The 144,179-nt window shown below is 35.6% G+C and overlaps 1 long non-coding RNA gene across 1 annotated transcript in view; it reads left to right on the top strand.

The window, feature by feature from the left end:
- Positions 1-139,097: 139,097 nt before the first annotated feature.
- LOC150103373 (uncharacterized) overlaps positions 139,098-144,179 on the top strand; it is a 12,055-nt gene continuing 6,973 nt past the window's right edge. Inside the window, exon 1 of the long non-coding RNA XR_016548873.1 lies at positions 139,098-139,210. This is a non-coding gene — a long non-coding RNA (uncharacterized LOC150103373). The remainder of the gene's footprint in view (positions 139,211-144,179) is intronic.

Raw genomic sequence — 144,179 nt, forward strand, 5'->3', positions numbered from 1 at the left:
GAAAAAAATCGTCCCAAACTCTCTTAGGATTATCGGTTGGAATGCCAACGGTATAAAAAACAAACTATTAGAAATCCAGGAATTTAATAATAGATACAACCCAGATATACTGCTAATTAATGAAACTCACCTGAGGCCTGCTGACACCCTGAAAATCAGAGGGTATCAGATTTACAGAAACGACAGGCTTGGGTATAGAGGTGGAGGTACAGCCACTCTTATCAAAAGCTATATCAATCATCACTCAATAACCAACCCTACTACCACCAACCTCGAAATCACAGGAATCAATGTTCTCACAAACTCAATTGGGAACCTCAAAATTTTTTCTGCTTACAACCCTCCATTAAAGACATTATTGACCTCAGATCTGGATGCCATCCTTGGAGTAAAAGGACCGATCATCATCGCTGGAGACCTCAATGCAAAGCATCCTGCTTGGAACAGTAAATCCACTAACAAAAATGGTCGTATCCTTTCTAGCTACACAGGATTAAACCATGCTGTTGTGGCTGGACCTACCGAACCAACTCATCTCAGTACATCTGGCACTGCTGACATCTTGGATATAGCCATCCTGCAAGACATTAAACTACAGTACAGCCTTACATCACTAAACGAGCTGTCGTCGGATCACAACCCAATTCTACTGCAATTGGGAGAACAAGAATGCCTGTCTCCTCCTCATTCAGGCATATCGTGGGAGAGATTGTCTAAAGCACTTCGGGATCAAATAGGACCCGTCCCACACATATGCACACCAGAAGATGTGGATTCTGCAGTGACTAGCCTCACCCAACAGATTAAGTCCGCTATAATGGTTGCAACCTTCCAGAAACCTGTTCCCAAGCCTGATCGTTTGCCTGAGGACATTATGGACCTGATCAGAGAGAAGAACAGAGCTAGGAAGAGATTTCGTAACACTCGCGCTCCTCAGGATAAGACAGTGCTTAATAGATTGAATGGAGCAGTAAGAGATGCACTTAAAACGCATAGAAACGAAGTTTGGGATAAAAAGTTAGCCTCTATCTCACCTATTGATCACTCTATCTGGGGCCTACTGAGAAACATCAAAAACAAAAACAGATCCCTCCCCCCTATAATCTCAAACCAGGGCCTAATCCACACAGATGCAGATAAGGCAGAAGCCATACTTAAAAATCTTGAGGATCAGTGCAAACCATCTTATAACAACATTGATTTCAATCATCTGTATAAAATCCACAGACAGGTTAGACATGCACTAAACCTCCCGGATACCAGTGCTGATCATATTGCACCCGCATCACCTGTTGAATTATATGATATTATTAAAAAACTTAAGAACAATAAAGCTCCTGGACCAGACAGCATCTCAAACAGGGTGATCAAGCTGCTACCTCGAAAAGCTATAGTGCATCTGACCAGTATAATAAATGCAATCTTAAGACTTCACTATTTTCCTTCCACCTGGAAACTGGCTGATGTGATTCCTATACATAAGCCAGGCAAAGACCCACACTTACCGCAGAATTATCGTCCAATCAGTCTCATCTCCAACCTGGGTAAGATTGCAGAGAAGGTCATCCTCTCACGACTCCAAACCTCAATAAATGACCTAAACATCCTCCCTAAAGAACAGTTTGGTTTTCGGCAACACCATAGTACTACCCAGCAAATCCATAGAATTGTGGAATATATCATCACCAGCTACAACTGGCGCCAGTACACAGGAGCTGTTTTCCTAGACCTATCTAAAGCATTTGATAAAATCTGGCATTTTGGACTCCTGCACAAACTTATCTCAGCCGGCATCTCACTAAAAATGGTTCATCTAATCCGTTCATATCTTCAGAATAGAACAATGCAAGTTAAAATTAACGGTTCTATATCGTCCCAGCGCCATATCTTTGCTGGAGTGCCACAGGGATCTCTACTGGCTCCATTGCTGTTTTCTGTATACATGTCAGACATCCCTCACAATCCGATGACTTCCATTTTAGCGCTGTATGCGGACGATACGGCAATACTAACCAGATCCCTCAGACCCCACTTCGTTACTAGAAAGCTTCAAGAAAACATTCTAAAGCTGGAGGGTTGGTTCTCTAGGTGGAGATTGGAAGTCAACCCCCTGAAAAGCTCAGCGGTTCTTTTCTCAAAAAGGCCAATGTCTCCTGCAGGAGATGTGTTACTATTCAATACTAAAATTCCCTGGCAGACAGAAACAAATTACCTGGGTGTAATTCTCGACAAAAAGCTATCTTTCAACCAACATATCAAGTCTGCATGTGCAAAAGCATCTAAAGCCATAGCTCAGATTTACCCGCTAATTAATAGAAATAGCAAGCTCAGCAACAGAATCAAATTGCAACTTTACCAGATGACGATTCGTCCCATAATCACCTATGCCTCTCCAGCCTGGAGCCACACCTCTAACGCTAACATTATCAAGATTCAGCGTGTGCAGAACAAGTGCTTGAGAATGATTCTGAACGCCCCGTGGTATGTTAGAAACAGCCAGCTCCATAGAGACACAAATATTCCATATATTCTCTCTTATCTACAATCCTTAGCTTCCAAGTTTTTTCTAAAGACGTCCACACACCCCAATGATTTGATTCAACAAGCTGCAGCATATGAGCCAACGGACATATTCAAATATAGAAGACCAAAAACTATATTAGCCTCCTATAACGATGCATAATCTCCATGCCCATTCAGGGCGAGCAAACTGCTCGTAAATTTTACCCTCACTGTAACCACGACAGATAGCGGGGAATATGAAAAGCATCTTGCTTCACCCTTAAAGACATAAATGTCAATTGTCAATTGTCAATTTTATAGTCCTTATAAGAATCGTCCCCATAAGGATAATGACTTTTATGTGTATTCGTGTTTCTTCTTTCTTTCTGTCTGGTGGCCTGGTTAAGAATAGTCCGAACGTCAATGTGCGTGTCAGGTTTCCTCTGGAATTTCATTTTCGGTGAGGGAGACTTCGATTTCGGGAGGCTTGCCTGTAAGTGAATATTGATTCTACGGCACGGCCCTGTGGGGGTTGTTTCCCCGGAATATGAGTGGCTTTGTCGGTGGATGCTTTTTCCTGAAATATGAGCGGTTCTGCTCGGTGGTGGTGGGAAGGGGGGGATGAGTGGAGCCAACGCTGAGTTGAACGATCTTACGGCCATTATTGAGTGGTCTAGGGATCGTTCTAATTCTAATTTTTATACAGGACTTTACTTACGTATCATCCCCAATGTAGATAATGCATGTCGTACGGTGCGACTAAAATGGGTATCATCGGAGGGTAATAGATGGCAATGCCGTAGCCAATGAAGTTCTAACTGAGGCTCAGCTATTACTGTTACCCTCCTGCCATGATCAGAGCTTTATATATAGCTCAATAACACCCTATCCTTCACCGTCCTCTTCAGATAGCGGGAAATATGAAAAGCATTCTTGATTTGTATTTCCTTCACCCTGCTAACTATAGAGGGTGTATCTGCAACTCCAAAATAGAAGTACTGAGAAAAAAATCCAATCTACTTCGTTATCTTAAACTATACTTCCTGAAACTCAAGCTCACTAGTCCGAAGATGGCGACAAATGCTCAACCATCATTAACCGATCCCCCCAAAAAGATGAAACTTCAACATCAAACAAGGACATATGCCGACGTGACCCTCTCCAAAAAGACAGTCCAGGACCAGAATCTCTGTCTAATCCACATTCAAATATAACAGCCATCGTCACCTCTTCTCTTGCAAATATGCTGCAGGATTTCAGCAACTTAAATCCAGTACTAAGTACTACGGAAAGATTTTTACAGCAAACCCAGTCCATTTCATCTGCATTCTGTGATGTATAGAAAAAACTCACCCCGGATTCTCTAAATATTATTGCTTCGAACGCAAACGGTCTCAAGAACAAAATACTAGAAATTCAATAATAGACATAACCCAGATATATTATTAATTAGCGAAACGCACCTGAGGCCTGCTGACAACCCCAAAATCAGAGTATACCAGCTTTACAGAAATAACAGATTGGATATAGAGGTGGAGGTGGTGGTACAGCCATCTTTATCAGAAATTACATTAACCACCACCCTGTAGCCAATCACTAACCTTGAAATCACAGGTATTAATGTCATCACAAACTCAGCAGGGAAAGTAAAATCTACGCAGCCTAAAACTCGCAATATAAAGCATTGCTGACCTTAGATCTGAACGCCATCCTCGGAATTAAAGGCCGGTCATTATCGCTGGTGACTTAAATGCAAAAGCATTCTGACTGGAGTAGTAAATCTATCAACAAGAATGGCCGCATCCTGTTTAATTACTCAGGTTCCAACTGCGCAGCTGTGGCTGGCCCCCCAGTACCAACTCATTACAGTCCGATTGGCTCCTCCGAAGTTCAGGATATAGTTTCCCTCCAGAATGTTAAATTACAGTACAATTTGGAATGAATTACAGTACGTGCTAAATGAATTAACCTCTGACCACAACTCTGTTCTGCTCCAAATGAGTAATCAGAAGGGACTTCCCCCTCCGCCTCACACCATCATACCATGGGAAAAATTATCCAAAATGCTCCCAGACTGCACTGGCCCTGTTCCTCATATCAACTCCAAGGAAGCAGTCAAATATGCAGTCAAGAAACTTACTCAACAAATCAAAGTAACCTTTTCATCTATTACCTCTAATACAACTGCCTATAAGCCTAATCGACTACCAGAAGATATGAACTTAATCAGGGAAAAAAATAAGGCAAGAAAACGATATCATAACACAAGGGCATACAAAGACAAAAAGGTTCTCAACAATTAAATAGTGCAGTTAGAGATGCAGTTAAAGCCCACAGAAACAAATTATGGGAAGACAAATTAGCCTCCATATCTCCCAGTGATCAAGCCATCTGGAAACTGCTGAGAAATATCAAACACAAAAAAAAGCTTTTCCACCTCTCAAATCTGACCTAGTCATTGTTCAATCAGATGCTGATAAAGCTGAAACTATAGAAAAAATTTAGAAAAGCAATGCAGTCCTTCATATGGTAACCTAAACTTCAATCATATTTATAAAATTCACCACCACATCAGAAACGTGCTAAAATGGTCTGGTACCTCTACCATCCAACTCACACCTACTTCTCCAGCTGACATTTATGACATTATACAGAATTTAAAAGAGTAAAAAAGCTCCAGAGCCTGATAGCATTACTAATAAAGTTATTAAACTGCTGCCTCGAAAGGCCATCGTTCATCTTACCATAATAATAAATGACATGTTCAGATTCAAATACTTTCCTTCCACATGGAAATTGGCTGATGTGGTCCCTATTTATAAGTCTTGGCAAGGATCCACAGCTGTCTGAAAGTTATCGTCTCATCAGTTTGATTTCTAATTTGAGCAAAATTGCAGAAAAAGTTATCCTATCCAGAATTCAAGTCTCTGTAAACAAGTCTAATACCCTTCCAAAAGAACAGTTTGGCTTTCGTCAGTTTCACAGCACTACTCAACAAATCCATAGACTGACTGAGTTTATTACCACCATCTACAATTGGCATCAATACACCGGAGCAGTTTTTCTTGACTTGAAAGGCATACGACAAGCTATGGCACATTGGACTACTATAGAATGATTTCAGCCGGAATTCCTCTGGATCTGGTCCACCTTTTAAAGTCATTTCTTTGTGGCAGACGAATGCAATTCAAATTAAATGGCGCATTATCTACCCAGCGATGGCTCTTGGCAGGAGTACCTCAAGGGTCTCTCCTGGCACCGATACTTTTCTCGATTTACATGGCAGACAATCCAATGTCATCCATGATAGCCCTCTACGGTGACGACACAGCAATACTAGCCAGATCTCTTAAACCGCATCTTGTCACCAAGAAACTGCAAGAAAACCTGCTGAAATTAGAGCACTTGTAATCTCCAATTGGATACTGCAAGTAAATCCTCAAAAGAACATCGCCATGCTTTTCACTAAAAATTCAATATCTCCCAAAGAAGACATCTTCTTATTTAATATCAAAATTCCCTGGAAAGCAGTAGTCAAATATCTCGGTGTGCTGCTGGGCAGAAAACTAACCTTCAGTCCACATACAAAATCCTCATGTGCAAAGGCATCAAAAGTCATCGCCCAGGTCTATCCTCTTATCAATAGGAATCAATAGTAAACTAGATACCAAAATCGAATTACTTCTCTATCAGTTGATGATTCGTCTCATTATAACTTATGCGTCCCCTCCTGGAGCCACACTTCAAACATAAACATCCTTAAACTACACAGTGCAAAACAAATGCTTACTCATGATTCTAAATGCATCATGTTATATCAGAGATGTTCAACTTCATCGGGACACAAATATCCCATATATCTACTCTTACCTGTAAAGTTCTTCTCAAAATCGTACTCACGCCCAAATGAATTAGTTCAACAAGCTGCTAACTACGATTAATCGAATTTCTTCAAATATAGGAGTCCTAGTTCCTAGCAATGATTTATAACTGGCACTCACTCGGTAAGAGCATTTAGCTCATAAACTTTACCCTACACAGTACCCTTATCAGATAGCAGGGATTATAAAAGCATTGCTTCACTCTAATAGACCATAATGCTCTGCGTTGATTTGTATTTATCATGTGCCATGTCAGTAGTGAAGTCTTTATATATTGTCATATGTGAATCACATTGTGTGAAAGATATTTACTCTTTTTAAAGAGATTTCAAATAAATTGTAATAATTATCTCTTCATAAATGACGTTCGATGAGTGTGGTAGCCGTCCATTACGAGCTGCACTTACAATTCCTTCGATGTGCTTCCATCTCAGTATGGTATCACTGATTGTTGACCAGAGATGGTCCGATTTGCCAAACAGATAGGCCTGCAACACTGTTATCCTATCACAACGATTCTTTCAAATTCTGTGAGTTCCCGTGACTGGTTACATGGCACGGTTCACGTTTCCCATGAGGGGATGTTCCTGTCTTTTTCCCAGGCAGTGTATGTATATATTGCATAACGACGAGAAAAGGCTAAGGGTAATTGTTAGTTCGAGAAGCAAGATTTGGTCGACACTGAACATTAACTGAGCAGCTGAACCGAGTAGCAAACTAAAGCAGAAGGATGTAAAAACTACGGTAAATTAGAAGTGTTAGGGCAGTTAGTGATGTCATGTACATGAATTCTTCCAGCAGTTCTTCCTATCTCCAGAAATGGAAGTCAACCATAATAAAATATGGTCCCAGAAACTCTACCTACCATTGACGGTGCTCCATCAGTGCAAATACTGATGAGCTTACTAGAATCTAGTAGTTGATTTTCTAGACTTGACTTTACTTTGTCAAATATGTCTGACCCTCTGGTTTTTCCATGAAGTGACCCAAGACCGATAAGTTCTTCAAAGATGTTAAAATTACCATCAATTGATCTTATAAAAATGTTTAATTGGGCTACATCACATATGTCAGCGAATTCCTCCAGGGCTAAATAAAAGAAAGAACAAGCAAGAACATGGCCTTTCAATTGCTCATTAACATCATGGGAAAGTTCTTCGATGCGTCTTGTAATTGTTTGCTCGGACAGAGCAATTTGGTTTACTTTTCTTTCAACATTCTTATCAAGAAGACATTTTGCAAAATTTTCGAAACAGGGCTTAACAACTTCCTCACCATCAGAGAAAGGCCTGGGTTTTTTAGCCAACACAAAGGCAATTTCATAAGACGCCTCCAGCATTGCCACACTTTCACAACTTCGTTTCACAAATATATTTTGTCTCTTTTTTATCTTCCTTTTTCTTAACCACATATGATTTCCGCAACTCAGACCTAGTTTTTCAACTTCAGTTTTTCTTCTGATTCAGCTTGATGTTTTCTATAGTGACTGTTAAGATCATGTCTTCTATTATGTGAGAGAGTGCTTTCACGAACAATGCACACGGTTTTCCTGAGGGACCCACAATAAATAAGAACTCATTTTCCCAGCGTTCATTAAACTGGCGCTTGCTATCACCTTCTGCCTTTCTTCTGCTCATTTTCTTTTGCAAAGTAATTAGTAACTGACTGTAAAAAATACTTCAAAAAGAAAAGCTTATTATTAAATAATTTATTTAACTTATTTTATCGTTTTGAACATTACGAACATTCAAAAACAGTTCTACAAGTTTAAGATAAGATTCCTGTTTTCATGAAAGCGTAATACAGTTCTATAAGTTTAAAAATCACATATATATTTCCTTCATAGAGAGTTTTCGTCTCTCTCTCTCGTAGTATATTATGTCCAATGAAATACGAGGTCGCTTCCTGCCATAAAACAGTCGATCAGTTGGCAATTATCACACACAACCCAAACATCCTCATTACGAAAGCTTTGCTGATGATCAGTTAAATTTTAGGAATAAAACCTACTATAAGTAAATAAAAAGGAAAGATATTGTATAAAAAAAACATAAAGACACACACATACAAATACACCGAATAATTGCAGGTTTCAGTAATCAGCAAATTAGGGGAGCGGGCGAGAACTTGACATACGCGTTCAAAATGAAAAAATTTATTTTTAAATTTACAGAACTATATTAAGCCTTCATGAAAACAGAAATTTTATTTTAAACTTAAAGAAGTGTTAATAAAAACATATACGTTCGAAAACACACAATTGTTTGTTCACTCACATCGAATCAGAGGTTCATCGAACGTTATGACACGAGAGTCAGCAGTAAATTGATTGAGTAACTGGTGACGCATGTCAGCATTTGCCAGTGCCTGTTGCTTCAAGATCAAACAAGTATAATAAGTGCGCACTCTAGAATTCTGTGGTAGGTTAATTGTGTGTTTATATATATATATATATATAAATCGTTTTTCTCTGGGTTTCAGTGCGCCACTTCTAATCATGCAATGCGCCACTTTTGGCGCATGCTCCATAGGTTGGCCACCCCTGGGCTACAGCATTGCCATCCGTTAGCCTGGAATTTCTCAGTGTTTCTTTACCCCGAGATTCTGATTTGTAGAACACGCAAAACATTGCTGGTTTAATGGATGAAGCACTAATGCGTTTCATATTCTCCTTTGTCTGTGAGGAAGGTTCTTTGAGTGGAGTGTTACTGAGCTCTAGACCCACCCTGTGGGGGGCATTGAGATTAGCTGCGTTCAGCTGAGCATAAGATTGATTTGGGTCTTTTATATTTGTAGTATTCCGCTTCATCGTAGTCCGCAGCTTGTTTGATCAGCAGGTTTGGATGATTACTTGCCTTCATGAAGAACTTTTCTGTTAGATCATGGAGAACGGAGGAGATATAAGGAATGTTGACTTCTCTCTGAATCTGGGAGTTTCTTATGAACCATGGGCATCCAGAATCATCCTCAGGCATTTGTTCTTTATCATCTGTAGTTTTTTGAATATTGGTATTGAAGGTATGGCTCCAAGAAGGAGATATGTAGGTAATGACTGGGCCTATTACCATCTTATATATAAGTAGTTTGTTACGTACATCCAGCTTCCTTCTGCTGTTGATCATGGGGTAGAGTTGCGCGATTGCTTTAGATGTCTTCGAGCAAATATATTTAACTTCAGTCCGCAATGGATTCTTGATTCCTAATAGGTGTATATCCTTCTTGCTCTGGACCGTCTTTTTGGTAAACATTATAGCTGAACTTTTTTGAGGGTTTACTCGTATCCTCCAGTCCATCAACCACTTTTCCAGTATATGAATACTGCTTTGGATTCTACTGATTGCCAATCGGGGGTGGGGGGCTGAGTGTCTTGCTAGTAGAGCGGTGTCATCTGTATATAATGCAGTGATGGTTGTACTAGGGTTTTGGGGAATGTCAACTATGTAAATTGACAATAAAATGGGGGAAAGGGAGAAAGAGAGAGAGAGAGAGAGAGAGAGCCGTGAGGCACTAGCCAGGATTTTGCTTCTAGTTGATGGTATTTCATTTATTTTGACTTGCATAAATCTGTCTTTGAGGTGTGCATCTATTATTTTTATTAGCTTAATTGGTACGTTGAATTCTATGAGTTTATAAAGCAGGCTCTGATGCAGGACCTTGTCATAAACGTCTGCAACATCTATGAAGACTACAGCTGTGTGGAGTTTCCAATTGTAGCTTTTGTGATTTCCTCAACCAGTCAATGCATCTGTTGTACAATATTATGGTCTTTACGAAGTGCAAATTGCTCAATTGGAATGAATCCCAACTTGTCCGTTTCAGATTGGAGCCTTGTGAGTATAACTTTTTCAGCCGCCTTACTAAGACAGGCTAGAAGGCTAATAGGTCTATAGCTTTCAAGTTGGGGGTTCCTTCCAATCTCTTTGATAGGGATGATGTCGAACACTCTTCCAGGTTGTTGAAAAGTTCTGAAATCTGAGAGTAGCGTTGATTATGTTGACTAAATGAATTATTGCTTTTCTGGGTAGTAATTTGATTATTCTGTTGGTGATGCCTTCTGGCCCTGGAGCCTTTTCGTTGTTCAGGTGGGTTATAATACTTGTTATTTCTGCTAGAGACGTAGGTGTGATAGATTCTGAATTATGCTTTTGTTGTCCTAAGGCTTGCTTGACATGGCGGTGAATTTGTAGATACGGTTGATGTTTAAATTTTCATAGTTGTCTATTAGAGCTTCAGCTTTTTCTTTGTCTGTGTGGGTTATTCCCTTCTTGGTTTGTATTGGAGGCATAGGTTGCCTTTTAGTGCGAAGAGATCTCAAGAATTTACAGATGGACTTGTTCTCTGGGTTTAAATTAGCCAATTTGGTTTCCCAATCATGGTTTCGGTGCTTTTGAAGAGCTTTACGAACTTGCCGATTTAATTTGTTCATTATTCTTTTATCTTGTGGAGCTCTTGTGTTAAAGTATCGTTTTCTAGCTTTGTTTTTTGCTCTTATTAGGTCCATCTGGGATCCGACTGATCGGGTGAAAGGCTGTAGTTTGGGTAATTGAATTTAGTGATTTTTTACTTTTTTATTTGACAGGTTAGGTTATTTAGAACAAAGTCTATCTCCTCTTTATTGTGAATGAAAGGGGCTCTGCCGATGTGCACTAGAAGAATTCTAGGGAGTGTGTCCCAAGGTATAAAGAGGTGCGGAGGAGTGAGTTGCTCGAGCGTACCGAGTTTAAGCAGGATGGGGTTGTGGTCCGAAGACAGTTCATTTAGTGTTTTCAGCTGATACTGGTATTCTGAGGATGACTATGTCAAGTACATCTGAGCTTCCAACTGGGCTGTGATGGGTGGGCGCTGTAGGTCCGGTTATAACTATTGAGTTTTATGTTGAATAATTGTTTAGTGTACGGGCTTTATTGTTGATTGTGGAGCTGAACCAAGCTGTGGCGTTGAAGTCTCCAGCCATAATGATGGAATCAGTAGAGCCGAGAATGGAATCGAAATCAGATGCCAACACTGGGATGCTAGGTGGGTTGTATGCGGCGTAGATTTTGATGCTTCCGGTATTGTTAGTATGAATTTTAATACCTGTTATCTCAAGATTCTTGGTTTGTGGCTTTTTCAGGACATTATGGCTTAAATTATTTTTGATATATACAACAGTGCCTCCGACACCGGCGGTAAGTCTGTCTGTTTTATACATCACGAAACCCGGTAATTTAGGGCTATTGGCTGGCCTGAGATGTGTTTCATTTATTAAGACTATATGATGGTTGTATCTGTGAGTGAACTCTTGCAGTTCCAGGATTTTGTTACTAAGACCATTTGCGTTCCACGCAGTGATGATGAGCGAGTTAGGCTTATATTTCCTTTTTTTCATGATTGAGGCCTGTCAGAATTCAATGGGGTCCTTGCAGGAATCTTTACGTGGAAGATGGCGAAGGATTTGTCATGCTGAATTCCTGTAACATGGTAGCTAGTGAGACAGTTAGTACTGACGATAGATTAAAGATTATTTGTTCATAGGATGGAATACCCTTATCTCGTGCGGCCTCGGCATAAGTTTTAGTCACTGCTGCATTTTGTTTTCCTTTCTGAGTTGTCGAATTGGAGATTATTTGAACCTGGGGGCGACCTACGCGGCTGCCCTGAGTGTCGCTGCGGTGTAGTGGAAGGGCAGCTTTTGCTCACCCGTTGTTCTTTGGGTGTGAGGTCCTCCGCACTTGGCTGGCGTGGATTTTGTGCATGTGATAGTTTGGTGTCCCTCGCAGCATTTTTAGACACCTGAAGTTGGCCTTAAATAGTTTTTGGGCAAGACCAAACCTATGGCATTGCCCAGTTGACGACGTTTTCCTTAGTGGCTCAGTAGAAATTCTGAGACCACAGGTAGCAGTTAGTTCGTATATCTTTTTCTGCATCTTGCCAATCTCTACCAGCACCAATGGTATAGGGCGTGTATTTATCTGACCTGAGCATGCTGCTCACTTTGACTGGGGTCCGACCCTGACTCATAAGATCAGCAGTGATTTCTTCAGGGGTAACACCTTCGGTGACGCCACGAAGTACCACTTCAGATTCCTTTCACTGGGTAAACAAATGTATGGTAAGGAAGAGTTTTGTTGTCCATCAGCTTTGCATTTTCCTATAGTCAGTTACTGACGCTGGCTGGATTTTAATTCCTTCCTCTAAGTTTTTAGCCTAAGAATATGAGATGCTATGTTCCCTAAAGGCTGATGAGACAATGGTCCATTTATAATTGTCCCTTAATATAACTGGCGAAACCTTTTCGGTGTTCCTCGGGACATCCAGTGTTGGTGAGTCTTCATCCACTGGTCATCAGTAGTTCTGCGTCTTTTGTTTGAATGCTCGCCCTGTGAGTTGTTTTGCCGGGGTTATTTCGATGGCAGAACAGTAATGAATTCTCCTTGTGTTACCTCCTCCTCCTCTCCATCCTGATCATTAGTTTGAGTGTACTGCTTTATAAAACCCGGAGAGTCGGATTCAAGCTTGTCCCTTACGAACTTCAGTACCTCTAGCGACTGCTCCTTATTAAAGATCCGGATCTGCTCCTTGATGTTTTCCATATCGAGGTGGCGTCTCCTGCTGGCTGGAGCTGTTTGAGAGCAGTAAAGATTGTGGGAGTCTTTACAGTGAAGTAAGCCTCTTGGCCCACAAATATAATCCCGCAGGGGTAGGAGCCTGCCAGCAAAAAATCCTGTAGACTACGGTGGTCTACTGGCAATGTTTAAATGTGTAATGCCCTACTAAAAGGGGAAAGGAGTGTCAAGAACTCACTTAGCCACAGAGTGAAAATCTCCCTCCCTAAAATACAATCAGGCACAATCTAAGATAGCACGTGCGATCTCCAAAACAATTCAACTTATAGACACAACAGATATTTGGATTATAAGACCACAGGTTTAATACATATATGTACCAATTTGTCTACTAGTTTGTACATATATGTATTAAACTTATGGTCTTATAATCCAAATATCTGTTGTGTCAATTATAGTTAATAAAGACCAAATATAACTTTTCAGCATGAACAATTCAACTTAATTTCCATCCCTCCCCTCTGAGATTCTGATTTCTATGAGGGGGGGGGGAGATGGACCAAGTCCTCACTCTTTATCCCTTCATCTGATTGAAGAAATCTGTGTGCATGGAGTGTTATTGAGCTAAAAGCTCTACTCATGGCTGGGTGACGGCAATAGCAGAGCCTCAGTTACAACTTCATTGGCTACAGCATTGTCGCCGAGATTCTGATTGTCCTTGAAAGGACTGGCAAGAATGCTTTTCATATTCCCTGTTATCTGTAGAGGACAATGTAAGGATAGGGGGTTATTCAGCTATATAAAGCTCTGATCATGGCAGGAGGGGGTAACAGCAATAACTGAGCCTCAGTTAGAACCTCATTGGCTACAGCATTGTCATCCATTACACTCCCTGGGTACCCATTTTATTCGCCTCGTATGACATGTATGGGCTGCATTGGAGCTATTCTTATCCCGAAATCAAGTTATTAATTACGTTATTATTTATATAATTATTATCTTATACGTTAAAGAGGTATTTATTGAATATTACCTTTTTTCACATAAATATATCAAAAGTGAATTATTTTTATTTTTATAATGTTATATAAATAAATAGATATTAAATTTATTTATTTATTTAAATGAATGGTAAATTATTTAACATGTAAAAAGTGATTAATGCAATAGAAATATCGTCCGCATGCAACTATCGAACTTGCTCAGATCACATGACATTTAATCAACGAAATGAAGTGTTGTAATGAGATACGTAAAAAATAAAAAATAAAAATAAATAAATAAATCGTGTATATATATATATATATATATATATATATATATATATATATATATATGCTTTTGTACATTTTTGTTTACCAGTTGGGTTTCATTGTTTGTTGAATATGGCTTCATTCTTCTTTCCTTGTGATTCTGATGTTCAAAGAACTTTCTTGCTTGTGTCCTGCGTAAAGATCGAGAAAAAGGTTTCATCTCTATGAAGCTTCTTATGAATTTCCAGTGCGTATATATTCATATTATATTCATATTAAGTTTACTAAACAGTCGTTAGTTTTTTTTTAATGTTTTTTCTTCATTTCACAAATCTTGCAGTGCTCAAACATTCCGTGTTCAAGTTTTCTCGTTACAAATGTTTTAAACGTTTTCTCTCTCTCTCTCTCTCTCTCTTGTCATTTTCTACTCAACCTCGATAACTTCAAAGCAACCAGAAAAGCTGTCTTATTTGCCGCAATGCCCAGATCGGCAAGACTCTCTATCAGATTTCTCTTTACTTCGATTGAATAACACCAATCTCTATAGTCTTTTCACGCGAACACATCGTATTCATAGCCTCCTTAGAATCCAATAAACTAATTTTTCCCTGATAAAACGTTTTCACATCATAATCCTCCCTCTTAATCCTAGAACATTATTCTCCCATTTGACTAAAAATTTATCAAATAAAAATATTTAAATATTTTTAAAAATACAACTGTCGGTTAGTAAGTGTAAATTTCAACTAACGTAAGCCCGTAATTTCTTTATTTCTTCTTATAATGTAATACAATAAGTTAACCATCTAAAATGGTGTCTAAAATTAAATCATAAAATAAGTCAATACAATTCATAACCAAAGTTAAATGTAATATAATAAATTTAATATAATACAATTACTAGACTAACCACTAAAACGAAAATGAAAAACTCATGTTTGTCATCCTGGAAAACGCAAAGGGCCAGAATGCACAGTTTACAGCCATCGCAGATAATTCTATAATCAAGGGAGTGAAAGATGGTAGAGTAATTAAACCACGTTATCCAGGGTCAAAGATTAGGGATATAATTGAGGCTGAGAAGTTTCAGAGGGACGGAGTGAGTGAGATTGTTGCAGTTGTGGGGGACGAATGATCTAAGTAGCGAAAGATTTTCTGTGGGAAGATTTGAATGAATTAATGACAGCAATGAATGCAAAGAGAGAGAGAGAGAAAGAGAGAGTGGAAAAATCATGAGTGTGCTACCAAGATTCGATAGAGATGATCGTTCGTCTGAATTAAAATACGAGCGATTATAGTAAATGGAATGATGTCAAGATTGTGTAAAAGCTTCGGTAAAGAAATGAAACCGAATATTCATTTTATGAATATCTTGGGATGAGTTTGATAAAAGGAAGGAATTTTTTAAGAGTGATGGTTTCCATTTAAACGGATTGGACGCATGCCATTTAGAACTTTTATTGATAAAGGATAGATTAAATGATATCAGAAACAGGGAAATGGGATTTACTAGGGAGCCAGGTGATAAATTGTATATCAACGGGGAAAATTCACACGCAGGGAGGAAGCGAGCATTGCAATTTATGTGTACTAATGCCAGAAGTCTTCGGAATATGTGTGAAGAATTTTTTGGCATTACTTAGTACAACATTGCCAAAAATTATAAGAATTAGTGAGACTTGGTTAACTAAGAATGATATAATTATAGGGATAGAATGTAATGGATACAGTATTTTCATGGAGGACAGAGGGTACAGAATGGGGGAGAGGGTTTTGCTAATGATAGACGAAGAGTTGGAGCCAAAAAGAGTAAAAGTGCCTCAAAATGAGTGGTACGCAGATGGCAGTTCACTTAAAGCGGTTTTGCGTGAGATAGAGATTAACAGGACGAAATATGTAACCAATTGCTGCTCTAATCGACAGGCTATAAGGGAGAATGTAGATGGTATGCACTGGCAAATTCACATGATGCGTGAAGGTCGAGTAATTAATAGATGGGGATTTTAACTATGGAGATATACATTGGGAGAAGCTACGGCCTAAAGGAAAGAAGGAGATGGAGTTTATAGAGTTGTTAAGATTATCAAAGAGTGTATAAGGACCGCAGTATTAGAATGTATTCCCAGAGTCAGGAGGAGAAATCAAACAGGAGTAAGATGGATGGATAGTATTATTCATCAGAAGTTGTAGATAAAGTAAAGGTTGTGGAGGAAGTATAAAAAAGGTGATCAGCGTACCCATGAGCAGTACAAGGTATAGGTAAGGAGGGTGTAAACCCGAAAGAGATGAATTCATTTTGTGTTTAGGGATAAGGAGGAAGTTCCCACAAGGAAAAAGGGAACTTTAAAATTATCTTCATATTTCAAGCAAATAGGAAACGAACTGATACTGGGCAGAATATATGTAAGAAGAAATATGTTTCGATTAAGAAAAGTTTGCGCAAATCAAATTGTTTTCTTGTTTAAGAAGGAAAACAGGTCTTAGCGAAATGATTATATTTATGGGGTTACTGAGAGCAGAAGAAACTGTACTTTATAAATTTTGAAGTTAGCAGTTTTAGTATTCTTATGAAATCACGTGATCTTGAAGAGACGACAAGGACTTTTGCATGATGTTTATGTTCTTTAACTTGGTTGTTAATTATTTACGTTAGTGAATTTGTCTAAGACAAAGACTAGAAGAACAGAAGCAATGTAAAAATCGAAAGCACCTTTAAAATTCAGTACCGACGTACTCAATTACGTGTGTGAAAACTTATATTCTACAAATATTTTATTTTATTTTATTTTTTATTTTTGTTGTTCTTTAAATGAAACTAGTTATATGTTGACTATTTGTGCTGCCATCTAGTGTCATATAAGAGACATAAACGTTTTCACAATATTAATATCAGTTTCGTAATCTTCCATCATTTACTCTCTAACGAAACGATCAATGTTTAATAAGCAAGTTTCATTCGCTAAAAATTAGAACAATGCGTACATCGTACAGGGATTTATATAACTGACAGTTTATTATTAAAGGCGAACCCAAAAGTCTTTAAACCTTTTACTAAAGTAATGAGCCAAAAGGCTTCATTTCGGCGATGAACAATTATATAAATCAAGTGGATATTAAATCTAACATTATTTCAAAGCTGAGTACAGAAACTATAAAGCATCGTTGCCCTAGCCAGATCTTATGGGAGATATGATCGCTTTGCCCTTTTTGTCCTTTTCTTGAGTAACCTCTAAAAATTAACACAACTGTTTGGACTTTATCTACTCTTCCATGTCTTGATGTTTCTTTGGTCTTATCCACTCCGATATTTTCTTCACACTGGAGAGTAAGCTGATTGGACTCGGAAGGAACTGCTCCTTTCCGTGGTTTCGAGTTAGGATCATGTAGGCTATTTTCCAGCCAGACGTGAAGTAACGGATCCTCAACACAAATGACGACACCGTCTGCATAAGTGCTTGGTGTGTAACATTCACTTTGATAATCTTGTTGGATATCCAATCCTGGTCCTATCCTTTCTTTTATAGTTTTCTAATGACAGTTGTCTGCAATTGTATAGTTGGATTAGACTTTTTTTTCTTTTTTCACCTTGTATTGGTGGTAGGTATCTTCCATTCGCACGAAGAGCTTCGAACATTTTCAGAGGGACATTTATTCAGTGCACAGGGGACTGCAGTTTCATTTCCCATCTCTAGCTTCGACAGTTTTTGATGCAAATCGGACAAGAATTGAATCCTTGCTGAAGACTTGGCAGTCTGGAGTGGGGGGGGGGTCATTCTTTGGCATCGGGGCTTGACTTTGTTTTCCTTCTTATCGATGACGTGACTGATTTCATCCGATAGCCTGTCAGAAGTTATTCTTGTCTTAGCAGAGATGGTAATCTATCGTGCTATTCTGATATTCTTTTTCCAAGTTGGCTGGTTTTCTTGTTTTTCGATATTTATTGGTATTCCACCTACGAACTGAAGAAAAGAGGAAGGTAGATTTACCCAGTTGATGATGGGTAGGCATTCTGGGACAGTGACGTGTTCAGACAGAAATAAGTAAGACTAGGAGCTGCCATTTTGCCCGGAGCTGCCATCTATCCCCTTTAATGTCTCATAAATGTTTTAAGCTTCAAATTCATTCGCTTTTAATATTTTAATTTAATTTATTTTATGATCAAGAGACTAATATTTAATTTGATTATTTTACTGGAATTTCCTTCGCTTGTGTCTAATAATTCAACAGTTATTCAATTTGGAAGATCTTAGAGGAATATTTTAGACTTGTTTTCTATTCATTTGGCTTCCACCTGATCACCAAATGAAAGAAAAAAGTCACTATTGTAAACGCCGAACGCAGAACGTTACTGGTTTGATGGGTGAAGCATAAATGCTTTTCATATTCCCCTTTTTGTCTGAGAGGGAAATTCTTTGAGTGGAGAGTTATTGAGCTTTAAGCTCGCCCTTGAAGGGCAGTGAGATTAGCTGTGTTCAGCTGAGTATAGAATTCACTTGGGTCTTTTGTATTTGTAGAATTCTGCTTCATTTTAGTCTGAAGCTTGCTTGATCAGCGGGTTTGAATGATTGCTTGTCTTGGTGAAGAACCTCACCAAGACTGTGTGTTTTCTTTTTTTTATGCGTAATCGTTATAGTTAACTATTTAGAAGACCTCGATCCCAAACTCTGGAACAGAGCTTTTAATCGCGTCAAGATTTTGATTGCCGTTAAGAACGACGGCATAAGTTTCTCCGAACCTTTCATAGCACGTGCTTGGTGGAGGGTGATGTGAGCGGAGGTCATCTGGGGATGTTGAATGAATGGCAGAATCCATACTGATGATCGGGGGTTAATTGGTGGTACTCTAAATACTGACAAATTGGCTGTTGATGAATTTTTCCGTTATTTTTGAGAAGAGTGACAAGATGGCGATTGGTCGGAGGTTTGACTGTAGAGTTCAACCTCCGACTTTCTCTCTCGCTTTCTGAATAAGCTGGAATTGTGTTTCTTTCCACGCATTAAGTTAAACATCAGCTACGTATAACATTGTAGAAACGATACAGGAGAGGAATAAGTTCTGAAGCCAAAGTTTGACAACAATTTGCGCGATGCAATCAGGACAAGAAGCGGTTTTAGTATGCAGGTTATTTAGCAACGGTACTCAGATTTCTGTGCTGTAATTAGGCAGTTTTCCGTGGTCATAACATCGTGTTTATAACCTCTGATGAAATTAAAGTAATTCTATTGTTTAGTAATTATCGCACCTTCTTTGCAGTGATATCTAAAAATAAAATGCAAATAATGTAATTCACAGAAATATTATGCCTTGAAAATATGTCGCAATCATGTTAAAACAGAATATTTAATTGATGAACTAATCTATCCATAGTTTTGTTTACTAGTCACAGAACAAAGTCGCCAGTCACAAACACAACTTTTTATTGCCTGTTTTCGCTTCCTAACCAAGAAAACTTAACAAAAAGAACAAATAAAGGAAGTTAGTACATTTTTGATGCTCACTTGATACGTATAGAATACTCATGATAGTAAAAATGTAAACTTCCGTGTTATACACGTACAAAATAAATAAATAAAAACTCTAAGGATTTTCTAATGTTTGTGTGCACAAAATTCTGATGACGCGCGAGCAGTTTATGTTCATGTCTTTCATCATCGGCCTATGGAGTAAAAAGAGTGCTGAGGGTCAGCAGATAGCTAAAGGGTTGAAATAAAGGTAGAGCAAGATAGTAGTAGGTAACAGAGGCCTCAGTTGATCTGATTAACTATATAACCCAAAGGTTGAGGCTAAAAAGGTCTGCAGACATCATCTCCACACATCCGTTCTCACAGCTTTCGTACGCCAAACATCCTTTAAGATGTTTGACAAACGAAAGAGCAAAAAACAAAAACAAAAAAAAAAAAGACAAATAAATTCCGTTCTAAATCATAAAGAGAACTGGTAGAAATTTTCGGAAGAAAGAAACAAGTAGACTGCAAAATTGGGACTAAAAAAATGGGGGAAGAATCTGGCCTGAGTGATGCAGCCCACAAGGGACTGAACCGCCTCGACGTAAGCCTTCGCAGCTCGGGTTCGCAGGTCTACCTCCTCCTATAAGGATTAGCCATGAACCTGTTTAGACAAAAGTTACAAACTATGTTTTTTTCAAAAGAATCAACGAGTTGTTAGTGTGCTTTTCAGTAAGTAGGACAAGGTTTAAGTCTCCCTATTTCCGTTTGTGATGGGCTGTCAACACCTCTTCTGGCAAACTTCTTCCCCGATCCATATCTAACATCTAACATGTATCTAATTTATCTGATCTAACATGTACGTAAAGAGTATCATAAAACGCCACTGCCACGTCTCTATGTCAATATCTCCCATTACCTGCTCGTGAGTGATTTCACTTATGTTGTCTATGAAAACTGTAGGCTATCTGAATAACTAAATTGTAATAACTAACTGAATTAACTGAATAACTAAAGAGGATAATGTAGGGATATGTGTTATTGAGCTATTAAAGCTGTGATCATGGCAGGAGGGTAACAGCAATAGCCGAGCCTCAGTTTGAACTTCATTGGGTACAGCATTGCCATCCATTACCCTCCAAGGGTATTGGATTGAGTGAATCCTTTCAACTCAATTCCAACTTCTTGTAGCCAGTAAAATATTTCTATATAATTCTGTAAGATTTTAAATGGTGTTGCTTAAATTATTTCAATTTATTGAGCAAAGTTAAATTATTTAAATAAAATCTGGTTTCAGTTACTTTTATAAAATACTTCCGATAATATCTCAGAAAAACTGAAAAAATTATATTAATTTTTATATTTCTGATAACGTATGGGAATCTAATTTCTATTGCTACGCATTCGTTAGCGAAACGATACTTGTTTATGTTGGTTTGGTAGCATTAGCATTGTTTCAGTAAAGAAATCGCTGATTGTCAACTCCAATTAAATGTTGCACTTAACTGGCTACCATGCTATTATTATACCGAACTAAAATTTCAAAGGTCTTAAGATGTTAATTAATTGGGGATGTCCTATGTTTTGGGAAGACCTGTCCGGTTTTTAAGTGGTATGATTACTGTTTTTTATTGTTTAATTTATTGGCCTATTCGTCTTTCAACCTGATTTATATTTAATCTTCAAATTATTACTTTATTGTTATTAAATGAATTTCTTCATCTATTTATTTATTTATTTATGTTAAACACGGCATTCTAAGAGAGCGCATTGACCTACCTAAGAATATCTCCAAGTGGATTTAGATATTCACACTCTTTTTGTTCAGGGACTGTTACTTAAACGCTTACGTTCCAAATATGCAGGTTAATTTCTTATTTAGTCAACTCATTTTTAGTTTAATTTTTTTTAAAAACAATCTGTGTATAAATAGCTAAGGTACGAAAAGAAAGAAAATCTCTCACATTCTGAAGATTCGTGTTGTCTTAGTCCACAGCTTAAACAATTGGAATTCGGTCTCTACGAAGATAAGATAACTTATCCAGAAAGATAGATATTTAAGACATGCTTGCTTATTCCTTAGAAGCACAAGAACCTGTGTTAATACTATTACACTTCGAAATGCTTCCCTTTTCCACGTTCCGTAAGTTGAAGTTCGAGGACATCACCAGTTGTTTTCAAAAACGGTTTTTTTAACTGTGAAAAATCGCAGTGTTAAGTCGATTCCGTAAAATCTGGGCGGCTCACGATGGTGAGACGCTATTTCTGTATTAGCGAATAAATATATCTAGAAGCTTTCGAAGAAAAGCAATAAACTCCTTTCCATTAAAACCAAGATTATGGAAAAGATATATAGACGATGTTTTCTTGATTTGGAGTCGTGGTCCAGATTCACTCCAAGGGTTCTTTGAATCATCTTAACAACTAACATCCTAGGATAAAATTTACAGCAGAACTAAAATTTAACGGTTGGTTTCCGTTTGTTGATGCAAAACTTACTTGTTCGTTTGAAAAACTAAAAATCTCCATCTACAGAAGGCCTACGCATTCCAGGAGATATCTTCTCGCACAGTCCCATCATTATCCACCTCAAACGTTCGGGATCATTTCTATTTTAGGATCTGGTGCGCGTAGTCTTATTAGCGATGAAGACGAGATCGCCAATGAATTAAAGCTGACTCGATAAATTTTTCAGACGAATGATTATCCTAAGCAGATAATTTCAAAACCCTTGTTTAATCCTCCTACACACCTTGCAGAGGAGAGTAATGATGTGAAAGGTTATAACACGATTCCGTATATCAGTTCTATTTCTAACAAATTCGCAAAAATTCTCAAGAAATATAAAATTAGTATCTTATTCATCCCCTTAAGACAACTTCAATACTGGCTTCATCCAGTTAAACTTAAACATAACAATATGAAGTATCCAAGTGTGTACCCTCTTTCGTGTGGATGTAATTCTCCATATCATGGACAAATAGAAAAATCAATCAACTTCGTATCGAAGATCATCTCACAGATATCACCACTGCCCTATCCAGTCATGTGCTTATTCTTCTGATCCCAATCGCCATGAGCCCGCTATACACTGAGTTAACTGGGATAGATCGGAAAGTATTTAAAAACGCTATAATGAAGTTGAAAGAAAAATGTTCGAATGACCACAGCAGTTGCACTACATCCTGTTCACCTTAATGTCAACCTCAGCCACAACCTTTCTGATTATCAGTTTACTGCTATTCAGTTATGGCGATCTCGAAAAATCCAAGTCCTTGTGCACGACCACAACAACGCAACTTGATCACGAATTCATTCTTATTTGGGCGAACCGTTAAAAATGTAGAACTTTAGCGGTGTGCCAAATAATGTTGTTTGTGTGTATCTCTTTTTTTCCTTCTATGTAATATGTACCCGATGAAGTCTTCTAGAAAGACGAAACTAGTTGTGCCTTTCAAAAATAAATTAGTTATTTTCTAATTTAACATTCGGCTATATAGGCATGAAAGTGTTTTTCTTTAAAACATGTATCTTATATATCTCATGTATCTTATCCAGTGGCTTTAACAGGCTTTTAAGCGTCCACAACCTTCCATGGATTTCGTAACCGAAATACGAGGATAAAATGGTCAACACTATGCCTGTAAGTATTCATGAGTGTAATCCATGTGCGTTCACGGGGACGGTTTGTCTGCTTGCGGGATGAAAACTCCCAGAAAAACAGTCAGAAAAAAAAATCCGCTGCCCACACTCAAGACCGGCTAACCTGGCTTTGGCTGAGGAAGATCCTTCAGCTCCTCACGTCACCGACGGAAATCGAACCTAGTATCCTTCCCAGGCATATGGTTGTGAAGCGCAAAAGTACTAGACTAACCACTAGGCTATATAAGGTGAAACATGCTGTGTAACGAGTCAGCTATTTGTAGCCGGTATAAATTTCAGGAGTATGATGCTCCCAACCCAGTGCAACTGAGTCCCGTTGAAATGACATCAATCAGTGAAGTGACTGAGTATGAAAGAAGTGTTGGGATAGGATCTCATGTTGCAAGCTTATCGCTTCATCGAATTGTTGAAAAATTGGGCCATCTGTGTCAACAATCGGTGGTACCATACTGATGGTAACACTGATTCTTGAAGATGCAAGACAACACCAAAGTGCAACCCGCAGTAGACGATCCATCACACTCACCAAACGTGACCTTACGGTGCTACGAAACATACACACGTTGAACTCAAAGTTTCAGTATCCATCGGAACACGAGTCTGCACAAAAAACATTCAGAACAGAGGCTCATAACATGAGTCTCCATGGTAGGACCGCAATATGCAAGCTTCACATTACCCGAATAAACATACATGGCCATTTTCAGTGGTGAAAAGAGCGTGTAGCGGGATGTGGAAGCTTGGAAAAGCTGCGTTTTGGATCCATTAATCACGTAACACCCTCTACCGAGCAGATCAAAGGTTATGGGTGTTGAGGATACCCGGTGAACGTTTCTTTCCAAAGTGCGTAACCCCAACAATGAAATACGGAGTGGCGGTGAGGTGGTATGGTCCTGTGTCTTCTGATTTGACCTCCGACCTTTCTTTTGGTGGGGGGGGTCCATGAACATTGAAATTCTAGAGGTATCTGAACTTTCAGGACAATTCAATACTTCCTACATTGTAATGTTTCGACGGAACTGACCATTGTCACTTTCATCAAGATAATGGGTGTGTGGGTGTGTAAAGATTCCGAATAACAAAAAATCAACCTCAATCAGCGATATCAGTTAGCTGCACTGTAAGATAATAGTCTATTTCATTATTATAAATAATGGTTTATTTTCAAATATTTAGTCGTGATTCACCTTGACTTGAAAATAGAACACAAATTCACAGTTTAAAGGCCAGCGCTTCATAGTAGTTGAACAATTAATTTTAGAACCTTCAAGTGCGTAATCTGCTATTTCAATAACAATAATCATATAAGATTGCAAATAATGCACCTGGTTTATTAGCTATTTTACCCAACATCTCGGAATTATTTATTAGTTTATTCTGCTCCTGAAGATGTTGACATTTGGAATTTCTGGTTTTATCACATTAATTGTTATATTTCTGAATTTCATATGGTGATTCAAAGGTTTTATTATCAAATGTGTGAAAGAAGTCGTAACCCTCTGGCAGGATTTTTGCCCTACATACTGCATATTTATAAAAGTATTCAAACGAAATTTCCTCTGAAATCCCAGGATCAGAATGACGGAAACACAGTTGGAACTATGAGACCCAACTGTGTTTTCAAAAAAAAAAAAAAAGAAGTTTTTAATTTCATTTAATTTCTTTCAGATAACTGCAAGTGATACTTGTGAGAAAGCAGAATACATAAGGTACCATAGAAAAATATCATAGTATATATATTAAAAAACAAACACAGAAATAAATTATCAATTATTAATTACTTATTTTCTGTCTATATCGAGAAAAATGTTTTGAACGAAAAGGAACACAAATATATTTAATTTGTCTTGTTATTTCTTTCATTTATTTTATGGTATTTTCGCTCGTAATGAACAACTATATCAGCTTCTTTCATCATTTTAAACAACTCAATTCGTTTAGTGAATTACTCAAGTATGGGGCCAAAATATATTAATTTTGAATATCTAATTTAACTTGGAGCAGAACATTATAGACCCAGCCATATTTTATAGCTAAATATAAAAATAAACGTACACTGTTTCTAAAAATATACGAGAGCTTATATAATTTCTATTCGGAATTGCCTGGTTTGCCCTATTTGAAAGGTCACAAGTTGAAGAATCCATATGTTGGACTTTTATTAGTGCAATTTAAGCACTAATAAAAGTCCAACACACTTTAATTTAAATTAACAACACTAATTTAAGCACTAAGGCAAACATAAGGGCTCTTAGGCAGGTTTTTAACGTTTCTTTCTATATTTGGCTATAAAATATGGCTATATCCATAATATCCTTCTGTATAATAAATTAATATTATGATATTTTGTTTTTTTTTTTCTTTTAAAACCTTGAATTTCTAGAGTCACAAAGTATCAAATCTTTCCCAAAGAACGTCTACCATTATATGAAAATTACGAAGCGGTTCCATTCTTTCACTGTTTCAAGTTGTCATCTTTATGTATCCGTATGCGCAGACCTCACTACTGACCATGGCATATGATGAAAGACTTAAAGATTCCTGTGTATTACTTGTTTCGAATTTATTTACGTTTGTTGTAATTATTTCTATTTATATTTAGATAAGTATCTTATTTATATAAAATCATCTGAAATCTGAATACTTTCGAAGAAATTATATATTTTTTTTATAAATGGTTTGAAAATTTTATAAATGTTTTAAATAAATTAAATACACCAATAAGAAATTTACATTTTCTGCTTACATAAATATTTAAAAGAATATACATAAATATATATTCTTTTAAATATTTATGTAAGCAGAAAATGTAAATTTCTTATTGGTGTATTTAATTTATTTAAAACATTTATAAAATTTTCAAACCCTTTATAAAAAAAATATATAATTTCTTCGAAAGTATTCAGATTTCAGATGATTTTATAAGAATATACATAAATATATTCAATCCAATACCCTTGGAGGGTAACGGATGGCAATGCTGTTGCCAATGAAGTTCTAACTGAGGCTCGGCTATTGCTGTTACCCTCCTGCCATGATCAGAGCTTTAATAGCTCAATAACACCTTATCCCTACACTGTCCTCTACAGATAACGGGGAAGATGAAAAGCATTCTTGCTTCGCCCCTTTAAGCCAGTCCTTATAAGGACTATAAGGACATAAATATACATAGGCTGGGATTGAAGAATCCAATACCCTTGGAGGGTAATGGATGGCAATGCTGTAGCTAATGAAGTTCTAACTGAGGCTCGGCTATTGCTATTACCCTCCTGCCATGATCAGAGCTTTAATAGCTTAATAACACCTTATCCCTACACTGTCCTCTACAGATAACGGGGAAGATGAAAAGCATTATTGCTTCGCCCCTTTAAGCCAGTCCTTATCCTTATAAGGACATAAATAAGGACATAAATATACATAAATATTTAAATTCTAAAAGAAATATTCTTATACTCATAAGAATATTCTTCTTAAGGATACAGACTTTATTTTATTCGAATTTCTTCTTTCTTACGTCAATGTGTGTCACAAAAGGCGATTAAAATTGACGCTCAGTTTTGCTCTTTCGGGTTTGTTCAGGAATCTCGTTCCCGGTGAGAGAGAATTAGCCAGTGGATGCTTTTTTCTGGAATATGAGCCGTTCTGTTCGGTGGGGGGAGGGCCTTCAGTGAGTGGAGCCAACACTGAGTTGGACGATCTTTCGGCTATTATTGAGTGGTCTAATGATCGTTCTAATTCTGATTTTTATACAGGGCTTTACTTACGTATCAGCCCCAATGTAGCTAATGCATGTCGTACGGTGCGACTAAAATGGGTATCATGGGAGGGTAATATATGGCAATGCCGTAGCCAGTGAAGTTCTAACTGAGGCTCAGCTATTTCTGTTACCCTCCTGCCATGATCAGAGCTTTATATATAGCTCAATAACACCCTATCCGTCACTGTCCTTTTCAGATAACCGGGAATATGAAAAGTATTCTTGATTTGTATTTCCTTCACCCTGCTAACTATAGAAGGTGTATTTGCCACTGCAAAATATTTCTTTCAAATTTCGTGAGTTCCCGTGACTGGTTACATTGCACGGTTCACGTTTCCCATGAGGGGATGTCCTTGACTTTTTTGCAGGTAGTGTATGTATATATTGCATAACGACGAGAAAAGGCTAGGGGTAATTGTTAGTTTGAGAAGCAAGATTTGGTCGACACTGAACTTTAACTGAGCAGCTGAACCGAGTAACAAACTAAAGCAGAAGGATGTAAAAACTACGTTACATCAGAAGTGTTAGGGATGTCATGTACATGACTTCTTCCAGGAGTTCTTCCTATCTCCAGAAATGGAAGTCAACCGTAATAAAATATGGACTGTTCTAAGTACTGCAGTCTTTTTTTTTTTCTTCTGCAAAACATATGGCTTGAAATCTTTGGTCTTTGATTCCTATAAATGGATTAAGTAGTTTCTTCGAAATTGCACCAGGCGTACCAATTATCATTGGTGCTTCTGGTGTACTGTGATGTCATCAATACAATCTTATCGATGTTCAATAATTGCAATGTCACGTCTATTGTGGTAAATGCCGATTCTGTTTGTCTTCGAATATCCTAGACAATTTTTGCATTCTCGTTTTTCCATACTTATGTCACCAAGTCCCTTTTATTTATTTCTTCATATGGCGTTATCGCCGGAAACATACTGGGGTCAGGATGTTTTGAATTTAAAATCCCCCCCCCGTTCCTCGCCCATCCCTTAGGACAGGTTGAGCCCTCCGAGTGTTGCGGGATGAAAAAACCCGCGTTTCGGTGGGAAAATAGGAGGCTCGAAGTGGATAACTATACGTAATTATAAACTTATGAATAAAGGGAGAGAACAAACTCTCTCTCTCACACACACACACACACACACACCAAATTTATATCAAAGGCACGTGGTTACATATAAGATATTGTGGTTATGCTATGTGCAGACAGATGACAAAAATTCTTAACCGAATTTTTGTCATCTGTCTGCATCGAAAAACTTTACGGCTACACCTCTTAAACTGTTGTTAGATAATTAAGAAAGCCAGGACCATGTCGACGTTTCAAAAATTGTATAGATGAAATCTAAACTCGATATTAATTAACAACTTTGATTTACGTTTGTAGAAAAGATGGATACCAGGTTGATTGGCAGATCGCAGAAAAGCTGTGGTATATTACAGGTTTGTTACCTGGTCTGCTAAACAGTCATGGACAAATTGAACACTAAGATCTATTATGCTTGGAACGATTGTTGCACAATAGATATATGTTGCAGACAGGAATGTTTCCGCTGTTAAAATACATGGCTTTCGTTATAGAAATATAGCCTCTGAAATTAAAAGTTTCTTCTTCTTCTTCTTAAGAATTCTGCAATTTAGCAGGTTTTTCTCTTAGTAGCTTTTAGTTTTTCTTATAGTTTTTCTCAATCTCTTCTGTTCTGAACCTTTTCTTTTAAAGTTGTGTATCTGTCTCCATTCAGCATATCATCTAGCATTGTTTTCCTTACTCTTCCTCTGGGTCTTTTTCCGTCTATTTTTCCTTCCATGGCAGCTCTGATGATTCCATTTCCTCTCAGAATATGTCCAATCCAGTTTCGCATTCTTCTTTTTATCCTTTTTAACAGGCTTCTTTCTTCTTCTACTCTTTTTAAACCTCTTCATTAGTTATTTTATCTGTCCATTTGATTTTTTCTATCCTTCTCCAAATTCACATCTTAAAGCTTTCCAAAATCTTAATTTCTTCTTTCTTCATTGTCCAAGTTTCAGGTGCATAAAGGGCAACACTCTACACATAACATTTTATTAGTATTTTCGTTAGGTTTCTGTCCATTTTAGGTTTGAATAACTTCCATTTTCCTATTAAAGGCATCGCTATTCTTGCTTTTATGTCACTTTTACATCTTCCATCACGGCTAATAACACTTCTTTCCTTGCTATTTTCATTACCTTTGTTTTTCTTATGTTAATTTTCATTCCATAATTGATACAGGATTCAATTATCTGTGTCAATTATGGAATGAAATCTTTAACCTCCAATCTTTATTCTTTCTCTTGAATTCTCCAGTGCTTCTTTTAACATTGCTTCGGAATGCATGTTGAACAAAATTGGTGACAGAGAACAGTCTTGTCTTACTCCTCGTCCAATGATACCTAGTTTTGTTGTACAATATATGTCTCTCACCATGGCAATTTGTCTCATATATAGTGAAATAATTATCCAAACTATACCAATCTTTTCCATTACTGCTACCATCTTATCCCACTTTACAAAGTAAAAAATATTTTCAAAATCTATATAAGTTATTAACTTCTTTATTCACTTCTAGACTTGTTTCTCTTATTATTCTTAACAGTCCAATCGCATATCTTGTTCTCCTGCCCTTCCTGAAACCAAACTGATCTTCTCCAAGAAATTCTTCCACCTCAGATGTTATCCTCAGTCGTGTTAGGATTCTCATAAGTATTTTTGACGTATGAGAAATGAGGTATATCGTTCTAAAATCCTTGCAGTTCACTGCACTACTTTTCTTTGGTATAGGTATAAATATTAAGGTCATAAACTCTTTAAGTAATTCCCCTTTGTTATAAATTAAATTTATTATTTTGGTTATTTCTTCTGTTCCTTTCTTCTGAAGTTGTTTCAAGAATTCTTAAGGTATTTCACCTATTCCTTTTGCCTTTCCTTATTTTAGTTATTTAATGGCCATTTCTACTTCTGTCTTCAAAATCTATGGGCCTAGATCATTTTCATTTACCTTCTTTCTATCTTCTAATGACAACTCATTTGGTCTATTTCCCGTGCTATATAGATCTTCAATGTATTCTTTCCATCTCATTAGGATTTCATCTTCATCAGTTATGATTTCTCCATTCTTATTTTCTATGTCTCTAGCTCGAATTCCATTTCTCTTGTGATTCATGCTTCTTGCTTTTTCGTACAAAAGATCATACCTTCTTACTCTCTCATAATTTTCCATTTCTTCACATTGTTTTTTAAGCCAATCTTCTCTACTTCTTTCTGATTCCCTTCTCAATTTGTCGTTCAGGGTTCTAGTTTGTATTTTCCCTTCTGGGGTATCTTTATTTTTCTATTTTATTCCTCTTCAATCTTCTTTATTTTCTCTTTAACTTGTTCCAATTTCTTTTCTGGATCTTCAGTTTTGACAAACTCGTTTCCACTAATTCCAGTTATGATTTCTCCATTCTTATTTTCTATGTCTCTAGCTCGAATTCCATTTCTCTTGTGATTCATGCTTCTTGCTTTTTCGTACATTTCTTTGGAAATTGATTCCAATCAATTTCCAAATTCCTTGGCAGTTTTTAAATTTCTCTAAGTTCCATTTTTGTTCTTTTCATAGCTTCTTTTATCTTCTTTAGTTTCATATTTATTTCTCTGAACAGTAGGTTGTGGTCAGAGTAAATATCTGCTCCTTGATGCGTGCATGCATTTTTTACACTATTCTTGTGTCTTTGCTTTACTACAATGTAATCAATTTGATACCTTTCAGTATCTGCTATTTTTTCCCAAGTGTATACTCTTCTTTTATATTTTTTAAACCAAGTATTCGTAATTATTAGCTTATTTACTTTTGCCTAGTCCGTATCTTCCTACTACACTCCCATCCTCTTCTTCTCCCACAACTCCATTCCATTCACCCATTATAATCATAGAGTCTGTTCTTTTTTCTTCCTAAATTAGTTCTTATAAGTTCTTATTCTTAGTACATTTCCTCTATTTCCTCATCTGAATGGTCACTTGTTGACATAAATACCAGCGTTATTGTTATGTCCACCGGTTCAGTCTTCAATTTTACCACCATAATCCTGCCATTCATATATTTTATGCTAATGATACTCTTTGTTGTTCTTTTATTAGAAGCAAGTGTAACTCATTTTTCCCTTTTTTTCTCCACCTGAGTAAATTACTCTAACTTCTTCACTATAAAAATCACCTATTCCTTCCCGTCTGACTTCACAGAGCCGTATGATATCAATTCTTCCTTTGTCCCTTTCTTGTTTGAGATTTTGTAATTTTCCGCATCTGTTCATTGTTCTTACATTCCATGATGCAATTTGGATTCTCTGACGATCTTTCATTTTCAGTTTGTTTAGAGTTTGTTTTAAGTCACTTTTAGAGAGAGGTTTGATAGGTAAGAACATCAGCCCTTGAAACGTTCTTATTTTCCGATACTGTATCCATTGCAATGTGCACCTTGGTTTGCCGGGCTGGTAGCTGCCCCCCCCCTCCCCCTTATAAGTGCTATCCATTGCTACTAACATTTTCTGGGGATATTAGTGGAATAGTATCCCGTTGCCTTCTCCATCGCAGTGCTCCAGCAAGTACTAGTAGAGCTACTGCCCTCTAGCAGCTAGAGTAAAACTTGGGAAAAGGGGAGACACCCTCGGGCTTCGAGTACTCTAATAGCCTCGGGATTGAAGCAAGAGTCAGCAAAGTGAGCCCATATATCTAAGAGCACATCCCAGCTTATTAGTGGCCTGAAGTGGTTTGAAAATGTTCCATGTTGGGTCTCTTAGAGCAGAATTTCAGGACCAGGTAAAAAAATATAAAAATAAAAATTAAAAATTAAAGATTAAAAATCAATAGAAATAGAAAAAAAATCTTAACCACCCCACGCTACTAATGTACTATAGATTTATAAATCTGTGTTTAAAATATTGTTTCTAACTCCTCCAAAGGTCGAATATAATCAGCAGTAAGGATAAGCAAGTGAGAAATAAGGTAGGAGTTCTTTGAGAAACATTGAAGTTGATTGGATATCGTCACTCTATTAGTGAAGTGAATGATTTGGAGATCAAATATTCAAGATATGGTTCATGGAGATCTCAAAGCTTCGAAGTTGGAATCACTGGATATACTGCATAGATTGTCGAAAAAGAGGAATAGAAGGTGTTGTCTGAAATCAGTGAAGGAAGATCGTTTATGAATACGATAAAGAAGAGCGTAGGACTACGTATACTGCCCTGGAATAGCTTGGCACTGGCAGAAAAACTTAGATAACTCATTATGGGCTTCCATGTAGTTAATGTCTTTAATTTGTAAATAGAAAACTATCAAAGTAACAGATTTTAAGCTGTAATATATATATAAATCATTTCTATTTAATAGGCCTGTATTTAGTAAAAATGCTTGTGTAGTTCAGTGGAAGTGGTGTATGCTGTTCACGGCCCAAACCGACCGAAGAAATAGCGTCGTAAGTTCTATTCTAGTCGCCGACTTCAGGAACTTTTATTGTGCTTTTTGTGACCGGTTCGTTAGTTAGCCGATCACTGGCAAGGACAAACGGGATTTTTCTTCTGGAAACTCGAGATTTTCGTCCCATCAACTTAAACCCACACTATTTTCAGACAGTGTTAGGATTAAGGACTACGAGTTGGCGTCACCTGTTAGCCGCCTCTCTTCACCGGATGCCATGTATAATTAGTGATAATCTTAGGCCAGCTATCTCTGATTGGCTACAGCTGTAGACTGAACTCGTCCGCTCATTCTCCAAAATAGTTCTATAGGGCTAAAACGGCCTCGCCTACTCCGTATAAGCGAATAAAAGGCGTTTGCTGATTTTTTCAGCTCTATTTAGCGAAATATTAATACATGCAAATATAAATGCATGGTTCAATATTTCTTCATATGTTCTTTAAATCCACTAAGATTTCCATTTAAAATTGAATGCAAATTGAAAAAAATAAAATATTACATTTTAGAAAAAGAATGAAGTATGCAATTAAGTTAATTTAATAGTTTTTTTTTTAATTTAATCGAAACGTATGTTTAGTTCACATCGATTTCATTAAATAAATAGAGTAAAAATTATTAACATAAAACATATATTGAGATTAGTCTACACCATCTACATCTAATTATTCATTATATATGAATTGATATCAAGTCTGCCTTGTTATCTAGTGTTAGTAAATATCTAGTGAGAGGAAACTTTTGTGTACCTTTCAGTTTGAATGTTGTTCTTTATATGGGTTGTCGCTGTGGTTAAATTCAGCCGGGGTCCGGCCCCGGAACTTTTTTTATGCACGGGGCCAGGACCAGGAACCTTTTTTTCTGTTTTGTGACTTTTCTCCCTTTACTGTAATTTGCTTACATTATTGTGTTATTATTCAACAATTGTTTAGTTTTGCATGTGTATATAAAGTCAATATCAACAGTCGCCTGATTACGAACGCGTGACGAAAGGAACGGGAAGGTTTGGAGCTTCCTGTAATGCGTTATCTTGCACCGTAGAGTAGCGGAATTTTGACAGACCCGTAGCGATATTTTTTCTTTTCTGGTTGGCAACATTGTCAGCAACAGTCGGTAACCAACAATAGGACAGCACGCAGATTAGCAGTTGTTTATCAGAGTTCGTGACTGTGAGAAGAACGAAGAAAATCGTGTAATATTTTTGTGTTTATGTAGGCTTACTATTTCAACTATGGATTAGTACATTGGTAGCTTCTTTAAACGGAAAAAATCTCGGATGACAGTGATAATACAAAACGAGTTGGTAATGACAGTTTTGTGTGTACTTTCTGAAGAGAAAGAAGTCTGTAACGAATCCACAGAAACACACTTGATTCCCATCAGTTGCAATGCGATAATATTAATACGTTGAATGAAAGGAAAGATTTGGCGACTTGCTGGACACTTGACCAGTGGATAGCATTCAAAGGTAAATAAATTCATTATTTTGTAAGGAAAGAAGTTTGGGGTTCAGAGGTACAAATCCTAGGCGCAAGTTCTTCACATCAGGGTATTCACTTAGCATCAGAGTGGATAAATGGATTAATACGTATTAAAGGGGAAGGATCTAAACAATGCCAACAAAAACAACTTAGAAAGAAAATTTACGAATACCAATATCAATAAGACAATAATTGTTCAATGTTTCTACAGTCCCAATAAGTTAAATTAAAAATTTACCAAGGAATTTGAGTTATTTATTTCATCATTATTGTATTTCCATTTTTTTTTCTGCATTTACGTAACAAGCTGAATAGGTCTACTGTTTATTCATCGCTCATATACCATAATGTTATCTTAAATTGAATTATCTTTTAATATGTTAGAAGTATTATATTAATTTGTAATTTTGTATTTGTATTTAATGTTTCTGGTGGTGTGGAAGAGTTGGCCTGATGACTTTAACTCCCCCAAAATTAATAAATAAATAAAATAAAAAAAAATGTTGCGACAATCTAGCAATAGCCTCACATTTATGATCCTTACTTTAAGGGCCGCGGAGCTTATTCGTTTAGAATTTAACCACTAGGGTGTCGTCAAGGTATAAGATCCAAAGCCGATATTCTTGTTACTATATGAGGATATGTTTTAATACTATAACAATAACCGTAAACTATAGCACAAACATAAGTGCAAAATAATTATTTTAGCATTATCCTTAAACTACAGTCCAAACTGAAAAACTTGAATTCGGCTATTGTTACGTTTTTACAAACGCCCATTTTTTTATCCTTATAAGGATAAGGACTGGCTTAAAGGGGGCGAAGCAAGAATGCTTTTCATCTTCCCCGTTAGGACAGTGTAGGGATAAGGTGTTATTGAGCTATTAAAGCTCTGATCATGGTAGGAGGGTAACAGCAATAGCCGAGCCTCAGTTAGAACTTCATTGGCTACAGCATTGCCATCCATTACCCTCCAAGGGTATTGGATTGAATGAATCAGTCACCGCATCTCACGGTCGATTGATCTATCCATCAATCATCCTCTCATTCTTCATGGTGTCTTTTCCTTAAAGTCCTTAAAAGGATTGGCTTAAAGGGGCGAAGCAAAAATGCTTTTCATCTCCCCCGTTATCTGTAGAGGATAGTGTAGGGATAAGGTGTTATTGAGCAATTAAAGCTCTGATCATGGCAGGAGGGTAACAGCAATAATAAACAAACCTCAGTTAGAACTTCATTGGCTGCAAGCATTGCCATCCATTACCCTCCAAGAGTATTGGATTGAGTGAATCAATCACCGCATCTCTTGGTATTGCTTCTCCTGACCAAGTTCTTAGAAAAGATATGGTAATGAAGGCCATTAAAGCATTAAGTAAAGGTATTGACCTTAAAAATAAAGCATTAAGTAAAGGTATAGACCTTAAAAATATAAAAAACATGTGTTTGCTGAACATGGTGTCTTTGAATCAGTCACCGCATCTCACCCATTTGCAAAGAACAATTAAGAAGTATCCTTTGTAATTTTATAAATGGTGTTTTTATATTTTATGCAAGATTTCAATCTTAAATAAGAATATCTTCAAATCTTCTAAAAATTAGTGTTAACATTATTTTTGACTTCGTATTACATTAAAATTATATAAATATTCTTTAATAATAAATATGATGAAGTGTGTTTTTAATTTCAAAGCAGTTTGAATATTTCTTACAATAATAAACATAACCAGATTTTCACTTTCAGGTCAAGGTTCTTGATGCCGTTGGTTTATAAAAAGATTATCTGTCTTTAATGACTTGCATGACTAGAAATGTAACTTTTCATATTTCTCGTGATGTTTATATTATAAATTTTTCTTCTAAAGAAGAGGAAACAAACATTTTAGACTATCTTATTAGAGATACTATTCTTAAAAACCTCATACATTTTTATATATTAAAGCAACATGATTTTATTTGATGTAATAAAAATTTCTCAGCGTACTGAAAACGCAAACATAAATTGTTACTTGACTAGACTGTGATTTTTAATTGTGTTCATCGCCTCGTTTCAATAGCGGAACTATTGAAACGAGAACAAATCACACACACACACATCTTCTTTAAGCACCGGCGTATATGGTTTTGAAAAAAAGGAAATAACCTCTGCTTCACTCTAAAAAGAGAAATTATTAACGTCTCCTATGAAAATGAGAAAGAAAATAAAGAATTTTGTTTTCTAGTTATAAGTTAAAACCATACACAGCTCTCAAAATTTAAATTCTGATTTTATTCACATTAATAAAAAAGTTTTTATTCCATATTGTCGATGTTGCTTCTTACTGATCAATATCTACTTCAGTTGGAATACGTGATTGCGTTATTAATAGCGCATGCTAATGGTATTGTTGATGACTGTTGAGGCAATCTTTACTCAGAGTATAGAAATTGATTTGATCGTTACAGTTCTACAGTAAGTTACTGAATAAGTGTACTAAATGTGTCAGTATTTAGATGAAGTGCGATAGATGGACACCTATATGGTTACGTCTTTGTAATAACGGCTTAAAAAGCATATAGTACAAAATTGGAATATGAAAATAAAATTAAGAAATATTTATATTTTTACTTTTCTGGCATCCATGAGAAAGTCGATTTCAAATAAAGTGAAATCCTACTGCGAAAAGTAAGTGTAGACTCCTATTCTGTGGTAAATGTTTTTACTGTTTTAACATTATAAAGCGTTCTATCTGCTTTTATATGAAACTTCAAAAGAAAACAGCATAATATTATCTTTCATTATAATTAAGCACAGTTTTTAATTAGGTACATATTTTTAAATACTCAAAACAGTAAATTGAAAATTTAGGAAGTAAATAAATCCTATTAGAAGCTATAAAATTAAGCAAATTAAAAATGTATAATAATTTTACGAAATTGCTTCTATAAATATAGAGTACATTGAGACAACTTTTTATATATATAGTCAACTTTATATATAGAGTAAACTTTTTTATATATAAATTATAAATAAATTCACTTAAAAATTTAATTTTGATATTGAAAACAAGTAATTAATTAAACTGAGGTGTAGTTTGGACTTCTATAATTGTCCCCAAAAGATGGAAATGCGAGTCAAAAGTAACCGAATGAACAAGACTCCGCCCTACAGAAAATGTTGGAAATAAATGTACATACCTATTGTCTCAATTTTCAAAATATATTATATATTTGCCAAGAAATTATATAGTTCTTTTCATCATATTTTTTACAACTTATAAACATTCATTAAAATCTCCTGAACGTGAAGGAATTTCCGACAAACCTAGATGAAACGTCTGGCAACAAGGCCCTCTGCGTCACGCTGTCATGGAAACTTCGCTAGATATTTTCTCCTTATAGAAATACCTGGTTTCGAATTCTGTCTAGGATGCAACAGAATTCGAAAGAATAGCTTATCCCATCCCTAGTGGGTAGTGTCTATTCTCTAAATCCGCAAGTTAGTTTATGTATCTTGCAGTTTTTCATCCCACAAAATCAGTAAATGGTCTGTCTGGAGAACGCACTCTGGAGAAAACGGTTCCATAATTAAAAAATGATGTTCCATAATTAAAAGCACTTCAATTAGAGCAAATTTTGAAGGCATACGAATGTGGCCAAATGATATTGGCTATTGATAAATGTAAAGTTATGCACTTTAGCATAATGAGATATCGGTGGAATTATGCTTGGAGTAACTGACGAGGCTACGGATCTTGGAGCTATGGTGAACAGAGTGTTGAAGTTCAAGGGTCACGTAGTAATAATTACATCTCAGAGGATAATTGAGATGTTGAAACCAATCTTGACATGTAAGGATATGGAAGTTATTTTGCTTCTTTACAAGGCCTTGATACGACTGCACCTGGACTACGCACATTTGGTATTCTGGGCACGGAGTTGATAAAGAATCTGCGGAAGGGGCTGCCAAGAAGAGTTACAAAGATGATATTTTGATTATGGAAAGCAGTTTGTTGACTGTAGATGCTGGTCAAAGGCCTGTAAACTACAGAAAGGATGTTATAGGATATTTAAATTATATGGAAGTTAGGAAGAGGACAAATGGGCATCCACGTTTTTAGGAAATTAAGTTTGTGTGCCATTAAGAAAAGAGTAAAACCTAAAATTTTCACTTACAGGACATTGAGAGAGAGTAGAACAGTTTGTCTGTCGAAGTGATGAGTGCAGTGGAACCAGTGTAAAGGGCTCTGAGAAAAACGTAGACAACTGGCGCCGATGATGTATGGCCTGCCTCGATAAACTCTTAACTCGCTATAGGTCTCTATTAATAATACAGACAAACCTCGCTTAACGATTAATTAATCCATCAATTAATGCGCGCTAAGCGAATGCAATAAACAATAGAAATGATATTAATTCATCCATCAATAAGCGTAAATTTGGGGGAAAATTCATTCATTCATTAATTTTATCCTCTAATACAGTATAAGCTATATTAGAGGATAAAATCATCAAAGTTATGAAAAATCAATTGCTTACATTTTTATTTAATATCTGAACATTTGATTGAGCTACGTTTTTTACAAAAAATAAATAATAAAGAAGTTAGAATCGTGCTCGACTTTTTCATCTTGTCATGCAATTTGTGATAGGTGGCGAACGCTTTTTCAATATTTCGGCGGACTTCGAAGCTTCGTTCTATATCAGGATCAGCAACAAACAAAATTTCCTTAATATGTTCAATGTGATTGAGAATTGGCTCAAGTTCTTTTGCAGTTAGCTTCTTAATCGTAATATCGTCTTCTTGTTTGCACTCCTTATCTTCTTCTTCATATGCACGCTGTTCTTCTAGTTGAAGGAGATCATTCTCGCTTAAATGTTCTGAATGGGAATCAAGCAAGTTTCTCACATCTTCATTATCCAGTTCATTAAATCCAAGTTCTTTTCCAATTGCGATGATTTCTTCAAAATGTAAAATCTTGGATTTTCCGTACGATAAACTAACATAGGCTTGAGTTTAAAGTCGCCTTCTGCATTGTCTCCTAATAAAAGCGTAAGACGATCTTTAGATACTTTGTATCCCGGTTGAGATGCTTCAGTTTTAGCTAGGAAAGTTTTTTTTTGTTGGCATACGCTTCAAAAAGAGACAAATTTCGTCGACGTTAAATATTTGCCGATCGTCATAATCACCCTCCTGAATTATCGTTTGCAATTTTTCAGGAAACTTGGCCGAGAATCTTTATGAGGACTAGCAGATTCACCAGTTATTCTTACATTATGTAGTTCAGCTCGATTTTTAAAACGGTCAAACCATCCTAAATTCGCAGTAAAGCTTTCACATTCCTCTTGAAGTTTGGTTTCTTTCAATGAGGTAAAAATATTAAGAGCTTTTGCCTGAATATTCCTTGCACTAAGAAGTATTATTTTTTGGTTAAAATCCTCAATCCAGAGCGATAGAAGACGCTCCATGAGTTCAGCGACAGATCGAGGACCTGCTGCTCAGGACTTCAATCGCCGCTCCAATTCGTGCCACAGGAGCTGCATGGATTGACGTCAAGACTCGGCGCAGGCCAGGTTAGTCGTTTCACACCCATCTCTTCATACCATTCCATAACAGCTGCAGATTTGAATCATGGGGCAATGTCGTCTTGATAGTAACAGCGGTTCGTTCCATAAAAACTCCACAGTGTAGGCAGCACCTGATTATCCAGAATATCAAGGTACTGAGCTGCCTTCATAGAACCACGGACAATGACCAGTGGGCCCACTCCAAACCAGCTGAATGCACCTCACGCCATTACTCCTCCACTACCAAATTTTACTGTGGGTACAACACGCTGTGGTAACAAGCGTTCATCACGCTGCCTCCACACTCGCCATCAGACTGGAAACAGGTAAACCTTGATTCATCGCTCCAGAGTACCGTTTCGCACTGGTCAATTGTCCGGTTCACATGCTCTTTACACTAGACGACGGGCCGTGTTCGTTGTTGTTGCTGTTCCGTGGAAATCCAGCAAATTGAGTTCTTTTCGTAGAGTACTAGCGCTCCGATATTCATCACGGATCGTTTGTGCCAGTTGTAACCGGTTTTTGCGTGCCACCAGTTTTAACACCGTCCTGTCCCTGTGAGTCATTTTTTGCGGTCATCATTTGTGTTTCCCTGCACTAGTGATGCCAGAACGTCTCCATTTATTGATCACATCGCCAACCGTTGATTTTGGATGCTCCAGTTGAGAGGCAATGCACGTATGGACTTGCTACCAATGTGACAGCCCACGATGACACCTCTCTCGAAGTCACTGAGTTCACGTCGTGTTGCTATGTTACTTGTATTCAACTGTTACGATGCAAAAACTGCTTCCCGCTATCTCTCTACACTGGTTTTAATGTTATTAACAAACCTGGAATGTTCCACAACGTGAAATAAAAGGGGAGTCCGGACAATTATTGGTAGATATTATACCAGGAGTGTATACAGGGAAGTAATCTTCTGATTCCAATCTAATTACTGTAAAGAAAGAATGAGACAAGGATGTCTTCTCATCCCAGCTCTTCGTGTTAATTATTTATAGAAACATATCTAATCAAATAACTCAAGAAAATAAACTTTCTAACGAACAAGCATGCTCAAACTTACTGATTTTCCAATAAAATGCTTTCTGTATTCAACAGATATATCTGAGCTTAGTTTCACGTATTCTGAGTTTTTTCAGCAGGTTCTGTCTCTCAATTAATGAAGATTAAACAGACTACGAACATAAATTTTAAAGAAAGTGTTCTGAATTTTAATCAGGGGCGGCTCGTGCATAGGTACTACGGAACTGCAGCACCCTCAATTTTCCGTGATATATAAATATATTTCTTAATTTATTTATATTTGCTTCTAATATTTAATTTTATCATCAACAATCCTATACAATTTTCTTATTTTGTATAAAAATAATAAAACTCCATCTTGTAGCACTTAGGAGGGCGAAGGACGCTAACAGGACTGTTTTTACCACAGTGTCATATTGCTACGCGCGCAAGCATATGCACGTCATAGTGAGATGCGAGCTATTAGCGTAATGCAGCACTGTCCGTCGCGCAGTTCCACTGTTGTTTATATGCAATTTGCGCCAGTAGTAGTGTTCGTAGTACCTATCGTGTTTATTCCGTCTCTTTAAATATTTGGACATTACAATTACAAGATTTAATTGTAATGTCCAAAAATTGAAAATCCATTCCTTTAATTACAATTAAAGGAATGGTGTTTATTTTTAAGTAATTTTGAATTATACCAACGTGTATAATTTTATCCATAATAATTTTTTTTCATGTTTATTTTTTTTTATAATTTTTGCCATAATTTTGATATTTTATTCAGACACTGTACATATACACTGTAAGTACAGTGTGTATGTATATTTCGAAAGTTGCAGCACCCCCACGATTTCAAGTCATGAGCCGCCACTGCTTAGTAGAGGAAAAATACTGGAGGTTTTTAAATTTATTACCTGAAGTGAAGGAGCTTCTAATGTCGAGGAATGAATCTTGCTTACAGTTAGAAGACAAAGCATAGTTACTTGATCTTGGATTTCTTACTGATTTAACGGGAAAATTTAATGAATTAAATTTGAGATTACAAGGAATTTTGTATTAATAAACTCATTTAAGGTAAATATGTATTGAATGTACTTTAAGCTTACAACCTTCCCTCAGGCAAAATTATTAAGCTAAAGTGCCCGTTATCATATCATAAGCCAGTCATTCGGGGTGCCCTTTTTACTGAAAAGGTTACCGACCTACTCACTTGGCGAACAAAATCTGCTAGTTCAGTTCAAATTTCAATCGGAACAAACGTCTATGATCTTTTATGTACAAAAATTATTTGCAAAATAAATTGGTATATCGATTATTTATAAATTTTAGAAAAATTATCCATTCGTGAAATGTTTACATTTAAATTTTTATGCTCATTCGATGTTAATTGAATAATAAATACTAGTATTTATTATTCAATTAATAGATTCAATTAATTAATAGATTTATATTAAAGAAGGCCAACACGCGGGTTCCAGTGCAGAGTTTGTCTCTTTTAAGTAGGTGCAAACTAAGTCGACTCCGACGCGGAAGGTCATATGCTCAGAAAATCTCCGATAAATTTCGAAACTTTTAATATTTTTTTCTATATATATATATATATATATATATATATATATATATATATATATATATATATATATATATATATAACTTATAAATTTATATATATACAAGGTGTTCGGGATAAATTTGACATATTTATAATTAATTATATTTTTCCGTAAGTTACATGTATTAACACACACTTCTCTTCATTTAAAAGTTTGGACCCTTCTTCATTCATATACAAGATGTCAGAAAGGATGGATAGCTGGAACCCACCTGAATCATGGAAGAGAATAACTTGTATCATGATGATTCGTGCCCGCCATCAAAATAAGGATATTACGACTGCTGCCCAATGCTCCCTGAATACAGTAAAAACAATCAGGCATGAACTAGAGACTTGCAATGGTGACTACGAGGATGTAACAAGAAGAAAGATCCCTAGCAGACGATCTGATTGCGTTCGTACAGCAGAATTCCTCGCAAATCTGCAGGAACAGGTGTTGAAGAACCCTGGCATTGGAATTCGGGCTTTGTTCGTGGAGTTGCTAACTGTAGTCAAGCCCTGGATAACAAGGGTAGCCAATGGTAGGCCGTATGTATGGCAGCAGGATTCGGCCCCTTGCCACACCTCTGGGAAAAGTCAAAAATGGTTGTCTGAAAATTTCTACGACTTCACCAGTCCAAATGTTTGGCCTCCAAACTCCCCAGACCTTAACCCCATGGATTATTTCGTATGGGGCGCAGTTGAAAAAGACACCAATCGCACTTCCAGTAATACAAAAGCCCAGTTAATGGATAAAATTAAAACAGTTTTTGCGGCCCTTCCCAGGGAGACTGTAGCATCAGCTTGTTCGAGGTTCCGAAGCAGAATTGAAGCTGTGATCGATGCAAATGGTGGTTATTTTGAGTAAATCTTGTTGATAGTATTGTAATTAACTCTGCCTGTAATGTTTTTTTGTCAATTCATTAAATTTAATAGATACAAAGAAGATTTTCTTTTTCCTTACGAAACTGTCAAATTTATCCCGAACACCCTGTATATATATATAGATATATAAATTTATAAATTTATAACAGACACCAATTTGTCTAAACTATCATTATATTTCATAATGCCAGATGAAAGTCCAAATTGCATCACTTTAAATGAAGTTCAGATGCCTTAAGAATTGTATTCCTCAACCGCATAATTGAAGTGTTTTATGATATGATACATGCTATTCAATGACAACAATAGTGTGAATGGCATTACACATGTGCCCCGCCCACACACAAATCAATGATCAAAGACACTTTTGTTCATGTGTTTGGGACGGTGAATGGAAAACTTAGGTATTGTTTCAACGAAAAGGTTTAAAGACGACCATAACGACCCACGTTGCTTCTTGTACTGTAGTTAGCAGTACGAGTTTCTCTATGCGTGCTCGTCTTGTGCTGTTGCAATTTTATGGTATTATCACTTGCACTAGAATCCAAGACAATGTGTGACTTCACAAAGCAATGAATATAAACACCTTGCCAAATCTGTTGGAAATGATGCCTTGTTGACGACGATAGAAAAGGAGAAATTCTGGGCTTGTCCAGGATTTTAATCCTGGACTGGTCGCACCCTAATGGAGAATCATACCCCCACACCAGGGGTAGGCAAACTTTTTAGATCACTGGCCCCTTAATGGAATCCTTGATCCTTCATCGACCCCTATCATGTTAAATATATTAATAAACGTTATCAATAATAAATTTCTCAATTTAGAAATAATCATTCCTTCACTCTTTTTATTGTTTCATTGGTAAATAATGGTATAAATCCAAATATTAAATAATCTTGCGAATACGTTAAAGATACGAAGCTATTTTATAAATAAACCTGGTTTTACTCCAGGTTTAGAATACTCCATATTAAGAATAGTGATCAGAGCTTATTCCACCTTTACCACGAGTTGCCTACGTACGGGATCACCCCAACTTGCAGACGCAAACTTGACTGATTTGTCTGTTTGCTTACTTGGTAAATGGAGTAAAACCAGGTTTATTTATAAAATAGCTTGGTATCTTTAACGTATATTATATCCAAGGTAAAAAACTTTCTACATTCTTGCGAATACTTTCAGCACTTCTTACTATCAGAGACCGCCATTATGGGCACTATCACTTTTAAAAAATCACACAGTAAGTTCAAAGTTATCAGATCACTAAACACCACTCTGATAGCTATGGGAATAAATGCGCATTAGCCCTAATTGTTTGTTCTGGATGTCTTCTTCGCGGAGAGCGTGCGCTTCTCCCTCTTTGGCTCAGCCGATCAACCAGTTGGCGATGCATGTTTACTAGGTGTTACTGAAAATCGTTTCAGGTGTTTATTGACCCCTAAACATTTATCGACCCCTTGGAGAGCCACATAGACCCCCAGGGGTCGATATCGACTACTTATTCAATATGAAAATATTGAATTCTGCAATTGTGCTTAATCTGCTGCTTGTTAGAGATGAACACAACATGAAAAACAACCATGAACAGAAAGGTATGCCAGAGTTCATAGTTTATTAAACTCTCTATTTGGACAGACTTTATGAGGCATTATTTAATATTAGTTACATCTATCAAATAATGACTGTTTATTATTTATTGCAATAATTACTATAACTCTTTTTTTTTTATTTAAATCTAATGTATCCAAATTTTCCCATAATATGCACTTCATATACGCCAAAGATATTAAATTACGCTTTCTTATTTTGCAAGATTTTTTATTTTTTTATTTTATTTTATTATTATTATTTTTTTTTTTTGGCTTAGTAGTATCCATGGTGACTCATGTGGTCATTGTTGTTTTCTCCTTGACGTGAATTGTGTATGATTTAAAAGCTTTCCATAGTGAAGACATCGTATGATTCTAAACATGCGAAGTTCAAATCTTTCAGAATTAGACAAATAATTCAAGTATTTATATGAATAATTCGCTTTATATATAATAATTCATTTAATATAAATCACCGCTCCATAGGATAACGGGAAAGCTTATTTACCCTTTCTCTGCTATTAAAAAGGCGCTAATTGCTTCTTATTTCCAATAATTTTTAATTCAATACTGTATTCGCTTCGCTTTCTTAGCACGTTTTCCTAGTTTATTAGAAATATTTTACTCTCACTAATATGTTATTGCCGTCCTCACTCGTACTTGTTTTCAAATGTTTCATAATTCTTCATAAAATGTTATTAACTACTAGAAAAGATGCTATGTACATAATTGTAATTCACCAGGCAATTTATCTGTAGAAGAGAGAATGATCTCTCCTTAATACATTTAGAGTGTAGTAAGTACATTAGTAGTAGACCAGGCACTCTGAACAAGATCAAGATAAGATAAGGAATCGTGACGTGATTGGTTGTTCATTTGATGATGTCATTGCGGGCATGACGTCATGATATTGGAATGTTTGGAATTTCCCTGGGGGCATATGTCATATATGAGAGAACTATTCACATGGTGTAACATCAAAAACACTTTTTGAGGATAAAACACTTAACAAAATAAGGACAAATAATATAGAATACCCTTCGAGCCACAGAGATAAGATTTGTCCTATGATGTCTAAAAGTCAGATAATCTCACATCAACATCATATCCAACAGTATGTAGAAACATGTTCGTGAATCATCTGCGTGAAAATTTCATTTTGGAATGAATGGTCAGGGTTAAGGGTCAGATAAACAGTACTATAAAGAAACACAAATGAGTCAAGTGTCTTTGCAGTTACGGCAATTCGTTCATCCAGTGCAGCTATCATATTGTGTTGTGGTGTTTTGTATCCAGGAAAGTAAAGTAAAATAATGTGTGAGCCACAAAAATTATTGAAATTTTCTTTATTCAGGAAAATAGCATGAGACAAAACTCTTCACATAGCTCTAAAAGGATGGAAACCGATTATTATTTTAAAAGACACGTACATTGTGAAGTATTTATCCAGGACCACTTGAGAAAAGTTATCCAGGAAGTGGTCTGATATCCTTGCAAAGAAGAGTTGACTAGGAAATGGACCTCAGTGATTGTTATATTCTGAAATGCCAAGATGGGGAACTAATACTTGATGATACAGGAGCTGATGGAAGTAACGTTTTTTCTATTAGTTGTGAAGAAGCTGAGAGATTTTCACCAAAAATGTATGACATTGATAATCATTTACTATTTTTGGAAACTGAATTTCCAGCTATTCTTATCATGGGGAAAATTATTGCTAATCATTTAAATTCATCAATGTTAAAATTAGGCTTTCATACATTTTATCCATTTTATCCATAACATTTTAAGAAAACTGTTTGTATATATTTGGTGACAAAAGAATACTCAGAATGTTTAGGGAGGCATGGTTTCATTTCCCTACTGACACAATATCAAATGTATGGAAGTGTGGTTACCATGGTATCTGATTTAAAAACTCTTTTGCATGACCAGCTATTTTGATGTAATGTAACCAAGAAACGGTGAGTAACAAAAATTTTATTCATTGAATTCTTTGGAAAATGTTAAGAGTCTAAACTAAATATTTGAAATATTTTAGGTAATTACATGTTTTGAATTTTACTCAGTGAATATACTTGTAAATAGCATTTCAGCAAAATAAAATATCCAATTGTAAACTTAAATGAACAAAGATATGTGCTTTCGTTGGTGTGTTTTTCCACTGTGAATTTTTTACTCAGTTATTCTGATTAGAGCTTGATATTTAAATCCACAGCTTTATACCTTAATGCAATTCTGTTTAATTATTTAAAAAAAATGACTAGTGTGAAATTAATGCCAGGAACGGGGAGGAAAAAGTGTTGAAAACTGATATCCATGTGTTGGTTATTTTAGAAATTGTCGAATGCTACCTATTGACATTGTTTAAGTTATCTGAAAACAATTCGTTCACATAATCGAAAATCCGAACTGTTAGAATTTGGTTGTTTTACAGAGATATAGCAGATAATTAACCTGGAAACATGACTTAAACTCTTAAAGTTACATAGAGAAAAAATGTTTGTACTCTCCAGATAACATATATACAAATTTTATCTTTCTCTACACAAAGTAAGATAAAAACACACCAGTAGTATATCCAACAGCATGCAAAAACATGTCGTTGAGTCATCTGTGCAAAAGGTTCATTTTTGAAGAAACAGTCAGGGTAGGGCATGTAGTAAGTGTAAACAGCACTATAAGAAAATACCATAGAGTCGAGTGACTTTGGACTTAAGGTAATCGTTCATCCATGCAACAGCTGTTTTGTGCAGTGGTGTTTTGTGTTTGGTAATGTAAAAATAATAAGTGAGCCACAAAATTCTTTGAAAGTTTCTTTGTGAAAATTTCTAATTGTTTAGAATTTTGTAACAGAAAGTTAACATAAAATATAAGATCAGAGCTAATAATCAGTGAAATAATAATAATAATAATAATAATAATAATAATAATAATAATAACTATTTATTTGTGGTGCCATGTGAAGTAATCTAAGTAGAAGAAGAATAAAGGAAAACGAATATGAAAAATCGACAGTGGGTGAAAAATACGAATTTTCAGTTATCATTGAGATAATTGATTTCCAATTTCTTCGGAATAAGACTTCAAATTTATTTCCTAAAGAAATTTCTATTTCTGATGGAATTATTGTAAGATATGCATTGACAAAATCACCTTGTAGTTGGAAAGAATTACCTGAAAGAGTTAAAAAACAGAATTCTTGGTTAATAAAATATAGCCATCAGCCGAAATGGGAAATTGGTTCACTATCTCTGGACAAACTAAGAAATTGGATGATAGAATCAACATGCAACTATCAAATATTACTCGCCAAAGGAAGAGAAAAATCAAAAACATTAACAAGATTAATAGGGAGGCCTGTTCTTGATTTAAATGAAATTGGATGCCCAAAACAGGAACACATAACGTGTACTTTTAAATGCTTTTGGAAACATAACAAAAGATTCTGTGCATTTAATAATTCTCAGAAGTATATATATTGGTTTCAAAAAAATAAATATGCAACCCTTAATTTTACTACAGTAATAAATTCCCAAAGATCGCCAGATGAAAATTAACTTTCAGATGAGAGTCACATTGTCAAAAACCACATGATGGCAATTCCACAAGCATTGGGAAGAACCTTTGAACAACAGTGCAAATTTAACAATAAGAAGATTAAGGAACAAAAAATATATATTGTATTTTTCACTTTATTTATTTTCTGTAGGTTAGATTCAGTAAATACAATTTGTAAATAATATTTCATTCAAATAAAATTTGTAAATTTAAATGAACATATTGGGTGTCGTTGATGTGTTATACAGATTTAAGTAAGACCATAAAATTTTTTTCCTTGTGAAATTTCATGCCACAAACTAACCAGAGACTTTTTTTTAATCACTGAATTACAAGTCCTGCTCTTGGAAGCAAAAGGAATAATTGGGTATTAAATTAAAAGCCAGAATTTTAGTGGAGAAGATTTCACCTGAAAAGTCACAATACTGTTAGAATTTGGTTATTTTATAGAGGCATTAGATATTTTAAACCAACAAGTTACTAAAACTCTTAAAACGATTGCTCTAGAAAAAAGGTATCATAATGTGCAGATAAAATTGAGTGAATCAACATGCATATATCAAATAATACTCGTAATTGAAAGAGAAAGTTAAAAAATTAGAACATTAACAAAACTTGACCTGTTCTTCATTTAAATGATACCAAATGATGAAAACAATATTTGCATGAATTTCAAAAATTTGAAAAAAGCTGATGAATTTCTTGTTTGCTGTGATCATAAATATTTATTGAGGGTAAAAATTTTTTTCTTTCTTTCTTTCCTTCTTTCTTTCTTTCTTTCTTTCTTTCTGAGCTAACTTTCATTTGAAATAAGAATAAATAATTATTTATTTCTATTGTAAGGAATATCTAATATAATAATTGTGTTTTAAAAAATATATATATATACAGTATATATATATAAATATCCCTACTGTGAAATAAACGTTGGGCTGAGAGGACAACAGTCAATTGGGCTTAACGGAAATGAATAATTGAACTGTGTAAAAACCATAGTTCAACTTGTTTTGAAATGCTACATGGAGAAAAATCACATGAATTATACATAAGCACCAGTGGGAAATCATACACTATGAACATCAGTGCAAATGTGAAATCAGAAGAATAAGAAAAAATTACTGTCTTTTTCACTTTATTTAATTTCTGTATGTTAGATTCAGTAAATACATTTGTTAATAATATTACAGTCAAATAAAAGGTAACATAGAACTTAACAAAGTATATATATTACAGAGCTAATATTCATTTGAATTAAATTCCAGTTTCCTAGCTACGCAAAATGTAAACAAACAAACAAGCCATGTACTTGAAAACAATAAGTGTATAAAATCCTTAATCAGAAATGAATCATTTTAGGATATGTGTCATAAGAATTTTACACTAGAAAAACAGTTGTACTTCCCCGAACTGATAATACCACGCAAACTATTGAAGGGAGAATATGAGTCATGAAAAACATGACAATCAGGATTGTCATGTGGGAAGTATTATCCAACCCTCAAGTAAGGCCAGGAGAATTTCAAACCTCCCAGTCAGAAAAGTTCACAAGTAGACACAGTCTGAAAGAGGATCAAATTAGCAGATATGACTCAGTCATCTTCATGAAAAGACATTTTTTGAAGAATACTGCTATTTGAAGTAACCGCTCGCTGCCGGATATTACTCACGAAAAACACATGACGTTCACAACAGCGGGAAATAAACATAGCCTGATCCCACCGGCTGAAATCTAAAGGAAGAAATACTCAACTATTTTAGGTTACAGTATTTTACAGAAATTTCGTTCTTTGTGATTTTTGTGTTTGTGTTGTGGTGTGGATATAAAATTCAACTATTTTGGGATATTCGCATTTGGAAGAGCCATTCTGGAAAGCTGTAATTTAAATTATAATTAGAATTTCTAGAATACCTACAAAAGGTTTTGTAATCCATTTAACTGTCCGTTTATTTTAATTTATTTTTTAAATGCCGTAGGGAGATCAGCATATAATTAAATTATTCAGAAAAGCTTGAAACACTGCCGCCACTAGATTCTACTCTAAGAATTCTCACCCTTTAATAGGAAAGAAATACCCCAAAATGTATTGGAAAATTAGTACACCCATCTATAGAAAAAAAGTGCATGTTTAAGTGACATCAGCATATAATTAAATTATTCAGAAAGCTCGAAACACTGCCGCCACTAGATTCTACTCTAAGAATTCCCACCCTTTAACAGGAAAGAAATACCCCAAAATGTATTGGAAAATTAGTACTGCCATCTATAGACAACCAAACACAAAACATGAAAACAATGACAGATGTATGTCACCCTGGGAAAATTCCAAGATATCTTATCTCAAAAACATCGTCCACAATTCCATAGGCAGACCAAAGTACCATGTGATATCACAGAGAGACATATGTTCGCCAGAAATTTCCAAACACATAACGTCATGATTCTTATAAATAAAATGCCCACAATGCTTTAAGCGAACCAAACACACCACATGATGTCCCTGACGGACGAGGACCCCAACGAAATTCCAAACATTCCAAACTCTATAATAACACACATCCACGTCACGATTCCTTATCTTATCTTGATCTTGATATTGTCAGAAGTGTTCCACCAATCACGACACGATTCCTTATCCACTAATATATCTTCCTTTCCATTCAAAACAACGTCACTTATTTACAACTAACAAATGATGCCACTTACCTTCATCTGATAACAACAAATATTCACATCATGATTCCTTATTTTATCTTGATCTTGATCTTATCAGAAGTGTCCCACCAATCACAACACAATTCCTTATCCACTTATATATCTCCCTTTTTCATTCAAAACAACAACGTCACTTATTTACAAGTAACAAATGATGTCACTCATTTACAACTAACAAATGACGTTACTTATCGTCATCTGATAACAATACACACTCATGTCACGATTCCTTATCTTATCTTGATCTTGATCTTGTCAGAAGTGCACCACCAATCACAACATCAATCCTTATCTCTACCATCACCCATAATTCCACACGAGAACCAAAACACAAGAACTCACGTCACTGACACTTATGCTCCCAGGGAAATTTCAAACCCTCCAATCTCATGACGTCACGCCCACAATGACGTCATGAAATGAACAACCAATCACATCACGATTTCTTATCTTATCTTGATCTTGATCTTGTTCAGAGTGCCTGGTATACTACTTACATTCTAAATGTATTAAATACACTCGAAACATTGTCTCATCCTCACTTTTAAATACACTTTGAATTCAAAATATTTGCATTAAATATTTTGCAAGCATTAATTATCAAGAAAATATATTAATTATAATAATTAATAATTTAAATTTTATTTGATAATATCTATAATCTATATGTATTTCTCAACTTTTTACAGAATTATAAATTTATGTCGATGGTTAGAAAGTTTTCAGAATATATTCATTTATATTTATTTATTATTTCTATTCGATGACTCCTTTACATTTTTTTCTCATTTCCATATGTTCAATCCATGACAATACTCATTTGTTAATCGAATTATGCCTAAAAGTTTCATTTGAATCGGTCTAATGATACAATAATAAGGTCATAAAGAATATAAAATTATGCAGTTTGTATGGTTAGTTTGGTGGAAGTCAATGAGTGACGCCGGAGCACTGATTTAGAAAACTTTAACTTTGCTCAACATGAAGTTTGCAAACAGCTGGTTATTCTCTACTTATTAACAAAATAATATTATTTAGATAAAATGCATTAATTGGCGTTTTTTAATTTTAGTAATATAATATAATATATTATAATATATTATAATATAATTTCGTAGTTTTAATAAGATAATATAATATAACTAAGATGAAAAGCCAAACGGCTGTTTTTTTCTGGCGAGGTTGATATAAGTTAAGGGGATAAAAATCCCTTATCCCTTATGAGAAAATATCAAGAACAGTGAGGGAGCTTGCTCCACCTTTGCAACGAGTTGCCGTGGTGTGGCACTACCAAGTGGTCACTTACGCTTGGATACGCTGACAGTTGGTCGGCATGAAACGTCACAGATCGTAGTTTTCGATCTTAATTTCGCTTACTGGCTGAAAAACAATAAGGGATAAGGGATTTTTATCCCCTTAACTTATAATATAATATAATTTCGTAGTTTTAATAATATAATATAATATAATTTCGTAGTTTTAATAATATAATATAATATAATATAATATAATATAATATAATATAATATAATACGTTCTTATGTAATATATATAATATAATATAATATAATATAATACGTTCTTATGCAATTAGCACAATAAAAAACATGGGTTGGTGGTCAACAGCCTTTTATCAAACACATAACCAATTCTGATATAGGAAGAATCATAATTGAAATGTCGAACTGTTCTAATATAAAATTTTTATGGTAAAAACAAAAAGGCTGATTAACATAATTCAATTTTGCTTTAAAATATTTCTTGTTATCTCAATTATTTTAAACTCTTGAAGGAAAAATATTGTGTTCTCAAATGCTTTATAAAATTTTGGAATCACAATAGCACAAATTATGTTTCATTAACTTTTAAAACTTTGATAATCTTATTTGTACCGGGCACAATGCAGTTCGAGATTTATTTAATTTTATAAATTAGTTAAGGATAAATTACCTTAATGAGGACTTTAGTAGAATTTGATATATATATATATATATATACTTGCGTTGATAACACCAGTTAATGCTATCCAAAGGGTTTAATAATATCTTATAGAATAGCTCAAGGAAGAATACCGTATATTCTTCCTTGAGCTATTCTATTTCCATATTAGTGTATGGGAAAAGGTGTACAGTGTATGGAAATAATTTAAATTATTATTATGCAATATTTTAAGCATAATTTAATGAACAGCATATTGTATTATTTTATTTCATTAAATTATTAATAAAATTAAATGCCCTGACATACGTTCATGTGTAGTATTGATATTATCATTAACTCGAGGTATTAACACCATTCATACAGTTTCCTTTCAACAAAATAATGGAATTAGCAAGTTTATTTTATATCCTTAAAAGGACTGGCTTTAAGGGACGAAACAAGAATGCTTTTCATCTTTCCCGTTATCTGTAGAGGACAGTGTAAGGATAAGGTGTTATTGAGCTATTAAAGCTCTGATCATGGCAGGAGGGTAACAGCAATAGCCGAGCCTCAGTTAGAACTTCATTGGCCACAGCATTGCCATCCTTCACCCTCCCTGGGTACCCATTTATTCGCCTCGTACGACATACATCAGCTACATTTTGGAGATATTCTTATCTTCTTAGGATCAGTACAACGTTTAGGCTCCTTAAGAATATTGACAGAAGAAAGTTGAAATACATTGAAAGGATGGAAGGACTTCTCAAAACAGTATAGTATATATATATATATGTGTGTGTGTGTGTGTGTGTGTGTGTGTGTGTGTGTGTGTGTGTGTGTGTGTGTGTGTGTGTGTGTGTGTGTGTGTGTGTGTGTGACGGTTCTTTCCCTCGATTGAAATACATATTGTAAAATAGGGTTGAATGACTATGATTTAATCCGAGAGTTAGGTAAAAAAAGGGGGCTTAATAGTAAACGGGATTTAATAATAAAACACGATTAGTTTCGGCTTATAACAGCCTTCATCAGGTGACATTATAAAAGAAAAAAAACACTAAACACTGAAGGTTAAAAAAACTGTGAACAACATAAAGAGTCTCTATACATAATTAGCATGAAAACGTTGTAGTTGTGTTTAAAGCTATTCTTTCGTTTGTTGCATTGTTGGGAGAGTGCGAGCTCTCAGCATCACGTGAACGCCAGTACATGCTTACAGCTGAATGACTATCTGGGAGGTTGTAGCTCAAGTTATTATTAGATGTTCAGGGTTATCTAGGGAAATCTAGGATGATTTCCCTAGATTCTGCGATTTTTCTCTCCAATTCATCATGGCAACGAATTGGAGAGAAAAGTTGGTAGATGTGGATAGTCTATCCCAGCGGACTGTATGACTTGGGTTTTCATCATTAGGATCAGCCGAGAAAGGATATGGCTTGATAAGGCACTGGCTCGCTGTCTCGTGTAAACATTGTCCCTCATCTGTTCCTCCATACGTAATTCAATAGATTTGTCCGTCTGGCCAAAATAAGGAATATCACAATCACACCATATTTAACACAACAGGATATTTGAGTCGATAATGACAAGGTTTTGGGTGGCTTATTAAGAAACGGATCTTTGGAAGAAGAACGAACAAGGTCCTGATATTGTATTTTTAGAACGTTTGCAAATTTATGTGAAACTGAACTTATGTAAGGAATAGATGTATTGCCTTTGAATGTATTTATTTCTTCTCTGTGACGATTAGGAGGATTAAGAAGGAATTTTTCAATAATTCTTTCAGAATATCCATTAAGTATGAAAGTAGTTTTGAGATAGTTGATTTCTTTTTGAAGTTCATTTACTATCAAACCCCCCTTTTGTTGCCTAACTCTTGGCTTAAGTCATTCAGCTCTATTTTACAATATGTATGTATTTCAACTGAGTCAATGAACCGTCATACATCTATAGTCTTAGTCCTATCCTGATGTGGATAGGACTAAGCATCAACAGGTTAGTCTTACTAAAACGTTGCAAATTCCACGCTTTCTTTCCCAAATTTATATCCTTTAAAGAGAATATAACAAGAGAACGTGCGAGGAGAGTCTATCATAAAGCTAAATTAGACCTACTGGCTGAAAGAATCTCCGATACAAAACGTACTCTCTCTCTTTTGTATTCACCAAAAAAATAGCTTTAGCTCAAATACTAGAAGAATCTTTAGATAATGAGAGTTGGGATATCTTTAATTTGAACTGTGAATCTCAAGCAGCCCAAATACAATATGATAAAGATACTTCATTCCTCCCTTCACAAGATGCAAAACTTCTGCATGTTGAATCCATCTTTATTACCAATAATGCAAAATCACCCGCAGATAAAATTTCTTCCACAGAACGCAAAGCAATTAAGAGTTTAAAAAATAACAGACATATAATCATTCTTCCTGCAGACAAAGGCAATGCAACAGTTATCCTCAACTCGGAAGATTACCAAAATAAGATGCTTGAATTACTATAAAGTAATACCTACTCAATACTTGAGAGAGAGATCCAACTCGAAAACTTCAAACTCGTATCAACAAAGTATTAGAAATTACCACTGAACTGTCTCGAAACGTTCGCCTGTCTCTACGCTCTCTCCATCCATTAATTCTTCGCATATATGGTGTTCCTAAAATCCATAAAGAGAACACCCCACTACGCCCTATTGTAGAAGGTATCAATTCTCTGACGCACAACCTTTCAAAATATCTTGCCAAATACCTCGAAAGGTTTTCAGGCACGTCGCCATCCTTTATCAAGTACACTACAGAATTTGTTTCATACATCAAGGATATAACAGTTAATGAAGATGAAATCATGGCTAGCTTGGACATAACTGCTCTGTTCGCTAATGTCCCAACAGAAGAAGTCCTTACATTACTTAAAGACAAGTTATCCAAAAAAATGTTAGCCTTGCTTACACATTGCATCAAGTCCGGTTACAACAGATTCCAAGATACTATATACAAGCAAAATCATGGTCTGGCGATGGGTAATCCTTTATCCCCTGTTCTTGCAAATATTTACTTAGAGGATTTTGAAGCCAAGGCTATCTCTTCATTTGCTTTGTAACACCTAAAGTTTGGAAACGTTATCTGGATGACAATTTCCTCATTTGGAGCCATGGACATGATTCCCTAATGGATTTCCTGGAACATCTCAATAGTCGACATCCAAGTATAAAGTTCACAGCAGAGCTTGAAACTGATAGTTCCCTGCCTTATGTAGGCAGGGAACTATTAGTTGTCAAACTGACAACTCTTCTGGTAAACTTAAAATTTCGATGTATAGAAAGCCTACACATACCAACAGATATCTTCATAGTCAGTACCATCACTTCCCTCCCCAAAAACGTAGAATAATTTCTACCTTGGGACATACAGCTCGCTCTCTTCTTGATGACCCAGATGAACTTCAAAATGAAATTAACTATTTCAAAACTACTTTCATACTTAATGGATATTCTGAAAGAATTATTGACAAATTCCTTCTTAATATCCTCCTAGTCATCACACAGAAGAAATAAACACATTTAAAGGCAATATATCTATTCCTTACATAAGTTCAGTTTCAAATTAAAGTTTTACAATAAGCATTTCAACCGAGTCAATGAAATTAGCCAAGATTCTAAGAAAATACAATATCAGAACTTTGTTCACTTCACTTCCAAAAATCCACTCCTTAATAAGCAACCCAATACCTTGTCATCATCATCATCTTAAATATCCTGGTGTGTACAAAATATGGTGTGATTGTGATATCCCTTATTTTGGCCAGACAGACAAATCTATTGAATTGTATGGAGGAACACATGAGGAACATTGCTTACAAGAGACAGCGAGCCAGTGCAGTGCCTTACCAAGCCATATCCTTTTCTCGGCTGATCCTAATGATGAAAACCCAAGTAGTACAGTCTGCTGGGACAGATCTACCAACATCTTTCGTTGCCATGATGAATTGGAGAGAAAAATTGTAGAATCTAGGGAAATCATCCTCAGTAGTAGGCCGGGCACTTCTGACAAGTTCAAGATCAAGATAAGATAATGAATCGTGACGTGATTGGTTGTTGATATGAGACGTCATTGTGTGTATATGACGTCATGGTTTGGAATGTTAGGAATTTTTCTGGGGACCATCTGTGTGTGTGTGACGTCACGTTGTTTGTTTTATTCGCATATGGAATTATGGGTGACGATTAGAGATAAGGATTCGTGTCGTGATTGGTGGGGCACTTTGAACGAGATCAAGATCAAGATAGATAAGGAATCGTGATGTGCCTGTGTGTTGTTTTCAGATGAAGATAAGTGATGTAATTTGTTAGTTGTAAATAAGTGACATAATTGTTATTTGTAAATAAATGACGTTATTGTTTTGAATGGAAAAGGAAGATATTAGTGGAAAAGAATTCGTGTCATGATTGGTGGGATACTATGAACAAAATAGGGTATGGGTGAATGGGGGGAAATGACGTCAGTGTGCTGGTTGTGTATTGTTATGATTTGTAGATAAGTAAGTATGGCATTATGGATGATGGATAGTGATAAGAAAAATTTTGGAATGTTTGGAATTTCGCTGGGGCCCCCCATCTGTCAGGGACATCACGTGGTGTGTTTGGTTCGCTTAATGCATTGTAGGGTTTTATTTATAAGAATCGTGACGTTATGTGTTTGGTAATTTCTGGGGAACATATGTCTCTCTGTGATATCACATGGCGCTTTGGTTTGCCTATGGAAGGGTGGGCGATGTTTTTGAGATAAGATATCTTGGAATTTTCCCAGCGTGACACACATCCGTCATTGTCATCATGTTTTGTGTTTGGTTATCTATAGATGGTGGTACTAATTTTCCAATACATTTTCAGGTGTTTCGTTCCTGTTAAAGGGTGGGAATTCTTAGACTAGAGTCGTGATGGCGGCAGTGATTAGGCTTTCCTGAATAATTTAATTATATGCTGGTGTCCCTCAAACATACACTTTTTTTCTCATATACATTACTCATCCGAATATTTTGATTTGTCTACATTTAAGATCTTAAAATTCATTAATTTTCTAATTAACGTTATCTTGTTTACAAAATGTTTGCCTATTGGTATTTTTTACTTTACAGTCAAGAGAAAATCTAAACAGCATTTAAAAAATAATTAAAATAAACGGACAGTTAATGGATTGCAAAACCTTTTGTATGTATCCTTCTACGTTTGGAAGAACACTGTAGAGACATCTCCTATAACAGGACTAGAGCTAGCACTCTCTCTAGCCACGTTCTCTTTTCAGCTAACTCACACGAAGGCCGCCAACACATTGTGAACTAGACTCAAACTTCTAACATCCATGTGCTATGATGAACTCGAGAGAAAAATTGCTGAATCTAGAGAAATTTCTATAGATTCTTCCCATATCAACGACAGCATGAGTTTCAATCTCTCTGATGCACACTTTGCCTCTGTCCAGTATTGGCTCACTCGCGACAGCGCGTAGTCTACGTTTATTTGGAACTCATGCTCGCATTTTGTTTTCAAACACGCTACTGTCTTTTTGTACTTGTTCTGTTAATGCAATTTTAAGTCTCTGTAATTCTTTATATATTTCTTTGATTGTGATACCAGAAGATGTTGATCAATTCAACGAAACTAGTAAACTAGTAGTATCTTTTCAAATACACCATGTCATCTTTTTATCTCTCGGTATCAGTCATTACAACTTTTTAGTAATATTTATTATTATTATTATTATTATTTCGACACCTCCAGGGAATCCAAAGACTCATATATATATATATATATATATATATGTAGGAAGTATTTTCACCTTGGGTATAAATATGTTAAAGATACCAAGTAATTTTAAACCTGGTTTTACTCCATTTCCCAAGTAAGCAAACAGACTACTAAAAGTCAAGTTTGCGCCTGCAATTGATGCAAGTCTAACTGATCCCACAGGTAGTGCAGAACCAGGGCAACTCGTGGCAAAGGTATCTTTAACATATTTATACCCAAGGTAAAAATACTTCCTACATTTATATCTCCTCCAGAGATTTTTATTTAATAAGGTTAAAACACCTTATGGTAACTTGTTTTGGCGAAACACTTACAAGCTCTGTATGACTAAATCTTGGTATTTCTAGCCTAGCTCCCACTGACGAGACCTCAATGAAGGTCGAAACCGGTCTGGGTAGTGGCCCCTTGCCTTTAATACAAAACATCATACATCCCATTCTTGGAGATGTGTTTTGGCATTAAGGGTAAATATTAAGATTAGTGATCGGAGCTTGTTCCACCTTTGCCACGAGTTGCCCTGGTTCTGCACTACCTGTGGGATCAGTTAGACTTGCATCAATTGCAGGCGCAAACTTGACTTTTAGTCTGTTTGCTTACTTGGGAAATGGAGTAAAACCAGGTTTAAAATTACTTGGTATCTTTAACATATATATATATATATATATATATATATATATATATATATATATATATATGTTATATATGTTATATATATATATATATATATATATATATATATATATATCCTAATATATATATATATATATATATATATATATATATATATATATATATATATATATATATATATATATATATATATATATATATATATATATATTAGGATAACCAAGCAATTTTATATGCTTGGTTATTTTAGCACCTAATCCCAAGTATGCAAACAATTAAGTTTGCGCCTGAAACAAAGTTCAAGTCTAAAGATGGTACAACACCAGGGCAACTCATTGTAAAGGTGGGTAAAGCTTTGATCACTATTCTTAGTATTTTCCCATAATGTAAAGCACATCTCACTAGAAGATGTATACTGCTAATATTTATATATAAATATATAAATAAATAAATATATATATATATATATATATATATATATATATATATATATATATATATATATATATATATATATATATATATATATATATATATATATTCGGTTGTAATGGTACATTTTAAAGAAAAATATTTAATGACTTAAACCGAAATAAAATATGAAGTTTTAATGAAAATGACAAAACTAGTTTCAGCCTTTTACAGCCTTCTTTAGGTATCCACGAAAGGTAGAACACAATAATAAAAATTGAAGTTACAAAAAACTGAGAATTACAGGCAAAAAATACAATACATAATTGACACAAAAATATTGTATTTTTCAAGTCGTTCTATCTAAGGCGCTATTGTTTGTTGCATGCGAGCTTGCAAGTTCTCGTGAACGCCAGTATCGAACAACTGCAGCATGGCTATCAGAGATGTTGTAACTCAAATTGTTGTTCAAATGTTCAGGATTAAGGAGGATTTCTTTGGACTCTACGATTTTCCTTTCAAACTCATCACTGCAGCAAAAAATGTTTTCGGATTTATCCCAGCAAACTGAGTGACTCTGTAGATCATCATGAGGATTGTTTGAGAAAAGAACATGACTGGACAGGGCAGATGCATGTGATCTTTAATAGTAGATGTCTCTCTTATGCTCCTCTATACGAAGTTCAACAGATTTGTTAGTCTGTCCAAAATAAGGAATATTAGAGGTCGCGCCACAACTTGTAAACACCTGGATATTTCACGTTGTGATGAATAGGCTTCGGATGGCTTACAAGAGAACGGACTTTAGGGAGTGTAGTGAAAAACGTCCTGATGTTGTATTTTTTAAGGAGTTTAGACAATTTATTAGAGACTGGACTAATGTAAGGTATTGAGATGCTACCTTTAAAATCAGTAGTTTCCATAGTACGCTCTAGAAAGATCCAGAATAAATTTCTTAATCGTTGTTTCAGAATATCCATTTTGTTTAAAGATAAGAGAAAGGCGATTAATTTATTTTTTCAGCTCATCTGGTTCATTTGAAAGAGAGCGTACTCTGTGTCCTAAGGTAGAAATAGTTCCGAGCTTTTGTGGTGGAAAGTGATGAGATTGACAGTGCAGATATCTGTTGGTATGAGTGGGTTTTCTGCATATAGAGATTTTAAATCTATCAGAGCATCGTGTACGAAATACATCCAGGAATGGAAGGCAGTTATTTCGTTCTAGCTCGGCAGTGAAGTTTATATTAGAATGCTGGTCATGATGAAGAAAATCCATGCGATATGTGTGTCCGTGACTCCATATGATGAAATTGTCGTCAACATGACGTCTCCAAAGTTTCGGCTTAAGTGAGAGGGACGATATGGCTTTCGTTTCAAAATCTTCCAGGAAAATGTTTGCTAGAACCGGGGATAAAGGGTTGTCCATTGCTACGCCTTGGTTTTGTTTGTAAATTGAGTTCCTATATCTTAAGTAGCCAGATTGAATACAATGCTTTAATAAAGCAAATATCTTTTTAGACAATTTTTCCTTTAGTAATGTGAATACCTCCTCCATAGGGACGTTAGTAAATATTGAGATAATGTCAAAACTTGCTATGATATCATTTTCGCTGATTGAAATATTTTTAATATGAGAAACGAAGTCTGTGGTGTTTTTGATGAACGATGAAGATTTATTGTAGAAACACTTGAGTCATTCTGCAAGATGTTTTGAAAGCTTATAAGTAGGACCATCAATTCCTTCCACAATTGGGCGAAGAGGAGTGTTTTCCTTGTGGATCTTCGGAACTTCATAAAGGCGTGGTATAAGAGGGTGTAGAGAGCGTAAGGAAAGGCGAATATTGTGAGGAAGTTCAAATGTAGTCTTTAACAGATTGTTTGTGCGGTTTTGAAGTTCCCTTGTTGGATCATCCTGAAGAATTGAATATGTAATGTTGTCTTCAAGCAATTGAAGCATTTTATTGTGGTAATCTTCAGAATTGAGGACTATTGTGGCATTGCCTTTATCTGCAGGTAAAATAATGATGTCTTTGTTCTTTTTAAGATTCTTTAAGGCTTGTCTTTCGGCAGGAGAAAGATTATCTCTTGGAGGTTTAGCATTATTGATAATGAAGATGGATTCAATACGAAGAGTTTTTGCCAAATGATTAGGAATAAGTGAACTGGCTTTTTCTATTTTAGTAAGTAGAGATTCCTTTGGAATAAATTTAGGTGAGGGAATGTAATTTAGACCTTTGCTTAGAATATCATTTTCTGCAACTGTTAAAACATGTGACGAATTGTTTACTACCACTTTGTAAGGATTAATATAGGCTTTAGTAGCAACAGATGTGTTTTGTACTCTCTTAAGAATCTCTTATGTTGACGACATTTTCATCATATGGAGTCACGGTCACACATCTCTCATGGATTTTCTTCATCATGTTAACAACCAGCATTCTAATATAAACTTCACTGCAGAGCTGGAACGAAATAACTGCCTTCCATTCCTGGATGTATTTCGTACACGATGCTCTGATAGATTTAAAATCTCTATATGCAGAAAACCCACTCATAACAACAGATATCTGCACTGTCAATCTCATCACTTTCCACCACAAAAGCTCAGAACTATTTCTACTTTAGGACACAGAGCACGCTCTCTTTCAAGTGAACCAGATGAGCTCAAAAAAGAAATTAACCACCTTTCTCTTATCTTTAAACAAAATGGATATTCTGAAACAATGATTAAGAAATTTCTTCTGAAACTTTCTAGAGCGTACTATGGAAACTAGTGATTTTAAAGGTAGCATCTCAATACCTTACATTAGTCCAGTCTCCAATAAATTGGCTAAACTCCTTAAAAAATACAACATCAGGACGTTTTTCACTACACTCCCTAAAGTCCGTTCTCTTATAAGCCATTCGACGCCTATTCATCACAAAGTGAAATATCCAGGTGTTTACAAGTTGTGGTGCGACCTGTAATATTCCTTATTTTGGACAGACTAACAAATCTGTTGAACTTCGTATAGAAGAGCATAAGAGAGACATCTACTATAAACGATCACATGCATCTGCCCTGTCCAGTCATGTTCTTTTCTCAAACAATCCTCATGATGATCTACAGAGTCACTCAGTTTGCTTGGATAAATCCGGAAACAGTTTTCGCTGCAGTGATGAGTTTGAAAGGAAAATCGTAGAGTCCAAGGAAATCCTCCTTAATCCTGAACATTTGAACAACAATTTGAGTTACAACATCCCTGATAGCCATGCTGCAGTTGTTCTATACTGGCGTTCACGAGAACTTGCTAGCTCGCATGCAACAAACATTAGCGCGTTAGATAGAAAAATGCATTACATAATTGACACAAAAACGTTGAAAAATACAATGTTTTTGTGTCAATTATGTATTGCATTTTTTGCCTGTAATTCTCAGTTTTTTGTATCTTCAATTTTTATTACTGTGTTCTGCCTTTAGTGGATACCTGAAGAAGGCTGTAAAAGGCTGAAACTAGTTGTATCATTTTCATTAAAACTTCATATATTATCTTGGTTTAAGTCATCAGATATTTATTTTTTAAAATAAATATAATATTCATCAAAGCTTGATTTGCTTCCTCAGTCTTAAGAAAAGGCTGGTTATATTCCACTAATTCGAGCCCTACCCAAGGGCCTATGAGTTGTGGAAATACTTTCTGAAAATGAAAGCTGTGCAGAACAAAGCGGCCTTTAGCAGCTCCTCAATTTTTAATCCATCTAACTCGAGTGCTTCTAGATGTTTTTTCAATGTTTTAGGGATGGCGCCTAACGCACCTATTATTATGGGAACAACTTTCGTTTTCTTTTGCCAGATTCGTTCAACTTCGATTTGCAAATCGAGATATTTTGTAATTTTTTCATTTTCTTTGTTGTCAATCCGAACTGTCTCCTAGTATTGATATTTCGATAAACGTAACACCCTTGTTTTCCCTTTTTTCAGCCACTGTGATATCGGGTGTATTACATTTCAAGCTTTTGTCAGTCTGGATTTTGAAATCCCAGAGTATTTTAGCTTTTTCATTCTCGACCACGTTCTGGTGAACTTTATGCTTCCAATAGTCTTTAGATACTTCAAACCCATACTTTTTACATAAATGCCAGTGGATTATCTTAGCTACGTTATCATGCCTTTTACTGTACTCGATTTGTGCGATTTTGCTGCATTCACTTATAATGTGGTCTACCGTTTCTTCTTTTTCTTTGCACAATCTACATGTAGTGTTTTCTTGAATTTTTTTGTATTTTTGCCTTCATAACGTTGGTTTTAATGGCCTGTTCTTGCCCTGCAAAAATTACCGATTCTGTTTCTTTCTTTAGTGCTCCATTTCTCAACCATTGCCAGGTCAAGTTGCTGTCAGCGCTGTCCTCTATGCTGTGAAGGTATTTTCCATGCAATGCCTTATTTTTCCATCTTTCAGTTCTCACTTTTAATTGGTTGGTTTTGTATTCCAATTTTGTCTCTATGGTTTAAATGTATATATATATATATATATAGGGGGTGTACAGGATATGATAGTACTACATGAAAAATTTACATCATTACTAACTTCCTATCTACAAGTTTCCTCGAAATCAATCTATTACCTGTGAAGAATCCAACAGTATCAGATCTTATATTTCTAACTTTTAAGGCACTTTGTACCGTATCAATCCACCTATATCTTGGTCTTCCTCTGGGTCTCGTTCCTGCCAACCTGGTAGAGAACACTTCGTTTGCTAATCTTTCCTCGCCCATTCTATTTAAGTGACCATACCACCTGAGACCATACCATCCGCTAACACATTCCTGGGTACTGACAATGTCAAGTTCTTTCCTAATAACCACCTTTTTAATATGACACTGCAATCTGTTCAGGCCCGTAATCTTTCTCCGGACTCTCATATCCATAAGTTAAAATTGGTTTGTACACTGTCCTGTAAATAGCTAATTTAGTGTTTTGACGAATTTCTCTCTTATTCCATATAAATGTATTCAGTCCACTTCCTACCATAGCAGTTTGTTGTTTCTGTTGTCTATTTCCTTATTTAACTTACCATCTTCATCAAAAATGGTGCCAAATTAGCTGAAATATTTTACTTGTTGTATAAGTTCTCCATTCACAGTGCAGTTGATATTTTCAATGTATGTTTCTGCATAGTTTCATTGTCTTTGTCTTTTTATTGCTGACCTTCATACCATATCTATCACATATATATATATATATATATACCATCTACTATATATATAGGGTGGTTCAAAATTCCATACACAAACTTTGAGGGGAGGTAGAGAATATATATATATATATATATATATATATATATATATATATATATATATATATATATATATATATATATATATATATATATATATACCATCTACTATATATATAGGGTGGTTCAAAATTCCACACACAAACTATGAGGGGAGGTAGAGAACATCAAAATCAACATCATATTCACATAGGAAAGCATGACCGGAAACGCCCCCGGAAGGTACTAACAGGGACACAAAGATACAGAAATAACACAAGGTAGTTATAACACAAGTAAGTAGTGTAAAAAACTTTATTAGACGTAACTGAACAGTTCAATAGTAGTTGGATACATAATATGGTAAACGAGGTGCATGTCTTCCATCTCAGCTTTCGTAAAGCGACGCATGTTCTTCGTACAACATCGAAAGCTTGAATGAGGAAGCCCCAATTACTCACCTGGAGCGTGGGAACAGCGCCACCTATCTCTTTCGGGTGGCTTTTCCGGTCATGCTTTCCTATGTGAATATGGTTGATTTTGTTGTTCTCTACCTTCCCTCAAAGTTTGTACGTTGAATTTTGAAATGCCCTATATGTATACCAATGTACCACACTTTGGGAAACGCTGTTATAACGCAATTCAAAAGGATTTCATAAGGGCCACATGAAACATTAGTATTTGCTTTGTGGAGATGAGAGACTGGTAACTACATATATTCGGGATCCGTAATTATTTTAAATTAGGGGACAGACTTAAAGATGGACGGATAGAAAGTTAGATTAAGGTGTGGGGAAGTTTATGCTTGGACCATTGCTTTTTACCTTACATGAATTGATGATATAACATCTTGTTTAATAGTGCTTGGTATAGGTCTTGATATTTCTCTTGTATCTTCCTGTTAATTCTTTTGCTGTGATGTAATATAGATCTTGGAATTTCTTTAATGCCTTGAACCTGGCCCGGATTTAAAGTTATGTCCATAAGCTATAACTGTTAAGAGAGTTCCCTGAAATTTTAGGTTTCATAGTTTTTCAGAGGCTTTTCTAGGTTGTGTAGCTTCAAACTTCTATTCCTACATATACTTCCATCTCAGAACCGTGACGGCAAATGACATGATTATTTTTTCTTTTACTTTTCCACATAGTGAAAAGGTCCTCTCGGATCTCCTTTACTTTTAAGGCTAGCTGTTTTCATAATCTGATTTCGCCTTCCTCACCACAGATACCACTCTGCTAGCCTGCTTGTTTATGCTGCTCCTGGGCCTAGTCATCACCTTTCTTTCGTCATTTCATTCGCAGTAAAAGCCTCCGTAGCTCACTCCATATAGACGAATCCCCTTGTGGTTGGAAAAACGTTGGTCTATGAGGCGAAGAGCTTTTATCAGAGCTTCTCATCTGAAGCTGAGTTAGTTGTCACATAGAGGTGGCAGGGTTTTCCTCCTAGCAACTAATAAAACCAGCCGCCAGTAGAATCCATTAAATTTACACGCAAAAATACATCACGTACAACCAACTGCAGCATATTAGTTTCACAAGTTGGTTCCAAATGCCTGCATGTGTTCTTTGTATATGATGAATTATAATTTAATTGGCAGCCTAGTTTCTTTTTCTTTCATAATTTTGTGTCCTCTTTATGACGAATCAAAGTTTAACTGGTAACACTACGAGAGTCGTACACATTAAGCAGAGTTTTCTTTTAAACTTCAGATAGTGCTGAAACCGCAAAAGAAATCTCCTAGATCTACCATCAAAATTCTGTAGACTGGATGGTCCACTATCCTGTAAGCATGAAAACCTACTAGCAAAAGTAAAAAATATTATTAGCGCACGAGAGAAACTAGATATGTCCTAAAAAGAGGAAGCCTTATATCTAAGTAAAGCCGTCTCTAAAAATTCGGACGATCCCTATACCATACCACTCCATAATGTCTGAAAGACACTATGGAGTGGTATGTCCAGCTCAGCGTTGGCTCAACTCAGTAACGGGCTTCACCACCCAGCAGAACCACTCATATTCCAGGGAAAAGCATTCACCGACAAAACCCCTCACCATGCCATGCCGGAGACTCAAGATGCTTTCTCAGGGCAAATCCCCGTCAGTGGGAGCAAAATTTCGGAAGAAACCTAAGAGAGCGAAACTCATAACAGCAATGGCCAAAAAGATTCATCTGATGCTTTCCATTTTCAGATGGAGAGCAAACGAACTTGAACTTGAACTTGAACTTAATTGGTTGATGGACTGAGTACTTGACTCTTTATCCCTTCATCTGGATTTTAGATTGTCGGTGATGAGATTATTGTGGGTAATTTACCCGCTCATTGTGAGCATTGAGGCTGTATCAGCTTTCTCTTGCGATGGAGGATTTCGGTTTTTTTATGTTTGAACCGACCTGAGGGCTTGTAGTCCGCTGCCTGTCGAACTAACTGATTTGGGTGATTATCCGTGATTGTGAAGAATTTCTCTGCAATGCTTGTCATGTAGGTCTTAATATCTGGAAAATTGGCTTCTTGATGTAACTGGATGTTTCTGATGAACCATGGGGCATTAAATGCCATTCTTAGGCATTTATTCTCTATTATCTGAAGTCTGTTAATGTTGCTTTTAGTCGTGTGACCCCAGGTTGGAGAGGCATAAGTTAGTTGCGGTCTGATTACCGATTTGAAAAGTAAGATTTTGTTGCTTATGCTTAGGAAGCTGTTCCTGTTCAAAAGTGGATATAGCTGTGCTATAGTCTGACTTGCCTTAGTAGCAACACTATCCATATGTGACTTGAAGTTTAGACGTCTATCAAGATGAATTCCCAGATATTTGGTAGAATTGCGCCAAGGGATGATTTTACCAAACATTTGTATGCTTGTATTCGGTTCTGCTTTACGTATGGTGAAAAGTACTGCAGAGCTTTTGTTTGGATTAATTGCGATACGCCACTTGGTGTACCAATCCTCCAATTCATTGACTGCTCTCTGCAGCTTGATTGTGGCCAGGTGTGGACAGAGGGATCTGGCTATAATGATTGTATCGTCGGCATACAGAGCGGTGATAGCTGGAGACAGTTTGGAGAGATCTGCCATGTATATGGAGAAGAGTAGGGGAGATAGTAGAGAGCCTTGAGGTACTCCGGCCGTGATTCTCCTCTCTGTGGATCTGATACCGTTGAGTTTTATTTTAAATTTTCTGTTGTGTAGATATGATTTGATAAGTAGCACTAGTGGCAGTGGAATACCAACTTCGTGTAGTTTAAAAATTAGTCCATGATGCCATACTCTATCAAATGCCCGAGTGATGTCCAGAAAAACTGCGCCAGTGTGTTGGTGCCATTCATACCCTTGGGGAGATATGTTCGATAACTCTGTAAATTTGTAGCGTTGTGGAGTGATATTTCCTAAAGCCGAATTGTTCATCTTGAATTATATGGTTGATATCTGTTGCCTCTTGAAGCCGTGTGAGAATAGCACGTTCGGCTATCTTACCTATGCATGAAAGAAGGCTGATTGGTCTGTAATTTTCAGGAAACTGTGTATTTTTCCCAGGTTTGGGAATTAGGAAAACGTCGGCAATTTTCCATCGTTGTGGGAAATAATTTAGCCGGAAGATGGCATTAATGATGGCCACCAGATGCATAACCCCTTTGCGAGGAAGTAACTTGAGTATCTTATTTGTTATTCCATCTGGACCTGGAGCCTTTTTGTTATTTAGTTTTCTTAAAATCTCATATACTTCTGTTGGTGACACGGATTTGTTATTGGATTGGAATGAGGCATTTTGAGTTATTTTACGCACTTGGGTGTGAATTTTACTTATGAAATTTATATCTGTACTGATATAATTGGGGCTGCATTGTTTTTCTAAACTGTCAGCAAATGCTTCAGCTTTTTCCTCGTCGTTGTAGACAACATTAGATTCATCTTGGATTGGAGGAAATGTAAAACGCTTTGAACGGAGTGATTTCATCATTTTCCATATTGATTGATCCTCTGTGTTTAATTGGAGAATTTTGTTATTCCAGAGTTGGTTACGGTGGTCCTTTAGGGCATATCGAACCTGGTTTGTTGCTCTACTGACTGCTTGTTTATCCGCTAGGTCCATTGTTCTCTGATATTGTCTTCTTAATCTGTTTTTCTCTTGGATAAGACGTTTTATATCCTGTGGAAGTTTATTTGATGGTGTACATTTGGTTATATTTGTTACCTGCGTTATAGCTGTCAGCAGTTGTTTTTCAAGAGTCTTCACTGCTTTTTCCACATCTTCAGCAGATGTTATATGCGGTATTGGACCAAGGTTTTCCTGGAAGGCTGAGGGAAGTTGTTTCCAATTTATAAATGTGGTGGTGTTTTCTGTTATATCTTGTATGGTGCCTAGTTGTAATATGATGGAGTTATGATCAGAACTTAAGTCGTTGATTGCTTGTATCTGATAGCTGTGCGCTATGTTTTTTTAATATAGCTATATCTAGTACATCAGGACGACCGGTAGCTCCATAATGTGTGGGTTCAGTGGGTCCTATTACTGTTATATTTCTTGAAGTGGTGTAAGAGTTGAGTATTCTTCCATTAATATTTGAGTTTCTGCTGTTCCAGACTGAGTGTTTGGCATTAAGATCTCCGCTATAATCACTGCTCTGCCTGTATTTAGTATCACCTCTAAGTCAGATTCAAGGAGTTTTTTATTTGGGGGGTTGTAGGCTGCATATATCGTAATGCTGCTTGTGTTTTCCATATGTATTTCTATTCCTGTAGTTTCCATGTGTTCTGTTTGGGGTTCTGCTATTGAGTTATGTTTTATGTTACTTTTCACAAAGATGGCAGTGCCTCCACCTCTAGCAAAACATCTGTCTGTACGGTAAGTGCTATAACTATTGATTCTGATTTTGTCACTTGGACGAAGATGTGTTTCATTTATGAGGATGATGTCTGCTTGAGTTTCTGCTGCAAACTCCTGCAGCTCCTGTAATTTGATAGATAAACCATTTGCATTCCATGAAACAATTTGTAATGATTTCGGTTTTCTTTTAGATTTATCCATTAAGAATTTCCATAAAGAGTGATTGTGTATGCCTTAAGATGATATCTTTGGCTTCTTGAGGTGGGTTGGTTTGTTGGAGTTCAGCAAGCATTTCACCTAAGTGGCTTGTTATGTTCAGCAGGATAGGTTTGTTGGTTTGCTGTGACTGCTTTGGTTTTGGGTCTTTTTGGAAGGTTGATCTTGTAACTTCAGCATACGATCTTCCATCCGTTGTGGAGACTATGGTTTGATGGGAAGACGCTTGTTCTTGAAGAGGTTTACTGGTTTTGAGTTGTAATTTTTGGTTTTGAGGAAATGCTATACAGCCCCTATAGTTTGCAGGGTGTGGTCCTCCGCAGTTTGCACACTTTGCTGGAAGTGTACGAGGTTTATGGCATTCATTTGATGCATGTTTTCCATCACATTTAACGCAACGAAATTCAGCATTGCAGCATCGTTCGGCATGCCCAATCTTCTGGGATCTATGGCACTGGGTTGTAGTTGATTTATGTTTCAGTGCCTCAACTTTTATGACTAGATCACGGATGGTTTGGAGATTGTATATATGATTTTGGTCTTTGCTTATTTCCACTAGAATTAGGGGATAGGGTGTTTTATCAGCTCTCCGCATTCGGCTGACTTTAATTGAGCTAAATCCCTTAAGTTGGAGGTCTGCAGTGAGGTCTTCTATTTGTAATGTTTCAGTTACTCCCCTTAACAACACTTTTAAATTTTTTTCACTGTTGAGTGCAAACGTGTGATATGGCAAATTGTTGTTGTCTAGAAGTTTTGTCATTTTTCTGTAATCTGATGATGTTTTAGGTTGTATGCGAATCCCTTCTTCTGTGTTTGTGGCTTTAATGAAGGTTATATCTGAAGATTTCAGTGTGGATGCAACGGACGTCCAGTGCTCCTTGGCCCTTAGGACGACTGGAGGTACCCTTTCTTTAATTACATTATCTGGTTCTATCTCCACTGTTTTGGGTGTATCTGCAGTAGAGGAGATTTTCCTTTTCTTTTTGACTGTTTGAAATTCTGTGTTGGTTTCCAAAAACTGCGGAGTATTATCCTGAGATGCAGCATTCTCTGTATTCGTGGAGTGACTTGATTCTGGTTCAGTCAACATACTTCCTTCATTAGAATCATCCATCCTATCTTCTGTGACTGCTGTAGGGGGGAATGTATCTAACAGCTTTACTTTCCCTGGCCAGTTGTCGCTCAAAAGTTTTCCTAATCTTAGGAATTCTTTGTAAAGTAGTAAAAGGTAGTAAAAGGTAGTCGCAAAGGTAGTAAATGTTTCACAGAATGAAGAACACTTACCTCTATATATAAATATCCCGTAGATCAAATCGACCTACCAGCATCAGTAGCAAATATTTTACAAAATAAATTTTTCTTCAGAAAATCATAACGACTATTTAAATCACTGATCACATATATAAACATAAACACTTGGCAACCGCCATTACCTTCTCAGAATTCACTCACTAACCCGTTATTTCAGAGAAAACGAAACATCTCTTACTAGCATATTCATTACTTACCATTTATTTAATATATTAGTGTATGAATAAAATATCAAAATTTAAAGAAATGCCTTTAAATTTAGCCAATAATTTTATTAAGTAATATATAATATATGTTATTATTTTATTTTATTAACAGATTTTGCAATTATAATGCAAGTTAAAATATCAGAAAGAATTATTACTGTTATACTAAATACCTTGCCTTTTTTTCTAGGAAGCTATTTTAAAGTTATTTAGAATAAAAATATCATCATCAGAATTATAATGTTGTTTTATTTTTAAGACCAGGAAGAAGATTTAAAAAAAAAAAAAAAAACATTGGTTTTAGGGTTTTAGGTGACCTAAGATTGATTTTAACTGTTAGTGTGTCCTCTCAACGCTTTTCTGAGTTATTATCACATGTTATACATACTGCTATCTTTATTAAAATCACTTGTGATGGTACATTTTAGACATTTGTAATATTCAGTCATTTTTGAAACATTTGCATAGCGTTCAACTGCGTTTAGTTATTTAATGAAAATTGCATTCGCTCTTTACAAACTTTATAACCATTTTTAGAATTTTAAATTATTTCCGTGTTTATTCATCGACACATTCATGCCAGTCTGTATCGAGCGAATTGTTGTGTGCTTCACGTGGAACTGTATTGACTGTTAACGATATTGACAGAAGAAAGACGAATCTTCAGAGAGTTGAAGCCTCTTGTAAAACATACAACAGAACCACCTGGTAAGGAATGATTTGGCACATCATCGAGCATCTGAGTGACCATGAAGCATCTGTTGAAGTCCAATGAATAGATGGATGGATATGGTATGATATTATATATATATATATATATATATATATATATATATATATATATATATATATATATATATATATATATATATATATAAGAGTTAAAACCATGTAACTTACACATTATTCTACATAATCCCCACGAAGTGTTATACACTTGTTACAACGCTGCTGCCATTTGGAAATCTCTGAGAAAAAAAACTTTCGTTTGTCGCACAAACCAGTCCTCAGCTGCAGCCTTCATCTGTGGTACATTTTGTTCCTTTCAAATGTTTCTTTAAATTTGGGAATAGGAAATAGTCAGATGGGGCCAGGTCTGGCGAATAGGATGGATGAGTGAGACTTTAAAAGCCAAAGTTATGTATTACCTGTTGGCTTTCATGAAGTGTTATACCCATGAGAGCAGATGCGTTGCCCTGCAAAAGCAACACGCCTCTGCTCAGTTAACCGTGACGTTTTTCCTTCATCAGCTCCTTCAAGTCCTTCAGAGCTGGCTGTCGAATAAACTGCTGCTGTAACACATTCACCTTTATTTAGGTACTATATTTAGGTATTTAGGTATTTAGGTACTTCGGTACCCAACCGAAGACAAAGATATTTGTCTTCGGTGATAATGTTATCTTTATCATTTCCGATTCCTTTTACAGGACTTTTTTTCCAGATTTATAAATTTCTTGAATAGTCTTCAGAATATTAGACTGCCTTCCTTAATTACTTTTATTTATAATAAAGAAAAAAATCCATGAGATAAATCTTAACCTTCTTATACGAAACTACTCTTCACGATAAATTACCCACCTGCATGCTGCATGCGAGTAAAAAGTACTCAGCAAAAATTTTAACGTTTTTTTGTTTTGTTTTCGATGTATTCTCTAATTAATAATACGGAATTTAATTCTAACATTTACTTTTTAATTTTAAACTACTAATTATAATTAAATTAATCAGTGTCATTCAAAATTTACAATATTTTGACAATTTTGAATTTGTGGCATTTATATTTATATACAGTATCTATATCCACGGTACCATTAGATATGACCGAAATTGATTATTATATAATATGTAATATAATATGTAATAAATATATTTTGTAGCTTCATAAAATATTCGTACGAATAACAAACCGAAATTAAACGTGACAATTGCGCATGCGTTAGAATAGATATTTGTGTAGTCCTTATAAGGACTGGCTTAAAGGGGCGAAGCAAGAATGCTTTTCATCTTCCTCGTTATCTGTAGAGGACAGTGTAAGAATAAAGTGTTTGAGCTATAGAAAGCTCTGATCATAGCAAGAGGGTAACAGCAATAGCCGAGCCTCAGTTAGAACTTCACTGGCTACAGCATTGACCAACCGTTATCCTCCCAGGCAACCCATTTTAGTCGCCTCGTAACACATGCATGAGCTACATTAGGGCTATTCTTATCCCGGCCACCACACGGGAACACTAGATATTTGTGCAAGTTTAAAGAACGAAATGTCAAAAGCGTTATATAAAAAGTATAAATGGTGTATAAATATAATTGTACAATATTCAAAGATATTTAAATATATCAAGTACTTCTCTATTCTTTAATAACAAAGTTAACCACATAAGGAAAGTCAAGTGTTTCAGAACAAATCGCCAGGATCAGAGTTCTTAAATGTATAAATCATGTATACAGAAGTTAATCATTGCATTTGCAATATTCATATTAATGATAATCCAGCTAAAACTAGTATAAGGGCAATCAGCAAGAGACAGCAACACAGGCACAAATTTGAGACTACAATGGAATTCAATAAAACACAATAAAAGTATTATAATGTTATTGTAATTGATAAGTATATTATATAATATATATATATATATTATATAGTTTATATATTATATAGTATATATTAAAATAATTTATATTATATAATAAGTTATATAATATATAATACGTTCAATCCAAATTAACTTTTAACTCTAAATTATGTGTCCTCTACATTCTCGTGTAATCGTGCCCATAACGATAAGAATACGTTTAAAATCTGGCATTATATTATTATGGAGACTGTAAATATGTAATTACTTCAACATTTGTTTATCATAATTTTTTTTCTTTAGTATCTAATCTTTAGAAATGTTTTCTTATATAAAGGATTTTAAATTTTATGAAACCTTTAACAATGTCTGCATTAAAAGCACATCAAATATTGATGTGCAGTATTTGATACCCTTATGGAGCACAGAAGTGATGTGTTGGTTAAGTGTACTTTTTAACTGTATTATATCAGCAGCCCGGCTAGCTCAGTCGGTAAAAAAAAAAAAAAAAAAAAAAAAAAAAAAAAAAAAAAAAAAAGCTAGCTCAGTCGGTAGAGCACGAGACTCTTAATCTCGGGGTCGTGGGTTCGAGCCCCACGTTGGGCGTAAATTTTATGCGACAGGAGTGAATTTGCACAATTACGACATGCCGCTGGCCATGGTGAACAAATCTCTTTTGAAGTCGCCGCTAGAGGGATTCAGTTATCGTTGATAAATTTATTTTAATATTGCGTAGTTTTGTTTGCCTTGCTTTGTTAGTGCGTCTGTTTGTGTGTTTTTGGTGTTTATAATTTATAATTTGATAAAATACGTTACTAGTAAGAATGGCTCCAGTTCGAAGGAAAATGGCGGCCAGTAATGATGGTTCGCCATCTTCTTTCAAGAACGGTAATGTAAAAGAGATGATTCAGTGTACTATCTGCGAAATGTACGCTTTGCGGAGTGCGGTCAGAGTGTGGTTAGATGATAATAAAGAAGTGAATGTGTGTAGAAAATGTAGGGAGAATGAGGAATTGAAGTGTATTTCGGATCGTGAGTGTGATATTTTTGTCAAACTTCAGAATGAAGAAAATAGGGATATGACAAGAAACGGCGAGGTTGTACCAGAGAATTGTGAGAGTGTGGATGTAGAAAGTGTGAATGATAGTATTAATGGTTTCTCGGAGAATAAAAAAGATGAGATAGATGCATTGAGTGAAATCGCGTTGTTGAATGGTGCGATAGAAAGGGCAAAACAGCAGCTAGAGTGCATGAACAAAAGTCGACTGAATGAACCAACCAATAATAAAAGGTATGACAGGAAATATAGACGTATGAATGTGAACATGAACAAAATGAAGGATAGAGTGCTGTATGGAGATTCGTTAGTAAGAGATGTGTTAGTAAAGGATTTGACAAAATCGTACCAATCTGGTGCGACCATAAAGGATGTAACTGAGTCTATTAGAGAGCAAAAGGAAAGGGTGAAAGAAATGATTGTTGTGGCAGGTACGAATGATTTGAAAGGAGATAAAATGGAAATGATAGAGGACCTGAATGAATTGTTTGAGGTAGCAAAAGAAAAGCGTGAGAGAGTTACAATGATTAGTCTTTTGCCACGGTATGACAGTGAAATGTTTAAAAGGAGGGACATAATTGCGAATGACTTTATGCGTGGGTTGTGTATGACGAGTGGTGTGGAATTTGTGGACGTGTGGAGTGAGTTCGATGGGCGAAAGGATCTATATAAGATGGATGGCTTGTATTTAAATGGTTACGGTGTAAGGAGACTTGAGAAAGTGTTGCTGAATGTAGTGGATGTGCAAATTCAGGGAAACTAGATTTATTAAGTGTGTGTGGGGGGGTAAATATACAGTCCTTAGGGAGGCAGTTGAATGTAAGAATGAATATAATATGCCCGAGCGAATAAGGACAACAAATCAGAGTGGGATAGTTAATATAAGGCATCAAGGTAGGTTTGGGACTAATGGGGGTCTTAAATTCATGTACACTAATGCTAGGAGTATTAGAAACAAGAAGGAAGAGTTTTTGGCCATGGTTGGCACTTCCAGACCACAGGTTATTGGTATTAGTGAATCATGGCTGACTGTAGATGATATAGCTAGTGGGATTGAATGTGATGGGTATAATGTGCTCAGGAATGACAGGGAGAATAAAATGGGGAGAGGAGTATTGTTGATGATAGCTGATGAGCTGCAGCCAAGGAGAATATAAGTTGAATTGCAGGATAGAAAAAAGAGCACATCTGAGGCCATTTGGTGTGAGATTGTGGCTAGCAGAACTAAATATACAATTGGGTGCTGCTATAGACTAGGTGATGGAAAAGATGGTGGTGACAGTATGCACAAGCAAATAGAAGAAATGAGTAGAAGGAGGATAATTATTATGGGAGATTTCAACTATGGTCGCATTGATTGGAGTGAGGAGAGGACACACGGGAGGAAGGAATTGGATTTTATGCGGTTATTAAGGGATAACTATCTGCGACAGCATGTAATGGAAAATACTAGGGGTCAGAGAGCGTTTGACCTAGTAATTACATCTGAGGATTTGGCTGTAACAAATATGACCACATTACCACCAATTGGTGAGAGTGATCATAGAGTCTTGACTTGGGAGGTGGCTAAAGGTGTGGAATTTTCAATTAAGACAGGGTACATTTGGAATTATCGGGCTCGAAAGTATGACAAGTTTAGGAGTTTGATTGGTTCAGTGCCATGGCATGTACAACTGCAAGGACTAGAAGTTGATAGTGCATGGGAGGCAGTTAAGAAGTGTTTGCATGAAGCAATGGCTGACTGTATACCTAGAGTCCGAATAATAAATCAAGTAGGGGTTAAATGGATGAATAACACCATTAAGCTTGAGCTGCAAAAAAAAGAAACAACTATGGAGGGAATTTAAGGAGAAAGGTGCCCGGCAGGCACATGAACTGTATAAAGCGCAGGCCAGAAGGGTAACAAGTGTGGTAAGAAAAGCAAAAAAGGATTACGAAAGAACATTGGCCATGCAGGCTAAACGGAATCCTAAACAGTTTTTTAGATATGTAGCAAGTAAAAGGAAAAATGTACATGGCAGAATGATTTTAAAGAATGCCGATGGTAGGGAGGTAACTGAATCAGTTGATATAGTTGAGTCACTGAGTGAGCACTTTGCAAGTATATATCATCCAGGTGGTGACATTGCAGAAACGAATAAGCCAGTAGATTATATGGGAATTGTGGTGAATGAAGTGGAGGTGAGTAGTCTATTGCATAACCTCAATGTCAATACATCCGTGGGATTCGATGGTATACCAGCTCGTGTCGTACGAGAAGCAGCTAAAGAATTGTCAGTACCCTTGACCATTTTGTTTAATTTGAGTCTCGGGTCTGGGTTAGTCTCGAGGGGGTGGAAAGAGGGGAAAATAGTTCCACTGCATAAAGGTGGTTCCAAGACTGCTGTTGTAAATTACCGACCGATTGGCATATCAGGAATCATTGTCAAGGTCTTAGAGAAATTAGTCAAGAAAAGAATACAGGATTGGATAGATGAAAATGGGATATTGTATGGGGAACAACATGGTTTTGTGAAGGGTAGATCATGCCTCAGTAACTTGCTCACGTTCTATAACACAGTGAAGGCTGAACTGGATAGGGGTAATGGGTTTACAGTGATACTACTGGACCTTGCCAAGGCCTTTGACCGGATACCACATTGAACCCTAATCAATAAACTGGAGCAGATTGGGATAGATATAGGGTTGGTGAGATGGATAGGAGGGTAGTTGAAGGAGAGATACCAGACGGTGGTTTATGGAGGAGTGGAGTCTAAAAGACGGCTTGTGACTAGTGGTGTGCCGCAGGACTCTGTTCTTGGACCACCGCTTTTCAGTTTGTTCATCAATGATATTGGAAAGGATCTGAGAAGAAGTATTCACTTGTTTGCTGATGATGTAAAGTTGGGTGGAGCAATTGTGAGTGCACAGGATGTCAAAATGTTACAGGATGATTTGGATAGTTTGGAGGACTGGGCTAGGAAAAATGGATGTCAATTTAATGTTGCAAAGTGTAAGGTTATGCACTTTGGGGTGAAAGGAATAGCAGCAGTATATCGCATTGGTGGAACAGTACTCCAGGAGATTGATGAGGCCAGGGATTTGGGAGTGTTGTTGGAGAGGGAATTGAAGTTTAGGGGGCACATTGCAAAAGTGACTAAATCAGCTCATCAAATCACTTGGCTTCTGAAAAATACTTTAACATGCAGAGACAGACCGTATCCTCTGTATCGAGCCTTGATAAGACCCCATCTGGACTACTGTGTCCAGTTATGGGCACTAGGGTTTCTTCGTGATGGGGAGGAAGTGGAGAGGATCCAGAGACGAGTGACCAAGATGATAGAAGGTCTGTGGAATGAACCTTATGAGAATAGGTTGAAGATTTGTGGGTTGCAGAGATTGTACGATAGGCGAAGGAGGGGTGATATCATTGAGACATTCAAATTACTGAAGATTGATCTTCAGTAATTTGAATGTCTTCTGGATCTACAAGATTCTGTATCTGAATGTCTTCTGGATCTACAAAATTGATCCAGAAGATATTTTTGAAAATATGACTGGTGGTGGGAGGACTAGGGGCCATGCATGAAAGCTGGGCAAGAGCGTGGTTGACAAAGGAGTTAGAGCTAGGTTTTTTACTTGGAGAGTGGTGAATGAGTGGAATAAGCTTCCAGAGTCTGTTGTGGGTGCTACGACCGTGAATGAGTTCAAGGCAAGGTATGATAGATACTGTGTCAATGTCGAATAGTTGTTCTTGACATGATGTTAGGGCCTCCCTCGATGAGTCTGTCGACTCCTTGGAGTTGCCGGAATAATAATAATAATAATAATAATAATAATAATAATAATAATAATTTTTTTTATACTTTTTTTGTACTCATATGTTATGTAGTTTGTTGACTGTGGTCTTGTTATTTGATATGTTGTTCTGCTTACTCTATATGTTGGGCTGTAGTAGTGTTTTAACATTTTTTTTTTAAGATATTGAGTGACTTTATTTACAATAAAGATTATACAGAATTTTTGAGTATAGAATATACATATTAATAATAATAATAACAATAATAATTTATTTATTTATTTATTTATTATTATTATTTATTATTTTTTTATTATTATTATTTTTTTTAATGTCTCAGATAAATTGCATACATAGATGCTGTAATAATTATATATATATATAATATTTATAAAATGTTACAATTGTGATTAACAGATACTTGCAAGTTAATAATTTTCTTCCTCGAAGCTTAGCAGAGCTTATCTGAGGAAGATAATAGGTGATAGATGGTGGTGGTTTCATGGTTATGTTCCTGTAATGGTCACAAGCCAGGTATTGATTTTACTGTCTGATGGTACGTGCTTGGAAGACTTCGACTGCTATTACAGTTTAACTTTTTTTTCTTCTTTTTTGTGCAAATAGGGTTGGATTTAGACATGGTGTGTTTGATTCTTTGTGTTCTTGTAGTGATGGTTTTTGAGGAGGGGGTTGTCATAGGTTTGTGGGGGGGGGAGAGAGAGAAACAGGAGAATTGCTCTAATTTTCATTCTCGCAATAATATTTATATAGCGCCTGTTTCAGCTCTCTGTATGTTCCTAGGTTTCTGTTGTCGAACGGCAGTTTGTTTATCATGTCAGGTACGTAGAAGTTTCGGGTGGCTTTGCCGTAGTGATTGTTGTACTTATATGTTATGTAGTTTGTTGACTGTGGTCTTGTTCTTTGATATGTTGTTCTGCTTACTCTATATGTTGGGCTGTAGTAGTGTTTTAACATGACTGTGTAGTGGCATAAGTGTTTCACCTTAAATATTTTGTGTTTTGTCCTTGCTTCCTGCATAAGAGTGGGTTGTTCCCATAATAATAATAATAATAATAATAATAATAATATTCTGTTGACGCATGCTTTGATTGTAATGTAGCAATCGGAACAAGATTAGTTAGCGTTAGTAATAACATTAATATATATTACCGGTACTTAAGGATACGCTAACGTTTTAAAGAGAAGCTTTCTTATTTATTTATTTGTTTTATTTTTTGATTTCTCTTTCGTTCGATAAAGTCATTTATAGCAAAGCATATGTTTTATGATATATTAAAGGATCTTATCGTTTTTTCTTGGAAAGGGGGGGATAATACATTTTATAAGTGATATTCTTGCATTCGTTTTGGAAATCATTTTCCAGTCTGGAAATAACATTTCTTTTTTTCCGTTCAGTAATTTTTAAGTGGATCAGTTTGTTCCCAAACTTATACTTTTATTTATATGCGTTTTCCTTCTCCTGTTGTCTCTGTTAACTGCGTCAATACGATAATGTTCTTCTCATCCTCTCCCACTATTCATTGGTGTAATGTATACTGTTAATGTTGTTGATTATTTCGATTTCTGTAATTTGGGGATACTAATAACACTATTTGTAGTTTAACAATCAGTGAATATATAATTCCAGCTCTGGAATTATTATTATTACAGTTGGAATAATAATATCGCATTTCATTGTTTCATGGCTATCAATCTTTAGCGACATTTAGACACTTTTGCTTCACACTACACGACGCATATCTATCTGTAGCAGAGAAAGGAAATATCAACAGTAACAAATATTTCTAAATAACTTATCTGGTACGTTAAACATCATATTTTTTTCAATCTAAAGGTTTTTTTTTGTCTCTGTTAACGACAACGAATTTATTTGAATTAGTATGTTGAAAGTAGAGAATCTGAAGGATTTACATCAGTGTTTACTTCTGTGGCCTCTACGGGGAAAACAAGCAATTAATTTTTTAATAATGAGTATAATCACTTAATTGGAATTATTATTAAGAGGAATATACGAGCGAGTACATATTAAAGATCACGTTAAATATTGCAGCAAAGAGTGAATCTTTAAAACAAAAAGTTGAAGGAATTGTCTGTAGATTGTCTAAAGATAGAATAGCAATGAGAAATTTAAAGGATTTTAATTTCAATCTCTGATATTCTTTCTTTCTTCTGAGGAAATTATAATTTTTTATATATTTGAATATATTCATTATATATTTCATTGTATTATCTATTTAATATTCATTCACATAATAATGCCAACATAATAGGTTTAAAAAAATTAGTTACATGTAATATGATGTTTATAATCGTTATACTGCAATAATTATGCTCATGGTTAGCATTTGTATTTTCATCGCTAACCAAAACTACGCTACTTCTGTGATTTATCATCGCTAGATGGCAGGACTATACATCGTCATGGGAAGTTGTGATTTGCTATAGCTACGCACAAACGATAACGTCATTAGCGTTAAAATTAAAATTACACAAAAATGCTGTTATTTTATCACCCATTCTTTTACAAATATTTTGCAAATATTCTTCTCCAAAGCATCTCGATTGAAAGGTGTTGCTGGTCTCCAAATTTAGAACTTTATCAGTTTAATTGAATTTGTACATTTAATCCGCTAAATGTATAAATGAATCATATTTTATTTTTAAATTATCTTTACCAATTACCCCGAAATTCATGTTATCGTTTTTAAGTGTAAAAATTTCGGAACTGAATCCTTTGTACGGTTAGTTATAAAATATCTTCTTAATTTATAATGGGTGTAGTAAATATAAGACAAAATTTTAATAACATTTTTAATTATTAGTATTATTTAAATGTAAATAATAATTATTTTTTAGACTTATTTGCAATTTTGTTTAAAATTTATTGAAAAACGTTTATACTTATTTGTATGGATTTCACATTATAGTTTATGGTTTCTTCATCAATTAATCAAATCAACTCAAAATTGTTTTCTCCCTTTTCTACTAAATTTCATCAAATATTTCTTTTTTTCTGAATACGTCCATATCTTATGTTTTCCATTGTTAATTTTAATCAATTAATTCATTCTTAATTGTCATTCTAACTTTTTATTCCATTTTGTCCTCTTTTTCATATGATTCTGTTATATTATCATTTCTTTCATATTTGGCCTGTTTGTAATAGTTTAAAGGAGATATTCTGAGCAAATTTTTATTTTGTTTTATCTGCAAGTGGACCAAGGGATAGATAAGACACTGCTCCGACGGGTTTTTTTTTTTCTTTAGTTTGCAAACCAGCTATCTTGAGGATGTTACCTCTGCCCTTCATTTATGAATAAGAAATTAATAACTTGAGTATTATTTTTTTAATCCACCACATTTTCTCCGAAATATCTATTTTCTGTTTAGTTGTGAAATTTCCTTCTTCTGTATTTTCCACTTCTGTTCAGTCAAAATGGGCTTCTTTATAAGAACGCATTTCGTTCATTCGCAGATTTCTCACGTTACTGAATGGTTGCAATGGCCTTAAAGAAATTCTGAATTATTATCCAAAAAATAAAAATGAATAAAGTCCGTGCTGGGTTAAAGATAGTCGGATGAACATCTGTAGTCATTAATCCGTGATTTTCTGGAAACTATTTTAAATAAACATATGCGCATTGTTTTAAAAGAAAAAAACACTTAAGTATATTATAAGACTTTCACAATAGAATTAGTGACGAAATTGGATGAGATATTTAAAACCACCCTTAAGATTTTCGATTATTCAACTCAGAGGTTTCGAAAATCAACATTTATTCATTTCCTTTCAACGTTTTACATTCTCTGCATTTCTCAAATATTTCTATTATTTCTAAATTCTAATTTTCAAGCAGACAAATGAAGTCTTAGAAGCCTGCAGAGAGTGAACAAGTTTTGAGTTAAATATTCCGTTAACCAATAATTCTTTTATTTCTTCGGAGTTTATCTTTGTATGTTTATAAGTTATATTTTTAATATAAATGTAAGTTATGCTGAAATTAGTCTGTTCATTGCTAGGATTATCAGAATTAATAATGAAATGGGTGTTATTTAATAGTGAAAACCCGTAGAATGTGCTTAAAAAGAGAAAGAACTAATCCTACTTTTGGGGTCGAGGATATCTGGTGAACCTCTTTGGTTCGTAACGCCGAAGAAAGATAAGTCATTTTTTTTAATTATCTACTAATAATAATATCTATTTACTAATAATACTAATAATATATGCCGCTTCAGAAAATTAACTCTCAGCAGATGCATAAATTCCATTTTCTCGTCTCCCTAACCCTTCTCCCAGTCTACGTCCCCATAGTTGAAATCCCCGTAATAATCATTCGATCTGCACTCGTCATGCTGATATGCCACTGACTGTCATTTACATTCTCCCATACACCCACTGGATTGTGACAACAATCAATTGCATATTTCGACCTGTTGGCCTTTCTATCTCAACGGATAGGCTCATATGAACTTCCCTCTGCATTTCTGTCCCCCGATGTACTTCTACTCTTTTCCACTTCAATCCGTTCACTATTATTAGCAAAACCTCTTTCCCCACCTTGTTCTTTCAGTTTTCTCCGAAGATATTCTATCCTTTGCATTCTATTCCTATGACTATATCATCTTCGGTCACCAAGTCTCACTGATATCTATAACTTTTGGCCAAGATGGCTAACCAATGGCAAAAACTGCTCACCCTTATTTCGATTAATTCTATAAGTGTACATAAACTGCAACACCTCTTAATCTCACAACCTTCTTCATACTTTGTGTTGCTTATCCCAATAAAATTAAGAAACTGGGTAGCTGCATTTGGCGTCATGTGACCACTCTCCCACTTACTAATCGCTAGGTTGATTGGACCGCTTCAAACTTGCATTCCCCTCTCTAAACATTCTACTCTCCCTGATTCCGCACTTCCAAACTTTCACTGAGCACACTTTCTTTTGATCGTAAATCCATTCAAACGAAGTGACCCGCCTTACATAAATCCTTCCTTCCGCCAACATCACTCCAAACATCAACAAAGTCCACACCAATCCTGATATATATATATATATATATATATATATGTGTGTGTGTGTGTGTGTGTGTGTATGTGTATATATATATGTATGTATATATATGTATATGTATATATATATATATATATATATATATATATATATAATAAAATAAGTTTAATGACTATTACCGAGAGAAAAGATGGCAAGATATATTTAACAAGATACTACTAGTTTACTAGTTTCGTTACAAGAACATCATCAAGTATCATACTCAAAGAAGTATATAAAAAACTACAGAGACTTAACATTGTACTAACAGAACAAGTGAAAAACAGTAGCATGTTTGAAAAAATGCAAGTATGAGTTCCATACAAACGAATACTACGCGCTGTCGCGAGTGCGCCAGTACTGAACAGAAGCAACGTGTGCGTCCGAGAGATTGTAACTTAGGCTGTTGTTGATATGAGAGGAATCTAGAGAAATTTCTCTTGATTCAACAATCTTTCTTTCCAGTTCATCGTAGCACACATGGATATTAGCAGTTTGAGTCCAGTTTACAATGTGCTGGCGGCCATCGTCTGAGTTAGCAGAAAAGAGAACGTGGCTAGAGAGAGCGCTAGCTCTAGTCTTGTTATAGGAGATATCTCTACGGTGTTCATCCAAACGTAGAAGGATGGATTTAGCAGTCTGTCCATAATATGGATTTCCGCAATCACATAAAATCTTGTAGACTCCTGGAAACTGAGTAGGAAGATGTTTCTGTTTATATTTGCAAAGTAATGAACGAAGTTTTGGAAGCGTAGTGTAGCACGTTTTGAAGTTAAATTTCTTGAGAATCTTTGCCAGTTTTGGTGAAAGAGAGCTGATGTAAGGCAAGGAGATGAAGGCTCTTGGGGGAGGGGGATCTTCAGCAGTAGTTGAGTGCCTGGGGGAAAGAAATTTGTCAATCTTCTTTGGAGAGAAGCCATTGTTGATAAACGTTTTTTTAAGAAAACTGAGTTCATTTATAATTTCTGTTTCTTCTGTAAGATTGGCAAATTCTGTAAAACTGGCAAAGATTCTCAAGAAATTTAACTTCAAAACGTGCTACACTACGCTTCCAAAACTTCGTTCATTACTTTGCAAATATAAACAGAAACATCTTCCTACTCAGTTTCGAGGAGTCTACAAGATTTTATGTGATTGCGGAAATCCATATTATGGACAGACTGCTAAATCCATCCTTCTACGTTTGGATGAACACCGTAGAGATATCTCCTATAACAGGACTAGAGCTAGCGCTGTCTCTAGCCACGTTCTCTTTTCTGCTAACTCAGACGATGGCCGCCAGCACATTGTAAACTGGACTCAAACTGCTAATATCCATGTGTGCTACGATGAACTGGAAAGAAAGATTGTTGAATCAAGAGAAATTTCTCTAGATTCCTCTCATATCAACAACAGCCTAAGTTACAATCTCTCGGACGCACACGTTGCTTCTGTTCAGTACTGGCGCACTCGCGACAGCGCGTAGTATTCGTTTGTATGGAACTCATACTTGCATTTTTTCAAACATGCTACTGTTTTTCACTTGTTCTGTTAGTACAATGTTAAGTCTCTGTAGTTTTTTATATACTTCTTTGAGTATGATACCTGATGATGTTCTTGTAACGAAACTAGTAAACTAGTAGTATCTTGTTAAATATATCTTGCCATCTTTTCTCTCGGTAATAGTCATTAAACTTATTTTATAATATTCCAACCGAGTTAAAATGAATTGTCAAAATATATATACAGTATATATATATATACGTTGCTATATATATATACGTTGCTGTATATACAGTATATGTAAAAGTATTTTACCTTCGGTATAATAAACGTTAAAGATACCAAGCTATTTTAATCCTGGTTTTACTCCATTTCCCAAGTAAGCAAACAGACAAACAAGTCAAGTTCGCATCAGCAAGTATTGCAAGTCTAGGTGATCCCCCACACATAGTGCAAGTGAAGGCAACTCGTGGTAAAGGTGGGTAAGCTCTGATCACTATTCTTAATATTTATCTTAATATTTCGACCTTTATTGAGGTCTCATTAGGTCCCACTGATGAGACTTCAATAAAGGTCGAAACCGGTCTGGGTAATGGCCACTTGCCTTTAATACATGGCATCATACATCTAATCCAGGAGATGTGCTTTGCATTAAGGGTAAATATTAAGAATAGGGATAAGAGCTTAAAATTTATTTCTTCGCGTTAAATAAATAAATAAAGAGCCTGTGTAGCTCAGTGGATATGGCGTTTGCCAACCACGGCGCTTGGCCGCACGAAGGAAGACTTGTTTAGGAGTCTAGTCGGCGACTAGAGGGAATTTTTCTAAGCCTTTTTTCGACCGCTTCCCGAGTTAGTCGATCTATGGCACGGGCAAGCAGGTTTTTCCTCCCGGAAACTCAGGTTTTTCGTCCTGTAAACTCAAGAAAATCGACCATAGAACCCACATTATTTCAGACATTAAATATATTGTGTTAGGGTTAGGGACCACGAGATGGCGGCACATTTCAGCCGTCTCTCTTCACTGAGTGCCGCTTAATTAGTGATAGCCTTGGGCCATCTATCTCTGATTGGTACCAGTGGAGATTGAACTGCCCACTCAGTCTCCAAAAGTTAGACAGGGCTAAATGGCCTCGCCTACTCCCCGTATACGGGAATAAAAAAGGCGTTAGATGATTTATATATATATATATATATATATATATATATATATATATATATATATATATATATATGTGTGTGTGTGTGTGTAATATAGATTTTATTATAATTTTTATAAAATTTATTTATTTTATAGTTTTAGAAAATTCTAAATACTTAATACTTTCAATCCTATATAATAATTTAATACGAGTTTCATAAAACATTTTTGGATAAATTTGGAAATATTCCATGTGATATACCCCGTGTGGTGGCCGGGATAAGAATAACCCCATATGCTCATACATTTCGTACGAGGCGACTAAAATGGGTATCTAGGGAGGGTAATGGATACCAATGCTGTAGCCAATGAAGTTCTAACTGAGGCTCGGCTATTGCTGTTACCCTCCTGCCATGATCAGAGCTTTAATAGTTCAATAACACATTATCCCTACACTGTCCTCTACAGACAACGGGGAAGATGAAAACATTCTTACTTCGCCCCTTTAAGCCAGTCCTTTTAAGGACTTAAGGAAGGAAATATTCCATTTCATTTATGCGGTGTTTATTATTATAATTTTGTTATTGATTTGAAAGAATAAAACCTATTATAAAAGCACTTTCGAGCAATGGACAACCTATGTTCAAATTCAAGATTTTTTAAACGATTTCTTCCATCAGAAATTATTCGCTGAAAATAGAAAATTCGATATATATATATATATATATATATATATATATATATATATATATATATATATATATATATATATATATATATATATATATATATATATATATATATATATATGCAGAGAAAGAAAAAAAGAGAGAGATGTATCAAAGATCTTAATACATATTAAATAGTCTTCTTCATTGATCTCCATCCATCTTTGAGGGAGGAGGTTTCCATTGGGATAATGAAAATGGTCGCTACCCGAAAAGCATACCTTAATATTTATTTGGATATTTTAAATCTATAATGAAGGTTTTTTCGTGTTTCTGATGACGATCGTAGTACTTCTAATATTAATTTTTCACGTGACTGAATTTATATTACAGAATAACAGGTTGGGATGATCTTATTAAATTCCTCAAATGAAGGTATTACCGATTTTGAAATTTCTTTCAAGTCTACAGGTGGAGCATTTAAAAATAGTTATTTTGCTTAACTTATCACTAATCTGTTATTACGCTAGGGAAGGTTTATGGGTTTTATGTTACCCCCGCTTTATACGCATTTTCCCGTAGTTCTTAAGCCTTTTACAAAACGACATGAAAATTTCTGTTGTTATAGTTATTCTTTATAAAAAATCACAATTATGATAATTTTTTATCCTAATATAGATTTTTTTCCATTAATATAAAAATCAATCACTTGTTTAATGATGCTCGGCAATGTGAAAAAATTAAAATGCTTTTTTTTCCCCATTATAATATGAATTGCCAGTATGGACATTTGATATTCAGTAATTCGCATTGTCGGCTAATGTAATGAATGTTTAATGTCCTTTGAGAACAAGCGTTTGCTTTGGCAATCAGCATTTGTTTTTTGATTTAAATGTTACATCCGATGTTACTAACTTTTATTATTATTATTATTATTTTATTCACATAATTGATACACGGTCAAAACAAGATATCATATAAATAAAAATTTGATTAGTGATTAAGAATTCAGATTCTACCCAAGAATCTAAGAATAGTCCGTCAGGTAGCGTCGTAAAATATGGACTGTTCCAAGTAATGCTGTTTTTTGTAGGTGATATATGTGGTCACTTCATTGATGTTTAATTGCTGTAAATAGTTGGAGACAGCTTCTTTGAAATTGCACCAAGTGCACCGATAACAATTGGGATGACTTTGGTGTGTTTAAGCCACAGTCGGCCAATTTCGATTGTCAGATCTCGATATTTAGTAATTTCTTCGAGTTCTTTGTTGTTAATGTTGTTATCACTGGATACTGCGATATCAATAATCCAAACTTGTTGATGTTCGATAATTGTGATATAAGGTCTATTGTGTTCCAAATGCCGATCAGTTTGTATTCTAAAGTCCCAGAGAATTTTTGCTGTTTCGTTTTCCAATACAGTCTCTATTTTATGCTGCCACCAGTTATCAGAAGTAGGAAAGTCATATTTTTTGCATACATGCCAATGAACTATTTTGGCCACTTCTTCATGGCGGTATTTAGAGTCAGTGTGAGCTATTTTGCTGCAGGCGCTGATTGGATGTTCTACAGTTTCATCTTTCTGATCGCATAATCTTCATTTGCTGTTATTACTGATGTTCAAAATATTTCCTTTCATCGCATTAGTTTGTCATGTTCTTGAGCTGACAGAATAAATCCTTCTGTTTCTTTTTTAATATATTCATATTGTAGCTATTGCCATTCTTGTTCAGATCAATTTTGTCCTCAGTATTGGACATGCAAGGGTTTATTTTTCCACCGCACATATAGGTTATTTTTCTGTTCCTTTTTGTAATCTGATTTGTTTCCTGTTGATTTTAGAAGGCCGTCTTGTGTAATTGCTTGAAGCATTGGCTCAGAGCTATTGTCGATGCAATTTTTTAAACCAAATTCTTCTTCTTCCACAGTCTATCTCAGTTACTTATCTATCTCAGTCTATCTCAGACCCCGTCCACCTATTCTCCTCGGTAGGTACAACCGGTAACATCACTTCATGGATGTAATGCATGATGCATAGTCATTAGTTTTCTAGTTTTGCGGCCAGTTTGTCCAGGTCTTCTTTTGTCCAATATATTATGCCAGCTATGTATCGGATCACTGGTGTAGCCCAAGAATTCATTGCTCTAATTGTGTTTAATCCATTTAGTTTTGTTTTCAGAATATTTCTAACTCTTTTGATGTTTTCTGATACTGCATGGTGTTTAACTTTCGAGTGGAGAATATCATTGGCTTCTAATATTCCTAGGTATTTATAGTGTTCGTCAGCTGAAATTGCTTTTATATATTTCTCTTGATCAAAATTAAAACTGCTAGTGTCATTAATGTTTCCTCGTTTAATAGATAAAATTGCGCATTTATCTAAACCAAATTCCATTTTGATGTCCCGACTGAAAATAAGAACTGTATTCATTAAAGAATCTATTTGCTGGGCCTATTTTCCATATAACTTCAGGTGATGCATATACAACAGATGGGATATTTTAATATTACATTTAGGAATTTCATAAAGAAGTTTTGTTTTCTTCAGAATCATAGACAAAGGTATCAAAGAAATGTTGAAGAGCAATGGTGACAAGGAATCACCTTGGAAAATTCCACGTTCAATGCTGATATCTCCAAATAGTTCATTATTCACTATTAATGTTGTTTTCCATGATTTCATAGCAGCAGCCAGAAACGAATATGTGTTTTTGCTAATTCCAAATATTTTTAGTGATTATAGAATCCAGGAGTGTGGGAGGGAATCGAATGCTTTCTTTTAGTCTATCCATGCCATGTTTAAGTTAGTGTTTCGTCTTTTTGAGTTTCTGAGAATCATTTTATTAATAAGGATCTGGTCTTTTATTGCTCTAGATTTTTGAAAATTGCCTTTTTGTTCAATCGGATAAATCTGGTTATCCGATAAGTAACGGTATATGGAATTTGCTATGATTGCAGTGAACAGCTTAAGCATAGTTGATAGGCATGTTATTGGACGATAGTTACTTGGGTCTGCATCCTTATCCTTATCTTTCATGAAGAGAAAAGTGCGCCCAGCTATCATTCGGTCTTCCACTGAGCCTGACTGCAACAAATAATTAAATTGTTCTGCTATTCGAGCATGCAGACTAGTTAGATGTTTTAACCAAAATCCATGTAGTTTGTCTTTGCGAGGTGCACTCCAGTTTTTAATTTTCTAGCTTGTGCGCTGACCATTTCTTTAGTGATAATGACATTTTACATTTGTTTTTAGTATTTCTGATTCTATTTCTTTAATCCATGAGGCATCTTTATTGTGTTCAATAGGATTATCCCAGATTTACTTCCAACATTTGAGTGTTTCTTGTTTTCCTGGTGAATAATGGTTTGCATTTGTATTTCTCTAGAGACTGAAAGAACTGACGTTGGTTCTGTCGAAATTGCATATTTTGTACATATTGGTTTATTCTTACTTCATATGTTTTAATTTTCTGTGCAGTCGCTGTAATTCTTTGTTTTAGCTCTCCGGTAAATTCTGCAATTGTTTTGTTGGCCAGATTATGTGTTAATCAGTTTGTTTTTGATGTTATTATTTTTCAGCCGTCCTTCTTTAAAACTCTTTAAGTTGCTCAGATCAGTTCGAAGTTTGTTGGTTTTTCGTTCCAACCGGATTTTCCATGGTGCAGATTGATTTATCCTCCGCTTTTGCTCTCGGTTTGCAACCAAGCTTCACTGAAATGATATAGGCAGTGCTATATAGAAGCTGATTTGTTTCCTTTATACTGTTAGTTGTGATGGTTTCATTACAGCATTTGCGTCTAAGAGGAGCTGTTTTAGCTTAGATTGTTGTAAAGCTTTTAATGGTGGTAGTCTTATACGGTCATTTATGGAGTTCATATGTTCCAATATCCCTGACTTCATTTTATACTGCACTTCTGTCAAAAAATGCTGAGGTATGCTGTCAGCTTGATGTTTACTGAGTTGAATTCCAAAGTTTGATGTAGCTACCTCCTGATGATTTGTTGTTACTGGAGTTGTTGGTTTATTACGTAACTCGTTTTTTGCAGCTCAAGTTCAGTAAATATTTTGTTACGAAAAATGAAATTCTTTTGGTCCATAAGTCTTTGTTCTGTTATTGCAGATTCTGGGAATTTTTGTTTCCAAATTAAATGCATACGCTTTCTGAAACCTCGATTTTCTGGTGTTGATCTGTAAAAACATTTCATAACTTCTCTGTTTTCTTCTACAGTCCATTTTGTACGTTTGGTTTCTTCCAGTCGCTTTTCAGCTTCCTGCCCTGATTGCCCAGCAAGTAAAACTTGGTTCTGCAGCCCACTTGTCGCCTGATGCCCAGGATCCCCAACATCTGACGCAGTCCTTGATAACCCGGGCGTCGACTGATCCGGTATGGATCTCTTCTTTCTTTTCACCGTTAACATGGGGGATGGAACACTGTTAGTCTGGCTCCTCAGCTCAGACCTGTCTGACAAGGGTGGCCTTGCTGGCAGCTATGCTACGGCCAGAATAGCTCTCAACATCACTGAAGCACGCAAGCCCCACCGTCACGACATTTTCCCGTAGTTCCTAAGCCTTTTACAAAACTACACGAAAATTTCTATTGTTATAACTTCTTTATAAAAAATCATAATTATGATAATATTTTATCGTAATATAGATTTTTTTTCCATTAATATAAAAATCAATCACTTGTTTAATGATATTCGGCAATGTGAAAAAATTAAAAAGCTATGTTTTTGTTTCCCCCATCATAATATGAATTGCGAATATGGACCTTTGATATACAGTAATTCGCATGGCTAATGTAATGAATGTTTAAGGTCCTTTGAGGACTTCACGTTTGCTTTAGCAATCAGCCTTTGTTTTTTGATTTAAATGTTACAGCCGATGTTACTTTTATTATTATTATTATTATTGTTGTTGTTGTTGTTGTTGTTGTTGTTGTTATAACGGGCATCTCCATGGAGTCAGAAGACTCATCGCGTGAGACCTTATATTGACTCACTAACCATTATTCACAACAATGCCTATCATACCTCTTTTTAAATTCATTCACAGACGAAGCAATCACGACCACCTCTGGAAACACGTTCTAGCCATCCACCATCCTCCCAGCAAAAAAAAAAAATTTAGTCGTAACACCCCTGTTAACCACACTCTAACACAATTTCCGGGGATGACTCTTCTTCTACTGATTTTACTTTCACTTATTTTAATATATCCTCGTTTATTTTAATTAATGCGATGTATTTTGATTATCGTAAACTTAACTCCTCAAAAATATATTATTTCATGCGTATGCTATTGAGAATGTTCTCCTCTGAGAATGTATTATGTGACACTGAAACCACATCTTGAAATACGATTAGTTTTGTACTACATTTTGATTAATAACCCTGTTTATCAAGCCTTAAGATTCAGTTTTCTTTTCTCTATTATGTTCACTCTCATATAATCTTTTATGTCCAAAGGAAGAGCTGAATTTTCATTAAAACTATCGTTTCATTACTATTCGATATTTTATTTTTAGTGCTGTTTATTTTAGTGTAACGTTTAACATAAATATTGCTCTATGTAGGCTACTTTACCTACCTGATAATATCGCCTGATCACAAAGAATTTTTATACTTTGCTGCTTATTTAGAATTATCTAGTACTCTCTTCCCCCCCACACATACGCACGCATCATACTTCACGGAGCAGCCATTTCTCAGTTTACTTAGCAATGGCTAAGTACCCCAGAAACTCGGATTCTTCATCGTGCATACAGGAAAATGTGCCAGGAGAACACACGCAATTTGCAGAAAGAAAGAAAAAAGGATTAAGTGCCGATGACTGTTGCACAAGTGTACAATTTGGAATTGGAACATAAATTACCATTTTGGATAAGAGGATACCTGCGTGACAGATATCTAAAGAGGTGTAGAGGAGGGATGCGAGTCTACAACGTCTAAGATGACCAGTGGTGTACCCCAGGGATCAATCCTTAATCCGTTGCTAATTCAGTTTTTATATTAATAATATCATTTTTATATGAAAAATGATATTCAACTCTTTTGTCAAAAAACAAATTGACAAATTTTTGAATTTATCAATTCGTGGATTAGGCCTACTGGGGATACCACGGTAAAAAAAAAGCACGCCTGGTACTCTACCTCTGAGGTGGTGTGGAAAAGAGTACACCTTTTATCTCTTTCCTTTTCTATCAATTCTTATTTAAACAGAAAAGTAAAGATTATTCAGAGACGCTTTTCTAGCTGCGTGTTTTCTTGTTTTATGCGTAATCAAAATATTTAACTTTGCCCTATTTTACAGCTAACAACCTTCTATTACAAGTCGATATACATCAGGGTACTACGAATTTTAAATTTCAGGTTAATAAATGGTTAGGATTTGAGAAACACTTTGTATGAAATAGATATGTAATCTTAATATACAATTCAAATGTTTGCATTATAAAATATTTAATGGTAAAGTTACTTTATTTTTGACTCTCTCAAAATTACCTTTTTCATTTATCAATAATTTTTGTATGTGTACAGCAACTGCCAATTTTTTTAAATTAAAATCAATCGAAATAGAATTTCGACTGAATTCCATTCATATAGAATTTCATTACTGTTTTAAAGAGGTTCTCCATTGAAATTAGCAAACTACAAATCTAAAACACGTTGTGAATTACTGAGAACCCTGTCGTTCAGATAAATTATCTTTTAGTCCGTAACTTTGGAAAAGATGTTCGAAATTTTATAATTCTCAAACTTGCCGTCTGCATTGTTTATTGTTTTCTGTAAAAACACGATAAAATTTCATGTAAAAATATTTTAATTACAACATTTCTTTAGAGTGAATCCATTCCTCGATTAAAATGAAAATATATAAATACCAATAAGTATAATGCTCCACTGTATACACAAAATCTATCTAACAATATGTTGTCGATAGATGCCGCTACAAGTCAGTCATCAGCCTGTTCACGAAGTTTCGCATTCACTATTCTTGTCTCTATATAGTGAATATTGAAAGAACTAATTATTAATATTTTTCTGAATACAAATGAACGATAATTTTTATTAAAAAGTATTTAGTTTTTAATATAAAAGTGTAAATATAACACTATAATATATTTTTACATAGGTTAAAATAATTTTAAAACATTTTTTAAAAAATAAAACTTATACACCATATATTTTATTATGAATAACTTCTATAAGAAATACGTCTATATATACTTTTCAGTGATGGATGAAACTCTGGGTGGGTAATCGATGCTGTTGTATGTTGTGTACAATTTTATCTTGTCTTTATATAGTGAATGTTATATAAAAAATAATAATTGATATTATATTATATAATTGATATAAATTATATATATAATTGATATTATATTATATTATATAAATTATATATAATATAAAAAATAATAATTGATATTATATTATATAAATTATATATATATATAATTGATATAAATTATATATATAATTGATATTATATTATATAAATTATATATAATATCAAAGAAGTTCTAACTGAGGCTCGACTATTGCTGTTACCCTCCTGCCATGATCAGAGCTTTAATAGCTCAATAACACCTTATCCCTACACTGTCCTCTACAGATAACGGGGAAGATGAAAAGCATTCTTGCTTAGTCCCTTTAATTCAGTCCTTATAAGGACGTAATTCCTTATGTGGTTTAAAAACCTTAATTACTATTGAATTTTTTTCTTGACAATTATTCATAAGACTATTACACTTTTTTTATAATCTTTGTCAAGTATCTTTATTTTATCTTCCTACATGTTTCGCCAATCTTTTTTTCGCCTATTGGCATCCTCAGGGAATACAAACTAGTAAGCTAAAATGAAGGTTACAGACTAGGTTATAACTGATGGTTCTAATTCATACAAAAAATTGGTATTGTGCGTGTCTCGTTAACGTGATTTATTCGTTATGGCTCATGACGTAATTGTTATGAAAGTTCATTTCTTTGATGTTTAATGATCTGATAAAAGTTTTCCAAATTTCTGGTAAAATTAGACCTTGATTCTTGTTTAGGTTTTCAGTTTTACGGACGACTGTAGCTGCTTCTTTAAAGGTTCTTGAATGGTAGTTATCTTCAATGTATGGCATAAGGCTCTTATCCCACTCAATGTGATGGTTAGTAGAGGCAAAGTGGCATGAAAGGCCTGAAATGTCTTGAAACTGAAAACCTAAACAAGAATCAAGGTCTAATTTTACCAGAAATTTGGAAAACTTTTATCAGATCATTAAACATCAAAGAAATGAACTTTCATAACAATTACGTCATGAGCCATAACGAATAAATCACGTTAACGAGACACGCACATTGTCACGCACAATACCAATTTTTTGTATGAATTAGAACCATCAGTTATAACCTAGTCTGTAACCTTTATTTTAGCTTACTAGTTTGTATTCCCTGAGGATGCCAATAGAAAAAGATTGGCGAAACATGTAGGAGGATAAAATAAAGCTACTTGACAAAGATTATAAAAAAATAAGTTTTAAAAGCGGTAAACTGTGAGTAGACATATCGGTACACAATAAATAACGGAAAAAACTCACGTAGAAAGATTATTTATTAGTATAATTTTCGCCTGTGTGTCACAGGCATCTTCAGTACATTAAGCTCAAAATTAAACACTAACTGACAATTCCAAAAAATCTTAGGTGGCGCTTTTTGGAATTGTCAGTTAGTGTTTAATTTTGAGCTTAATGTACTGAAGATGCCTGTGACACACAGGCGAAAATTATACTAATAAATAATCTTTCTACGTGAGTTTTTTTCCGTTATTTATTGTGTATCGATATAAAAAAGTGTAATAGTCTTATAAACTTAATTACTCTTATTATCTATCCAACAATACGGTATATATTATATAATATTATAATAATTGCTCTTATTATAAATGATATTATATATCATTTATAATATAATATATTATAATAGAATATAATCTACTTCATATGCATTTATTAGTGATATCACTGAGATCATTCAAATATTTTGAAAATCTTAATCTTTAGTTATAGACAAAATTTATTAATTCTTCTCTTTTAGTGTAGTATAGTCATTCTTCCGCATAACTCTTTTAATGCTTTCATGGGCATATTTTAAAGTTCAGATTTTACTTTTCGCTTGCATTATTTATGTTTCGGTTCATACATTTTTCTCAATCTCATTTAATTTAGAATATTCTGGGAAATTTTTACTTTCACAGATAGTGTTGTTCTCGAATCATCATTAAAAAAATTACAAAAATGTTTATCCTAAAGCTGTCTAATTCAAGGTCTTTTAAGCTTGAATTTCAGATTTTTATGAAGTTTCTTATGATATCGATTTACAACCACCTGGCCAAACCAGGACTTCCCTTGTGTATGAAGAACACTAAACTAACAGAAATTCCTCTAATTGGGTTGTTTGACATCTCTAAGGACAAGAGGCGTTTATCGGTGCAGCTCTCAATGATAGAAATGAAATTCTCTCTCTACAGATAAAAACCACATCCTTTACTTATATAAAAGTAAAGGATGTGGCGTTTTATACGAAATATTTTACATGCTACATAAATATAACAGAAATTAATGGAATCAACGTCCCCAATAAGAAGTACATATACAGCTGGCTTCTTAAAGGTTACTTTCTTGAGACAATAAAAATTAAAAATTTAACTAATTGTTTATAACTAAAAAAATGAGTTATGCAGGGTGATAGCGCATTGAATGTTTTCAAATGAGTTTACATTAAAATAATCGATTATAGACGATACACCGAGATGAGAGATTATAGAATAAAATCAAAATAAAATAAAAAAAGGAAATGAATCCAAACAGAAATCTCTGAGTGAATGGTTTCACTTACTATCTGATACACTACATAACAAGCGTTATGATGTTCAATACAGCTAAAAGGTAGCACAGCCCTTCAATTTTCGTTAATAAATCCACAGTTTGATTTTTTCCTTTCTGAATAAGGTGGGTGAATTCTCACGGCTACTGCAGATGCGCATTTACAACACACCACCCTGTTGGCTATTATGATGTTTGAGATGTAAGAAAGACTGTGCATATCTTGAACTTATTTCAGTGTTATAAGAAATGAAATTCCATCTACTTTGCAGCTAATGTTGTTAGAAAGAGGAAAATTATCACTTACTTCTTAGTAGATTCGTTGTTAGCATCCTCATTATCCATTGATGCTCAAAGACATCAATCGATATCTTTGAGCATTTAAATGCATTTTTCTTTTTTTTTTCAAATATTCTCATGTACATTAAGATAAGCTATGTTCTGATTTTTTTTTTTTGATTTTTTTTTTTTTTTTTTGGTGAGGTGATATAAACGTGTATTCATCTATTGCTTAATTCTGTTGGTTGGAAATAATTCATCTGCAGAGAATTTGGAGCGAACATTGTTTGTGCCCTGCAGTTTTCTCATTATGTGTATTACCAAATAAACAAGAAAAACAAAAAGCAATTTAGGCTAAAATGATTCTTAAACACTGTTAATTACATACAGTTTGGAAGGTGAAAAATCTGAATTAGGAGGATCTTCTTTTCCTTCATCTTCGGTGCTTCTCCCTTTAAGCCTTTGGACTTATGAGAATATCGATGGCTTCTGAAAAACATTACTCCCAGGATAAGACGGTTTTTAATTTCGTTAGAACATATTTTATCAGTTAACTTCGCCTCTTCTTCTGTCATGAATTTGCTTGTTTTCAGAAGTAAGAAAACCCGAGTTTCCATGAAAGAAAGAAAACAAACTCCCACTGCCTTTGTATAAGAACTCACTTTCTCTTAAAAATCGCTTACAAAGGTTGTTCCCCTCTTATACTGGATTCGAACCCAAGTCATCCCCACCAAAGGCTACAACAGCGAATGAACTCTTTTTCCCCTTTTTTACGCTATAATTATATAATTTGACTTTATCGCTTTAATGCATATCCTTTATCAACGACAAGAGAAACAAGCAGTCCAGTTGAATATCCATGGATATTTGTAAGTGTCCTTCATTTTTTACCGCAGTTGAAACTCAGTGGAAAATAAAAAGCGGATTCGTTGGTATTGTTGCTGCATGCATTTCAAAGGCGCCCTTCATCGAACTTACTCCAAATTAGTCTTACGCTCTTGTGTGTTAAAAATCGTACTACTCGAAGCATATTGGTCTACCATTGCCTCCATCCCTTTCTCTTCGAATTTCAATGCAGAAAGTACTTTATTTATCCTCCATGACGATGTGACATGATGTGGGTGCATGAGGGAATAAATCTTTTTTTTTATTAATATTTCATTCCATAGGGCGCAGATTCCACTAAGTCATTTCTTTCTTTTTTCATAACCTTTCCCTCTTTTACCTTTTTATGGTGTCGAGGGTTTCAGTTCCTTATAATCGCTACCGTTAGCCTATGCCTCGCAGTGTATCCTATGTCTGTAGAGGCGTTGAGCGCTCAAGGCCTGTTTGCCTGTTTGCAGGATGAAAAACACCCAGATAAACTGGGGAGAAAAACCTTGCATCCCAGCCCAAGACCAGCTGACTTGGATACTACTTTCCCTGCATATGGTTCGAATCCCATAGCCATTCGGTTAACCGCACGGACCCCACTTAGTCATTCCATCCACAAAATGTCACATTCTATATGCCTCCAAATAATTTCCATGTTACTGACAGTGCTAGCAACCCAATTTCAATAGCATGATTGTTTTTTAAATTCAGTATTTGAAAGCGTTCTAATCTAGACTCTCCAATATTTTAAAATATTTTTACGGTAACCTGATGACGATTTGTTATGATATTAGCTGCTGTGCAAAAGTTCAACTTTTTCATATCACATAACGTTATAAAAGAATATTGGGGGGGGGGGGGGAATAATCCAAATAATAACTTTCCCTTTAATATTACACGGTGATCAGCATTCATTTCAGACAAATTATAGAGACCAGAACCGCGTTGGAAATAATCAATTTAATTTCCCGACATTTCTATAAAAGGAGGTGTGTTCAGAGTTGAGATTGAAAGTCAGAACATACTTCAACTTTTCACACGTTATCCTTCCATCAGTCGTTCCTTCACTGTTTACCTTAAGCCTACAAATAATGGCAAAATATGTACACTTAAACTACAAATTTCTGGCATCTGTGGCACTGTCCTGTTGAAGCCCTTTTCCTAAGAGGTTCAGGACTGATCTTAAGTCCACAGATCGATCTCAAATCATAAATGTTTTCATAAGATTGATGGATTTCAACCAAAACCAGAAACCAGAAACTCTTGTTCAGCTCTGATCATTCTGCTGACCTTGATAGGTCTTGATAGCAGAGTTCAGCGGCGATTTAATTTGTAGATATGTCTTCTGAAACGCCCTGAAGAATTACCTTCAGGTTTTTCTCCGAGCTGAGGGAGAAGGTGTGACAGTGTGCACCTTTCGTACCCAACTCTTTGGATAATCTTCTGCAGTCCATTACAGTGGAGAGCTGAATCTTTATGCCATTGTTGAAAAAGAGAGATTATATGAAAATCAAAATGGTGTTTTTGTTATCTTTAGAAGCTAATAATGATATTATTATTTCATTTAAATATATATATATATATATATATATTAAATAACTATTGAATCAAGTTTAATTGCTAATTATTTCCGCCTCTTCTATTCATTAACCGTATACATAAAATATCGCAGAAGTCATTTTCCTGCAGGGCAGTATCATCACCATTGTATCAATTGTGAGAATGACTAGCAAAATCACATTGAAAGTCTATCTTGTTCATTATAACGTAATATTCGAATGCTTCTGATAAAAATTTCTGAATCACCTGTTTCGTTTTCCACATTCAGTTAACACACACACACACGAGGAATGAGACTCAAATGAGTTGTATTGATATTGCAACCACAAAGATTATAATTACATGTTACTTTTATCATGTACCTTGCATATAAACTTTGTAAATTGCAATAAAATATTTAAACTTTGTAAATTGGAATAAAATATTGGTAGAATAAAGAATAGTGAAGTTACACGTCCTTGCCTACTTTACAGATATAAGCATTCAATACATAAACACTATATTACAGCATTTAATGCTGCGCAATTTTCAAATCTGTGTAGACACCATATTATAAGACAGATCATAGGAGATATAAATTAGTGTTTTTTTAAAAAACTTTCTCTTTGCTTTATTTTTTTGAATATAGAAATTTAAAATTAAATTCCACACTTGGAATTTTCTCTTTCAAATTTTTTTAAATAAATTTCGAAATATTTAGGATTTTTAAACAGTATTTAAATGTTAATTATTCATAATCAAGGAAATAGCATAGTTGATTTTTGTTTTAATTTTCGTTAGGTTTACTTTTTTTCGTTTATATTGATCTCACACTCCAAAGGTTGAAATTCCCTATAAATAAATGACCACATTCGTGTAATGTGGGCAGTTCAGGCGAGGATACGGAAAGAACAAGTTTATTGACATTTTTTTTTGAAGAGCTGTGTGCTGTATTTGTATTTTGCTGAGAAGAAATATTCCGGCATTACTGGCAGTGGTTATTACCATATCCGATCGAAGACCAACTCTCAAAAGATTTTAGATCTCAAATGTTTTTAGATGTGAGATGATTTCATATTGTGGTGTGTGTGTGTGTGTTTGGTTTTTAGACCAGGGTTTCCGGCGGTTTTCAGGGTTTATTTTTGTAAAAATAAATAAAAATACAAAAAATATAAAATTAATATAAAAATTAAAAAAGCCCTTAGCACACTCAAAGTGCAAATGTATATTAGGTTTCTAATTCAGTGGCCGGTATGTGTAGATGGAATAAAAGAGTTTGCTGGGAAATTGCTCTTCTTGTTTTACGATTTGCAACCGAAAGAGAAAGGAATGATAGTTGCAGGTTCTGTGGAACTGTGGCCACGGAAATAAATGTAGAACACACTCAGTGCTGAAATATTGCGTTTAAGATAGAAATAGAGAGAGGGGGGGGATTTAAGTGAGTTTGTAAAGGGAATGGATTGGATTGAGGGAATCGTCTATGAGCCGAACTGCATTCTTGTGGATAACATCGAAACTTTTTATGGAAGGTTTAGGTGCGCAGGCAGATATTCTTTGATATGTCTTTTAATAGTAATGTTTTTATTTTTTATTTGATATTCTTTTTATTAATATGAACATAGTTGCTGAGATATATAATATAAGTTTTATGTAACAGATAAATTAATAACAGCATTAATTAATAAAAAATTAATAACAGCATTAATAACTTCGAGAATCTCAAAGAAGTTTGTCTTGGCATGGGTTATTAGAATTCAATCTTTATTGAATCAATACTACTCACAGTAGTAAAATGAAAAGGGATAAAGGAGTCTTAATAGAATACTTTATTCTATTAAGACTCCTTAATATAATTAATTAATGTAATTAAGTTCCTTCTTAAATGACACAGAGAAATGTGCCCATCCGTAGTACACTCGATAGGAAATGACGATGGCGTTCGGTTGGAAGAGGCGAGTTACCATTAAGGGCTTTTTCTTTTTTTTAACTGAAAGTGTGTTGAATGTTCTCCTAACATAGGTGAAAAGACCTTCCATGCCCAATTTGGATTTTCTTCCTACAAAACAGCAAAGCAACCCCGAAGAACGTACAAAATGAATAGACAGCCGACTGACCTTAGATGCGCTGGATAACTCAAATTAACCTAACAAAATTCACGACACTGACTTATTATAATTTGACCAACTTGCATGCGTGATTACCACAGAAAAAGAAACAAATGGGATAATTCAACAAATTATTGAAAAATTGATGTACTAAAAGTAACTCGAAAGTTTTGAATATTTTAATTATCTAGATTTAGTCACACACTAAATCCCTTACTCGTTTTGAATTTGTCTACACATATTGCTAGCCTATGAAGATAATCCGGTCCTGTTCTTTGGCAGAAAAACGCAGTATGTGTTTCTTTCTCACACAGATAAAATCACACAGATATACAGTTGGTCAATTATAATACAAAAAAGAGGAAGACAGAAATAATCTCCTCAGTGTTTTTAAAAGCTGAGGAATATTTCCACTGAAGGCGCTACTCTTTTTACTTATCCAACTCGGTGCAAACTAGAAATGCCTGTCCTTCGAATAATATTCCCATGCTTCAGACAGGTTACAGAAACTTCCGTGAAATTATTGACTCTTTCCATAGAGGACGATTCATCATGTAGATGATCCTTCTCTCTCACGAACTCACTGAAAAAACTCCACCACACAGTCGGTCTATGTTCATTTGTATGCATGTACAGATACTTTCAGGAAAGCTGCAACATCTTCCTGACATGTGTCATTCCTCTGCTTTCCAGTGGGCCGTATTTTTGTATTCCATTTTTATTCCATCTGCCCAGTTCTCCGGAACAGACGTGCTTCACCTGTAGCATTAAATGTGATGCAGGTTCTCTTATGTTTAGTGCAAAACTAATAAAAAAAAACAGTGTCTTATTTTCATATACTACATGACATGATACTTATGTAGATGATTTAATCGTAAGTGTATTATTATTATTATTCTCCAATCTTTTGGTTCTGTCCACTGCTGGACAAAGGTCTCCCATGGTTTTCCAGACTACTCGGTTTCGGCCTCGCCCATCCATCTCACTCCTGCAACTTGTTACAGTTCATCCCTCCACCTTCTTATCGGTCCTCCTTTTCATCTTGCTCCATCCATTGGTCTCCACTCTGTTGTTTTTCTAGTCCATCTCCCGTCACTGCATCTGGCAATATGGCCAGCCCATCTCCACTTAGCCTGTTTAATGTATTTTACAATATCCCTGACACCTGTTTGAGATCTTATCGAGATATTTGTCTTCCTATCTCTTAATGTTATTTTTAGCATACTTCTTTCCATGCAATGTTGTGTTGTTCTCAGCTTTTTGTTTAGGACTTCTGTTAAAGTCCATGTTTCTCCTCCATATGTTAGGACAGGAAGTACGCACTGGTCGAAAGCTTTCCTTTTTATACTCATAGGGATGTCACTTTTGAATACGTCGCCCATATTCCCATAAGCCATCCATCCAAGGTGAATTCTTCGTTCAAACTCTTTTCTTTGGCACTCCTCAAAGGATAACAATGGGTCCAAATATACACATGAAATTACTTGTTCTATTTCATTGTTTTCAACTTTGACAGTTCTATGGTTAATATATTTATTCATCATTATTTTTGTTTTTTCTCTATTTATTTTTAATCCAATTGAGTAATTGGATTAAAATCTGGAGGCTTCATTAAAACTCTGGAGGCTTCATTTAGCTGATTTAACCTTTCTTCCAGTCTTCAAGATTATCTCTATTAGGACAATATCATCTGCAAATTTCAGATGATTCACCCTTTCTCCATTTATATTTATTCCTTTTGTTTCCCGATCAAGGCTTCTAAAGACTTCCTCTAGTGCAGCTGTAAATAATTTGGGAGATATGGTGTCGCCTTGCCGGATGCCTTTTTGTATTGGAAACTTTTCTCTGTTTTTATATAATTTAATTACAGAAGTCACATTATTGAAACACTAAAATATGTTTTAGTGTTTCAATATATGATTTCTCAGTTCCCTGGGTTTCAAGTGCTTTTAGTGTCGCAGATGTTTTAACTGAATCAAATGCTTTTTCGTAGTCTATAAACCCTTATGTCTAGCTAGACATAAGGGTTTATTGTATTCAATTGATTTTTCAATGAGCTGTCTTAATGTGTTAATATGATCCAAAGTATTGTAATTCTTTCTAAATCCATCTTGTTCTCAGGATTGCAATCCCTCTACTTTAGATTTTATTCTATTATTTATAATTTTTGTGACAACTTTATATATGGTGGGGAGTACGCTTATAGGTCTGTAGGTTTTAATTTCTTCCTTATTGCCCGTTTTAAAAATTAATATTAGAAGTGAATTGTTCCAATTTTTCGGAATTTTTCTCTGTTTTAGGCATTTATTAAAGAGTTTAGTCAGCTGTTTGATGGCATGGCTTCCTCCTAGTTTTAAGAAGTCTACCATAATTCCATCTTCTCCTGGAGCCTTTCCATTCTTCATTTCTCGCAGTGCCATTTCCACTTCGCCTTGTAAGTTCTCAGGGGTATCATGTTCATCCTCACTCGAGTTATCCATAGATGATTCTTGGATGTCACGGTCTTTGTCTTCATAGAGTTCAGTATACAATTCCTGAATTCTTTTGATTATTGCATCAAAAGTATATTTGATGAGTTAATATTTGACAGAAATATTAACTGGGCAGGCAATATCTCTCTTTCTCTCAGTGCTCCATATTATTCACATCGAATTCCTCACCTGCGATGTACAAGCAGAAATGAACCATTTGGGAAATTCAAATGTTATCAACTATCAACTTTACGAGCTAATTGCTCGCCCTGAGTGGGCTAGAAGATTAGTCCTGTGTTGAAGTTTAGTATTGCTTTAGGTCTTTTATGTTTGAAATAATCCATTGCGTCATAATCTGAAGCCAGTTGGATCAGTTTGTTAGGGGTGCACAGATGCTTTTTAGAAGAATTTGATTGCTATAGTCTGCATGAAACTGTAAATATAGGGGACATTTGCGTCCCGATGTAGCTGGACAGTTCGGATGAATCACGGGGCGCCCAGGATCATTACTTAAAGTATGACTCCAGGCCGGTGAAGCGTAGGTGAGTATTGAACGAACCATCAGTTTGTATAAGAGAAGTTTGATTCTGGTGCTCAACTTACTGTTTCTGTTAATTAGCGGATAGAACTGGACTATGGATTTTGATGTGATTGCACAGAGAGTCTTGATATGGGAGCTGAAAGTCAGTTTTCTGTCCAACATTACACTAAGATATTTGATCTCAGTTTTCCACGGAATTTTAGTGTTGAAAAGGAGAATATCTTCTTTATGAAGCACTGATCTTCTAGAGAATAGGACGGCTACACTCTTCAGGGGATTCACTTGAAGTCGCCATTTGGAGAAATATTGTTCGATTAGCAGTAGGTTTTGTTTCTTGATGGCTAGGTGAGGCTTTAAAGATCTGGCCAATATCGCTGTATCATCAGCGTATACAGCTTTAATTGAAGATAATGGTTGTGCGGTATATCATACAAGTATAAGGAGAATAGGATTGGTGCTAGTAAGGATCCTTGTGGAACTCCAGCCAAGATGCGTTTTTGTGTCGCGACTACCCCACATATCCTGACTTAAATGTGCCTATCGTAGAGGTATGTCTTTATAAGATGAATGATTTCGATTGGAACACCAGTTGATATCAGTTTGTCAAACCTTGTCAAATGCACTGGCTATGTCAAGGAAAACAGCCCTAGTGCATTGACGCCAGTTAAAACCCGTGATGATGTGTTCCACTAATCTGTGTATTTGTTGCGTGGTGCTATGCGATTGTCGGAAGCCAAATTGCTCCTCAGGCAGGATATTTAGTTGGAGTACTGAATCATGGAGTCTGGTAAGAATTACCTTCTCGGAAATGTTGCCGAGATTTGAGATGAGGCTGATTGGTCTGTAATTTTGAGGCAATCTGGGATCTTTTCCATGTTTATGGATCGACATTATGTCCGCAGTTTCCAGTAGGAAGGGAAATGTTTGTAGTGAAGGATGGAGTTAATGATATTTGACAGATGGACAATAGCTCTACGTGGTAGAAGCTTTATTACTTATTACTTTGTTAGAGATACCATCGGGTACAGGTGCCTTTTTGTTCTTGAACTTCTTAATAATAGCATATATTTCAGCAGGTGAGGTGGGTGCAATGTGAGTGGAATATGTGAGAGCAGAATTGAGTGAATATCTGACGTTACAGTGGATCTTGTATATATTGTTAAAATCGAGGTGATCGTATGCAGGTTTACATTGTTTTTCAAGATGATTTGCTATTGCTTCAGCTTTATCAGCATCAGTGTGGATGAGACCTGAATCTGTTTGGGGGGGGAGAGAGGTTTATTTCCGTTTTTAATATTTCGGATGAGATTCCATATGGAGTGGCTATCAATAGAGATGGAAGTCAGTTTTTCTTCCCAGAGTTGAGTTCTATGGGCTGCGAGGGCATCTCTCACTGCAAAGTTGAAGCTGTTCAAGATCCGTTTGTCTTGCGGCACCCTGGTGTTGTGGTATCTTTTTCTTGTCTTATTTTTTTCTCTAATCAGATTCATAATATCTTCTGGCAAGTGGTTGGATTTGCGGGTAGTTGCAGAGGTAGTAACTGCTGCACAGGCTGTTTTAATCTGTTCTGTTAAATTTTTAACAGCTGTTTCACTTTACTATTTTGATTTTATGATGGGAACAGGACCAATATATTTTGGAAGTACCTTGGAGATCCTTTCCCAAGGAATGAATGAGTCGGGAGGGGGGGGGGAGATACTTTTTCAAGGTTTCCCAATTTTAACCGTATTGGGTTATAGTCTGTGACAGATCATTAATCGTCATTAAATTCTATTGAAGTCTTATGTGCTGCAATATGGCTATGTCCAACACATCAGCGCTACCATAAGTGTTGTGATGGGTGGGGTCAACGGGACCTATTACATGAAGGTTGTTAAAACCAGCATAGTTTTGTAGTATCTATCCATTTTTGTTGTTGGAACGGCTATTCCAGTTTGAATGCTTGGCATTTAAATCACCTGCCACAATGATAGGCTCTCCGGTATCGAATAAGGCGTTCAAATCCGAGAACCGTAATGATTTTTGTGGAGGATGATATGCTGCGATGATTTTTAATTTGCCGACAGAACTCGTGAGAATCTCAATACCGGTGACCTGGAGGTTGGTGGTAGGAGGGATGTTTATGGAGTGATGAGAGATGAAATTTTTAATGAAAATTGCCGTGCCTCCTCCTCTGTGAGAAAGTCTATCAGCTGTGTACAGTTGGTATCCACAAATTTTGGGGTTGTCTGAAGGTCTTAGGTGCGTCTCATTTAGTAAAAGGACATCTGGCTGATGTCGTTGGACGAAATTTTGAAGTTCTGAAATCTTACTCCTCAGGCCGTTCGCGTTCCACGCAATGATCTCTAGAGATTCTGGTTTTAATTTGTTACTGTTCATTAGTGAGCGCTGAAATAATGGCTTGTGTGTCCTTTAGAAATCTGTTAGTAGAACTTTGTGAAGGATTGGATCTGCTAAAATCCAAAAGCATATTTGCGAGAGAAGAGTTAATGATAGCTGTCAGATTTGTGTGTGTGGTGTTGTCTGTTCACGGGATGACTGTTTAGGGCGAGTTACATCCGCATATGTCCTAGATTGTTGTTGCGGAGTTACTCTTTTGGGAACCTCTGGCTCTAGCTTCGTCTGACCTTTTATATTGAACTTCAGGAAACTGTGAAGTAATCTCTGACATAGGTGTGCTGAATGAGGAAGAAAATGTTTCTGCTTCTGATTTTCTATTTCTTGGATTGTGAACGCATCCTTTGTAATTGGCAGTGTGAGGACCACCATAATTGGCACATTTAGCCGGGGCATATTTTGGTTTAGTGCATGTATTTGTTGGGTAGGCGATGCCACATTTTAGACATCTGAATTCAGCTCTGCACATCTTCTGGGCATGGCCAAATCTTTGACATCTGTGGCACTGCCCTGTTGAAGCTCTTTTTTCTTAGTGGTTCTATAGTAATTTTTAGTCCACAGATGGCTTTCAGATCATATATGTGCTTATAAGCTTGACTGATCTCAACTAGAACCAGTGGCATTGGAGTCTTGTCTTTTTTGGTCATTCTACTGACCTTAACGGGTGGTAAGTCTTGGTGGTGTAGATCCGCAACCACTTCTATGGATACGTCTTCCCAGACACCTCTGATTACTACCTTCAGGTTTCTTTCTGATCCTAGTGAAAAGTTGTGATACTGTATACCTTTGGCATCCAATTCACGAGTCAACCTTCGATAATCCATCACTGAGCAGGGCTGGATTTTAATACCTTCTGTGACATTCTTTGCTTGACTGTATGAAATCTTTAAATTGGACATCATAGTCCTTAGGGACATCCATTTTTTCTTTTCTCGCAGAATAATCAGAGGTATCTTTTCCCTTGGGGAGGTAGGAGAGTCCGGGTCAGGACAGTCTTCTTCAATTCGATCCGCTTTGGGTGGTTCAGAGGCTGCAGTTTGCGTTTTTTTTGCGAGCGTGAACCTCTTGATAATCGCTGTGATCTGCAATGGAATTTTCATCGGCAGTTGTTTCTATTACGCTGGTGCTATCTTGATGGATACTGGGAAGAAATTCAGAGAGCTGAGGGTCATCTGAATCAACCTCTTTTATTTGATGAATTAGGACTTTACCTGGCCATTTAGTGTGCAGTAGATTGCCTACATGCTTGAAGATAGCCAGAAGTTCTTTGAAATTTAGTTCTTCATATGGTGCCTCCATGATTGGCCCCAAAGTCTGTTCTGTGGGGCAGGACATGCCTTTCCCTTGTAACGATAGCAAATAGGCAGTTGCTTATGATTACAAGATATGAAACAATGGCGATACTAGCGGCAGTAGGCCCAGCGTATCGCCCTTGTAATTTCAATTGACTTACCTGGATAAACCACTATGGAAAAATAAGCATCCGCGCGGTTAACCTGGTGGCTTTGCGCTTCGCAACCATATGACTGCGGAAGGAGTGTCTCAGGTTCGATTCCCGTCGAAGACGTGAGGAATTTGAGGAGCTTCCTCAGCCATAGCCAAGATAGCCGGTCTTGGGCGGGGGCAGTAGGTTTTTTCCCTCCAGTTTATCTGGCGTTTTTCATCCCGCAAGCAGGCAAACTGGCCCCGTGAACATACGCTACTACAGTCAAAATATATTCCCCCTCCCCCCAGCGGCAGGTCAGTTGGGAGTGGTACTAACAAGAAGTCGCATCTAAGTAACACGCGGACCCTGCATAGGAAGCGGGAATAACGCTTAGTGAAAGAAGACTAATGAATAAGCATAAATCACTAAGAAACATATCAATCAAATTCACAATTCACCATCAATAATACACGAAACACTAAGACGTGAGCCACCATCACGAAAATCGTTCATCTCCTTGCAGTAACAGACTATTTTTCTTTTTTGAAAGTAAACATTCCTTTCTTCGTTTTAAACTATAGATGATAGATGAAAACAACATCAATAAATGAAATTCCCACATTCCCTTAACTGAAATGCAAATACTGACAATTGACAATTGACATTTATGTCTTTAGGGGTGAAGCAAGATGCTTTTCATATTCCCCGCTATCTGTTGTGGTTGCAGTGAAGGTAAAATTTATGAGCAGAATGCTCGCCCTGATTGGGCATGGAGATTATGCATCACTAAAGGAGGCCAATATAGCTTTTGGTCTTCTGTATTTGAATATGTCCGTTGGATCGTATGCTGTAGCTTGTTGAACCAAATCGTTGGGATGTGTGGACGTCTTTAGGAAAAACTTGGTGGCTAAGGATCGTAGAAAAGAGAAGATATAGGGAATATTTGTGTCTCTGTGGAGTTGAGTGTTTCTAACATACCACGGGGCATTCAAAATCATTCTCAGGCACTTGTTCTGCACTCGCTGTATTTTGATAATGTTAGCATTAGAGGTGTGGCTCCAGGCCGGAGAGGCATAGGTGATTATAGGACGAATCGTCAACTGGTATAGCTGCAATTTGATTCTGTTGCTGAGCTTGCTATTTCTATTAATTAGCGGATAGATCTGTGCTATGGCTTTAGATGCCTTTGTGCATGCAGACTTGGTGTGTTGATTGAAAGATAGCTTTTTGTCGAGAATTACACCCAGGTAATTTGTTTCTGACTGCCAGGGAATTTTAATATTGAATAGTAACAAATCTCCTACAGGAGACATTGGCCTTTTTGAGAAAAGAACGGCTGAGCTTTTCTGGGGGTTGACTTCCAATCTCCATTTAGAGAACCAACCCTCCAGCTTTAGAATGTTTTCATGAAGCTTTCTGGTAATGAAAAGGGGTCTGAGAGATCTGGTTAGTATTGCCGTATCGTCTGCATATAGGGCCAAAATGGAAGTCATCGGATTGTGTGGGATGTCTGACATGTATACAGAGAACAGCAATGGAGCCAGCAGAGATCCCTGCGGCACTCCAGCAAAGATGTGGCGCTGGGAGGATGTAGAACCGTTGATTTTTACTTGCATTGATCTATTTTGAAGATATGAGTGGATTAAATGAACCATTTTAGGTGAGATGCCGGCTGAGATAAGCTTGTGCAGGAGTCCAAAATGCCAGATTTTGTCAAATGCTTTGGATAAGTCTAGGAAAACAGCGCCTGTGCACTGGCGCCAGTTGTAGCTGGTTGTGATGTATTCAACAATTCTGTGGATTTGCTGGGTAGTACTATGGTGTTGCCTAAAACCAAACTGTTCTTTTGGAAGGATGTTTAGGTCATTTATTGAGGTTTGAAGTCGTGAGAGGATGACCTTCTCTGCAACCTTACCCAGATTTGAGATGAGACTGATTGGACGATAATTTTGGGGTAGGTGTGAGTCTTTGCCTGGCTTATGTATGGGAATTACGTCAGCCAGTTTCCAGGTGGAAGGAAAATAGTGAAATCTTAAAATTGCATTTATTATACTGGTCAGGTACACTACTGCCCTCCGGGGCAGAAGTTTAATCACACGATTAGTAATGCCGTCTGGTCCAGGAGCTTTTTTGTTCTTTAAATTTTTAATAATGTCATATATCTCAGCAGGTGATGTTGATGCAATATGGTCAGTGCTGGTGATAGGAAGTTTGAGTGAGTGTCTGACCTTGCTGTGAATCTTATGTATGTGGTCAAAGTCAAGGTTTCCATACGAAGGCCTGCATTGCTCTTCCAAGCTGTGCGCTATAACCTCTGCTTTGTCCACATCTGTGTGAGCAAGGCCCTGATCAGTTAATATTGGGGGAAGGGATCTGCCTTTGTTTTTGGTATTTTTCAGTAGTCCCCAGATGGAGTGATCACTAGGTGAAATGGAGGATAACTTTTCATCCCATACATAGTCTCTGTGAGCTTTCAGTGCATCTCTTACTGCCCCATTTAGTCTGTTTAGATTTGTTTTGTCTTGTGCTGCACACGTGTTACGGAATCTCTTTCGAGCTCTGTTTTTATCTCTGATTAAGTTCATGATGTCTTCAGGCAAACGATCTGGCTTGCGGGCAGATTTGTAGGAGGAAGCTACCTTTACAGCAGAATTAATTTGTTGTGTGAGATTTGTAACTGCAGTTTCTACTTCTTCTTTTGTGCGTATGTGAGGAACAGGTCCAATATGATCCTTGAGTGCGGCTGACAGTCTTTCCCATACAATGTAGGAGTGAGAAGGAGGACACAGGAATTCCTGATTTCCCAGCTGCAGCAGTATTGGATTGTGATCGGATGATAGTTCATCCATAGAAATGATACTGTACTGAAGTTTAATATCCTGCAGGATAGCTATATCCAGGATATCAGCAGTGCCGAACGTACTGAGATGAGTTGGTTCGGTGGGGCCTGCCACAACAGCGTTGCTTGATCCTAAGTAATTGAAAAGGATGCAACCATTCTTGTTTGTGGTTGAACAATTCCAGGCAGGGTGCTTGGAATTCAGATCCCCGGCAATAATGGTGGGCCCTCTGATGCCTAAGATGGCATTTAGATCAGAGTGAAGTAGAGATTTTTGGGGAGGGTTGTAAGCTGAGTAGATTTTCAGTTTGCCAGTGGAGCTGGTGACTACTTCCACTCCTGTGATCTCAAGGTTAGTGGTTGAAGGAATGCTCACAGAGTGGTGCTTAATGTAGTTTTTAATGAAGATGGCAGTGCCACCACCTCTGTAGAGTAGTCTGTCATTTCTGTATAGGTGATAGCCCCTTATTGTAGGGTTTTCTGAGGGTCTTAGATGAGTTTTGCTGATTAGAATAACATCTGGCTGATACCTAGATGTGAAGGCACGGAGTTCCAGGATTTTGTTTTTGAGGCCATTTGCGTTCCAAGCAACTATTTGAAGAGATGCTGGAATGAGTTTGTTACTATTCATTTATGAGAGCTGTGAGGATGACCTGTGTTTCACGAAGAAATCTTTTAGTGGAGGTTTCAGTAGGGTTTGATAGGCTAAAATTTTGTAGCATGTTTGCTAGTGAGGCCGTGATAATAGCTGTTAGGTTTTTAGGTGCTCTTGGTTGATTTTGTTCTGGAATTGGCCTAGTTGTACGGGTCACATCGGCATAACTTCTTGTTTGCTTTTGGTTGGAGGTCTCCGACTGTGGTCGATGAGTCTCCGGTTTTGATGTCTGGGCGGCTGGTGTTCTTGTACTGTAGGAGGAGGGCTGATTGATTGCCTCCATCCGTCTGTTCTTTGGGTGTTGAGTACATCCTTTGTAGTTCGCCGGATGAAGGCCACTGCAGTTGGCACATTTGGCCGAGGTGGTCCTTGGCTTAGTGCAGGTATTGGTTGGGTGGCTGTCTCCACATTTTAAACATCTATATTCTGCTCGGCATAGATTCTGGGCATGGTCAAACTTTTGGCGCCTGTGGCACTGCCCAGAAGATGATCTTTTACGGAGTGGTTCCGGTGTGACGATGAGACCACAGACTGTTTTTAAGTTGTAGATATCCTTATATATTTTGTGAATCTCAACAAGGACTAATGGCATGGGAGTTTTGTCTGCTTTGTACATTCTGCTCACTTTGACTGGTGGCAGATCCTGAGAATTTAGGTCAGCAGCGATTTCTGCTGTGTCAATGTCTTCACAGACACCACGAAGGACTACTTTTAAATTTTTTTCTGAACTGAGCGCAAAGGTATGATACTGGATGCCTCTGTTGTCCAGTTCCTTGGTCAACCTTCTGTAGTCTGTCACTGTTGCTGGCTGAATCTTTATGCCTTCATCCATGTTTTTGGCCTTAATGAAGCCAATATGCAGATTGGACATTGTGGATCGTAAAGCTGCCCACTTTTGTTTTTCTCTAAGGATGACCGGAGGCACCTTTTCTTTGGGAGAGGTAGCGGCGTCCGAACCCTGAGAATCCTGTTCCATTACAGTATTGTCATTGTGCGGTTCTTCTGTTGTTCTTCGCTTTTTGCGAGCACGCACTTCTACAAAGTCTGAAGGTGTAGAAGGCATCGACTCTAAATGATCTTCAGCGACGACTTTGTGAGCACGCACTTCTGCAAAGTCTGAAGGAGTAGAAGGCATCGACTCTAAATGATCTTCAGCGACAGCGTCTGAGACACATTCGGGGGGAAACGTGTCATACAGTTTAACCTTTCCCGGCCAGTTATCACTCAGTAGCTTTCCCAGTCTGAGGAATTCCCTGTAGACTTCTTCGAATTGGGTCTCATTTAGAAGTTTTGTCATTTCAAGAAATAAAAATGTGTTGAGACACAGATGGAGAAAGAGTAGAGGTCCCTCAGGTGCCCCGAGCAGGCAAAGACAATCCTGTGAACTTTTGAGGGTCCACTAGCAGATCCCGTAGACACTCTTAGGTGTCTACCAGCAATAAAATGTTACTCTATTATATATATATATCCCGTAGATCAAATCGATCTACCAGCAACGGTAGCAAGTATTTCACCTTAAAAAACCTTAGAAAATGAAGAACACTTACCTCTGTATATATCATTTATCATTCAAAACTATCGCCACTAATTAACAACACAATGACTCAGCTGACTCTTTAATTTCATCATCAATAATACACTACACAAAACACTAACACACGGGCCGCCATTTTTTTCAATTCATCACAATTATGCAAATACTTTAAAAACCAGCGATTATTTAACTAAAACTTTTCTAAGAATATTTTAGGTGTCTTGTAAAATTATAAAGATTTCATTTTAAAAATTAAAACAAAAACAAATATTATAATAATTTTAAAATTTTAAAATTTTAAAATTTTAAAATTAAATTAACCAGTTAATTATTTTTAATAGTATTTTATATTAATATCTAAGATATCTCTTCAAACATCACGTGTAATTTTTATATTTTGTGATTTTTCTATGGCATTGAAGACTGCATGAGAATGAAGTCTGTAAAGTTTAGGTGTATGTTTTTTTTTCTTTCTTTTTCTTTAGCCTAGATTATTTCATTATAATATTCGACTGTTATCTATACAGCGTTTCTATATATTGTTTTGCCTTCTAAATTTTAGGAAGAAAAATATCCGAAACAAGATACTTAGGAAACTGCACACATTAAGTATACTAAAGTTCGGAGGGTATGATTCCTTTTTTTCTGAACAAATCCATGTTATATAATATAGGTAGCGTACAGATCGGCATAAAGAGATCTTACTAACTAAAAATTTAGATAAATACACTAACTCTTAAGTGGCCAATATGATAATTAATTCATAACATCTATATTTTTTTCTTATCTGCCTCCTAAGTATTATATCTCTATAAAGTACCATGAAGCTCAGCAAGTTAAATATAACTTATTTTCCCTCTAGAATATATCCCAAAGTTCTTCGAGCATGCGCACAGAGCTTTTCTACTCTTCTGAGTTCGTTTTCAGAGGAAGATCTCGAGGTCTGACTTAACGAATGTGTGCATGCTGATCGAGAACAGTTCTAGGGAGAAACGAGATTGCATGACGTCAGTCATTCCGGAACCAATAAGAATGGAAGAACAGGTGCAGGATATTCAGATTGCTGGTGAATAGTAGTTTAAATAAGAAAAAACGCACCACAACAGCTCACTTATCCAAATTTATTTCCTAACTAATTAAAGCTTTACTAAAAATTCTAACTTTATGATTAAAAATACCGAGGATGTTTTCAAGCATATAAAACAAACCGTCATGCCACCTGATAATATTCTCTCTTTTTCTGATGCATCTTCCTTGTATACCAACATCGACGTGCTCCAACTTTGGACATTGTTCATTATATTGTCCCTTTCTGATATCCTTTTACTGATTGCGGTTTTAATAATCTTCTGATTTGCTTTTTCTCCTCCTAATGAAAACACGGTTCTTATCACCATCTATCCTCCCTGGAATTTCCTACTACGGTAGCTACTTCGAAGACGTTCTATATAGCAGCAACAGAAATTCTATACAAAAAATAATTGTCTCTTTAAACACCTTTAAATACACGAATTTTCTATTGAATAATAAAGCAGAAAAAGCTATAAACATCATAAATTTTATTCTAATCATTATAATAGTACTACGGTATACCATAAACATACTAATATTGGACAGTACTTACACATCCCTCCCACGCTTACTATAAAGTAAGAGTGAAAACGATTGGTCATCTTAATACAGACCCTTACAAAAACCCTTTCTCAATCACCCTAAAGAAAGAAATTACAGTCATTAAAAACATATTTTCTTATTGTATCCTTAAATATCAATAGATTGTTTTATTTATATAGCTAAAATTCGAGTGAATTCTTAAAGAAAAAGTTATCAAAATTCTACACCATTCTAAAATTTTCATATATTCATAATATTTAAAAAGCCATCTTCGTTAACGTATTATGGGATCAGATGAATCAATGAATCAATCGACCGTGAGATGCGGTGATTGATTCATTCAATCCAATACCCTTGGAGGGTAACGGATGGCAATGCTGTAGCCAATGAAGTTCTAACTGAGGCTCCGCTATTGCTGTTATCCTCCTGCCATGATCAGAGCTTTAATAGCTCAATAACACCTTATCCCTACACTGTCCTCTACAGATAACGGGGAAGATGAAAAGCATTCTTGCTTCGCCCCTTTAAGCCAGTCCTTATAAGGACTATATATAACGTATTATTTGGTATAGGGTTGATTAAGTATTATGATTGTAGATCTATGCGTGCTCACTGGGCCTGTTTGCCTATTCTGAGCAACGAAAATCCCGAGTTTCCGGATGAAAAAACTCCACTACCCCCGTATGAGACCGGCTAACTCCCCTTTAGTCGGCAGAGACCAGATAAAGTGAATCGAACCTACGTCTTTTCGACCAAAGGGGTTTCGTCTGTACCGACTGAGCTACGGAGGCTCATTGTCTTCATTACAAGCAATAGACTACAAAATTCAGTACAACACAAAACCACAATATCTCAGACCGATTGTGTTATTATGGCAGAATACTATTTATAAGTTTAACTGCTAATTACAATCCAATACAATACCTGCTACATTAGATTGACAAATCGTGATTTGATGTATGGTTGAATGGAACATTACGAAATTGCAATATCCTATGCAGAAACATTCCACCACCAAAAAAGAAACGCAAACAAAAACACACGAATAATATCAACAACAATCAAACTACTGAAATATCATTGAATGCAATGCAATCTAAAAACACACGCTGAAATTGATAAAACTGGGTCACTAATTTCCAAGGTAATGAAACCAAATTACGTTGCTCCACATCTCTTGCGATGAGGAACAAATCAGGATTCTATAAACATGAAAGACCCAATTTAGTTTCGCCTTTTCGGCAAGTAAACAAAATAAACTTCTCCTCATTAATCTTGAACCAACCGAACTCCTTTTAATACATAATCTTAAACCTTAAATCCTTGTACATTCATTGGGACGTGGAATGTGAGAACCCTCCTACAAATTGGAAAATTTGAAGAGAGAAACGGATAGATTAAAAATAGCCATATTGGGGATTAGTGAAATGAGATGGAATGGAACTGGAGACTTTTGGAGTGGTGATTACAGAATCATTTATTCAGGTGATGAGACAGCAAAAAATGGAGTCGCGGTGGTTCTCAATAAGGAATTGGGAAGAAGAGTAATATGTAAAATGTAACGACTCAGTAAAATGTAGTAGGAGATTGATAATGGTGAAACTAGAAGCAAAACCAACAAATATTATAATAATACAAGCTTACATGCCTACTAGCGACCACAGTGATGATGAAGTTGAGAGAGAGAGTATATGTAGATTTTGAGAATCTAATCAAACTGACCAAGAAGGAAGATAATGTTATTCTTATGGGTGATTCGAATGCAGTCATTGGTGAAGGCAAAGATGGTAGAGAGGTGGGAAAGTACGGAATTGGATGCCGAAATGAAAGATGAGACAGACTTTTGGAGTTCTACCACCAATTCAATCTGATGATTACTAATACCTGGTATGAGGTATCAAAAAGAAGAAGGTATACGTTGAAAATGCCGGAGATATAGGAAGGTACCAAATAGATTATATTATGAAAAGAAAGAGATTTAAAAAGCAAGTAAAATCATGCAAAAGTTACCTGGGAGCTGATGTTGATAGTGACCACAATTTGGTTTTATTGAAATGTAATCTGAAATTTAAAAAACTGTCACAACCAAGGAAAAGGTTGTGACAGTTTTTTAAATTTGGAACATACGTAACCTGAAACACAGAGGAAAACCATAGAAACTATAAACAGCAAACTGATTAAAGCATTAAAACGGGAGAGAGGGAAAAGAAAACCATAGAGGAAAAATGGACTCATTTGAAGGATACAATCATCAAGGTTGCCAACGACTGCATAGGATTAAGGAAGAAGCAAATAAAAAAGCCATGGATCATCCGGGACATTCTAGATCTAGTAGATGAAAGAAGAAAATACAAACCTCCCTGAAGTAAAAAAGCAAAGACAAATATAAACATATAAAAAATATGATAAATAAAAAGTGTAAAGAAGCAAAAAAACAATTATATACAGATAAATGTAAATAAATAGAAGATCTAACAAAGACTGGAAGAATCTATAAATCTTATAACATTATAAAAGGAATAAGCCAGCAAAACAAGACAAGAAGTACAATTATCAAAAATAAACAGGAAAACATACTTATAGATAAGGAAGAAATTTTCGGAAAGATGGAAGGAGTATTTAGAAGATCTATATAGTGGAAAAGATCTGGACGCCAAGGCTATAGAAGATGAAACAAGACTTGATGTGGAAGAAATTGGTCCAACTATATTAAAACATGAATTTGAATGGGCACTGAATGAATTGTCAACCAACAAGGCACCGGGCATTGATAACATCCCTTCAGAAGTAATAAAATAATCAGCAAACATAACTAAGTCATACCTTTTCAATATTATGAAGGATATTTATGAAACGAGGATCATTCTCAAAGATTTTACACAATGCTCTATCATACCCATTCCTAACGTAAATAATGCAAACAAATGTGAAAATCATCGAACAACAAGCTTAATATCACATGCTTCGAAATACTACTCAAAATTATACAAAAACGACTAACACAGAAGGTTGAAGAATATGATGGCAATGACCAGTTTGGATTCAGGAAACAGCAGGGGGGAAAAGAGAAGCAATCCTAGATCTAAGAACAGTTATCGAAAGAAGATTTGAGAAGAATCAAAATACTCTCATAGTCTTTCTTGATTTGGGGAAGGTCTTCGACAGTATTGACTGGAACCAAATGTTTCACCTCCTAAACACAATACAGGTAGATTGGAGAGACAGAAGGCTCATATTTAATCTTTACAAACATCAAGAAGTTCTAAGAAAAGCAGCCAGCAATACAACAAAACCGCAATAGCAAAAATAGGTAGAGGTGTAAGACAGGGGTGTTCTCTTTCACCCATATTGTTTAATCATTGTACATTGAAGATGCCATAAATAAATTGAAAGAATTAATAGAAACAGGAATTAAGATAAATGGAATTGATATTAACTGGCTACGGTTCGCAGATGATATAGCAATTATAGCTGATAACGAAAACAAACTGAAAGTCACCCTAACAAAGATGGAAGAAATCTTCACAGAATACAGCCTAAAATTAATTATAAGAAAGCAAAACTATTAATTAAAAGTAAAGCAAATCCTACGAAAATAAACCTGGAAATAAATAACAACCTAATACAGCAGGTATCCTCTTTTAAATATCTTGGAAATCTTATCACAGAAGATGGAAGAAACCAATCAAATATTTAAGCACGAATAATCTTAGCTAATAAAGCATTCTACAACAGAAGAAACATTTTATCAGTAAAGGACTTAGAATGCATCCAGCTCATAAAAAGGATAGTGAAAGCATACATATCGAGCATTGCATTATATGGTTGTGAGGCCTGGACTCTAACAAAACAAGGCATCAAAAGGTTTGAGGCATTTTGAACGTTGGTGCTGGAGAAAGATGGTGAAAATTAGTTGGCCGGAAAGGAAAAGTAATGAAGACGTTCTAAATACAGTTCATGAAGAGCGGTCATTGATGAAACACATCAATAAGAGAAGAAAAATCTTAATTGGACACCATTTGAGGAATGGGGGACTGATTACAGAAATAATGGAGGGGACTGTAGAAGGAAAGAGGCCACACGACAGACCCAAGAATTTCATATATAAATAATATAATGATGCTAACTGGCGCTAATAGTTATGAAGAGATAAAAAGGAGGTCATAAGACAGGATGTTGTGATGTGCTGCTATAATTGCAAATCTTCGGATTGATGCACCAAAGGAGAAGAAAACCATGCGGCAGCTCATGGTCACTTTTACGCTGAATCGTGAAACGGCCAACACTATCGTCATGTTGCTGCTGACGTACATATTTCACTTGTTTTTTTATTTCTTTTTTTTTTTTCGGCGCGAAAATTTTCAATTTTTAATTTCTTTATTAGCTTTCATATTTTTTCGTTTTCAATTTTAAAAATTTCTAGTTTATTTGATTCAACATTTTTGACTAGTTTTATTTAGGCTTCATTATTAATACCATTCGCTTACTGCGTGTTTTCTTGGTTCAGTCATTCTTAAATAATAAAAAATATGCAACCTAGTATCTTTAAAATAGTTTAGAATAAATTCAAATGTAATTATATATATATATATATATATATATATATAATTAATTACAATTAAATTTATTCAAAACACAACATGTTTCATCGGATGGTCCGACTTCTTCAGGCGTGGGAAATAGAAAGCAAATAGACACTAAGAAACATCGTATCACTATAAAAACAACTATTATAAAATTCAGTCAGCTTTGAACTGTAGCTAAAGTCCGTGTTTGAAGTTCTATTGTTAAGTAGCTGCGTGCGTCTGATTTCACGCATGTGCCAATATCGGATAGCAGAGCTGAAAGAGTCCGGTAGATTATAGCGAAGGTTATTATTTATGTGATGAGGGTTCATAACAATTTCCTTAGACTCGACTATGCGGCTGACGTACATCAGACGCTGCGTGCGTCTGATTTCACGCATGTGCCAATATCGGATAGCAGAGCTGAAAGAGTCCGGTAGATTATAGCGAAGGTTATTATTTATGTGATGAGGGTTCATAACAATTTCCTTAGACTCGACTATGCGGCGCTCCACCTCGTCACGGCATATATGAAGGTTTGAAGTTGTTGTCCAGTTTAAATGTTTAAATGTTTTTAACTAAGATGGAGAAAGCTGAATCACTACTTCCTGCCGCAGACGCCAGTTTACTTCGCATGGAAGCAATACTTACAATTAGCAATGCAAGACCTCCATCTGACAACATCTCCCTTGGCGAAAGGCTAGCCATAAAAAGTCTTAAGAATAACAAAGACATTGTTATCATACAAGCTGACAAGAGCAACGCAACTTTGGTGCTAAATAAAATAGATTACCATGAAAAAATCTTGGCGTTATTAGAGTCAGATACATACTTGGAAATTAAGAGAGATCCATCGAGGGAGATACATAACAAAATAAACAACCTCTTACAAAAAGCCACAGAACTTTCACGAAATATAGGCCTTGCCGCTCGCTCTTTATATCCACTCATCCCAAGGTTATATGGTCTCCCAAAGATACACAAAGAAAACTGCCCACTGTGACGAATTTTAGATAGTATTGACTCGCCTACCTACAGCTTATCTAAATTTCTGGCTTCATCTTTAAAAGGTTTTACAGGAAAGTCTTCTTCGTATACAAAAACCTCAACAGATTTCGTCTCGAAAATCAAAAATCTAAAACTCCAACCTTCAGATATCATGGTGAGCTTGATATCTGAAGGTTGGAGTGAATGCAATGTGATAGCATTGCGTTCACTCCGGCTACTTTCAATACGAGAAAAAAGTTTACAAACAAAACAAGGGATTGGCAATGGGCAGCCCCCTGTCTCCTATATTAGCTAACATCTTTTTTGAAGATTTCGAACAAAAGGCAATCTCCTCAGCTACTCTTAAACCAAAAATTTGGCTGAGATGTATAACATATTTCTTATCTGGAAACACGACACCGATAACCTTCAGTCTTTTTTAAATCATTTAAACAACTTCCACCAAGATACCAAATTAAGAATGGAGGTTGAAGAAAATGGATCTCTTCCCTTCCTGGACGTAAGACTTACTACTCACCTGCATGCGTCCACACATCACTATCCTGTACAGAAAGTGGGTATCATCTCAACCCTAGCACATCGTGCCAGATCTGTACTGTCAGATGATGAAGAGCTAAAAAATGAACTGCAACATTTACAAAGAACCTTCACAAGTAATGGCTACTCGTCGAAAACTATTAATAAGCATCTATACCATCTCCATCAAAACAACTCAGAAACACAAGACAACCTCAAAGGTTATATCTCCTTACCATATATCAGCTCGCTCTCCACAAAACTAAGAAGAATTTTACGAAAGTTCAACATAAAACCCCGTTTCTCTACTCTTCCTAAACTAAGATCGATTTTAAACAAATACAAACAAACTCACAACCATCTACAATTCCCAGGAGTGTACAAAATCACGTGTGACTGCGGGAAGCAATACTATGGCCAAACTGAAAAATCCATCCTCCTACGTCTGGAAGAACACCAGAGGGACATTGCCTACAAAAGAACTAGAGCAAGAGCCCTGTCAAGCCATTTACTGTTTTCAGTAAACACAAATGATGAAGGCCGTCAACATGAGATAAACTGGACAACAACTTCAAACCTTCATATATGCCGTGACGAGGTGGAGCGCCGAATAGTCGAGTCTAAGGAAATTGTTATGGACTCTCATCACATAAATAATAACCTTAGCTATAATCTACAGGACTCTTTCAGCTCTACAATCCGATATTGGTACACTCGTGAAATCAGACGCACGCAGCTGCCTAACAATGGAACTTCAACACGGACTGTAGCTACAGTTCAAAGCTAACTGAATTTTATAATAGTCAGTCGTTTTTATAGTGATATGATGTTTCTTACTGTTTATTTGCTTTCTATGTTCCCACGCCTGAAGAAGTCTGATAATCCGATGAAACATGTTGCGTTTTGAATAAATTTAATTGTTATTCTAGTCTCGGTTATAGTCAGTGTATACAAATACGAATATATATTTTATATCAAATGTATATATATTTGATATATATACATATCTATATATCTATTGATATATCATTTGATATATCTATTGGTTATTGTACTTACTATTTCTAGATGCATACGTAATGCACACGGATATAAAATGTATAGGTACATGCAATGTGAGTGTGTATGGATATACAGTATATGTTTGTATTATCAACTAAATTCGCATAATATTACCATGTAAATTGTAATATAATAATATTATGATGTAACATACTAAAATATAATGTGATAATATTACTATGTAACATGAAAATATAATGTAATTAAGCATTATTATTATTTAAAAAATTATGTAACTAGTATGTTTGTGCAAAATGGAAAATGGAAAATATAATATTATAATAAGCTTTGTCATTTTTCATTTGTCATTATTATTATTATTATTACAGAGGGCACTTTAGCAGCAAGTGGTAGCAAGCGTTATTTCGTTGCTCCCACTTTGAAAGTTATGAAGTAGCGTTTTTACTTGTGGATTAAAATTCAAAGTGTATCAATGAATTCCGGTCGTCAAGCCGAACATAAAACTGTAAGTATCTTATAAGTTTTCAAAGCGTGACTCATACGGCGATCAACCACGCGACAGGAGAACAAAGAAAGTCGTAAGTTTAGCAGTTACACTGGGATCGCCAAAACCAGAAAGATGAAGTGCTATAAATGCCAGCAAGATTTAACGGTGTAAGAAAACCACATAACATGCATGAACTGACAGAGAAATATGCATTTTCTCTGTTGGGGATGGTCCGAAGCTACATGGCAGCGAAATGGAATGCGAAGCGTGATGAGTGGAAGTGCCCACACTGTAGAGCACGGGGTTCTCAACCTGGTTTTGGCCGCGGGCGCATTCGAGATTGGGAAGAGAGTGGCATGCACCAATATTTTTTTCAATGAAAATTAATACTTGCTTATCATATCTAATGATAACCATTAACAAATTAATTAACTATGAAAGTAGGATAAATACACATTTAACATTTATTATACGACTAATTAAACCATCGCACAATAAGCAAAACTTTCTCTTTACTCTGGGTAAAACAATAATCTTCTTCCCAATCGTTGTTGAATTTATAGGTTCGTTGTTTTTATTTGAATTACTCAGTTTGGAGCAAAATTTTTAAACACGAGAAAATAATGTATGGTCAATGCGTGCCGATAACACTGGTGAAGTGGTGAGACATCCCTCAAGCGCACGGTTGCCAGTAGACTAAATACATAAAACATGCCCAACATTGACACTGGTAACACTCGCACTCAAATACAGAGGAATTTAAGTGCATGAAATGGTAAATTGTTTGTAATATATCTGTCTTTTACTCAGAATTTTATTTTTATTATGTAACGTGTTGGAGGGGCGTGGTTGGGAGGAACGGCGACCCTGACTTTAACGCGAATGGGTTGAAATTATTGGACTTCTGCTGTACTAACAGCTTGTCCATAATGAATACCTTCTTCCAGTACCGAGAAGTCCATAAGTATACCTGGTGGTACAGGGATACACTACAACAAAGGTCTCTGATTGACTTCTTTATAGTCTCAGCAGACCTATTTTCCTCAGTGTTGAACTTTCGTGTGAGGAGAGGGGGCATAACTGTCAACTGACCACCAACGTGTTGTGTGCATTCTACGGCTTCAGAATCCAGATGCTACCATCAACGCTGGTAGGCCTAAACAGCTATACCGCGTGAAATGGGAGACATTGCAAAATAAGGCTGTGAGGAAGAATTTTGCAGATGACATTTCCTCCAGGTTCAAAGAGATTCCCAAGCATACTGCAGATGTTGAGGAGGAGTGGAAGCTGTTCAGAACAGCTGTCACTGCCTCTGCACTCTCATACTGTGGCAGAAAGCGGCTCGGCGTGGCAATGGGCAGTGAGAAAAGGACACCTTGGTGGAACCAAGAAGTCCAAAAAACTGTCCGGGCAAAAAAAGGAATCATACCTAACATGGCTTAGGGTCAGGTCACCTGAGATGCGTTTGCGGTATGCTGAGGCACGAAAAGCTGCTGCTGAGGCAGTAAAGCAGAAGGCTTGGGAATCCTTTGAAGAAAGATTAGACTCATCATATGCAAATGCAAACAACGTATTCTGGCAGACCATCCTCCACCTTCGAGGGAGGAAATCGTGCACAGCAAGGGCAATTAAGGCCTCTGATGGTGCACTTTTAACAACCGAGAAGGATATCCTCCACAGATGGAGGGAATACTTTGAGAGCCTTCTTAACTCGGGTGGCGCAGCATTTGTGGACATCCAAGAGGTGCAGATCGGGGCAATGACTAGTCTCAGTCTCACAGTAGAAGAGGTCCATTTAGCAATAAAATCACTAAAATCGGGCAAAGCTGCTGGCGATGATGAAATTCGGCCCGAAATGCTAAAAGCCTTAAATCGAGACGGTGTTCTCTGGCTGACTCGAGTGTGTCAGGCTGCTTGGATATCTGGGAGAGCACCAAAGCAATGGTAGACAGGCATAATAATACCAGTCTTCAAGAAGGGAGACCAGAAGGATTGCAGTAACTATCGTGGCATCTCTCTGCTCAGCCTGCCTGGGAAAGTATATGCTAGGTGCTTGGAAAGACGGTGCAGGAGCATAGTTGAGTCAGAGTTCCAGGAAGAACAATGTGGCTTTCGTCCTGGTAGAAGCACAACTGACCAAATCTTAACTTTAAGGCAAGTCTTTGAGAAATCTTGGGAATATACTAAGAATGCCTACACATGTTTTGTGGACTCTTGGAGAAGGCATATGACCGGGTTCCTCGCGATAAGCTTTGGCAAGTAGTACAGGAGTATGGAGTGGATGGCCAACTATTAGCTACCATCAAGTCCCTGTATGAATGCTCAGAGTTTTGTGTCAGGGTAAACAACACAAAGTCTGAACCTTTCACAGTCTCCGTTGGCCTCCGCCAAGGGTGTGTTCTGTCACCCCTCCTTTTCATGATATTTATGGACTGGATTGACAGGCACAGCCGACGCAGTGAGTGTGTCAGAATTGGAAGATGTAGCATTGGACGTCTGGTTTTTGCAGATGACCTAGTTCTGCTTAGCTCTTCCAAGGTGATCTCCAGCGGACCCTGGATAGGTTTGTAGCTATTTGTGCAGACGCTGGAATGAAGATCAGTATGGCCAAAACTGAAACATTTGTCGTCTCAAGACAACCATCTCAGTGCACTCTACATGTACGTGGAGTCCCAATGAGGCAGGTGGAGAAGTTTAAATACCTTGGGTCCATATTCACGAATGATGGAAAGTGGGAAGTAAAGCTAGATACTCGAATTGGCTTAGCAAGCTCAATATTGCGGGAGCTTGGCCGTTCGGTAGTATTGAAGCAGGAGTTAAGCCAGAAGGCAAAGCTGGCCGTCTTCAATACAGTCTATGTCCCCATCCTCACCTATGGTCATGAGAGTTGGGTAATGACCGAAAGAACGGACACAAATCCAAGCGGCTGAAATGAGGTTCCTTCAAGGGGTTGTGGGGCTGACAAGACTCAACAGATTCAGAAGCTCTGCAATTCGGGAAACCCTCAATACTCAACCGCTGCTTCTCCGTGTTGAGAGATCACAGTTACTTTGGTACGGGCACCTGGTCAGAATACCACAAGAGAGGCTCCCTCAGCAGGCCCTCTTTGCCAAGCCAGAGGGTGGGAGGCCACGTGGAAGCCAAGTACTCGCTGAATAGATTATATCCAAAACTTTGGGTGGACACATTTGGGAATCCCACCAGAACACGTGAGCTTGGTAGCAGAGGATCGTGACCATTGGAAGTTCCTCTTGCAGCTGTTGCCCTACAACCCAATTAGGAAAGGTGGGCCTTGAAGATGTATGTATGTAACGTGTTATTAATAAGTTACTTGTCATTATTCCTTTATAAATTTCATTTACTCATCTCATAAATATAGATGATAATCTTGCATTCAATCAATCTGATGGTACTGATATTTCACGGTCCCCATCGAAAAAAAAACAAAATTGTAACACAGACATATATTATTATAATATTTATTGTATTTATATTCAATACAAAACATACACAGCGAATATTGCAAAAATCAAATGCAAATATTACATTTTTAGCATCTTACACGACACATTATTAGTACACCCACACTTCGTAGAACCGACCTTGGCTTTGTGCCAAGAATAATAAATTCATGCTGAAGGGGTGAAACAAATAACATATTTATGAATTAGCCACCAACACGCGAAGTCACGTGCTTTAACATAAATTTTCCAACGGTTGGACAAGCAAAATAGTTACCATTTTAAACACTAGAATTTTCGTAAAAGAAAATCTAAAAAATATAAGACTTATTGTTAAACTGACCATAGGTTTTTAATTCGTACGTATGTTCGTACAATATTGCCTTCCGGTTTCGCTAGTAACTGAGTAGCTTTTTCAAGGCTTGCACAGTACAAAAAAAAAATTATAAATGCAAAAAAGGTTTAAGAATACAAAAACGTTAGTACCTGTTAGTTAGCTAAGGTAACACGTTCGCGTGACATGTCTGTATGAATTGTGACTTTCTACTCAGTATCATGAACACGCGTTACATTCAAACGAGTAATATGATTATTCGCGTACTGTGGTTCTGTTGAACTGAGGGAATTATTTAGATTTTTCCAAGTATCGTTCAGTATGGCCCCTTGATTTCTGTTTAGGTTGCTGCCTGTACGTAGCACTACTGCTGCTTCTTTAAATAATCGATGTCTGTAATCTTCGTCTACGGTAGGGCATACAGCTGTTATTCCAGTCTATAGTGTGGTTCGAAGTTGAAAAGTGATGTGCTAACCCGGAGGTGATCGTTGTGTTGTGGTTTACATCCGCAACATGTTCTTTCTGTCTTATTTCCAGGCTTCTCGAAGTTTGTCCAATGTAGGAAAGACCGCACGTGCATGGAATATTATACACATCTGGATATTTATAAAATGGAACACTATCTTTAGGAGATCTTAGAACCTGTCTGATGCTAGTAGTTGGTTTACATACACCCATGATGTTATGGGCCTTTAACAATCTCGCAATTTTGGTGGAAATTGAACCCCATAAAGTGCTGTTGAAATTTGCTGGGAGACTGTTCTTTCTTGTTGGTTATCTTTGTATAGAAATTTGTTGACGATGTTTCGAGGATAACCATTTTGCGATAGTGTTATAGTAGTGATTTGGGACAGTTCTGTTTAAACTTCATCGTCGGAGATAAAGTTTCTGGCTCGATTTCTCAACATGTGTATGATGCTCTGTTTATGTGACCTATGATGGTTTGAAGAGTAATGTAGATATCGTCCAGTGTCCGTAGGTTTTTTGTAAATTAACAGTTTGAAATTGTTACCTTGTCTTTTAACTAGTACGTCCAAGAAGTGTAGCTGTTCGTTGTTTTCTACTTCTAGAGTAAATTTGATTTTATTGTGGAGTGAGTTGATTCTATTGACAAACATACGAGGATTGTGAGGATATGTGATTATTTAAGTTTTGAAAATTAGAAAATTTGAAGAACTTTACAAGAAAAATTATCAGACACACAAAGGCAGTGATTCGACAAGTTTTCACCATGTCGAATCACTGCCTTTCCAAACATGAATCAGATATCCTAAACAAAGATTTTAACTTTTCAATCACTCCAAATTACATTCCTAAAACGGACTTTATGTGTGGAATTGAAAAAAAGTCTCTACCCACTACCACAAGTCGTAGCCAACTATATTAGATTTCAAAGCACGATCATCCTGGCAACAGCAAAACAAACAAAACTGAATACCACTCCATATGATAGGAAAGCTATTCGGAACTTGAGGAAGAACAAAGAAATAATAATAACTAAAGCGGACAAGTGGAATGCCACCGTCATCCTAAACTCAAAAGACTATTTCAAGAAGATAAACGACATACTATCAGACAGTTCCACGTACAAAATCCTCAACGAAGATCCTACCATGAAGAACCATAATGAGACAAACTTCCTGATCCATAACATGAATACTTGGCCTGAAGAACTAAAAAGGAAAAGAAAAAAAAAAAAAGAAAACGTAAATCATCTCATCCCATTACTCCTACACTGTATGGAGCGCCTAAAGTGCATAAGGAAGAAGTGCCACTTCGTCCGATTGTGGATGGCAGGTCCTCCCCCCACTTACCTATTGCGTAAGCACCTAGAGAACTTACTTAAGGGAAAAATTAGATAAACAGAATCATACATAAAAAAATTCTCAACACTTTGTTGACAAACTCAGAAAACGTGGCCAGTCTAGACGTAGTATCCTTATTCACGAATGTACCAGTAGAAGTCATGAACATTATCAAAGATCTCTTTCCTGCTGATATTACAAAGATGTTCAAGCATTGCCTACAATCAAATTTCTTCAAAGTTAACAAGGTATGCAAACAATTAGAAGGCCTAGCCATGGGCAGCCCTCCGTCACCACCATGTGCAGACCTTTTCATGGAGAAATTTGAAAATAAAATCTTCACCAATATTACTCCTAAACCTTCAATATGGTGGAGATACGTAGATGATATCATCATCATATGGCAGGACAACATGGAAAACCTACATATGTTTGTCAATAGAATCCAGTCACTCCATAATAAAATCAAATTTACTCTTGAAATAGAAAACAACGAACAGCTACACTTCTTGGACATACTAGTTAAAAGGCAAGGTAACAATTTCAAACTGTTAATTTACAAAAAACCTACGGACACTGGACGATATCTACATTACTCTTCAAACCATCATAGGTCACATAAACAGAGCATCATACACATGTTGAGAAATCGAGCTAGAAACTTTATCTCCGACGATGAAGAAGTTTAAACAGAACTGTCCCAAATCGCTATAACACTGTCGCGAAATGGCTATCCTCGAAACATCATCAACAAATTTCTATACAAAGATAATCAACAAGAAAGAACAGTTTCCCAGCATATTTCAACAGCACTCATCCCCTTTATGGGTTTTCCACCAAAATTGTGAGATTGTTAAAGGCCCATAACATCAGGATTGTATGTAAACCAACTACTAGCATCAGACAGGTTCTAAGATCTCCTAAAGACAGTGTTCCATTTTTATAAATATCCAGGTGTGTATAATATTCCATGCACATGTGGTCTTTCCTACATTGGACAAACTTCGAGAAGCCTGTAAATAAGACAGAAAAAACATGTTGGCGATTTAAATCACAAGAGAACGATCACCTCTCGGTTAGCACATCACTTTTCAACTTCCAACCACATTATAGACTGGAATAACAGCTCTATGCCCTACGTAGACGAAGATTACAGACATCGATTATTTAAAGAAGCAGCAGTAGTGCTACGTACAGGCAGCAACCTAAACAGAAATCAAGGGGCCATACTGAACGATACTTAGAAAAACCTAATTAATTCCCTCAGTTCAACAGAACCACAGTACGCGAATAATCATATTACTCGTTTGCATGTAACGCGTGTTCATGATACTGAGTAGAAAGTCACAATTCATACAGACATGTCACGCGAACGTATTACCTTAGCTACCTAACAGGTACTAACGTTTTTTGTATTCTTAAACCTGTTTTTGCATTTTTTTTTCTTGTACTGTGCAGGCCTTGAGAAAGCTAGTCAGTTACTAGCGAAACCGGAAGGCAATATTGTACGAACATACGTACGAATTAAACTCTATGGTCATTTTAACAATAAGTCTTATATTTTTTAACATTTTATGACCAAAAATATGTATCATTTTAAAAGAAAACCTAATTTTCCGACGTATAATAATAAACACTCATTCCACGAAACTCATTGTTACCCTGTTATCGGAATGGATTCTCCTTCTTTTGACATGCGCAGAAGTGTCGAAAGGTCTCGCATCTTGTGGGCGTACAGTACCTTATAGTTTTGTATAGTTAGATAGATATATTGTTATTGTACATTTGCAGTACAAGCAAATGAAACGTAAAACGATTAGTAATAAACAAAGTAAGAATTAAAAACATAAAAGAAGTCGCCCTGCACCCCAAGCGTATTTCTTTCCCGCACATCGGCCGCACCTGTGTACACTAGCAATGAAACATTAATTTAAAGCGCGAAAAACTTGGCCTTTTTAAATGAGTGCAAGATTTTGCGTTTGTAAGCTTTTTTGTGCTTCTTATCAATACCTTTGAAATGAAACTTACCTGAATAAGCATATATTTACTAATATTCATTAAGCGCCAAAATTTGCAGGAAGCTAAACTTGTGAACCAACACCAATGTGTGATTTTTTCCATTAAAATATAAAAAATTACAAAAAAGAAATAATAAAAATTAAATACGTTTCTTTTAAGTTAAAAAAATCTACTTAGTCTTAAAACATTTTAAATTTGTTTTCATTATTTCACCGCCCCCTCAAGAAAACTGAAGGCCCCAAACGGGGCCGTGGCCCACAGTTGTTTGGGAAGACGCTGCTTTAGACTTCTTCCAGCAATTGCTTATTAACCTTAGGGATCTCTAATGTAAATATTCCTCAGCATACTTCCAAAGGCTCTCTATTTATATAATGTATTCAGGTTGGTTTTCCATTTGCTGATATCTTTGTTGCTTCTTTTAGTACCTCTAATCCAATCAATTCTATATATATCTTTATACACCATTATTTGATATGAATAAAGAAATTATAAATTCTTGATAATGTTCAAATCAATCGACCGTGAGATGCGGTGATTGATTCATTCAATCCAATACCCTTGGAGGGTAATGGATGGCAATGCTGTAACCAATGAAGTTCCAACTGAGGCTCGGCTATTGCTGTTACCCTCCTGCCATGATCAGAGCTTTAATAGCTCAATAACACCTTATACCTACACTGTCCTCTACAGATAACGGGGAAGATAAAAAGCATTATTGCTTCGCCCCTTTAAGCCAGTCCTTATAAGGACCATTGTTTTGTGAATCGACCGTGAGATGCGGTGATTGATTCATTCAATCCAATACCCTTGGAGGGTAATGGATGGCAATGCTGTAGCTAATGAAGTTCTAACTGAGGCTCGGCTATTGCTGTTATCCTCCTGCCATGATCAAAGCTTTAATTGCTCAATAACACCTTATCCCTACACTGTCCTCTACAGATAACGGGGAAGATGGAAAGCATTCTTGCTTCGCCCCTTTAATCCAGTCCTTATAAGGACCATTGGTTTGTAGTGGTATGCTACTATGCATAATTTTGTCATTTTTTCTTCTGTTTCTTTTGATTTTGAATGACTGATGTTGTACATACTAACGTTTTTCTGTTATACAGCATTTTTTATATCTGGTTTCCAAATGTTAATCGTTTTCTTCTTAATATATTTTATTTTTTATCTGAATTACTTTACTTCAATTACCTTTATTGAAGTTTCTGTTTTATTTTTATTTTTCTTAATTTATTTATTCCTTTCTTTTAGGTATACTATTAATTATTTATTGGTATAGTATCCAAATACTTCTTTTAGTGGATTTACGGAACATATTTACTTGTTTAATTAATATTGCTATTTTAGAGACTACTAAACAATCACATGAAAAGGTTGCAGCATTTTTTTTTTTTTTTTTGCCAACGTATGTCTATAAACATGGAGCATTTATTATTGCTAATTATGTAGTCAATTATAGACATCGTTCCCCTTAGCATTCTAAGCATATTCATTCATATCGTTTTACTAAAAAACAATATTCCTTATTTTTAAATTATTAAAAAAAACTAAAATCTAGTTCTTTGTCATTATTGTTTATGCAATTTCTCTACATATACTTATAACATTTAGGGATCGGAACATTGGAGGAAATGTAATGTAGTAGTTTGATTTCCTGCTTTCAATATATACTCATTTTTAATGCATTATTTAGTTTAGGTTATTTATTTATATTTTTCGAGCTCTCATGAAGGTGAGTTCAGTGGCTTTCTTACCACTTCAAGGTAAAGATAAGATATTAAGAAAGGGGTAGCATATTACTATTTTACAGGGAAAAGTGTTGTTTCCTCCCCTCCCAAATCATCTAAAGTTGTTAAGTAATCATAATGAATTTGTCCAATCTTTGCTATATTTTATTCCACTTCGGAGAATATTAAAAAGAATCATGTACTTGAAAATCACAGGAAGGAATTGTCACTGAAATTTAATCTAGGAATAATTTTGAAAATGAATTAAACCATTTTATGGGCAGTATGGAAGTGACGTTTGCTTTCATAACAGTGCTAGACTGCTTTTAGTCATCGAATAAAATTTTAGACCTTTCCGCGACTGGTTCCGAGTTCGTCGATCTCTGGCAGAGTGAAGTAGGCCTTTTCCTACCGAAAACTCAAAATTTGAATAGCACATCTCTGAAGGGAAAAAAAAAAAAAAAACATTAAAAAGGTAGAGTTTAAAGTCAGAAGAGGGCAGCACCTGTCTTCTCTTATCTCCTCTTTCTTGAATGCGTTGATTAATTGATAGCCTCCAGCTCGGTTGTCAGTGAGGGCTAAAGTGAAGACCGTCTACCTACCAATGTTGAAAACAACATCAAGAAAAGATTAGTTAGAGCTAAAGGATTTCCGCTAATCTCTTAATATAAGGCGTTACAGGATTCACGTGTACCTTTATTTTATTTTTTTAATTTTACGAGCGTGCATATATATAATATATATTCTAATATCGTTTCTATCTGGGACTATAACTAGCAAAAAATTATTTTCAGCGTTTCAATTAGTTTTACAGAAGGAAAAAATGCTTTTTTCATTTAATTCATTCTGAAACAGTTTTGTAAATTACTTCCTAGTGTTAATGCAGCCCATACTTTTAAACTGTATTTATTTTTAATACTGAATATATTCTCGTTTTCGATATTCAGACATTGTTAGTTTTTCCGAAATATCCGGTCTTTTAATATACTTGAAGGTGAAACCGAAATATCTGGACCACAGTGCCTGCTCTAGCAATAGTAACATGGCATGCGTATAAGGAAATCACGCCACGCTTTGTTCATTTGTAGAGTAGAACACACACAAATAAAAGAAAAGACATTTCGGTTTAACAAATGACAATAGTTTTCACTTTTACTTTAACTGCCTAAAGTGATTTATGGGAAATATAAAGCTGGATATGTCTGACACATATTGCTGGGCACAAATAGGACAGATAAAAATTCTAACAATTAGTAGAAAAACTACAAAAAAAAAAAAAAGAGAAAAAAAATTGATTTGGTCTAAAAACGCATTTAGACCAAATCAAAATCTTTCTTGACTAGCTTAATCTTGTAACAATGCACGAATTTACTTTTCCTATTCCCTAAGGGTATTCAGTAAGATCAACTAAATTATATACATATTAGTCAGACCATGAACAGTATTTTTATTGGCTGCATGCGTTCTCAGGCTGTTGTGTCGGACAAAAACATATCCCCTAGCATTTGTATCGGTTATTCTAAAAAGGAAAGGAAAGGCAGAAAATTCTTATCTTTTTCCAGGATTTGCTGATTTGTGTTACTGTCGCTTTCACAATACATTTTTTTTCCGCGTGGCATACTTTGGACAGTTAGGCTACTTTTCTATAATGTGCTGTGAAAAATACATATGTGATATATATTTCTCCCATACATAAAAGGCTTAAGAGCGTATAGCAAACAAATATTGTGTGTGGAGGGTCAGGAGTGCAGTAATCCGTTGTTCTTTGATATTCTTCTTTAACTGTTGGAGATTGTAGTTCTTTGGAAATGCTTCCGGGGAGGGGGGGGGGTTGATAAGTACGTGGTTCGACTGTAAAGATATGTTGAGAAGCTGTTACTCTAGTTCCTGTAGATCCAGAAGAAATGGGAGGAATAATGGATCGCTGACCAATGGCCGTGGAAATATTTGTAGAAGAGATGCAATACAGAAACGGATCTCCTATGGGAAAGTGGCTGAAGAGAGTCGGTAAGAGAAATGTCATTAGTCAAACAAATTGTCCTCTTCTGAAGAGCATCAAGAATTTTTGGGTGGTCTTAGATGCACCAGCCCAAATATGAGAACAGTATTCCAATATTGGTCAGGTTTGAGATTTATACGGAGTAACATCTTGACGGGAAAAGGATGCCAAGATTTTGGAGCTGATGATGCTATAGAAGTGACATGGTTGTTCAATCTTACCTTTGGAATAAAAGTCAGTCCGATTATAGAGATTTGGTGTTGATTGGTAATCTGAACATTATAAAAAATAAGTGGAAAAGATCTCAGGTCTTTTTTAAAAGAAAACAAGCAAAACTGTTTTGGAATCATTGCAATTGACTTTTAAGAAGCCTTACATTTCATTATCTTAACGAGGTCCTAGCTTCAAGTGAATCTATAAATCTGCTGTCTCAGTACTGTACCTTGTTCTGTCTGAAACATGAGAAGTGGCTTCGCACATATATCATAAAGAGCAAGGGCAAACAAGGGCTTCCTCTGATAGTGCACACTTTTGTTAGTGGGACAATGCAATACATTATCTACAGTTCAAAGAAAGAAGTCTACCACTACTTTTGTTTGAGAATGACTAAGTCACTAGTTAATTATTCATATTTGACATCAGTGGAAGCCTTATGGTCATTCCTTCCCGTGCATTATAAGGTTTCGGGAGTGAAGTCCTCTGCTAAAAGAAGTGGCAGAGTCGCACGCGATTCATTTTTTTCATCAAAGAGCAGGCATGTTAATTAGACTATTAAAATGTAGACTATCAAAATGCTTAATTATATTTCTATTGTGCTCGATTTGTTTGTAGTTAGTTGAATTCATCGTCAAGGAATTAAGAATATACTACCTTACTGCATTGTTTATTTTTGTTTTCATTCATCTCATCCGTGAAACAGATAATCACGGATGAGATTATCTGTTTACTTTAAAAAAGCATCCTCGGGCCAGTGTCCTGTTAATTTATCCTCGTTTGAATGATAACATCGAGATGGGGTTCATATCTAGGTGTTTTCCACCACAGGGATTGAATTTTCCCGTCTATACCAGGGAAACATTGTACTTAATAAAGTAACAAGCCCAATTCAAAATAAGATTCTTATCTTGTTCTGCTTTCCACTTTAGCTACAAAGTAACCCAGTGGGTAAACCGTCTAGGTCATGACACCCAAAGCCAATGATATCAGTAATCAGGCTTGAGACACGGAAGTGTTTAACTCATATTTATCTCAACAATGATCTAGAAACTAATTTATTTGCTCTACACGTGATGATAAAAAAAACAAAAAAACTATTCAGTTTGCCTCCAAGGAATAAAGGAGGGAATATCGCTTACTTTGTTGTTAATTATTCTGTTATAATTACTTCCGTGTGCAATACTATTTCTCTTTAGTGTTTAATTCATGCTGTCTTCATGAAATTTTCAAATTTAATACTACAAAAAGAGTCATTAATACAACGAACAGTTTAAACTGGAGGGGGAGCTGATAGAGCAATTCGATAAACAACTATAATTTTAAAACGATATTCTGTTGAAACTTTTTTTTTCTTATTTGTTAATGACACCCAAATTTTGTTTCCGATTAAGATCAATGACGCACCACATCAGTGGAATAATGAATTTGTATCATTTCCCATTAGCTTATTTTTTCCCCACTCCACACGCTTGCAGTTTGCAAGTAACTCCACATAAAGAGATTTTCTGGTTACTAGCATTCTTTTAATGTGTATTCGATATACGCAGTATTTCAAGAGAAAAGAGGTAAACTGTAAGGAACTGTTATACAATAGTTTGAAGGGGATGTTGACTCTTATTTCAGTAACTGTAAGGAGATTTATAAATGAAACGAATGTATTAGAAATCGAGGACTTTCTGCTCTTGTATTTCACAAATTGACTTCATTTTGTGCAACGAAAATATCTTACTCGAGTATCTTATATGCAGTCAATAGCAGAGCTGGAAACATTTTGCTTTTGGTTGAAAAAATATGGATTCGAGTCCCTAAAGACTTTTATATAGAATTCTCTAACGTCAATTAATTGTAAGATAATTGTTTACATAAATATTAGGAAACGCAGCCCACAAAAACTAATATTTTCAAATCGCCCAGTCTTTTAACATATTTTAAAATTAATTTTGGGAATAATAGATTTTAAAATAATCTGTAGTTTTCATGCGTTAATGTGCATAAACAGAAGACTTAAGGTGAAGCACCGTCTTGTGTACTTTACTTGGATTAACTTGTTTACTAGTCCGTGGTTCAACTACTAGAAAAGTACAAAAATTATAGCAAATGCTTCACGGGTATTAAAAAGCTTATTACCATCGATTTAAGAAAAGTTCCCATAGAGATGCATTTTGTGTTTTTTTAGATCATTATATAACATGACAGAAAAAAATAAATAAAAACATCTTGCCACAACAATCTGTTTCAGTTAAGTTAGAAACATCTAGTTTGTTTTCTGCATACCCAAATCAAGCTTATTCTATTTTTTTCTAATTGATTTTGACATTACTCATCGATCTCTATAAATTTTTGAACTGTCCTTTACGACATAAATACTGTTAATAATTCTTCGTTTCGTTCTGGTATGAGGATATATTATGTAGGTCAAGAAGATAACAGCTGGCATGGTAACGATTATTAAAGTATTGGAAAGAGAACACATATCGAAAACTTGTTTTTAAGAATGGCATCAAAGATGTCTCGGAGACAGCAGGTTATTTGTCATTTTGCTATCTTTGAATTACTTTTGGAATTCACAAATTCGCTTTTAAGAGCATCGTTGTTGTTTTTTTTTTTATTCTTTCTCTGCTTCATTTACTTAATATCAATTTTCTTCGTCAAATAATATGATATATTAAATATTTATTATATATTTTATATAAGGAAAAATAAACATAAATGCTGTAGTTTATATAAAAATAAAATAGTGATGCGTTACCTATTTTAAGTCAAGACCTCCGTAGCTCAGTCGGTATAGATCACCTAGGTTCGATTCCCGTCTATGATATGAGGAACCTTTATCTGGTATCTTTCGACGAAGATGAGTTAGTCGGTCTCATACGGAGGTTTTTTTTTTTTTCACCCGGAAACTTTGGTTTTCCGTCTCCCCAGAACAGGCAAACCTTCCCCGTGAATACACACACATGAATTACAGACAGGAAGACCCAGCCTTAAGCCTAATTCGTCAGCTATGCCGGTCCGAGCCCGGATAAAATTAGGAGGGATTGAGATGGTGCCGTAAAAGGGAGGTACGACACTCCATCGGCAATGTTTTCTCTATATTCAGTTCCTGTGTCCTATAGTTATTATTTTTCCATTTTTTAATCCTTTGCAGACTTCACCGTATGTCTCCCTAGCTAAATCAATGAATGTCTTCTACAGATTTTGCCACTGAGACATCAAGGTTTGGTTCTTGTTTTCGGACTTTCACTATTTCTTCAATAATGTTTGTATAATTGAAGCTACAGTTTACCTGTAAATGCTGCTCAACTTTAATTATTTTTAAAACTTTCTTACATACTGTTCTTTACAATGATATCTATTTTTATCCTGTTTAGTACTAAGTAATGGTCACTTCCAATTTCAAATTCTCGGTACACTCTTGTATATTGAAACAGCATGAAGACAACACCATGAACAATGACGTAGTCAATGAGGCTTTTCTTATTTTTTGTGTCTTCTCTCCGCGTAAACTTGTGTACATCTTTATGTTGAAACATGATGTAAGTAATAACTAGTCTATATGCTGAGCATATTCCATAAAATACTTACTATTATTATGCGTTGCCTTTTTCCCCAAATTTTCCCCAAACTTTTTTATGCCTGATGGAATTCACTTCTTATTCTGTTGTTTAGATCTCCAATAAGCATGACTTTTTCCATTTTCTTTATGTCAGCTGCCTGCTCAAGTGACTCGAAACATTCCTTTACTTCTTCCTTAGGAAATCCTTTTGTGAGACCACACGTCCAAATAAGTTTCATTGTCCATTTTCTCCATTTTGAAGATTGTCCACATAACTCTACTTTAAAGAGCATTAAAATCAAGAAGTTAATTTTCATATTTGTTGTTGAATGCTTCGCTACTCCTTTCTTTCTTTGATCGTTATTGCCCGAACATATCATCCTATTACTTATTATTTAGTAAGATCTCACCTGTTTCTGTATTCTTTGTTTCAATGATGTCAATTATGTCCACCTGGTATTTTTCCGTTCTTCTCGTACTGATCGTCGTATATATTAAAATTAGTAGTACTCAATATACAACGTAAAAAATTATTCGCAATTTATGTATTATATTATCATAACAAGAATAGAAAATGTGCAAATAAGCAATTTTTCACCATAGTCTCCTTCTTCTGGTTTCGAGTGAAATAGCACTTGCATGTCCTGCATGACTAAATTATGCATACTTTAATATCTACAGATTAATTATAATTTTTCTTAACTGTCAGCCAAAGTAAACTGTAAAATTTAATTACCAGAAGATTTAAAAAGTTTTAAATCTTCTGGTAATTCAACTTCCTTTGAATTATGCAAACATTGCTCTTATTATAAAAATAAACATGAAACCTAGAATCGATAACCACAATAAAAACAGAACTATAACATCAAGATTGTTATTTTATGGGACACAATGAACGAAGTTTCTCGCGCTATCTTATATAACTCTTGCCTGCTATTGGTGGCACGTATACGCTACAAGGACTTGAAATGTGAACAGTTATTTTATGTTCATTGCTTCGGGACAACATACGATCTTTCTTTTCTTCTTTCGGTTGAATAGCTCCATTTACAGTTCGAACATCTGTCAAAATGAGAATTTTATAAAAACAACTACCCAAAGCGACTTGAAACGGTACGTCTTTTATTAGGGCTTTCTTTCTGTTAGATAATTAAGAGATATAATTATCCTTTTGAATATTTTCTGAATTTTTTATTCAGAACATATTCAAAAGGATTACTGGATTACTCTTCTTAAACTAATCTGATAACGAGTCAAGAATTTTTTTCATTTCTTTTTCTTTGTTTAATATACAGTGAAGAATAATTCTAATAACACGGTTAGATGGAAATAATAACAGCTAAAAATATCAGAACGTCTTACTGATAATGTCACATGAAAATCTCTGCAACTCAAATTTAGGGTTAAAAAATAAAATAAAAAAAAACTAAATTTGAGTTGCAGAGATTTTCATGTGACATTATTAGTAAAAATTGTGTTTTCGTAAATGTTTGTAAAAAAATGTTAAAAAAGAAATTGTCTATATATCTAATTTAAAATAAGAAACATGTATAAATAAATTTAGATATATAGACAATTTCTTTAAATAAATAAATAAATATATATATATATATATATATATATATCCAAAATTATTGTTCTTTTAATACTTTTATTATTAATCTTGATTATTATTATAATCATAATAATCAAGAGATAATTATATCTCTTTATTATTATTATTATTATTATTATTCATCAACAACTGTCGTCACTGGTTATGCGATGGCAATAATCCAAACTAGCTGATGTTCAATAATTGTATAGCCAGGTCTCTTGTTATCCAAAATACAGATCAGTTTGTATGTGTGTGTGTAACGTTTATCGTACACTTGAATTTCAACCTAAAAGCTTAGAATGAATAGCTTTTGAAAGGTAGCAATATCCAACCACTATCCCTCCCCCCCCCACCCCGCAAAAAAATTCCTAAGTGCAGTATCATGTGATCCGATTTAAATAATTTTTGCAGAAAACTGTTTAGCTTTTACGTTTCCAACCTGAGAATAACACTGGATTATGAATCAATTATGTTCGTTTTCTTCTGAATATATAATTCAAATATAATAATCCAAGTTGGGCATACATTACACATTCCTATTTATTCTGTGGATCGATATTCGCAACACCAAGTTTTCTCAACGGTATGATGAGAATATTTTTAGTGAAATTTCTTTCACTAAAAAAAAATATAAATATTCGTTCACTTTCGCTACTTTGTAAAAATATACGGAGAACTAATTTTAAAAGAATTACATGTAGCGCTCTGTTAACTCAGCGTGTTATCGAGTCACTAAGTGCATTCATATATATCTACAGTAAATGTCATGTGGGTAAAACTGTTAAAATACGCCCTCTTACTTCTGTTTGTCATGCTAATATTTCCACAAATATTTGGAGCAATGTAGTTATCGTTCATCCATAGAAACCTAAACAATGAAATCGGCACGTTTAGTTTCGAATTTGCAGTTTAGCATTCAGCTAAGATAAATAAACTGTAGAAATTTGATATTTATGTAAAATTTGAACCGTGATATTTTCATATTTTAACCCGTAATATTTGAACTTTCAAACTATCAGAGATATTGAACTATCGACGATGTAAAAACATAATTGGCAAAAGGTGAATCTCAATAACTTCTATTTTATTTTGAAGTTACTTTAAAAATAATAATTATTCAAAATAATAAACAAAATTTAGTATTAAAAAAGTTGTCAAGTATTTTAAAAAACATGAATTTTTCTAAAATTTATTTGTAAATTTGATTACTTTTAAGAATTTAGATGTTTTCAAAATAAACCTATTGATAAATTCAATAATCTCATTTAGTATTCGTACTGGTTGCAATCGATAGTTCAATATCTTTGATTTGATATCTTTGATGTTTCAAAGTTCAAATATCACGGTTAAAATTTAACATAAATATCGGATTTGAGAGAATCAATCGGCCGTCAGACGCGGTGACTGATTCATTCAATCCAATACCCTTGGAGGGTAATGGATGGCAATGCTGTAGCCAGTGAAGCTCTAACTGAGGCTCGGCTATTGCTGTTACCCTCCTGCCATGATCAGAGCTTTAATTGCTCAATAACACCTTATCCCTACACTGTCCTCTACAGATAACGGGGAAGATGAAAAGCATTATTGCTTCGCCCCTTTAAGCCAGTCCTTATAAGGACTATAAATAAAAAAAAATAAAACATAAATATCAAATTACTGTAGTTTATATATCAAATTACTGTAGTTTATATATCAAATCACTGTATTTATTTTTATTTATTTATTTATGTTAGCTGAATGCTAAACTGCAAATTCGAAACTAAACGTACCGATTTCATTGTTTAGATTTCTATGGATGAACGATAACTACATTGCGCCAAATATTTGTGGAAATATTAGCATGTTATTACATTTAATCTATTCTAATCTATGTACCTTCTGTTTCACTTCCCAATCAAGTCTGTATCCAGATGAAGCCAACAGTTAAGTTGGCGAAACTAGTAGGCTACATCTCTGTAGAAATCTCCGACCAATTAAAAACCCAGTTTTATGTGTTCCTTTGTTTAATATTCAGTGGTCGAAAATAATATTACCATAAACAGACTTCATGGGGAAGTCAAACTTAAGGTACGTAGATTAGAACAGCTTAAATGCAAGAAGGCTAAACTTCTGAATCAACTCACGTTTTTATAAAAAGATATATATTATATTATGCACTAATTTACTGAAATATATAAATTAGATAATTGACTCGAAAGAATTTAGAAGTGTTAACTTAGATTTAATTTACTTGAAGATTTTTGTATAAAATAGCAAAAAATAAATAAACCTGGAAGAAGAAATTAATATGAATAAAATTGAAGAAACATATAGACATGATCTCCATCTATCTGTAAGTTTTAGTACATTTATCTGCTTCATTGTGTTATTGAAAGTAAACATGATCAAGCTTTGATTACGGCTAAAACCAGTCCGCAGGTTGTTAAAGCTGCTTTGATAGAAACTTAACCTTCTCGTTATTTACATTTGGCTAGGCAATTAGAGCAATGTCCCTTCGCACGTGATATAAAATGAAATAAAATAAAACAAACAGCCACAACACATATATGTAGTCAAACAGGAAGAGAAATATCGATGTTAAATTTTTTTTAAAATAAATTTGGAAACGCCTTTTTGTGTTAGTAAAAAAACAAGCTCAGCTCTTAATAAGTCAAAAAAATCAGTGCAAAGTTATAAAAATTCCTTTATACAAAAGCTAACTTTTTCCGTTTTTATGCTCAACAATTAGAGTAGAGCACCACTCCCATATACAACCAATTTTATGTTGTTTTGGCATCATTAATAATATCAAATAGGATGAATTAGCGATATATTAATCTTTAAAATGAAAATATAAATATTTTATTTCTATTAATATATTATATTTTATAAAATAAAAAAATCATTTAATTTGAAGATTTAATTGAAGAATATCCCTAATCTTCCTAGAAATAATAAGAGTTTAATGATACACCTTTTATTTTAATTTATCATAAATTATTTCCCATTACTAGAAATTCATTGTACGAAATGACGTTAAACAATCGACCGTGAGATGCGGTGATTGATTCATTCAATCCAATACCCTTGGAGGGTAATGGATGGCAATGCTGTAGCCAATGAAGTTCTAACTGAGGCTCGGCTATTGCTGTTACCCTCCTGCCATGATCAGAGCTTTAATTGCTCAATAACACCTTATCCCTACACTGTCCTTTACAGATAACGGGGAATATGAAAAGCATTCTTGCTTCTCCCCTTTAAGCCAGTCCTTATAAGGACTATATAAGGATTGTACGAAATCTCTCCTTCATGACCTAGCAGAAAAGTTCTTCATCAAGACAATAATGGTGATTAATACCCTTAGAGGGTAATGGATGGCAATGCTGTGGCCAATGAAGTTTTAACTGAGGCTTGGCTTTTGCGTTACCCAGCCATGACTAGAGCCTTTAGCTCAATAACACCCTATCCACACTTTATCTCTTCATTTTCTTCAATCAAAAGAAGTGATAAAGAGTCAAGACTCAGTCCATTCCCACCTACCCCCCCCCCAAAAAATGAATTCTTGTATTGCTGACAGTGGTAAATACGATATAGATTTTTTTAGGGTAGCGAGTATTTCAGTCAAACAAACAAAACTCCATTATGCTGAATTATAGAGTCAAAATTCAGAGTATGTTTGGTGTAGAGTGTTCTATAAGGAAAAAATGTTCAAATTTGCCTGAACATTTTTTCCATTGCATGAGACTAGCTACATAACGCTACTGTTATTTCCATTGTGGCATGTAGATCAGAAATGTATACAGACAGACAACTCGCAGTTGGAAATTGGAGAAAGTATGTTTGAATTATGAAAACAATTTAAGATTAAGAGGTCGTTGATGCGAATCTCATCTGATTTCGTTCTCAAGTTGGTTTAATAGTTTTATACGAAATAAAAACATGAGTTTGACTTCCCTCATTGGATGCTTGTGGTTGATCAGTCGGGCCTCTCTCTCTCTCTCTCTCTCTCTCTCTCTCTCTCTATTAATTTCATCAACTTTATTCTGAATTTTCTACTAAAGACACCCTACTATTAAGCGCAACTTTTCAATGTAACTGAAAATATCTCACAAAATTTGTCTAATCCCATGCTAATTACCTTTTTCACGGTTAATAAATTTAGTTTTGTATTTTTTGAACTAAAAGAAAAATAAACATGTTTGCTATTTTTGGGCAAACACATAACCATAAAACCTCATTTTCCCCTTTATTTGAGACTCCGTGCTGACATATTAAATCACACCAGTGTATATACTTTCACTATTTTCTCTACAACATTTCCTCTTTACTTTCTTCTTCTACTCCAATAACCATAATGAATGGAACTTCAACACCAAACTGCCGATCAAATATTCATTGACCGGAAGCAATGCCCCTTTAACTCAAGAGGAGTATCGTGTATCAAGTAGAGCTTGTTCTCTAGGACTTATAGATTTGTGCTGACTCATGGCCATTACTTTCTGGAAA

This window comes from Typopeltis vanoorti, chromosome 9, assembly GCF_054136105.1.
Source record: "Typopeltis vanoorti isolate ZY-2024b chromosome 9, IOZ_Tvanoo_1.0, whole genome shotgun sequence".
Taxonomy (NCBI): Eukaryota; Metazoa; Arthropoda; class Arachnida; order Uropygi; family Thelyphonidae; genus Typopeltis; species Typopeltis vanoorti.